General features: G+C 35.9%; 7 protein-coding genes and 2 pseudogenes across 10 annotated transcripts in view; 5 read left to right on the top strand and 4 right to left on the bottom strand.

Annotated features, from left to right (window-relative positions):
- The first annotated feature begins 17,527 nt into the window (after window positions 1–17,527).
- LOC138306794 (uncharacterized) lies at window positions 17,528–19,647 on the top strand. Its single transcript, XM_069247286.1, has one exon. The coding sequence runs from the start codon at window positions 18,168–18,170 to the stop codon at window positions 18,879–18,881; it is 714 nt and encodes a 237-aa protein (XP_069103387.1). The 5' UTR covers window positions 17,528–18,167; the 3' UTR covers window positions 18,882–19,647.
- Window positions 19,648–27,183: 7,536 nt separating this feature from the next.
- Window positions 27,184–30,391, bottom strand: LOC138311101 (polypeptide N-acetylgalactosaminyltransferase 4-like; annotated as a pseudogene).
- Window positions 30,392–35,274: 4,883 nt separating this feature from the next.
- On the bottom strand, window positions 35,275–37,484 carry LOC138311091 (polypeptide N-acetylgalactosaminyltransferase 10-like). Its single transcript, XM_069252534.1, has one exon. It carries the CDS (start codon window positions 37,448–37,450, stop codon window positions 35,699–35,701), a length of 1,752 nt encoding a protein of 583 aa, XP_069108635.1. The 5' UTR covers window positions 37,451–37,484; the 3' UTR covers window positions 35,275–35,698.
- Window positions 37,485–39,042: 1,558 nt separating this feature from the next.
- Window positions 39,043–47,852, top strand: LOC138306787 (proteasomal ATPase-associated factor 1-like). The gene is made up of 11 exons (XM_069247274.1): window positions 39,043–39,130; window positions 39,218–39,258; window positions 39,723–39,826; window positions 40,090–40,191; window positions 40,973–41,068; window positions 42,281–42,431; window positions 42,727–42,924; window positions 44,434–44,525; window positions 45,660–45,775; window positions 46,491–46,573; window positions 46,808–47,852. Exons 1-11 carry the CDS (start codon window positions 39,075–39,077, stop codon window positions 46,978–46,980), a joined length of 1,212 nt encoding a protein of 403 aa, XP_069103375.1. The 5' UTR covers window positions 39,043–39,074; the 3' UTR covers window positions 46,981–47,852.
- A 6,559-nt stretch (window positions 47,853–54,411) lies between these two features.
- On the top strand, window positions 54,412–78,716 carry LOC138306764 (uncharacterized). 4 transcript variants are annotated; one of them, XM_069247239.1, is made up of 2 exons: window positions 54,412–54,650; window positions 74,500–78,716. In XM_069247239.1, the coding sequence occupies exons 1-2, from the start codon at window positions 54,566–54,568 to the stop codon at window positions 75,387–75,389; spliced, it is 975 nt and encodes a 324-aa protein (XP_069103340.1). In that variant the 5' UTR covers window positions 54,412–54,565; the 3' UTR covers window positions 75,390–78,716. The 4 variants fall into 4 exon arrangements, with proteins under 4 accessions (XP_069103340.1, XP_069103349.1, XP_069103364.1 ...); XM_069247248.1 differs by lacking the exon at window positions 54,412–54,650 and adding an exon at window positions 62,909–63,009; XM_069247263.1 differs by lacking the exon at window positions 54,412–54,650 and adding an exon at window positions 63,753–63,886.
- A 5,486-nt stretch (window positions 78,717–84,202) lies between these two features.
- On the top strand, window positions 84,203–91,178 carry LOC138306755 (uncharacterized). The gene is made up of 6 exons (XM_069247229.1): window positions 84,203–84,401; window positions 85,802–85,970; window positions 86,428–86,948; window positions 87,797–87,937; window positions 90,525–90,631; window positions 90,823–91,178. Exons 1-6 carry the CDS (start codon window positions 84,287–84,289, stop codon window positions 91,015–91,017), a joined length of 1,248 nt encoding a protein of 415 aa, XP_069103330.1. The 5' UTR covers window positions 84,203–84,286; the 3' UTR covers window positions 91,018–91,178.
- Window positions 91,179–93,855: 2,677 nt separating this feature from the next.
- On the bottom strand, window positions 93,856–96,348 carry LOC138310921 (uncharacterized). The gene is made up of 5 exons (XM_069252291.1): window positions 96,209–96,348; window positions 94,841–94,983; window positions 94,612–94,725; window positions 94,147–94,260; window positions 93,856–93,878 (listed from the first exon to the last, which is right to left on the bottom strand). Exons 1-5 carry the CDS (start codon window positions 96,346–96,348, stop codon window positions 93,856–93,858), a joined length of 534 nt encoding a protein of 177 aa, XP_069108392.1.
- A 2,309-nt stretch (window positions 96,349–98,657) lies between these two features.
- Window positions 98,658–111,388, bottom strand: part of LOC138306750 (uncharacterized) — a 15,748-nt gene continuing 3,017 nt past the window's right edge. Inside the window, exons 3-9 of the mRNA XM_069247218.1 lie at window positions 107,498–107,640; window positions 106,055–106,168; window positions 104,066–104,179; window positions 103,599–103,751; window positions 103,108–103,313; window positions 101,393–101,551; window positions 98,658–101,082 (exon numbers count right to left, since the gene is read on the bottom strand). Coding sequence (XP_069103319.1) covers window positions 100,891–101,082; window positions 101,393–101,551; window positions 103,108–103,313; window positions 103,599–103,751; window positions 104,066–104,179; window positions 106,055–106,168; window positions 107,498–107,640 — 1,081 coding nt within the window. The 3' untranslated portion in view covers window positions 98,658–100,890. The remainder of the gene's footprint in view (window positions 101,083–101,392; window positions 101,552–103,107; window positions 103,314–103,598; window positions 103,752–104,065; window positions 104,180–106,054; window positions 106,169–107,497; window positions 107,641–111,388) is intronic.
- LOC138308467 (uncharacterized) lies at window positions 108,599–109,870 on the top strand (annotated as a pseudogene).

The following is a 111,388-nucleotide window of genomic DNA, read 5'->3' as shown; positions in this document are numbered from 1 at the left end:
ACGTACGTTCATTCACGTAATCACATCTTTTTCTTGGACTAGTATGTATGATCTTCGTATGTATACCTGAGCCAGCATGTTTGTTAAATTTCAGGTAAAATAATTCATGTCCAGAGGGCAGAATAAGTACCAGAGTGGTGAAATACACATACAATATAGCTAGGTAGGTTTGGGGTGGGGCTGGGGTATAAAGGAGCCCAAGGGGTATTGTCTCGAAGCATGTTTGGAATACACATATAGTTGTACATGTACATGTCCATGTACAGATGTATTATAAATTTAACTATACATAATTAATTAACCCCTCTCCATCTCCTCAAAAAATATAAATAAAATAAAAACAAGATACAAAACAATGTGAATACGTTATCTTCATTTTGAGGGAAAAAACAATATTATAACAATTATTGTCAATTGAAAGAATAGGCGTATTTTGATAAAAAGTAGCTATAAGTTTATAATTATTAATAGTATATGAAACAAAACCACATGGGGTCAAGTAGGCAGTTAGACTTTACTAAACTAATCAGGTACAGAGGCTGTCATAGCATGCTATATATCTGTTGATTGAATGCTATAATGGACCCCATGGGGTTAAAGTAAATATGTATACCTTAGCTGTGACGCCTGACTAATCATCTCGGGTAAGAAGTTTGTAACTTTAATTTGCGATTGCTGTTATAATTGTTTAAGTGAACAGTCCTTTTCACTCTCCTACCAATTAAATGATTTTCGTAGAAGACAATTCATTCAGACATGTACATTGTTAATTATTAATTAAGAATTAGAAACTAGAAAGAATAAGCCATGATGCTGTATATGGATGAGTGAGAGAGTGTGAGACTGTATATGTATGAGAAGGCGTGTAAGGGTGTGAGTGCGTGCGTGTGTGTGAGGGTGCGTGTGTGCGTGCGTACGTCCGTACGTGTTAAAATGGGTGTGTGTATGTGTGTGTGAATGTGCAATGTAGTATTATTGTATGAGCGTTTACATGTTACACTATTACATAATATGATAACTGAATTGTGTTTTTATATACCAGTAATAAGTTGTAAAGCTTAAACTAATAAAGAAATTAATAAAGAAATTGAGTCACCTCAGGCGGTGGGATGCATGGGGAAAGAGGGAGAATAGCGCCCTAGGCCCAGTAACCATAACGACAGACCTGTGTGCCTAGAGTTTACAGTATACAAGTCATTTATGCGGGTACAGTGTATACCTGTGTCCCCATGTACAATGTACAGTACGTGACAGACTTTTGTACCAATTAAACATCAATTAAATATGATAAAAATTAAATAATTAATATGTACACGAAAGTAGTTAAGTTAGAAATCCTTGATATATATATGATAAAAATATTGTAAACACTAAAACACAAAATGAATTATATGTGACACATACTCCACATTATTTTAATGTACATGCAGGTCGATGATCATCACTTTTAATAAATGTAAACAATTTTTGCTGCTTAATTTTAATATAGATTTCATATGTTTATACATAGATAATTATATAGAAATAAATCAAAATTTAATACATCAATCAAAATATATTTCACATATTATGATGTAATATTACATGTGTAGAAATATATGCTTAAACAGAAATAAGGATTTGATTTAAATAATTAGACTCATCAACGTGGTCCGTTTATAATTATCATATGGAATGATTTCGCGAATTGGATTGACTGATTGTCCCAATCGCACAGCTGTTAGATAAGCACATACATTTCTTGCTAGAATTAATTAACAGAGTCAGATCGAGACATATACAATCTATATTTGTATGTCTCTGACAGAGTTATTTGGGTACAAAGGTAGCTAATAATAAGAACGTTTTAATAAATTTCAACCTATTTTATTTCAGTTAAATTGTTGACTTTTGACAAAATACAAAGTTCTGTAACTTTTCAAAAATCAATACTCATAGGGCACCTGTTCAAAGGATCGAATCACAATTTTTGTGTTAATTGAACTGGCTTCATAGGTAATTACAGGATTAGGGGAGGGGCAGTCATGCATAACAAGACAGGTGACCCCTAGCTTGGTTCTTGCCCTGGAGCCTGGCTAGTACAGGTAAAATTCACCAAGCGACTTCTGAGGGTATAATAAAAGTGTAATAGCCAAAACTGCTAAATGTACAAAATCTGACATTCTAAATGTGAAATACAATTATACATATATTTCTAGAATGGCAAAAACAAAGATATATGATTCAAATAAATAAATAAATAAATAAATAATAAAATCAAATAAAAAAAAATTAAATACATGATATAAATTAAAATAAATATAGCTATTTATATCTAGAATACCTAATATTTGATCTGAGTAATAAATGTAGCTATTAGTAAATGTAATATAACAAGTATAAAATATTTGATCCTCATTAACAAATGAATTCATTTATTTTCTGAAAAAAAAATTATCTAAAGAAAAGATGCATGTGGTCAAGCCATATTGCAGCTTACGGTATATTCTTTACTTTAATATTAAAACTCATATTAGGCTAAATTACTCAGATGAAACCCATATATGTACACCAATAAAAGTAACCATTTTATTTAAAGGGCCACTACCTTTCCGAAACGGCTTTTAATTTTTAAAATAGGAATGTAAAACGAGATCAATAATTTTGTAGAGTCGCAGAAGTTATTAACTACACGTTTACTAGCATACTTATCATCACTTCAGAACTGTTTAATTAGAATAAATAAAATGTTAATTTTCATAACGCGGGTCGTTTTATGTTTCCCGCCGTCGTCCTAATTGCCGCGCGGTAGTTGACTATCACTGCGCCAGACGGCAAAACAGCGAAAGGAATCTCCACTGATATCGTTCATTAGACAGGAAATCTTGCATATGTTTGGTGTTGTAACCTCATCTTGAGCCATCGATATATATTTTCTTTTGTTATTAATGTTTTTAAGAAACCTATAAATTTTGCTCCGGAAAGGTAGTGGGCCTTTAATAAATTAATTATTTACATACTAATTGACTTAGTTATGCTAATTTTTAAATAGAGTACATTTGGTAATTCATCTGAAATAATTGAAAGATATTTAAAATCATTCAATGAAATATATACATGAACATATTGTACATGTACAATTTGTGCAGTAAGTAGAAGTATCAGGCTCATTTATCTTGTGCACTACGATGTGAACTCTAGTGCACTACAGTGTTAACTCTAGTGCACTACGTTGTTAACTCTAGTGCACTACAATGTGAACTCTAGTGCACTACGATGTTAACTCTAGTGCACTACGATGTTAACTCTAGTGCACTAGCTAGTGAACCGGAGTTAACTTTACTTGTGCACTCCAGTGCACTTCACTACCAAGTTTAGCTTGCTCCCAACTGTAGCTAATATGACCTTTTACCTTAATTCAATCCGACCTTTTTCAAAAATTTCCCAATATTAATTAACAAAAACGTCTTTAGTGAATAAATTAAACATATGGCATATGTTGAAGAAGAAAAGTCAAGTTATGCGCTATAAATGTCAAAATATAATCTCACGCCAGCCAGCTTTTGCAGTGTTTCAACTTATTATCCGCTTTACTTTTGACCCTTGATCTTAACTCCTCCACACGGTCAAAAAAATTGACACCATCCTTTTTTTGAAAGAGGGTGGCCTGCTGAACATTATCTTGAAAAGCCCACGGAATTGTATAAGGGACCGGACTATTATCTTTTCTCTTCTTTTTAACGTCTCCATTGACATCGCATCACTTTAGGCTTATGGTTGAGTGTTCGCCTTTCTGAGAAAGGACCTTGCTTCTGTTCCTTGGCCGACACGCATCATTGTCTATTAAAGTGGTAGATTCTCTTCCTGGTTCGCCCGATGTCAGTATAATGTGACCGGGCGGGGTGTGTTGCTTGGTATCTTCGGCAGCAAGCTGCAGTAAGATAGTACTATAAAAAGAGCAAAAAAGTTCCATTATACAAGAAGACACAACACGAATATACCACGGTTTCCCAAATGACGCACCGCACACAACATACACACTGTTCACCGCACACTACAAACATGCTGTACATCGCAAACTCCATACACGCTGTACAACGCACACTACATGTACTTACACGTTGTACATCGCATTCATGGGAGGCTGTTAATAGGACGTTAATTAATTAAACAAATTACACACGCAATGCACCACATACATAGGATGTCGTCCTTAAATTACTCTGTGTGTTAATAAGAAGTTAATTTCGTCAATTAATTAATCAAACAACTTGTGGAGAGCGTGTAACACGTGCTTCCAGTAATCGTCGTTTAGTTCGGTTATCTATCGCTATTTCTGGTGGCAACTCAATCTGCACTGAGGGCATGTCACGACAGGTATCAGGCAGAGTCTATTGGGTGATACTGGTCTGGGTCAAGTGGTACCCGGAGTTGAATTCTGATACCAGCCTTATTTACATGATTTGAATTGAGACTTTGCAGTCCGTCCATTCGCCACTGGTACCTCCTTGCAGCTTGCTCGACAGGATAGATGCCATGCAGGCAGGGCGTTAGAATTGTACCTGTTGCCTATATTGCATGATCGTAGAAGGCGACTAAAATTAGTATATTATCTTTTCTCTTCGTCCTGACTTTCTTCGTTCTAACTTCTCCCTTCACACCACCTGACTTTTGATCTTCCGTTGAGCAATCGCTCCTGTGAGATAGTTTGGGTTCTGTTCCTTGGCCGAAACAAACCAAATTCTATAAAAAATGGTAGTAATGCTCCTGCTTAACGCTCAATATTAAGGGAGTGGGACTTTCACGTTCGTCCGTAGTCCGTATGATATGGCCAGGCAGAGTGTGTTGCTTGGTGTCTTCGGTGGCATGCTTCAGTCCACTATACAAGAAGACAAATTAATATATCGCAGTCTCCCTAAACATGCACCCGCCCTTCATACACGCAACATGCCGAATAAATGAGAGGCCGTCCTTACATGACCCTGTGATTTGTTCGTTAATTCAACCAACCAACCAAATCCACAGGATGGAACTACCTAATTAAGTCGATATTTCTGTTACTGCAATTTAAAACCAAGGATTAAGTATCTCAAGTAAATCGGTTGCCATGTCATTTGGGCTGTGCGAAGACGCTCAAACGGCTACAAAAGAGTGTAACCACAACAATATAGCCTATATAGGTCGTTCGTAAGGATTTTTTTGTTTAATGTAATATGGTAAATGTACCTTAATGTATTCACCGACAGAAGTCAAACTCCATCTAATGTGTTAAAGTGTAAAAAATAAAAAAACAAACAGTATAGTTTCAATAAAGCAGTGAAGCATTGCATTAACAGCAGCGCCATCATTTTGTGGTGACTACTAACAGCAGGGTCGTTATTTTGTGGTGACTACTAACAGCAGGGCCATTATTTTGTGGTGACTTCTTACAGCGGGGCCATTATTTTGTGGTGACTACTAACAGCAGCGCCATCATTTTGTGGTGACTACTAAAAGCAGCGTCATCATTTTGTGGTGACTACTAATAGCAGCGCCATCATTTTGTGGTGACTTCTTACAGCAAGGCTATTATTTTGTGGTGACTACTAACAGCAGAGCCATTATTTTGTGGTGACTACTAACAGCAGGGCCATTATTTGGTGGTGACTACTAAAAGCAGCGTCATCATTTTGTGGTGACTACCAATAGCAGCGCCATCATTTTGTGGTGACTTCTTACAGCAAGGCTATTATTTTGTGGTGACAACTAACAGCAGAGCCATTATTTTGTGGTGACTACTAACAGCAGCGCCATCATTTTGTGTTGACTACTAACAGCAGGGCCATTATTTTCTGGTGATTACTACCAGCAGCGCCATTATTTTGTGGTGACTTCTTACTGCAGCGCCATCTTTTTGTGGCGACTTCTTACAGCAAGGCTTTTATTTTGTGGTGACTTCTTACAGCAGCGCCATCTTTTTGTGGCGACTTCTTACAGCAAGGCTTTTATTTTGTGGTGACTTCTTACAGCAGCGCCATCTTTTTGTGGTGACTTCTTACAGCAGGGCTATTATTTTGTGATGACTTCTTACAGCAGCGCCATCTTTTTGTGGCGACTTCTTACAGCAAGGCTATTATTTTGTGGTGACTTCTTACTGCAGCGCCATCATTTCGTGGTGACTACTAACAGCAAGGCCATTATTTTGTGGTTACTACTAACAGCAGGGCCATAATTTTGTGGTGACTACTAACAGCAGGGCCATTATTTTGTGGTGACTTCTAACAGCAGCTTCATCATTTTGTGGTGACTACTAACAGCAGGGCCATTATTTTGTGGTGACTTCTAACAGCAGCGCCATAATTTTGTGGTGACTACTAAAAGCAGCTTCATTATTTTGTGGTGACTACTAACAGCAGGGCTATTATTTTGTGGTGACTACTAACAGCAGCGCCATAATTTTGTGATGACTACTAAAAGCAGCGCTATTATTTTGTGGTGACTACTAACAGCAGGGCCATAATTTTGTGATGACTACTAAAAGCAGCGCTATTATTTTGTGATGACTACTAACAGCAGGGTCATTATTTTGTGATGACTACTAACAGCAGGGCCATTATTTTGTGATGACTACTAACAGCAGGGTCATTATTTTGTGATGACTACTAACAGCAGGGCCATTATTTTGTGATGACTACTAACAGCAGGGTCATTATTTTGTGGTGACTACTTACAGCAGGGCCATTATTTTGTGGTGACTACTTACAGCAGGGCCATTATTTTGTGATGACTACTAACAGCAGGGCCATTATTTTGTGATGACTACTAACAGCAGGGCCATTATTTTGTGATGACTACTAACAGCAGGGTCATTATTTTGTGGTGACTACTTACAGCAGGGCCATTATTTTGTGGTGACTACTTACAGCAGGGCCATTATTTTGTGGTGAGTACTTACAGCAGGGCCATTATTTTGTGGTGACTACTTACAGCAGCGCCATTATTTTTTGGTGACTAATAACAGCAGGGTCATTATTTTGTGGTGAGTACTTACAGCAGGGCCATTATTTTGTGGTGACTACTTACAGCAGGGCCATTATTTTGTGATGACTACTAACAGCAGGGCCATTATTTTGTGGTGACTACTAACAGCAGCGTCATTATTTTGTGGTGACTACTAACAGCAGCGCCATTATTTTGTGGTGACTACTAACAGCAGGGCCATTATTTGGTGGTGACTACTAAAAGCAGCGTCATCATTTTGTGGTGACTACTAATAGCAGCGCCATCATTTTGTGGTGACTTCTTACAGCAAGGCTATTATTTTGTGGTGACTACTTATAATATTTTCATGTTTGATAATTTATGGAGTATGCTTGATGTGGGTTGTTCTTGTCCCATGGCTCGTGATGTTCGTGTCGATGTAGTTGTAGAGTTGAATGATGATGGAGGCGTTGATTTTCAGTTGCATGGTTTTTATTTGGTTCCATATGCATATTTAGTACAGTGGATAAAGGACCATATAGTCCTATACATCCTGACGGGAATTACAATCATAACTTCTCCGTCTACTAAAATACATGTACAAAATTATTTCCATGCTTCCTAGTGTTGGTATCTTCATAACTGTCCTGGTGTGAAGTGTGTCATGTCTGTAGTGTATGTTGTGTCCGGAGTGTCTGTGGAGTGTAGAGTGTCTATGGAGTGTAGAGTGTAGAGTGTAGAGTGTGTTAAAAGAATATCTCGAGTCTCTTATATATTCGATACCAGGAAGCAGGAATGGCGTAAAGGTCATGATTTCCTAAAATTATGTCAGGCAATGATTCAATAACAACTTCCTAAATATGAACTAACTTCCTATATGGGCTTAATTCTTAGACGATGTTCCTGAATCAACTGCCTGAAGACATATTCACATTGGTCAATCAAATTATCAAATTATATATAGCTTACTTTCACGTAAATCTTTAAATTAAATTTCCATTTCAAGGCATTGTTATACTACATTCGCCTTATACTCATATATGATTTCAAATTAGCTAAAATTTGAAATCATTATGCTACAAAAGTAAAATTAAATTTCCATATTAAGGCATCGTTTATACTAAAAACATCTGAAGAAAGTTCACTGTGAAATATGCAAAAAAAAAGATATTGTCAAAATTAACATAACTGTACACTATTCTTTTGCCATACAATGTAAATATTTCAACAAAACACATTAAAATAAATTTTCGGGTAAATGTACAATGTAACAATGATGTTTGGATTGACATATGTTGATGATATTAAGTGGTATGTAAATTAATGATGTTATCAATAAAAAAAAATCCTTACTTCTGTATGACTTTTAAGGTTCATGATATGCTGTTATCAGAAGGAACAAATGAAAATGAAATTGGAAGTTCTTTGTTATTGTGTAAAAAAAATGTTGTGAATTGTGCGTGATATGTTATTAGAACGTCGGAGCAACAACAATTAAATGTGTGTGTTATATCACATCACTACTCCGCCTCTAACATAAAAATGGGAAGTTTATAGATACGTTTCATTCTCCATGCATTAGCACGTGAGAGAAACTTCCCATAAGTATATATAATATGTAAATTGTGTATACGTGTCAACAAATAAAGTAAAAAAAAATGTTAAAAGAACTTCCATATGAATATTAAGTATATAAAAACAGCATAATCATGAACAAGTCATTGTAAAAAAATTAATGCGACTTGGATGAGTTTTTTTAAAGTAAGATGTAACGTGTATTAGAAATTTAAAAATAAAATGTTATAAAACTTTAAAAAAAAAATTGTACTGTTAATATGAACAGTTAAGCTACCGTAATTATCAAATATATATTAATAAGATATCTATAAGTGTTTTTTGACCTGGGGCACAATTTGTCAAAGCGGAAGCAGATATGTCTTCAGGCAGATACCTGACCAACCATTACAAAATGTGTTAACTGAAATGAATAACGTAATTGTTCCATATTGAAATGTTTTGATTTTGTAAAATATAGGATGATAACAGTTCGTAAGCAAAATAAAAATCAATTATAAATAGTTATTAAATCCAAAAGAGAAAAAAAATCAATTATCCTGATCTAGTACTGTTAAGACTTGTGCTGTATAAAAAATGACGTTAATGAGAAAAAAAAAAATTGTTTGAATTTGACGTTGAATCGTCTTAAAAACAAACGGATGAAATATCGCTTTCCAATTAAAGCTGATATCTTTAATAATAAAAATGAAATGAAAATCATTTTGCAAAGAAAGTTCCATTATTGTGTATTTGTGTATGTAAACGTTGAAAGAAACATAAAAACTTGTGTGTGCCCGGCATTGAACTGCATCGGGTATTCCTCCCAACGTGAAATAATATATATAAACGTAAATATGTCATAAATAACGAGACAATGGGCCTTAATGAGATACCTCACCACCCTATTGTACTCAAGACATACTGGTTGTTCCAATTTACATTTTAATACTGCATGTTAACCATGTCAGCAGAACAAACCAGACGTTTAAAATATATATTGTGTAAAAAATGTATTTGTGTAAATGAAAAATAATAATTTAAAACAAAAAGGTATGTTGAGGAACTTTCTCTGTGAATGACATAAATGAACAGCACAAGTCATGAACATATTAATAGAAATGAAATTAACTAAACATTATTTATCAAACAATCTCAAAAATCTGTTAGCTCAGGAAAAAAATATAAAATTGAAATTGATAGTATGGTAATATTAAATATTTAAGTGTAATGCAGTAAATTATATTTACCATATTGAATTTTAAAAAAAAGTATTACATTACTACAAAACGTTCCGCTTAGAACAATTATCATCCTGTTATATGTATGTAAAAAAATAATCATAAATTTACTGATACGTTGTACCTTAAAACATATGATATTTAGATGAAAACAACTTTTTTAAAAAAATGTATAAGTATATCAGTTTATAAAACAATAAAACACTATACATTACCGAAAAGTAATTCCCAATATATGAAAACACATTTATAAATGTCAAAAATTTTAAGAAGTAATTACAGTTCAATTTTGTTTGTCTTCTGTCTTCGATCTTCTGTCTTTTATGTTGATGGCTCATTCACGGTGCTGGTTGTGTAGTGGTCAGTAGGGTGTTGTTGGTGGTCTCTGCATTTTGGTTCCTCTTGTTTTGTTCTTTGTGTGGTTTGTGGTGATGGGTTTTGGTGGCTGTGTTCTTGTGGCACTGATGATCGTATAGTGGCGTAGCTCCGTTGGTGATATCCGCGGAACCCAAAATTCCATCGCATTGTCACGGCATCAGTATAATGAAATGTCTTTTTCTTTTAAAATATAGTTGGAAGGCTTGATGTTGCTTGTGATGTTCATGTCGTTGTAGTTGAATGAGTTGAATGATGATGGAGGCGTTGATTTTCAGTTGCATGGTTTTTATTTGGTTCCATATGCATATTTAGTACAGTGGATAAAGGACCATATAGTCCTATACATCCTGACGGGAATTACAATCATAACTTCTCCGTCTACTAAAATACATGTACAAAATTATTTCCATGCTTCCTAGTGTTGGTATCTTCATAACTGTCCTGGTGTGAAGTGTGTCATGTCTGTAGTGTATGTTGTGTCCGGAGTGTCTGTGGAGTGTAGAGTGTCTATGGAGTGTAGAGTGTAGAGTGTAGAGTGTGTTAAAAGAATATCTCGAGTCTCTTATATATTCGATACCAGGAAGCAGGAATGGCGTAAAGGTAATGATTTCCTAAAATTATGTCAGGCAATGATTCAATAACAACTTCCTAAATATGAACTAACTTCCTATATGGGCTTAATTCTTAGACGATGTTCCTGAATCAACTGCCTGAAGACATATTCACATTGGTCAATCAAATTATCAAATTATATATAGCTTACTTTCACGTAAATCTTTAAATTAAATTTCCATTTCAAGGCATTGTTATACTACATACTAACAACAGCGCCATCATTTTGTGGTGACTACTAATAGCAGCGTCATCATTTTGTGGTGACTACTAACAGCAGCGCCATAAATTTGTGATGACTACTAAAACCAGCGCTATTATTTTGTGGTGACTAATAACAGCAGGGTCGTTATTTTGTGGTGACTACTAACAGCAGGGCCATTATTTTTTGGTGACTAATAACAGCAGGGCCATTATTTTGTGGTGACTACTAACCGCAGCGCTATTATTTTGTGGTGACTACTAACAGCAGGGCCATTATTTTGTGATGACTACTAACAGCAGGGCCATTATTTTGTGGTGACTACTAACAGCAGCGTCATTATTTTGTGGTGACTACTAACAGCAGGGCCATTATTTTGTGGTGACTACTAACAGCAGGGCCATTATTTTGTGGTGACTACTAACAGCAGCGTCATTATTTTTTGGTGACTACTAACAGCAGGGCCATTATTTTGTGGTGACTACTAACAGCAGCGTCATCATTTTGTGGTGACTACTAACAGCAGGGCCATTATTTTGTGGTGACTACTAACAGCAGCGCCATCATTTTGTGGTGACTACTAACAGCAGCGTCATCATTTTGTGGTGACTACTAACAGCAGCGCTATTATTTTGTGGTGACTACTAACAGCAGGGCCATTATTTTGTGATGACTACTAACAGCAGGGCCATTATTTTGTGGTGACTACTAAAACCAGCGCTATTATTTTGTGGTGACTACTAACAGCAGGGCCATTATTTTGTGGTGACTACTAACAGCAGGGCTATTATTTTTTGGTGACTAATAACAGTAGGGTCATTATTTTGTGGTGACTAATAACAGCAGGGCCATTATTTTGTGGTGACTACTAACAGCAGCGCTATTATTTTGTGGTGACTACTAACAGCAGGGCCATTATTTTGTGATGACTACTAACAGCAGGGCCATTATTTTGTGGTGACTACTAACAGCAGCGTCATTATTTTGTGGTGACTACTAACAGCAGGGCCATTATTTTGTGGTGACTACTAACAGCAGCGTCATCATTTTGTGGTGACTACTAACAGCAGGGCCATTATTTTGTGGTGACTACTAACAGCAGCGCCATCATTTTGTGGTGACTACTAACAGCAGCGTCATCATTTTGTGGTGACTACTAACAGCAGCGCTATTATTTTGTGGTGACTACTAACAGCAGGGCCATTATTTTGTGGTGACTACTAACCGCAGCTTCATTATTTTGTGGTGACTACTAAAAGCAGGGCCATAATTTTGTGGTGACTACGAAAAGCAGCTTCATTATTTTTTGGTGACTACTAACAGCAGGGCTATTATTTTGTGGTGACTACTAACACCAGCGCCATAATTTTGTGGTGACTACTAAAAGCAGCGCTTTAATTTTTTGGTGACTAATAACAGCAGGGTCGTTATTTTGTGGTGACTACTAACAGCAGGGCCATAATTTTGTGGTGACTTCTAACAGCAGCTTCATCATTTTGTGGTGACTACTAACAGCAGGGCCATTATTTTGTGGTGACTTCTAACAGCAGCGCCATAATTTTGTGGTGACTACTAAAAGCAGCGTCATCATTTTGTGGTGACTACTAACAGCAGCGCTATTATTTTGTGGTGACTACTAACAGCAGGGCCATTATTTTGTGATGACTACTAACAGCAGCGCCATAATTTTGTGATGACTACTAAAAGCAGCGCTATTATTTTGTGGTGACTACTAACAGCAGGGCCATCATTTTGTGATGACTACTAAAACCAGCGCTATTATTTTGTGGTGACTAATAACAGCAGGGTCGTTATTTTGTGGTGACTACTAACAGCAGCGCTATTATTTTGTGGTGACTACTAACAGCAGGGCCATTATTTTGTGGTGACTACTAACAGCAGGGCCATTATTTTGTGGTGACTACTTACAGCAGGGCCATTATTTTGTGGTGACTACTTACAGCAGGGCCATTATTTTGTGATGACTACTAACAGCAGGGCCATTATTTTGTGGTGACTACTAACAGCAGCGTCATTATTTTGTGGTGACTACTAACAGCAGGGCCATTATTTTGTGGTGACTACTAACAGCAGGGCCATTATTTGGTGGTGACTACTAAAAGCAGCGTCATCATTTTGTGGTGACTACTAACAGCAGCGCTATTATTTTGTGGTGACTACTAACAGCAGGGCCATTATTTTGTGATGACTACTAACAGCAGCGCCATAATTTTGTGATGACTACTAAAAGCAGCGCTATTATTTTGTGGTGACTACTAACAGCAGGGCCATCATTTTGTGATGACTACTAAAACCAGCGCTATTATTTTGTGGTGACTAATAACAGCAGGGTCGTTATTTTGTGGTGACTACTAACAGCAGCGCTATTATTTTGTGGTGACTACTAACAGCAGGGCCATTATTTTGTGGTGACTACTAACAGCAGGGCCATTATTTTGTGGTGACTACTTACAGCAGGGCCATTATTTTGTGGTGACTACTTACAGCAGGGCCATTATTTTGTGATGACTACTAACAGCAGGGCCATTATTTTGTGGTGACTACTAACAGCAGCGTCATTATTTTGTGGTGACTACTAACAGCAGGGCCATTATTTTGTGGTGACTACTAACAGCAGGGCCATTATTTGGTGGTGACTACTAAAAGCAGCGTCATCATTTTGTGGTGACTACTAATAGCAGCGCCATCATTTTATATTTACACTTGCTAGGCTTTGTCACTATACGCTAATACTAGCCGATTTTGTTTACCATAACTGCATGGTAACATTGACCTTTGAACTTGCGTATTAAAATGTTCTGTGCAACGTAAAAGGACTACTTTTTTTAAAAGAAACACATGGCTTTGTTTACATTTTGACGCAACATTACGTGTATATTGTTGTTTTTCATAGAATTTTGGAAAGATGTAAACAATATATACATGTTATATATTTATATATGATTCAAACAATTTTTAAATCAACAATTGTATAAAGAAACGGAAAAATATCCCGACCGGGGCGACGTGCTTTCATTTTTGTTAAAATTGATGGGTGTCAAATGTAAACATTACCTCTGTGCCTATGTTCGTCCTACGATCGAGCCTTTGGGGTGGACGGGCATGAGACCCTCTGATAGAGGCCAGTTATAAACATATCCTCTTGTCTTTGTTCTTTGAGAATTTAATCATGTGTATTATAAAACATGCACCGCTAATAATCCACGTGTTGACAGTTACGCGTCACCACAAATACATTGTAGGTATCCATCGAACACAAGTGAATTTGTTTCATCTATCGATGGCGATATGGATCTAAGCGTAGATTATATAATCACATGGCTCCCAAGGATGTAATATCGTCAAGTCAGACGACATCTCAAACACATTGAGCTACTTGAAAATCGGTGTTTTGACAACTTGGGCAAACTCAAGTGTGTAAGCGTGCGTCAGCTTCGCCTCGCAGCACGGTCACCGAGTTCACACATGTGGCCGTGTACAAATTCTTTATGTTATTACGCTATATATATTAACTTTTAGCAAAATTGAATATATATTTAAAGTTCTGATCTGATTAAATAAAGTTATCTCTGACATTTATTTTGTTTGTCATGTTTATTTTACACTAAAATATTGAACTTTTTTGTCGTCGCGGCTGAATAATTCTACCTTACGTGAAGCGTCATCATTCGCTGTTCAATTGAGTAAGCTCCTCCCACTTTTGATCGACTTTTATTTAATAATTACGTCACTTTCAAATGACGATTTTATTGCATAAAATATAAATAAAAAGTCGTGTGAGTGTAAATATAGGGATTGGATTTCGTTTTTATGTTAACCATGCATGTATGGAGCAATTCCTCTAAGAATATATTCAATATGGGGCGCTAACGCGCCCCATAGAATATATTCTTAGAGGAATTGCTCCATACACGCATGGTTAACATAAAAACGAAATCCAATCCCTATGTGGTGACTTCTTACAGCAAGGCTATTATTTTGTGGTGACTACTAACAGCAGGGCCATTATTTTGTGGTGACTACTAACAGCAGGGCCATTATTTTGTGGTGACTACTAACATCAGGGCCATTATTTTGTTGTGACTACTAACAGCAGCGTCATCATTTTGTGGTGACTACTAACAGCAGGGCTATTATTTTGTGGTGACTACTAACAGCAGCGCCATCATTTTGTGGTCACTACTAACCGCAGCGTCATCATTTTGTGGTGACTACTAACAGCAGCGCTATTATTTTGTGGTGACTACTAACAGCAGGGCCATTATTTTGTGGTGACTACTAACAGCAGCGTCATTATTTTGTGGTGACTACTAACAGCAGGGCCATTATTTTGTGGTGACTACTAACAGCAGGGCCATTATTTTGTGGTGACTACTAACAGCAGGGCCATTATTTTGTGGTGACTACTAACAGCAGCGTCATCATTTTGTGGTGACTACTAACAGCAGGGCCATTATTTTGTGGTGACTACTAACAGCAGCGCCATCATTTTGTGGTGACTACTAACAGCAGCGTCATCATTTTGTGGTGACTACTAACAGCAGTGCTATTATTTTGTGGTGACTACTAACAGCAGGGCCATTATTTTGTGGTGACTACTAACCGCAGCTTCATTATTTTGTGGTGACTACTAACAGCAGGGCCATAATTTTGTGGTGACTACTAAAAGCAGCTTCATTATTTTTTGGTGACTACTAACAGCAGGGCTATTATTTTGTGGTGACTACTAACAGCAGGGCCATAATTTTGTGGTGACTACTAAAAGCAGCTTCATTATTTTTTGGTGACTACTAACAGCAGGGCTATTATTTTGTGGTGACTACTAACACCAGCGCCATAATTTTGTGGTGACTACTAAAAGCAGCGCTATAATTTTTTGGTGACTAATAACAGCAGGGTCGTTATTTTGTGGTGACTACTAACAGCAGCGCCATTATTTTGTGGTGACTACTAACCGCAGCTTCATTATTTTGTGGTGACTACTAACAGCAGCGCTATTATTTTGTGATGACTACTAACAGCAGGGCCATTATTTTGTGATGACTTCTTACAGCAGCGCCATCATTTTGTGGCGACTTCTTACAGCAAGGCTATTATTTTGTGGTGACTTTTTACTGCAGCGCCATCATTTCGTGGTGACTACTAACAGCAGGGCTATTATTTTGTGGTGACTACTAACAGCAGCGCCATAATTTTGTGGAGACTACTAAAAACAGTGCCATAATTTTGTGGTGACTACTAAAAGCAGCGCCATTATTTTGTGGTGACTACTAACAGCAAAGCTATTATTTTGTGGTGACTTCTTACAGCAGCGCTATCATTTTGTGTTGACTACTAACAGCAGCGCTATCATTTTGTGGTGACTACTAACAGCAGGGCCATTATTTTGTGATGACTTCTTACAGCAGCGCCATCATTTTGTGGTGACTTCTTACAGCAAGACTATTATTTTGTGGTGACTTCTTACTGCAGCGCCATCATTTTGTGGTGACTACTAACAGCAGCGCTATTATTTTGTGGTGACTACTAACAGCAGGGCCATTATTTTGTGATGACTTCTTACAGCAGCGCCATCATTTTGTGGTGACTACTAACAGTAGGGTTATTATTTTGTGGTGACTACTAACAGCAGCGTCATTATTTTGTGGTGACTACTAACAGCAGGGTCATTATTTTGTGGTGACTACTAACAGCAGGGCCATTATTTCGTGGTAACTTCTAACAGCAGGGCTATTATTTTGTGATGACTTCTAACGGCAGCTTCATTATATTGTGATGACTACTAACAGCAGGGCCATTATTTTTTGGTGACAACTAACAGCAGGGCCAAAATTTTGTGGTGACTACTAACAGCAGGGCCATAATTTTGTGGTGACTACTAACAGGCTATTATAAGTTACACCTGATATGTAAACTTTCCATTTTGATTAAGGGATTATGCTATGCCAAGTTTAAATGAATATGGCCCCTTATCTAAATCTTTGGTCAAAGTATACGTCTAAATAGATAATGCTGTTTGCAATAACATAAAACCAATAAGTTTTATATGTTATATATTACACCGTGTGTACTTTGCCAATTGATTTGACCTACAGTGTTTGTACAGTCGTGTGCCAATGTGTAATGTTTGGGTTAGATAGCCACATTTATAAAGATACTATGGTATTAACTCCGATCAGCAAACGACGGTTACTTTTAAAGCTGGCAAGAGATGAATGATGGAAATAACAAATAAAATGAATAATAAAACAGATGGTATTGCTTTAAGTTGCACGCTGACAAGATCGACAAACATTATACTTTCCTCAGAATAATGCAGATATCTTATTTTGATCAGAACCTATGTATACGGAACATATCACAGAAATAATACTTATCTGATTGATACCCAAACTTATTATTATTGTAAATAAAGGTTTTCGCTGAAATGTCCAATGCTTGACTTTGGTGATACAAAAAAGCAAATGTAGATTTTAAATCCCCAATACGGTATTTGATTATCGCTGTCGGATCAATGAGTAGAAAGGCTAGATGTGTATCTCGGTTTGTGATAAGATTATTGACAAACGGATGCACCTGTTGTAGAAAACAAATAAATGGGAGAATCCTCTAACAAACAGTAAGTAATCTGTAGAAAACCAAACCACGTGTTTTCTCTCCATTTTCACCTGGTATTTTTTACCTGAGATTGCCTGTGGATTCTGCCGAGTACCAGTTTGATATCTCGACTGGAAATCAATTTACGATGTTTTTCAATCAATTTGTGGCTGTGCCAGAGTAAACACAACTGTACAGTTACCCGTAGGACCGTGCTATATCGACGGTAAGGACGTGCTCATGACCAGTGTTACCACAGACAAATCGCCAGTAAATTTCAAAACATTGGAGTTCAACGCCATCATTGGAAGACCAGAATTTCTTTTACATAAGTTCACTAGTGTTTGGTTGGAGATTACGCGGCTTGTGTTACCCGACTGTGTATTGGGGTTAAATTACCTGACTAATCATAAACTGTTAATTTTAAATTCAACCCATTGTCTGGATTAGTGGACAAAGAAAGTGATTATAGAATATAAATCTCATACAGACGTACATATTGGAACACAGAAAATATAATCTACGTGTGGACTCTCTACTGCAAGCGATACAAGTACACAGACAGATCTATTATGTACCCAAAAGCTGCAGTTCCCAGACCACGTGATTGTAGATAGTCTGAAATGGCTTCGGTGCACTCTAAGGAGCGGTCTCAGCCTGCTCTACACTTCCGGCCGCGAAGGACATCTTTTCGCCAGTATAATATCACTGTACAGCGACAAAGTCATTGGGCCTACACACCATCCTGGATGGAGAAAGTACAGAAAACTCGTCAGGAAATGATAGACAATTTAAATGCTGCAAGACTCAAGGAGCAGTTGTACTTAAACAGACGGCGCTGTGACAGTCGTGGGAGTCGTCACAGTGCCTCTCCCTTAGGGAGTCCCCGAATGTTAAATTTCCTACAGGCGGCCGCCATGGACGGAAGTACCGCTGAACACAGGGACTTAGAGCAGCAATATCAAGAATTACGAAATAAAATGTTTCCACCTAAAAGTCGTGAAAAAACACAGGAATCGCAGAAAGAGGAACCGCTTGAGAGTGATAATCAGCCAAAAACTCCCAAAACCAAGAAAACGAGATTTAAAGACATTCCTCAGCATCACCGAACATCACGTGCCCGTGATGTTTCTGATTCTGCATCAAGCGCGCCGTCTACCGGACGGACGTACCATCATTTCCAGGTACCAGTAGCTCAGTTGCTCGAATCCGACGCTCTGGGGTCAGACCACTTTCTGAAACATTTAAATTGTGTGAAACAATTAGCACGTCGTTATCGGCGGGGTAATCGACGATACCGCCATATCGCCCACAAGTTGGAAATACAGGATATTTGATGGAACAGTTTTAGGGAACTTGTGTAAGCGGAAGTGCTATGTGTGATATCTAGTTTCAGTTTTGAAAGAATTAAATTTCAAACGTTTTCACTTGATAGTATTTAACAATATTTTTATTTTTGTGTGCTACATCGATTCCCGCTTAATTTGTGGCGGACTATAGTTTCCGGAATTTGAATAGCTTTTATATTGCTCTAATAGCATGGAACATGCAATCACGGCGACGCACGTGTAAAGTATTATTGCACAATTGTATGTTTAAAATCAGCCATAAAATATAATCATAACATGGCTTTCTGCGAAAAATTTCTCTTTGTTAGTGTCGTAAATTGATGGAATTATCGCGACATACCTGGCACGGCAATACCACCAAACAAAGTGGATGCCATGCATTATTGTTTACATATATTTTTGTAGGTCATAAACTAACAGAAAATTTTATAAAACATATGTATGAAATTGATTTGCTTCGAAGTGACATAAGAATAGTGGTCTGAACTCAAGATGCATGTAAATCAGTTCGGCACAACAATTATTCGCTGTATCTATAGATTAAGTTAGAGACTGTCATTTATTATTGGTGTTCTTATGTGAACATACATGTATATATCGGCTGTCAGGTTATGATTGATGTCTATAGGTTTAAAACCTAGTCTGTGTTACTGTATTGATAATCTGTTTGTTTGTGTACTCATTTGTTCAGTTACTTTAAACGGTCTTTTTTCCAATGTATAAATTATTAAAGACTTTTGTTCTAAGTACAAATTCCCTGAAACTTTTGTTCGATATGAAATGACACATTAACACATTTATTGATTTCTCTTTTATTTTCATGCTTAGATTAAAACAATAAAAGACAAATTGGGTAACGTGCGTTTCTATGTTTAGTACACAGGGGCTTGTCGTATTCAAACAGAAATCATGTTTAATGCACGACATGTGTATAAGAAATAGAAAAGTTTACCGAGTCTCTGATTATGGACATGGTACATTCCATAGATTAGTTGACTATGTATAAGGTGATTAAATTCAAACGATAGTTATCCGTTAGAAATCGATGAGCTGGTAGTTTGTCAACTTATGTGCCGAGTAACTTTTAAAATGCAGATAGTAAAATAATAGTTTGAATGATATAGTTGATGTTTTTGTATGAAATACAACCATTCGATGAGGTCTGGTTATGTCTTTATCTTATAGCAGCCTGGCTAACATGTTACCAGGTCAACATTATATATACTGACGCCGGGTTCTAACTTGGAAGTGTTGTAAGAACTAACTTCCCAGGGCTGCCGAAAAACTTTGAAATGTACTCGGCCGTCGGACAAGTGCTTCATCACAATCTACTCGTCCGAATGACATTTTTACTTGTCCGTAATATTTGTCAGATAAATAAGTAGATGTGACTGTATATATTAGCCTACAGCGGTTTTAGATATATCCATTTGATTGTTAGAACTGTATTGATGCCGATTCGGGATAACATGACTAACAGACAGTTTTACAAGAAGACCGACAAAACATTTAATTCCCAAACAATTTTGTATGGAAGTGTTAAAAAAGATATCTTTTTAAAGGGTCGATATTTTTAACTTACTTTCCAATGTAGTAGGTATATATTATTTTTAACTCCATTAGCTTCTGGTAAGATTTTTTTGAGGCGAATGTCGCTAAAAACTGAAGCAAATTTCGCTGTGACTTCTTGTTTTTCGATACACCTCTAGACTCTTGATTACGATATCAATAGACCTCGAATTTATTCATGTTACAATGCTGTACATGCGCATGCGCATTGAAAACGAAAGTCGGGAATTCCTAGAATGATGCAGAAAGCGAAAGCTTATCATTGCTTCGTCGTATTTTTAAGAAACCGTTACGAATGTCAGACCCTATATAAATTTATCGAGAAACGATATAATTAATAAGGTGTAGGTCATATAGTCATTGTCAGAATTTTTCACTCGTCCGACGGACAAGCGTGATGCCAACATTCACTCGTCCGATGGCCAAATCCACTCGTCTAGACGAGCGGACGAGTACATTTCCCCAGCCCTGCTTCCCAAAAAGGCTACCATAACCATTATATCAGTATGTAGAAACTTGGTATCCATTTTATAACTTATTGTTATGTTCAAGACCTCCACATAGAGAGAAAGGTGACCATTTGGTTTTAACCAAAACTTGTCTAAGATGTCCAATAATTTTCCAAACCACACGTGTGAGTCCATTCCTACCAGACCGTGTTACTAATCATCAACAGTCCGTGACAATCCTCAAGCCAACTCGATTTGCACTCTTATTTTTCAAAGAAGCTGTCCCAGCTTATGCACGAAAATGACTGTAAATTAGAATTGAGTTCTGTATCAGAGACACAAGATAACCAATCACTACAACAGAAACATTTCAGAAAGCAAATGGCAGTTCCGTAAATGGCGAAAGCTACGGCCCTTACATTTTATAAAATTGCTTTTAAATTTATAATCGAACACAGACAATAAAATAACTAATACCACTTGGTGGTTTTACTTTTTAAAGCAACTTTATAAAATGCAAGCGAATTGAAGTGGACTGGTGAGAGTTCGAAGGTCCCGAACTTTAACCCCAGTTTGTTTCTCCTTTACACTGTTACATATTTCCCCCACAGGTACCGATTCTTCTTAATCTTCGAAATGCTTCCTAGACCTTGACGGCAGTCAACATGTCAATGATTGTCTACTGTGGACCATCCTCGATACTCCATGGGTTACTATCACTGTCGTTATATCCGCCCCTGATACACTAAAACATTAAACGATCCGTCATTTGTTGCCTTCAGTTTTGCTATGACATATTTCAGGGATGAATATAATGTTAGTGATGGTAACCCATGATGTATCGATGGTGACTGTGGACATATTGATATCTCTTTCAGTATGGTTTTAACCAGATTGTATAACTGCGTAGTAAAGTCACTGTTTATCGAGTTGGTAATGATTGTATAATAGTGACCCCCTGGTAATGATACTATTGTAGCGACCCCCTGGCAATGATTGTATTGTAGCGACCCCCTGGTAATGACTGTATTGTAGTGACCCCCTGGAAATGATAGTATTGTAGTGACCCCCTGGTAATGATTGTATTGTAGTGACCCCCTGGTAATGATTGTATTGTAGCGACCCCCTGGTAATGATAATATTGTAGCGACCCCCTGGTAATGATTGTATTGTAGCGACCCCCTGGTAATGCTTTTATTGTAGTGACTCCCTGGAAATGATAGTATTGTAGTGACCCCCTGGTAATGATTGTATTGTAGTGACCCCCTGGTAATGATTGTATTGTAGCGACCCGCTGGTAATGATTGTATTGTAGTGACCCCCTGGTAATGATAGTATTGTAGTGACCCCCTGGTAATGATTGTATTGTAGCGACCCCCTGGTAATGATGGTAATGATTGTATTGTAGTGACCCCCTGGTAATGATTGTATTGTAGCGACCCCCTGGTAATGATTGTATTGTAGCGACCCCCTGGTAATGATAGTATTGTAGTGACCCCCTGGTAATGATTGTATTATAGTGACCCCCTGGTAATGATGTATTGTAGTGACCCTCTGGTAATGATTGTATTGTAGCGACCCCCTGGTAATGATAGTATTGTAGCGACCCCCTGGTAATGATTGTATTGTAGCGACCCCTGGTAATGATTGTATAATAGCGACCCCCTGGTAATTATAGTATTGTAGTGACCCCCTGGTAATGATTGTATTGTAGCGACCCGCTGGTAATGATTGTATTGTAGCGACCCCCTGGTAATGATTGTATTGTAGCGACCCCCTGGTAATAATTGTATTGTAGCGACCCCCTGGTAATGATTGTATTGTAGCGACCCGCTGGTAATGATTGTATAATAGCGACCCCCTGGTAATGATAGTATTGTAGTGACCCCCTGGTAATGATTGTATTGTAGCGACCCGCTGGTAATGATTGTATTGTGGCGACCCCCTGGTAATGATTGTATAATAGCGACCCCCTGGTAATGATAGTATTGTAGTGACCCCCTGGTAATGATTGTATTGTAGCGACCCGCTGGTAATGATTGTATTGTAGCGACCCGCTGGTAATGATTGTATTGTAGCGACCCGCTGGTAATGATTGTATTGTAGTGACTCCCTGGTAATGATAGTATTGTAGTGACCCCCTGGTAATGGTAGTATTGTAGTGACCCCCTGGTAATAATTGTATTGTAGCGACCCCCTGGTAATGATAGTATTGTAGCGACCCCCTGGTAATGATTGTATTGTAGCGACCCCCTGGTAATGATTGTATTGTAGTGACCCCCTGGTAATGATTGTATTGTAGTGACCCCCTGGTAATGATTGTATTGTAGCGACCCCCTGGTAATGATTGTATTGTAGCGACCCCCTGGTAATGATTGTATTGTAGCGACCCCCTGGTAATGATTGTATTGTAGTGACCCCCTGGTAATGATAGTATTGTAGTGACCCCCTGGTAATGATTGTATTGTAGTGACCCCCTGGTAATGATTGTATTGTAGCGACCCCCTGGTAATGATTGTATTGTAGCGACCCCCTGGTATTGGTAGTATTGTAGCGACCCCCTGGTAATGATAGTATTGTAGTGACCCCCTGGTAATGATAGTATTGTAGTGATGTATTGTATTGTAGCGACCCCCTGGTAATGATAGTTTTGTAGTGACCCCCTGGTAATGATTGTATTGTAGTGACCCCCTGGTAATGATAGTATTGTAGTGACCCCCTGGTAATGATTGTATTGTAGCGACCCGCTGGTAATGATTGTATTGTAGCGACCCCCTGGTAATGATTGTATTGTAGCGACCCCCTGGTAATGATAGTATTGTAGTGACCCCCTGGTAATGATAGTATTGTAGTGACCCCCTGGTAATGATAGTATTGTAGTGACCCCCTGGTAATGATTGTATTGTAGTGACCCCCTGGTAATGATTGTATTGTAGCGACCCCCTGGTAATGATTGTATTGTAGCGACCCCCTGGTAATGATAGTATTGTAGCGACCCCCTGGTAATGATAGTATTGTAGTGACCCCCTGGTAATGATAGTATTGTAGTGACCCCCTGGTAATGATTGTATTGTAGTGACCCCCTGGTAATGATTGTATTGTAGTGACCCCCTGGTAATGATTGTATTGTAGCGACCCCCTGGTAATGATAGTATTGTAGCGACCCCCTGGTAATGATAGTATTGTAGTGACCCCCTGGTAATGATAGTATTGTAGTGACCCCCTGGTAATGATAGTATTGTAGTGACCCCCTGGTAATGATTGTATTGTAGCGACCCCCTGGTAATGATTGTATTGTAGCGACCCCCTGGTAATGATTGTATTGTAGCGACCCCCTGGTAATGATAGTATTGTAGTGACCCCCTGGTAATGATAGTATTGTAGTGACCCCCTGGTAATGATAGTATTGTAGTGACCCCCTGGTAATGATTGTATTGTAGCGCCCCCTGGTAATGATTGTATTGTAGCGACCCCCTGGTAATGATTGTATTGTAGCGACCCCCTGGTAATGATAGTATTGTAGCGACCCCTTGGTAATGATTGTATTGTAGCGACCCCTGGTAATGATAGTATTGTAGCGACCCCCTGGTAATGATTGTATTGTAGCGACCCCCTGGTAATGATTGTATTGTAGTGACCCCCTGGTAATGATTGTATTGTAGTGACCCCCTGGTAATGATTGTATTGTAGCGACCCCCTGGTAATAATTGTATTGTAGTGACCCCCTGGTAATGATAGTATTGTAGTGACCCCCTGCTAATGATTGTATTGTAGCGACCCGCTGGTAATGATTGTATTGTAGCGACCCATTGCTAATGATTGTATTGTAGCGACCCCCTGGTAATGATAGTATTGTTGTGACCCCCTGGTAATGATAGTATTGTAGTGACCCCCTGGTAATAATTGTATTGTAGCGACCCCCTGGTAATGATTGTATTGTAGCGATCCCCTGGTAATGATTGTATTGTAGTGACCCCCTGGTAATGATTGTATTGTAGCGACCCCCTGGTAATGATAGTATTGTAGCGACCCCCTGGTAATGATAGTATTGTAGCGACCCCCTGGTAATGATAGTATTGTAGCGACCCGCTGGTAATGATTGTATTGTAGCGACCCGCTGGTAATGATAGTATTGTAGTGACCCCCTGGTAATGATTGTATTGTAGCGACCCCCTGGTAATGATAGTATTGTAGTGACCCCCTGGTAATGATAGTATTGTAGCGACCCCCTGGTAATGATAGTATTGTAGCGACCCGCTGGTAATGATTGTATTGTAGCGACCCCCTGGTAATGATAGTATTGTAGTGACCCCCTGGTAATGATTGTATTGTAGCGACCCCTTGGTAATGATTGTATTGTAGCGACCCCCTGGTAATGATTGTATTGTAGTGACCACCTGGTAATAATTGTATTGTAGTGACCCCCTGGTAATGGTAGTATTGTAGCGACCCCCTGGTAATGATTGTATTGTAGCGACCCCCTGGTAATAATTGTATTGTAGTGACCCCCTGGTAATAATTGTATTGTAGCGACCCCCTGGTAATGATTGTATTGTAGTGACCCCCTGGTAATGATAGTATTGTAGCGACCCCCTGGTAATGATTGTATTGTAGTGACCCCCTGGTAATGATTGTATTGTAGCGACCCCCTGGTAATGATTGTATAATAGCGACCCCCTGGTAATGATTGTATTGTGGCGACCCCCTGGTAATAATTGTTTGTAGCGACCCCCTGGTAATGATTGTATTGTAGTGACCCCCTGGTAATGATAGTATTGTAGTGACCCCCTGGTAATGATAGTATTGTAGTGACCCCCTGGTAATGATTGTATTGTAGCGACCCGCTGGTAATGATTGTATTGTAGCGACCCCCTGGTAATGATTGTATTGTAGCGACCCCCTGGTAATGATAGTATTGTAGCGACCCCCTGGTAATGATTGTATTGTAGTGACCCCCTGGTAATGATAGTATTGTAGTGACCCCTGGTAATGATTGTGTTGTAGTGACCCCCTGGTAATGATTGTATTGTAGCGACCCCCTGGTAATGATTGTATTGTAGCGACCCCCTGGTAATAATTGTATTGTAGCGACCCCCTGGTAATGATAGTATTGTAGCGACCCCCTGGTAATGATTGTATTGTAGCGACCCCCTGGTAATGATTGTATTGTAGTGACCCCCTGGTAATGATTGTATTGTAGTGACCCCCTGGTAATGATTGTATTGTAGTGACCCCCTGGTAATGATAGTATTGTAGTGACCCCCTGGTAATGATTGTATTGTAGTGACCCCCTGGTAATGATAGTATTGTAGTGACCCCCTGGTAATGATTGTATTGTAGTGACCCCCTGGTAATGGTAGTATTGTAGCGACCCCCTGGCAATGATTGTATTGTAGTGACCCCCTGGTAATGATTGTATTGTAGCGACCCCCTGGCAATGATTGTATTGTAGTGACCCCCTGGTAATGATTGTATTGTAGTGACCCCCTGGTAATGATAGTATTGTAGTGACCCCCTGGTAATGATTGTATTGTAGCGACCCCTTGGTAATGATTGTATTGTAGCGACCCCCTGGTAATGATTGTATTGTAGCGACCCCCTGGTAATGATTTTATTGTAGTGACCCCCTGGTAATGGTAGTATTGTAGTGACCCCCTGGTAATGATTGTATAATAGCGACCCCCTGGTAATGATTGTATTGTATTGTATTGTAGCGACCCCTTGGTAATGATAGTATTGTAGCGACCCCCTGGTAATGATTGTATTGTAGTGACCCCCTGGTAATGATAGTATTGTAGCGACCCCCTGGTAATGATAGTATTGTAGTGACCCCCTGGTAATGATTGTATTGTAGCGACCCCCTGGTAATGATAGTATTGTAGTGACCCCCTGGTAATGATTGTATTGTAGCGACCCCCTGGTAATGGTAGTATTGTAGCGACCCCCTGGTAATGATAGTATTGTAGTGACCCCCTGGTAATGATTGTATTGTAGTGACCCCCTGGTAATGATAGTATTGTAGTGACCCCCTGGTAATGATTGTATTGTAGTGACCCCCTGGTAATGATTGTATTGTAGTGACCCCCTGGTAATGATTGTATTGTAGTGACTCCCTGGTAATGATAGTATTGTAGTAAGACCCTATGAAATACATTCAGTATTTTTTAATCTTTTAAATAGAAACTATTCATTATTCAGTGAAAATGAATCGATGATGCTATCTTTTTTTTATTATGGAGATAAAATAGATACATTTTAGTCACTAAGAATGGTATTGACTCCAGCCCATTAACAAGGTCATATAATACATGTATGTCTGGTATGGACCGGAATTGGACCATCGCGCGCTACCTAATGCACACGTCAACTTAAGCGGAGATTCATTATTCAAATTGGACAACAATCGCTACTACCAGGTAATACCGCGTGATTCAATAATATTTATAACAGGAGCCGGCTTCCATGTTTGATATAGACGGTAAACTGAACAGCATGCTGGATATGAGATATCTTTGGAAAATAATAATGGTCTACAATTGAATCTAGGAAAATAACAGCTAGTTCAGTGTTTACATAAAATAATTGATATAATGGAACAAAAGGCCGCCAGCATACCAGCGGAAACATTCGATAATATCGTACATTGGCCTAGTATATAACTGTAACCTTGTCCATTATCGGAACATCCTCTGGAATTTCCGACAGAATACAACTTGACGGAAATGTCAAAGGTTATAGTCTACACTGGCGAGAGTATGACAGAGTTTGCCAATCACAGTTGCCATAAAATTACTGTTCTAAGTTCTAATGTTACATTTTACTGGTCCTTTCTAACTGGGACCTAAATACATCAATGTAATAATAGATACACAAACATTAAAAAAAAAAAAAAAAAAAAAGAAAATACACCTAAAACCGACTTGATGAGAAAATAAAATTATAATTTATACTAATTCAGTTGTATATCTATACATTTAGCTAATTTGTTTCCCATGATTCCTTAGTTTTGTACAATTTTGTACCAATTTCCCATTCCGCATATTTTAAGTCATAATCATCACAAGACAAAACCATGGCAACTGCTGTTTCTACCAAGTTGATTGTTTTCACAACTTGCATGGCACATTTAGTACCAACATCATCCGTGTAGTGCAGTAACTTCCTCTTCAGCTCCCACTTACCACTTCCGGGAGTACACGGCGCAACAACAAGGAAACCTCTCTCTACTTCTATACATTTCCCGTCCAATATAAGGCGCCCATTTCCAAGAAGGGCAAAATTCCGAACATGGTAGTAAAGGAAACAGTCCCCTAATACTAAGATACGATAAGATCCAAGGACGGGAGTATCCGAAGGGCCAAAGCAATATCCGGAACCAATGTTACGCATGTGTCCAAAATATTCGCTTCCTTCTGGAGGAACTTCCAGTTCGGGATAAACGTTTTGTAGAAACCATCCAAAGTCTTTACATTTGAATTTTTCCTTGATTTTATCCATTATTTCGAATTTTTCAGACGGTTCGGGGGGGCTTCACAAGGCCATTATTAAAATAATAAAAATATTTTCTGTAGTCTCCGAGCCACATCTCAGCCGTGCGTCTGTTATTGTACACAAGATCGGAAAAATCCATTTTAAATGGATGCCCTGCTTTAAAAATGTGACCAACGTGGGAACACGGTGAGATTTTCATACTTCCGCCACAAAGCCAAACTCTGATAGACAGCTCTACGTCCTCTCCGCCCCAAGTGCGCATGCCCGTATCAAGTCCTCCGATATCAAGGAAGTACTTCCGGTTTACCGCAAACGCACATCCTACAATGGCGGGGGTATCGAATGCTTTGGTTGGATTGGCAGCCAATTCCGCTTTTTGTTTTGGTGTAAGGGGTACAAACGTGTAAGCCATACTCCACTGAAAATGGCCCCTTAAATCATTAGCGAAATATCGTTTGTATTGAAATGTTTCGGAGTTAATTGTATCTATTGAAGGCTGAACGACGCAAGCTTTGTCCTGACCTATTTCGTATAGTAGAGGCTCCAGCCAGCCAACGTTAACCTCTGTGTGCGAGTCCAAGAAAACCACTGCGTCAGCACTTGAGACCTTAGTTCCAAGAAGCCTTTCTTTCGCCCTATAGATTCGCATAAAGTTGAATTGGTCTACAAATTTGTCCAAAGGAGCCCCCAAATGTTCCAAATCACTCAGGTCGTCAATGATAATGATTTCGCGAATAAGAGAGAGTGGCGAGTGTTTCAGGACACTGTTAATTAGTCTCTCGAAAGTTGACCAGGGTTCGTTATGTAACGGTATCCCGATAGAAGCCACAGGAAGTGACGAAACATTGTAATGAATTAATGCACACTCGTCAGGTCGTGTATCTGGTACTTCACGAGAACCAGATATCTCGTGAGATTTGTTAACGTTGACGAAAAACCGAGCTGGGTCTGTGTATTTGAATAAAGACATGCCAAAACTCTGGATGATAGCAGAAAAACTTTCTCTAGGATTCCCCACATCGTTACCCTTTGGGCCTAGTTCATTCTTTGTATGGAGCACTTTGTCAACATTTTTCTGTCGCGCGTTTCGTTCCAAAGCTGTGAATCTTCTATCCATGTCTTTGTCAAATTCGTGTTCCCTATAAGTTAAGTGAAATGAAAGTGAATTTACTGTCGATTTATTTCAGAATTAATCTGTATCATAACACTAGAAATGAAACCAAACAAAGGATTACTGATAAACCATGTTTTCAAAAGATTCACCTCATAAGCAGTTGGTATAAAGCTATCCTAATTCGTGTACCATAATTATAAAAAAAAACACAAAAATACCAATTGGATTGTGAACATACATATGTATGATGATAGCGGTCGATTTTGCTTTTACAAAATACATATAAATACTAGCATGCTTCATTTAAGCATCGATGTCACTATTTTTTAATTTTATCGGGGTATGAAAAAAAATTGTTTGCAAACTGTGTGAATAAAAGTTTGCAAACAATTTTTTTCAATACGCAACGTCAATGTCTCTACTGTGACGTCACGATAACGTCGGGGTTTCGCGCCATTCTCGGATTTTTTTTTTCATAGTGGTATGCAAAAAAAAAATATTGGCCAATCAGAAAGCCAGATTTGGTATGAAAACAAAGAAAAATTAATTATATAGTTATATTTTAAATCCGTGACTTCTTATGATGATCTTGAACTATATTATATAATGTAAATTTCACTATTGAATTATTTCTAACGTAAACAAACGCATAGGTTCATGTACTCAATTCATGGTCAGAACCGGAAGTACCAGGAAAACGGCAATTTTTCGAACAGACTGCCATCTTCCCGAGAATTTTCTTGTTGTGTTTTGGTTACCCAGACGATGACGGACGTCCACATGAACATGGCAGCCAGCATCAGGACCACGCGTAACTTTCTGGGGAACATGGTCACGGAGAGAACTGTCGGGTGTAAACAACGGTTGGCGTACTGTCGCACGTGTGGCTCGGCCCATGCCATATATATATGGAAGGTCATACCGGCCTAAAAATAGATTTGTTTCTGTGTACGTTAATCTGGCTTTTGTAAACATTTATTTAGAAATATATATAGTCACATTTACTTGTATGTAATATTCCTTCAGCCGAAGTAAATTAATTTACAAATAACAACATGTAGATGTTACCACAGGTACGCGAAATCTAGCGTTAAAACGCACGGTACATTGTGAATTCCGAGAATTACTGGAATTTGCCGAGATGTTCCAACTTTTAATTCCGAGAGAATTACTCGAACTTGCCGAGATGTTCCGATTTTTAATTCCGAGAATAACTGGAACTTGCCGAGATGTTCCGACTTTTAATTCCGAGAACTACTGGAACTTGCCAAGATGTTCTGACTTTTAATTCCGAGAATTAACTTGCCGAGATGTTCCGACTTTTAATTCCGAGAATTACTGGAACCTGCCGAGATGTTCCGACTTTTAATTCCGAGAATTAGTAGAACTTGCCGAGATGTTCCGACTTTTAATTCCGAGAATTACTGGAACTTGCCAAGATGTTCCGACTTTTAATTCCGAGAATTACTGGAACTTGCCAAGATGTTCCTACTTTTAATTACGAGAATTACTGGAACTTGCCAAGATGTTCTGACTTTTAATTCTGAGAATTACTGGAATTTGCTGATATGTTCCGACGTGTATGACCCTTCTTGGAGGGTGATGTTGAGTTTCCATACACGTGATCGGCAATCGATCGTAAGACCATGTGTATTACAGGTGAATATATTTATACACACACGTAAACTAAGAAAGGCACATGTACTTTATCACGTAAAAAAATTGTCATTGGACAATTTGACAGGCTTTTAGCCAACAAAGAATTACAGTCAAGATAAGATTTGCCTTTTTTGCACGACACAGAACATACCTTATATACCTCTTTGCAGTGAAGCTCTGTTTGTGAATGAAATAATAAACCTAAACACTTACACTTATATAGCGGAAATTGGCACGCTTAAAATGGCTTTTATGATTAGTTTTTTTTTTTTAATTTCAGAATACTTTTTAGAAAAAAAACATGATGTGGACCGCATAGGTGAGCGGCTACATTTATCTCAGCATGTTACAGGTCCAATATGAGGTCTCTAAGCCTTTCAGAGCTTGACAAGAAGTACTTTTAAGATTTGATGTTTTTTGGTCTATGTGACCATGAATGAAAGTTATGGTCATTCATATTAACAAATTTGGTAGCCTATTGTGTCAGCATGTTACAGGCCCAATATCCGGTCTTTAGTTTGGACCTTTCAGAACTTGCCAAGAAGTTGATTAAAGATTTTAGGTTAATTGGCCTTTGTTACCGTAGATGAAGGTGTAAGTCATCCAAATTAACACATCTGCTAGCCCTTTATCTCAACATACCGCAGACCCAATATCAGGTCTCTAGACTTTTTCATGCTACAGGCCTAATAGAAGGTCTCTATGCATTTCTAGAACTTCACAAGAATTCGTTTCAAGATTTTAGTTGTGTTTTTGTCCCTGTGACCAGAAATGAAAGCCTTGTATAAGGTCTCTAGGCCTTCCAGAAATTCACAAGAAGTCGTTTGAAGATTTTAGTGTTTTTTTTTGCTTCTTTGACCTTCAGTAAAGGTCAAGGTCATTCGTAGTAACAAACTTGGTAGCCATTTATGTCAGCATGCTACATGCCTAATATTGGGTCTCTAGGCCTTCTAAAACTTCACAAGAAGTAATTTGAGGAGTTCATGTGTTTTGGGCCGTGTGACCTTGAATACATGTCAAGGTCAAGGTAATTCATATTAACAGCTTTCAACTTAAATCTCCCGATATAGTCCGGTGGCTTATGTCGGGTTTTGGGGGTTCCGTGGGCATTTCGTGATGAAGATTGACACCATACGTATATCAAAATGTTCAGTAGGCCATCCTCTTTCGGAAAAAATGATTGTGTCAATTTTTTTGACCATGTGGTGAGGTCAAAGTTAGGGGTCAAATGTCATATGGTAAAATATGCAATAATACCTCCTTTGGCAGCCCGAACTTCAAGGTAGATCACCCTTTTTTCCCTATGATTCTAACATTAAGTATCCTAATTATGTATAGTGGAATGTTTTATAATACTTTAAGATAAATATTTTGTCAAAATATCGCCAAAACAATATCAGTTTTGGTCATTTTAGGGAAAACTGAGGGCAAGTTAAATAACAGTCATTTTCTTGTTATACACATAATTAGTTAATAAACACTATTAAATCAGTCTTTTCCCCGAAATGGTTTAATCAATGTTTTATGTTAGTTCAGACACATTGAAAAAAACTTAAGAATTATCTGAAGAATGCCTTTTGAAAATGTAATATATAAATTCAAAACATCGCTATACCCCACCCCTATCCGCCCAACAAAAAAGAGTTCAGTGGCAAGGGGTGTGTGTGTTTATATTGAATATTGACTTGCCTGTATGTCTGTCTGTCTGTATTTCTGTCTTTTACAAGAAAATTGTTTTCAAGTAACTCTAACTTCATTGAAACTTGAAGCAATGTTTGGGTCTTTTGTAGAAAGAAAAAAAAAACCTCAAACAACATAACTCCGGAAAACTCTTGAAATACTGGTCCAATATCAATTTATCTTCACAGTAATGTTGAAGAACATGTGTAGATGAGCAAGCAGGTTTTCATTTGTTGACATAATGGTTGCCATGGTAACCTGGTCACTATACACAAGTTTTGTAAAATGGCCAATAACTCATTAGTTCTTGGATCAAATATGTTTAAACTTTGTCAATTACTGTAACTGATATATGTCTATAATTTGACATATCACATCCTTCAATAGCGATCACCATGGACATTAAACAATGGAGGAACATTTGGTTGCCATGGATTTAATTCGTTTTCACTTGTAAATAATATTTAACAATATCTGTAAATGGAGCGTCAATTGTTCGATCATGCGGTAGGATCATGGTTAGGGGTCAAAGTTCTCATGGTCAAATATGCAATAATAATGGAGCCTTGGTAACCAGAAACGTAAGTTTTAAAGTAAAATACCTTTTATTCTTTTTGCATCGGCACAAATAAGTTTGTAAGAGAATGTTTCAATATATCTTTAGAGAAATGAGTTCTTGAAACATTTTTATAAGGAAAATCTTGGGTCATTTTATGGAAAACTGGAACTATGATTTGTGTCCTATTTTTCCCATCTGTCAAATATTTGAAACTCTTTTTAGAAAATCGACATACTAGTTACGTATTCTTTGCACATTATCGTAATGGTAATAACACTTAATATGCATATGCATATATCCCGTCGGATTCAGCGGTACACATTGTCATCACAGGCACTAGAGTTCCATTTTCCATCCATTGTTGACGGGTGCTATACTTTCAGGGTTTGATAAGGTATACAACCAGTTACTAGGGAGGTGTAATTTTGACCAAATTCTAAACAAATCACCTGTATTGGGGCTATCACCCATATGTAATACATGTATATTTTTGGCAGCTAATTTTCCATATTTTGCATAATATACCGGTTTATGAAATATCGTAAAAATATGCTAAAATCCTTTTCTTGAAAGTAATGAAAACAGCATTTTTTTTATTGATAATTAAAAAAAAAATAGATGCCTGAACACTGATTTTTATTTCATGAAGTTTTAGCAAAGATATATATATATATCATAACACTGATATGATGTTCAATACCAAATAACGGTTCCGTTTCCAAGAAATTTACTTTTGAAAAGGTTTGTTTTTGTGGTCAAAATGAAGATTGGTTTTCGATTGCTAGGGTGTAAAATCAGTTGCTAGGGGGTTTAATTTTGATACTTTTCTAAGTAAATCGCCTGTAATAGGGCTATCATCCATATGTGATATATTTTTGTAAACTTGGCACATAATTTTATTTTTTTGGCATAATATATATGAAATATAGGAAAAAAACATGCTAAAATTCTTTTTTAAAAAGTTATGAGAACAGCATATTTTGATTGGTAATTTGACAAAAAAAGAGATGCCTGCTACGGATTTTTATTTGACGATTTTTAAGCGCAGATTTATGCCATAACATTGATATGATGTTCAATACCAACTATTGCTGCGTTTCCAAGAAATTTAGTTTTGAAAAGGTATGTTTTTTGTGGTCGAAATGAAGATTGATTTTCGGTTGCTAGGATATAAAATCAGTTGCTAGGGGGTTTAATTTTGATAGATTTCCCTGTAATGGAGTAATCATTCATATGTTGTATATTTTTGTACATTTGACACTTAATTTTCAATACTTTGTTGTAATATATGTAAGCATTGATGTCACTATGTTTTGATTTCATTTGGGTATGAAAGAAACTAGCTAATATGACCTTTGACCGTTATTCCATCTGACCTTTTTAATTTCCCATTATGAACTAACAAAAAAGTCATTAGTGAATAAATTATACATATGGCATATATTGAAGAAGAAAAATCAAGTTATGGGCTCTAAATGTCAAAATATAATCTCACTCCCGCCAGTTTTTTGCCGTTTTTCAGCTTATAAATCATTTGAACTTTGACCCCTCCACATGGTCAAAAAAAAAATTGACACCATCGTTTTTTGAAAGAGGGTGGCCTACAGAACATTTTGATATAAGGTGTCAAACTTCATCACGTGTTACATAAGCCACCGGACTAATAGAAATATCCAAAGATTGTTTCTGTGGAAACAGAGTGAGTTACACCAAGGTTATCAAAGGATTGCTTCTGATTTAGCCTTCCGAAGATTGCCGCACATTTTTCTAAGGTTGTACGGGAAGCGACATATAGAAGATATAATTTTAATAGATTGGATTAAATCTTACCACATGCGAACGTACAACAAATGACTGTAACCAGGTAACTTTCTTTGTTGACGCAAACGCAAATTAAAACTTGAGGTAATTTTACTCATGGATTTTATTCATATCGAATCTTTTGTCGGGAATTGCTGAGATGATCGGATAAAAGGCAGAAACACCACTGACTGCGGAAATCAAACACAAATTGGTTACTAGTTGATAAAGGTAGATTTTATTTAAAGAAATGATTCTATCCGGGGTTTTACGTGCATGAATAAAATACTCTCACACAGACTAATGTGATCGAAAGCTAAGATAACTAGACATTGTAGCATACAGGTGTCACACAGGTGGTGATTACATCGGTGTACTTTATGATCGCATTTATATATGAGAAATTCATCAAGACCTCGTTCAGGATAAAATTTGTACGATATGACCAGATTCATTCGTTTGCGCTCGATATTTTGTTGTGTCATTAGTCCTTGAATATTTTATTACCAAACTCCCACTTTGACACCTGGCTTGAACTTTCACATGCTATTAATTTTATGATCTGCACATTCTTGGAGTTATCGCCCTTGAACGCCTGTGTTGCACATTTAGAGCCTTTTCCATTGGTATACATTAGTAGCTTGTCTTTGTAACTCCACTTGGCGACCCCAGATCTACAGGGGCCCACTACCAGCGAGTCCTTCTTTACATTGACACATTTGCCGTCGATCATTAAACGGCCGTTTTCAAGCAGAGCAAAGTTCCTTGCCTTGTAGTACAAAAAACAATCGGCAGGAGCTAGTAAAGGATATGATTGTAGTTTCTCTGTATCAGATGGACTGAAACATCCGGAATTCTCCTTACGCAGCGTTCCAAAATATATAGCACCTTCCGGTGGGACTTCAAGCTCGGGGAAAACGTTCCGAATGAGCCAACTGAAGTCTTTACATTTAAATCTCTTTTTGATTGGATCCATGATATCAAATTTATCTGAATCATTCGGAGGTTTTGCAAATCCAGCATTGAAATAGTAGAAATATTTCCTGTAGTCACCGAGCCACATCTCAGCTGTGCGTCTGTTGTTGGACACAAGCTCGCTATAATCCCATTTAAAAGGATGGTCTATTTTGAAAATATGACCAACACGAGAACACGGTGAGATTTTCATACTTCCGCCACAAAGCCAAACTCTGATAGACAGCTCTACGTCCTCTCCGCCCCAAGTGCGCATGCCCGTATCAAGTCCTCCGATATCAAGGAAGTACTTCCGGTTCACTGCAAACGCACACCCTACAATGGCGGGAGAGTCGAAAGATTTGGTTGGCTGTGCTTTAACCTCTTCCATTTGCTTTGGGGGTAATGGGACAAAATGATAAGCCATATTCCATTTAAAATGGCCTCTCATATTGTTATCAAAGTACTTCCGATATTCGAATGTTTGTGCGTCCACAACATCAGTTGATGGTTGCACGATTGCAGTTTTGTTTTGACTTATTTCGAACAGTAAGGGTTCAAGCCAGCCGATATTAACTTCCGTATGTGAATCCAAGAAAACAACTACGTCCGCTTTAGCCAACTCAGTACCCAACACTCTTGTCTTCATTGTTCCTAATCTTTCTTTTGTTCTATGGAGATGCATGAAAGAGAATTGCTCCACATATTTATCAAATGGAGCCCCAAGATGTTCTAAGTTACTCTGATCTTCTATGATGATGATTTCGTGTAGAAGCAGTTTAGGGGAATTGTTGATTACACTGTTAAGGAGCCTCTCCAGCGTCGACCATGGCTCGTTATAGACTGGTATTACTATGGAGGCAGCGGGAAGTGACGTCAGCTTGTATACAATCGAGGCACATTCCCCAGGACGTGTGTCCAATACTTTCCTGTTCACTGACGTCTCGTGAGTTTTGGTAACGTTAACAAAGAAGCGAGATGGATCTATGTCCTTGTATAGGGAAATGTTAAAGTCCTTGATAATGTCCGAATAACTGTAAAGCTTTCTTTCGGTTGGTTCATCTATTTCAAAACTGTTGTCTGATGGCTGCTTCCGATTTTCCACTGATTTTCCAATACCTGTGACAGCAATGGGGTCCCGGGGAGGGATATCTCCGGATATCACCGATACACTGGTGTCTTTGTTAATCCGGAACAAAACCGGCGCCATGCCAACCACCAAGGCCACAGCGAGAATGATCTTAATTTTTTTATGGACAGATCTCTTCCAGAGCCCGACCATATTTAAAATGTTTGAACTAACGTCCCTACAATAATATGACTGTCAGACACGGGTCCGACTGCATATAATATATGGGAGCCCAAAGGGGCAGTCAAGACGGATTGATTTGAACTATTGAAGATCGCATACTTCTTATGTAGTTAGTGCAGATTTGGAATCGAGAATCATTAAAATACGGACCGAAAATGTCACTAAACGTTTCTTTTCTAATCTAATATAAATGTATTACTGTCTATAATTATTTTTGCGATAAATGTAACAGAAGAGGAACAGAACGAGAATATAACCCCTGACCTCAATATAGCGGAAGTTACAAATTTTACGATGAAAACCCATCGACCGACGGTTAGTTCCAGGCCACTGCTATAGAAGAGACTCGAACTTTGGTCTATAAGTAAAGGGATATTGGTAAATAGCGCCTTACCCACTGGGTCACTGTGATCCGGATAGACAGATAAAAATTATCAGGATCCTATTTCACGAACATCTATTAACTTTAAGAATTTCTATCACTTACTTTAAAGAATTTCCTTTACATAAAATTACTCATGCATAGGAAAGCATTTAACTTCTGTAATGCTTTCTTATGGAGAATTTCCGGTTAAGGAATGAACCTTAAAGTTTGGAATGTTGGTAAGACTGGACTCTGAAATAAGTCCTTTTCTTAATTCGAATATTAATTTCTTTAGCATATTATTTCAAAACTTTGAGGATTTCGTGCCTTTTGAGCAAAGCAATTTTCTGTTTCTATTTGATTTAGTCTTTGTCAGTAACGCGCTTCCATAGGATTCCCACATGTAATCAGTCAGGACTGTCAAACACAGAAACCGCAGGTAAGTCAATGTTCTGAGTCTCTACCCCGATCTATACACCTACATAAATTATTACACAAATAGTTCATGGGTTACTGTGCTTTAGTTCATATTATCTAACCCGAGATGGTGTAATCTACATGTGTTGATTACCACCTCCAAGGGGTAAATATCCTGAACTAGTATATCTACCAATACCTGTCTATAAAGGCCACCTGTATATAACACCAATACCTGTTTTTAAAGGACACCTATATATAACACCAATACCCGTATATAAAGGCCACATATGTATATACCACCAATACCTGTCTATAAAGGCCACATATATATATATATAACACAAATACCTGTCTATAAAGGTCACCTGTTTATAACACCAATACCTGTATATAAAGGTCACATATGTATATAACACCAATACCTGTATATAAAGGCCACATATGTATATACCATCAATACCTGTCTATAAAGGCCACATATGTATATACCACCAATACCTGTCTATAAAGGACACCTATATATAACACCAATACCTGTCTATAAAGGCCACCTGTATATAACACCAATACCTGTCTATAAATGCCACATATATATATAACACCAATACCTGTCTATAAAGGCCACCATGTAGATAACACCAATACCTGTCTGTAAAGGCCACATATGTATATACCATCAATACCTGTCTATAAAGGTCAACTGTATATGTAACCAATACCTGTCTATAAAGTTTAGCTGAACACCTGATACAGATGCGTACGGATTATATTCCGGACCGTCACAATGTCTCTAACTTTATAATCACCAAAATGGCCGCCTCCATGGGACGGTTAATTTTGCAGTCTGATTGGGACCAAGTGTTGGGGTATGTATGACAAGTGTAGTTATGGATTTAGAACTTGTCATGTGATATTTTCATATATAATCACTTGGGATGTCTTTTGTGTTTCAGAAAAGCGAACGAATCCACATGGATAACGTTTAAAACCGAAAGTAAGTGGTAAATATTGTCTGTGAGGGTACTAACTATGACAATATTGTTTACAGGAACGATTCATAATTTCATTGTATCGTGTAGTTTGTTGGCTTTTTATCATATACTAAAATTCATTGATGGGCATCTAGATTTTATATGACACTCTGCTGGAACAAAATTCTAAATTTGTAAGATCTAATTCTTATTTTATTTTGTATTATCCGTATATCGGAAAACAAGTCTACATTGTAAAATTTACAAAATGTACATACAATGTATTTCCAGAAACATGTATTATATGTATGTATATGCTTTTGATATTACATTAATCTGTATTTTACATGTAGAACCTTGTACTGTTTTACTTTATTTTCATTCACTATGATCAAATTAACAATGTTTAAATTTTGAGCTTGACTAGAAAATCTACGGTACTCTCTTTCCTTTTTAAAATTAAACATAAAATGTTTCTTCTGTACAGTACCACCGAGTACTCAGGGAAATTTAACATCACAAGGAGTCTCCACCGAAGGCATTCCGTATGTCACAGGGTCAGACGGATTTGCTGTGCAGGAAGTTACTAAGGTTACATATTTTATGACAATTAGTACTTTTTTTGGCTCTTGCAAGACTTGTATAATAAAAGTTTAAAATGGGTTTTGTTAAAACCGTAAAATTGTAGATTTACATTTTGTATATCAAAGTTTTTGAAATTTTTTATTTTAAACATTTCTATAATGATGTGGTTTTTTCATATTAAATGTTTGAATTTTTTTCATTGTTCTTTTAAATTTTGTTCTCTCCATTGGTTTGACTGAGTTTACCATACATTCATGTTTTACTTACAGAAGTCTATATCAGTGACATACAGAATAGATTCTATAGATCTTACCAGGACATTTCTGGCTCCTCGAGTCACTTTCTCCACTATACACACACTGGGGAAAACGGTGAGTATGATTGCATTACAACTATACTCTTTTTATGTAGACATAAACATGTGCTTATATTTGTTATTATTGCATGTATTACCTTTGATTTACATAGTTACATTTCTAGTGCAGCCCCACTATGTAACACTACCAAGAGCAGTTGGCATTCATCATTCGATGAACTGTCATCCACTTATTATGACGTCATTATCATTGTGACAGCACAAGGCCGCGGGGCTAAGTGGTTAACATGTCTCAACATTACCCTAAGCCCTCCACCTCTAGGTCATGAGTTTGAATTCCATATGGGGAAGTTGCCAGGTAATGACTGCTGGTTGTTGGTTTTTCTCAGGGTACTCTGGCTTTCCTCCACAAACAAACCTGGCACATCCTTTATGACTGTGGCTATTAATAGGATGTTAAACTAATAAACACTAAACCCAAACATGACGTCACAATTGTCATGCTATCAATCACAGCAGACGACTGTTCAAACGATTAATTACTCTTCCTTGTTTTTGGATACCTTAATTTTTAATTCAAAATCTCTAAGATTTCTTCATAGAATTGAACTGCATTCAGTTAGTAATTATGGGGGTATGAATTCCAATGAATGCAGTTTAATGCTTAAAGAATTACAATAAAAGATTGTTAGTATTTTAAAGTCATAACAAGGTGTCATTGTGAATCATGAAAAAAATAATGTCTTTGTATATGTATCTTCAATATTCCTTGAATCTTACATGAACTCTTATTTTGTGTGATTAGAAAAGTAAAACTGTTTAATCTTTGATATCAGATATCCTGTATAGATACAACACCAGGAGGGCTGGGTGTGTCCGCTGATAGTCTGGGCAAACTGAGGATCTGGCAGACAAGCAATGGCGATACCAGGGTAACAAATACCTCCCCTTAATAAACAGCTATGTCAATTACAATCTAATTAGATTGACATAGAAAATCTAATTTTAATAAGATTGGGACAATTACCTCCCCTTAATCTACAACTTTGACAATTACCTCCCCTTGATCTACAGCTTTGACAATTACCTCCCCTTGATCTTCAACTTTGACAATTACCTCCCCTTGATCTACAGCTTTGACAATTACCTCCCCTTAATCCACAGCTTTGACAATTACCTCCCCTTAATCTTCAGCTTTGACAACTACCTCCCCTTAATCTTTAGCTTTGACAATTACCTCCCCTTAATCTACAGCTTTGACAATTACCTCCCCTTGATCTTCAGCTTTAATGATTATATCCCCTTCACAGGGACCTGGCACAATTTTTTTTAAACTAACAGTATACATATATATATTATAGTATCAAGAGTATGAACTCGGCGGTCTAGAAAAACTGACCTATTTTTTTAAAACCGTGATTATTTTAATAAATGGGTTCTATACAACATTGACGGATATCTTACCTTAAAGAGAAATAATTTATATTTCCATTGAGTGCTTGATGAACAAAATTGGCCAAGTATTGACGAAGTTATGGCTTGATGAATCGGGAAATTTACGTCAAATATGCTAGGTAGACATTTCCCTGTCCGGTCGAAATGTTGTCTTGGCTCTAATGGGTACCTCAAAAACCAAGCCAAAATCACAAAATCTACGCTTGTGGTGGTAAACAGTACCCATAACTGTATTCATCCACAATCTCCTTTGGAGGTGTCATGACCCGTACTTTGTAGAAACTCCATTTAAACATCATGTAGCTCACTTGCTTTAACCATCACCACCATATCCGTCAATGTTGTATAGAACCAATTTATTAAAATAATCACGGTTTTAAAAAATAGGTCCATTTTTTTCGACCACCGAGTTCATACCCTTGATACTATAATATATATATGTATACTATTGGTTAAAAATTTTCGTGCCAGGTCCCTGTGATCCCCTTAATCTGCAGCTGTGACAATTGCCTCTGCAGCTGAAATCTCTCATTATTCAGCTATGACAGTTACCTCCCTGTAATTTATAGAAGTGACAATTATCTCCCCTTAATCTACATCTATAACATTTACCTCTCCTTCATTTTTAACCGTGTCAATTACCTCCCCTTATTCAGGAGCTTAGAGTATTACTTCCCCTATTATTGCAGAGAGAGTTAGAAGGACACTTAGGCGATGTGTATACCTGTCGATTTTTCCCCTCGGGGTTGGTGGTATTGTCCGGGGGTGCTGACATGCAGCTCAAAATCTGGTCAGCTGAGACAGGCAAATGTGGAGCCACACTCATCGGACACAGAGCAGGTTAGTCAACATTTCTCTGGAAATCTTACCATATTCGACCAAATAAGTGGCATCATCCATGTAAGCACCTGTTTTAGATGCCTCATTTTCATTGACCTTGAATAAATGCAGACGCGAAATAAAGAAACCAATGTTTTCTTTATTTGATTTCTTTTGCAAATTGACTTACGACTCACTTAATGGGTTGATTACAGTATCTTTTTGTCATATGTTAAAAAAACTGTTGACAATCTTTCTCATTAAACAGATTAGCCAATCAACTATATCTACCTGTAATCCTGTTGTTCTGTGTTAGGTATCCTAGATACTGCCATTGTTGATCGTGGACGGAATGTCGTGTCCTGTGGAAGGGACGGTGCGGCGCGACTCTGGGACGTAGGACAGCAGACCTGTCTAAAGATATTCTCTGACTGTGGTGGGGAGGTGAACTGCTGTAGTATCGGAGTTCCTTCTGAATCATGTGGTGATTTAGGACAACCACAATCTCCACCAAGTATGTGTTTAATTCTCTTTTTCTTAAGATATATGGCTGATAATGTCTTACTACTCACCAAAAGTTGTTATCTAATGGCTATGCATGTCATATCAGCGTGGGACAAAATCTTCAACATTTACATTTTCTTGGATACAAAATTGTCATAACTTTGGTGTATTAGAAACAATTTCTGAAATAAAAAACTATCAAACTTCTAAAATCCCACTTTGTAAAAGCTTTAATAATTGTGCCACTCTCAGTAACTGTGTCCTTATATTAAATATAGGGGAATTTTTTGAAATCATGTTGATGGATGAAATCTCAATAAAACATTATTGGTCCTGCCATTATGATGAGTAGATTTCAGAATAATGAAGATATTCTAGGAACATATATGTCACGGCCGACAGTATTTGATAGCTATGTAATAATATATACAAGTTTTTGTAACAGTTTGTATCTAGATTTCCAATTGTTGCTATTTTATGATGAATACTAACAGTACTCATGTAAATCAAGCAGAAGTTCTTGCCTTGTAGTCACTGCGAAAGAGTCATTGGAGACAAAAACCTGCATATGGGACTTGTTTTTTGTTTTTATATCATTGCTATTTTTAATACCTTTCTCTCTCTCTTTCCTTCCTTTACTAATTTATCCTCTATCAATTGAGAACATTCATATATCTGTCTACCTCAAAATGACAGGTTTCAAGGTTCATACTAAAATCTAGATTTCCGACCTTAATTTTTTTAACCCACCACCAAATTTCATATAAAGTATGTAGTAAAAGTTTGAAAAGCAGAGAAAAAATCCCTCTTTCTGTTGTCAGACATAGATCATTTGTTGGTGGGCGCCAAGATCCCTCTGGGATCTCTTGTTTACTTAAATGGGCAGGTTCAAAGGTTATTTGTGACGTCACTAATAAAATGATCAAACCAACATTGAAATGTTGTATAGTGATGATCAACAATATAGTATTCTAGAGTCTCAGTGGGGCTCTAGAGGGGCACATGAAATAGTTCAAATTAATATTGTTCTCTTATCCCATGCAAAACACTCATGTCATCTCAGTATTACATGTACCTCATGACATTAATATGTAAACAAATTACTATTTTCTTGGTACATTTTTAACATGTTTTTAGAAACTAGGTCAGTTTTACTATAATCAACTATAATAAAGAAGGCAAACAATGGGATGTGTCTTAAAAAAATTGCACAATTTTCACAAATGGATAATTGACTTACAGTCACAGTTTTATTTAAAAATGGCTAGATATCATAATTGTAAAATTAAAAATAAAAAACGTTTAGGCAAGAAAGTAAAATACTCTTTCATATATGGATATAAAGTACCCTCAAGATCACAAAATGTTGTAAAACCCTCGACAAGCCGGAGGTTTTACATCACCTTTTCAGGTTTCAGGTTTCTTCCTTCATATCCACATAAGAAAGCGTTTTACAATTTACTTTGACCATCAAAATGATACAGATTGTACCTACAAAAGATGATATGTGTGATTACAGGTGACAGAGAAATCCTTACAGAGGGGAAGTTACTCCTGCTGGGCTGTGAGAACAAAACTTTACAAGGCTACGGTTTACACAGTCGCAAAAAGGTAGGGGATGTTTTTCTGATGTTATTGTTGTAGATGTTTGAACTGCTGACATTTTGGATGTTTTTCTGATGTTATTGTTGTAGGTGTTTGAACTGCTGACATTTTGGATATTTTTCTGATGTTATTGTTGTAGGTGTTTGAACTGCTGACATTTTGGATGTTTTTCTGATGTTATTGTTGTAGATGTTTGAACTGCTGACATTTTGGATGTTTTTCTGATGTTATTGTTGTAGATGTTTGAACTGCTAACATTTTGGATGTTTTTCTGATGTTTTTGTAGTAGGTGTTTGAACTGCTGACATTTTTGGATATTTTTCTGATGTTATTGTTGTAGATGTTTGAACTGCTGACATTTTGGATGTTTTTCTGATGTTATTGTTGTAGATGTTTGAACTGCTGACATTTTGGATGTTTTTCTGATGATATTGTTGTAGGTGTTTGAACTGCTGACATTTTGGATATTTTTCTGATGTTATTGTTGTAGGTGTTTGAACTGCTGACATTTTGGATATTTTTCTGATGTTATTGTTGTAGGTGTTTGAACTGCTGACATTTTGGATCTTTTTCTGATGTTTTTGTTGTAGATGTTTGAACTGCTGACATTTTGGATGTTTTTCTGATGTTTTTGTAGTAGGTGTTTGAACTGCTGACATTTTGGATATTTTTCTGATGTCATTGTTGTAGATGTTTGAACTGCTGACATTTTGGATGTTTTTCTGATATTATTGTTGTAGATGTTTGAACTGCTAACATTTTGGATGTTTTTATGATATTATTGTCGTAGATGTTTGAACTGCTGACATTTTGGATATTTTTCTGATGTTTTTGTTGTAGGTGTTTGAACTGCTGACATTTTGGATGTTTTTCTGATGTTATTGTTGTAGATGTCTGAACTGCTGACATTTTGGATGTTTTTCTGATGTTATTGTAGTAGGTGTTTGAACTGCTGACATTTTGGATGTTTTTCTGATATTATTGTTGTAGATGTTTGAACTGCTGACATTTTGGACGTTTTTCTGATGTTATTGTTGTAGGTGTTTGAACTGCTGACATTTTGGATATTTTTCTAATGTTATTGTTGTAGATGTTTGAACTGCTGACATTTTGGATATTTTTCTGATGTTATTGTTGTAGGTGTTTGAACTGCCAACACATGATGCTGTAAACTGTTGTTGTCACCTGTCTGATGTCAGTGCCGTGTGTGGCACCCAGGATGGTCATGTGACCGTGGTGGACTACAGAAATATCAGGTAGGTCACAAGGAACATAATAATGCTGTTTCTTTGCTTGTTGCATTGATGAGAATAAGGGGAGGCAATCCCTATATGGTACATATTCTGTATATTTTTGTAGTTAATAGTTAGTGGTGAGACAACAATATTATGGTTAGTTGATGAGAGAAAAGTTGGGGACCTGTGCAGGGGTGAGATTATTCTCTTGATGAAGGAAAAGTTGGGGACCAGGGGTGATGTTATTCTCTTGATGAGAGGAAAGTTGGGGACCGGGGGTGAGATTATTCTCTTGATGAGAGAAAAGTTGGGGACCAGGGGTGGGATTATTCTCTTGATGAGAGAAATGTTGGGGACCAGGGGGGATATTATTCTCTTGATGAGAGAAAAGTTGGGGACCAGGGATGATATTATTCTCTTGATGAGAGAAAAGTTGGGGACCAGGGGTGATATTATTCTCTTGATGAGAGAAAAGTTGGGGACCAGGGGTAAGATTATTCTCTTGATGAGAGAAAAGTTGGGGACCAGGGATGAGATTATTCTCTTGATGAGAGAAAAGTTGGGGACTAGGGGGTGATAATGGATAGTTCTTCTGCTGAGTAAGGGGAGACAATCCCTACATGGTAAAATTTTTTATTTATGAGAGAAAGGAGAGATAACCCTGGTATGGTTAGGAATTGTCTTGATGTCATGTGACAAGTTTGTAACCCACCATTTATCCGTGTTATTTGTACAGAGTGCCAGTAAAGGAATGGAAGGATACACGAGGACCGATCCTTTCCTTGTGTGCTCTGTCTCAGGGCTTCTTCTTCACAGCAGGTAAACAACTTTGGTTAATATAGTCAGACGTCAAACAGTCAAACATGGTGTCAACTCATATAGATTTCTGGTAGAAATAAAATCCTGTTAAAACTTAATAAATTAAATGTGAAGAAATATGAAACAATGAAATATAAATATTACAGATAAAATGCTAATGATTATGGTAAGATAAGTATATTTTTGTAGATTATTTTGTTGATATTTTTGATCCAGTCAACTTTTTTCTTCAAGGTGATGGTTCTTGTTGCTATGTTAACAATGAAGGGGAGACAACTGTGGAGCTTACAGGTGCGGACTGTGATCCACTGTATCGAGTGTCATCTGATGGCAGCCATATATACACATGTTGTAGGGATGGACTAATTCGTAAATATAGCCTCTCTCATGTCGGACTTTCTTCATGACCACGGCTACTTCTCTGTAAATGCAATCTTTTTATGATGAAATGTTTTCATGGCAAGATGCATCCCATAAACTGAACATTTCTCATCCTTGACTGTTGTCATGGCAGCAGCTGCTTCTCCATGATGTTGTGAGAACATAATTCATAAATTTACAAATACTTTGTCATGACAAATAGCACATCCGTATTAATTCATTGTAAGTATGTAAATATTTTACCACATCTTCATGAAATACCTACAAAATTGTAGGAATTCATTTCTGGAAACATAAACTGTCTGGATCTGATTTGGGTCAATGGACCAGATTTACAAATACATTGCACTATTAAATGATATCCTGATGGAAGCTTGACGTGAATGTAGAGAGGGTGAGGCAGAGTAATTATATACTATATATGTATGTATAAATGTACTATGAATTGTAATAATACTGAACACAGGCATTATGTCTATGTATACAGACTGCTATTCCGATTATATGTTGTCCCCAATATGAGTAAGTTGATTATCACCTATCTTACTATTAAAGTATCAGTCGAGTTGCCCCCAATGTTTATCCAAACGGGGTTCAAATATTTCTATTGTTGGTGACGTAACTACAGCATCAGGAAGATAGTTTCAATGATTTATGATCCGCTCATTGAAAGAATATTCCTTAAATCTAGACAAATTCTTCACTTTGGTATTGTCAAAGGGTTACCCTAGTATATTTTGCTTTTACTTTGAACTAAAAATCCCTATGAGACAATTCCAAACTACCATGTATACTATCTGTATAATAGAAAGTAGTGAATGAATACTTTTTATGAAGAAATATTAATAATTGATGTATTAATTGTTATTCTTTATTAAAGAAACAAAAAAGAACCAAATATCTTTGTCTGCTTTAATTCTACCAGAATTTGTGATGTGATTAATGAAATATTTTTTGACTGTTAAAAGGAGACAGACTGTATCTAATTCCCATGCCCCTGTGACTCTCCAAATATTCACAGACTGTAAGTAATTCCCATGTCCCTGTGACTCTCCAAATACTCACAGACTAACTAATTCTCATGCCCCTGTGACTCTCCAAATACTCACAGACTGTAACTAATTCCCATGCCCCTGTGACTCTCCAAATACTCACAGACTGTAACTAATTCCCATGCCCCTATGACTATCAAAATACTCACAGACTAACTAATTACCATGCCTCTATGACTCTCCAAATACTCACAGACTGTAACTAATTCCCATGCCCCTGTGAGTCTCCAAATACTCACAGACTGTAACTAATTCCCATGCCCCTGTGAGTCTCCAAATACTCACAGACTGTAACTAATTCCCATGCCCCTGTGAGTCTCCAAATACTCACAGACTGTAACTAATTCCCATGCCCCTGTGAGTCTCCAAATACTCACAGACTGTAACTAATTCCCATGCCCCTGTGAGTCTCCAAATACTCACAGACTGTAACTAATTCCCATGCCCCTGTGACTATCAAAATACTCACAGACTAACTAATTCTCATGCCCCTGTGACTCCCCAATACTCACGACTGTAACTATTCCATGCCCTGTGATCTCCAAATACTCACAGACTGTAACTAATTCCCATGCCCCTAACTCTCAAATACAATACTCACAGACTAACTAATTCCCATGCCCCTGTGACTCTCCAAATACTCACACAGACTGTAACTAATTCTCATGCCCCTGTGACTCTCCAAATACTCACAGACTGTAACTAATTCCCATGCCCCTGTGACTATCAAAATACTCACAGACTAACTAATTCCCATGCCCCTATGACTCTCCAAATACTCACAGACTGTAACTAATTCCCATGCCCCTGTGAGTCTCCAAATACTCACAGACTGTAACTTATTCCCATGCCCCTGTGAGTATCCAAATACTCACAGACTGTAACTAATTCCCATGCCCCTGCCCCTGTGAGTCTTAAAAACTCACAGACTGTAACTAATTCCCATGCCCCTGTGAGTATCCAAATACTCACAGACTGTAACTAATTCCCATGCCCCTGTGACTATCAAAATACTCACAGACTGTAACTAATTCCCATGCCCCTGTGACTATCAAATACTCACAGACTGTACTAATTCCATGCCCCTGTGACTCTCCAAATACTCACGATGTAACTAATTCTCATGCCCCTGTGACTCTCCAAATACTCACAGACTGTAACTAATTCTCATGCCCCTGTGACTCTCCAAATACTCACTGACTGTAACTAATTCTCATGCCCCTGTGACTCTCCAAATACTCACAGACTGTAACTAATTTCCATGCCCCTGTGACTCTCCAAATACTCACAGACTGTAACTAATTCCCATGCCCCTGTGACTCTCCAAATACTCACAGACTGTAACTAATTCCCATGCCCCTGTGACTCTCCAAATACTCACAGACTGTAACTAATTCTCATGCCCCTGTGACTCTCCAAATACTCACAGACTGTAACTAATTCTCATGCCCCTGTGACTCTCCAAATACATACTGACTGTAACTAATTTCCATGCCCCTGTGAGTCTCTCCAAATACTCACTGACTGTAACTAATTCCCATGCCCCTGTGACTATCAAAATACTCACAGACTGTAACTAATTCCCATGCCCCTGTGAGTCTCCAAATACTCACAGACTGTAACTAATTCCCATGCCCCTGTGAGTCTCCAAATACTCACAGACTGTACTAATTCAGACTCTATGCCCCCCTGTGACTCTCCAAATATTCACAGACTAACTAATTCTCATGCCCCTGTGACTCTCCAAATACTCACAGACTGTAACTAATTTCCATGCCCCTGTGACTCTCCAAATACTCACAGACTGTAACTAATTTCCATGCCCCTGTGACTCTCCAAATACTCACAGACTGTAACTAATTCCCATGCCCCTGTGACTATCAAAATACTCACAGACTTAACTAATTCCCATGCCCCTGTGAGTCTCCAAATACTCACAGACTGTAACTAATTCCCATGCCCCTGTGACTCTCAAAATACTCACAGACTGTAACTAATTCCCATGCCCCTGTGAGTCTCCAAATACTCACAGACTGTAACTAATTCCCATGCCCTGTGAGTCTCCAAATACTCACAGACTGTAACTAATTCCCATGCCCCTGTGACTCTCCAAATACTCACAGACTGTAACTAATTCCCATGCCCCTGTGACTCTCCAAATACTCACAGACTGTAACTAATTCCCATGCCCCTGTGACTCTCCAAATACTCACAGACTGTAACTAATTCTCATGCCCCTGTGACTCTCCAAATACTCACAGACTAACTAATTCTCATGCCCCTGTGACTCTCCAAATACTCACAGACTGTAACTAATTCTCATGCCCCTGTGACTCTCCAAATACTCACAGACTGTAACTAATTCTCATGCCCCTGTGACTCTCCAAATACTCACAGACTGTAACTAATTCCCATGCCCCTGTGACTATCAAAATACTCACAGACTGTAACTAATTCCCATGCCCCTATGACTCTCAAAATACTCACAGACTGTAACTAATTCTCATGCCCCTGTGACTCTCCAAATACTCACAGACTGTAACTAATTTCATGCCCCTGTGACTCTCCAAATACTCACAGACTGTAACTAATTCTCATGCCCCTGTGACTCTCCAAATACTCACAGACTGTAACTAATTCTCATGCCCCTGTGACTCTCCAAATACATACTGACTGTAACTAATTTCATGCCCCTGTGACTCTCCGAAATCTCACAGACTGTAACTAATTATCATGCCCCTGTGACTCTCAAAATACTCACTGACTGTTACTAATTCTCATGCCCCTGTGACTCTCCAAATACTCAGACTGTAACTAATTCTCATGCCCCTGTGACTCTCCAAATACTCACTGACTGTAACTAATTCTCATGCCCCTTTGACTCTCCAAATACATACTGACTGTAACTAATTCCCATGCCCCTGTGAGTCTCCAAATACTCACAGACTGTAACTAATTCCCATGCCCCTGTGAGTCTCCAAAATACTCACAGACTGTAACTAATTCTCATGCCCCTGTGACTCTCCAAATACATCACAGACTGTAACTAATTCTCATGCCCCTGTGACTCTCCAAATACTCACAGACTGTAACTAATTCTCATGCCCCTGTGACTCTCCAAATACATACTGACTGTAACTAATTCTCATGCCCCTGTGACTCTCCAAATACTCACAGACTGTAACTAATTCTCATGCCCCTGTGACTCTCCAAATACTCACAGACTGTAACTAATTCTCATGCCCCTGTGACTCAAAATACTCACTGACTGTAACTAATTCTCATGCCCCTGTGACTCTCCAAATATTCAGACTGTAACTAATTTCCATGCCCCTGTGACTCTCCAAATACTCACTGACTGTAACTAATTCTCATGCCCCTTTGACTCTCCAAATACATACTGACTGTAACTAATTCCCATGCCCCTGTGAGTCTCCAAATACTCACAGACTGTAACTAATTCCCATGCCCCTATGACTATCAAAATACTCACAGACTGTAACTAATTCTCATGCCCCTGTGACTCTCCAAATACATACTGACTGTAACTAAATTTCATGCCCCTGTGACTCTCCAAATTCTCACTGACTGTAACTTATTCTCATGCCCCTATGACTATCAAAATACTCACTGACTGAAACTAATTCCCATGCCCCTGTGACTCTCCATATGCAGATTGTAACTTATTCCCATGCCTCTGCGACTTTTCAAATATACAGACTTAAAATAATTTTCATGTTCATATTATTAAGTGCCTCTTCAAATACACAAACTGTACAAAATTCCCATGCTCCAATGACTCCCGATACACACACAGATTATAACTATGTGTCGAGTCCCTGTGACTATTTTCTGCTCCTTCTCAGCGCTCAGCAAACAAGGAGGGGGACGACTGGTTCGCCCGTTGTCAGTATAATGTGACCAGGTGGGGTGTGCTGCTTGGCGTCTTTGGCGGCATGCTTCAGTGATATAGCACTATAAAAAGGGCAACAGTTCCACTATACAAGAAGACACAACACGAACATACCACAGTCTCCCAAAACACGCACCTCGCACTTCAAACACGCTACACACTGCATACATTGGAGACCGTCCTTACATGACCCTGGCTGTTAATAGGACGTTAAAATGATCAAACAAACAAACAAATTTTAGAAGGCAGTAACCATAAAATGCCCTTTATGAGCAAAACGTGGCATTGCCTTGACCTGGATTTACAAGGCTTTTGCTACCTTTAATTTTCTAGGTGCCTTACTTAGATATTAATCTATAATATTATATAGGGCATGTGTCACTTGCTACTAATATGTGAAACTCAGTTTTACACCAAAATTCAACTACAATTAATACTTGATAGCGAAGACCTTTTAACAAAATTGACAATACCAATTTACTGTTAATGTATATCAATTCAAATATAAGTTGCACGAATCAATAATTGTGGTCATTATTACGCTGAATAGAATGTAATGAACATTTTCATTCAAGGTTCAGTTTTATTGACATTTCATTAGCAGTCTATGTGTGTATGTGGTAGAGGTACGGGTTAGAATGTAAACGTTAATTACCTATCAACCCCTCTCTACACTGGATTATACATCTCACTCAAATATCCACACACGTGTTTAATTAAACTTTCAAATTTCCAATATGAATGCATGGAAACAACACATTGTTGAAAGTTCACACAAATATTTGAGCTGTTACGTCCTAAATTGTTCTTAGCGTTAGGAACATATCTTTTTGTGTATGTACAAGCTATATCTTGTAGAAAGATTCTCAGACAGTGTAGAACAATCTTTCTCCCATATATTGCAGGCATTTTATAGGTAGAAAGGTAAACACGTATACTACAGATCAAATGCATTTTCTACACATTGTTATGTCAATTGAAAACTCCATTTCGTCCCAGTAGATATATACATTTAGCTTTGTTATGCTCTGTGGGCGAGATGACTATATACACGAAAATAATTTTGACAGCTTTTTCAAACTATTTCGTCCCCAGTCAAGATTCTGGCAGCAGCAATTTGATTGGCCATTTCCAAGGGTCACCAGAACGTGAACCCTAATTGGATGTTGTCAGATATGTTGTCAGTATTTTAATCAGATTTGGTCTACACGACTTTGAAAGGGCTGTATATGATTGCAAAGACATATACAACTGGGTAGAAAATTAAAATAGGGATTTATTACATTTTGGCCGATTTAATATATAATTTACACGACAGAAGTTTTCAGCAACGCTACAATGGCATTATATAGGAACACAAATTCGCTAGCCAAGGGTACAGTAGTTTACGATACCGAACCCTTGGCTAGCGAAGTTGATTGGAACACAACCCTATTGAGGAAGTGTCAATAACACTATGACATTCCACCATTAAATACCATGTCCATGATGACGTCGTGACAAGATCAAACTGTAGTCCCGGCAACATTACTTCATTCCTTCCCTATAAATACTATATACAGAAAGGTATACTGATGGTTAAAGGAAAAATAAATGTACACTTGTGCTGCATGCACCGCTTGCATTTTTTCAATCCATGTGATAAGATTTTTATTATAATAAGCTGTCCAATTCACTCGTTAAGCTACAGCTTGTTCTCCCGATTTAACAACCAAAAACTCTCACCGTTTTGGGTGAGATTTTCGTATCAGATTCAAGAACAAATGTAACTCAATGAGTTATAACGCGTAAAACGTGCAGTAACCATGGTTATAAGTCTAGTGTGTAATTAAAACAAAAACAACTTAAATACACAATGCATGACTTGTAGCACGCCCGCTATTCACTGATTGAATAACACCTATGAAAAGAAGGCGTAAAACGGCCTGTATAATTCTACCTTAAGTTCACAGTTTGTTCCCGGTGTACTTTGACCATATGGATTTTTCATTAGTCCATAGGTTCTAAAAAGCAGGGTTGTCCTTAAGAAATACCCTTTAGGGTGGAATGGTCGAAGTCTATATCAACAATAGTTTAATATCGATACCCTTGGCTGTTTAAACTCCTATACGACTGGCTATGAAAGGGAAATCGTTTGATACAATAAACATTGCATTGATCACCATAGGAAGAGATAGGACTGCGTGGTTAGGTCGTGAACATAAGTTTTATCTTTAAAGAAACATTCAGGAGCATTTTACATGGCAGTCCGGTAGTATGTACAAGGGCTTTTAATGGATTATGAAAGATTATACTGACACATCAAAAAGATTATACTGACACATCAAAAAACTTTATTGGTAAATCAGTAAAGAGGAAAACGAAAGGTCAAAATATTTGTGCCTGACTACATTTGGTACACCAACTCGTCAGCGCCTGAAATTAATTTATTTTTATTTGATATGTTTTATCTATGCTTTTATCAAAGTGGAGATAGCGTAAATTCTACATCACGGTGACATAAAAACACATTATCGAATACCGTAATCCAGGGCGGAGACCGGGGGCCTCTTTGGCAAGCATGTGTAGAATTGTTGGATATCACTAGTACTGTTAGGAGATTCCTCGACTTCACATCCCATTATTGTGTATTTATTTAATGCTGGAATGGATCAAACAAGGATGGCCAACACCGCCCCGAGGAGGTCTTCACGCATGCGCATGTATAAAAGGTCTGGGTACACCACAGCAGGTAATTCAACAGTTTAGTATTGCAGATACAATGCATTTCTAATTTAGATAAGTAGCTAATGTCATTATTAGATGGGCATAGCGTCCAAATCATAGTTATCTTTTGTTTGAGTTTTGTTCTAATTAACCATCAGCTGCTTACTTTAATTCGTACCCTTAACATAACCAACAGTGGTAGCGTACCGTGAACTAAGCTATGTAAATAATATTTGCTTCAATCTGGTTTTTTTTTTTTTTTTTTTTCGGGATGGTATCGTCTTGGTATTCTTTACCTATTGTTTACTTATATCTCAATTGTTTTTACAACTTCATGTATTTTTTCGTGCAATGTGATGTAAGGAACCATAACATACATTATCGCACCTCGGACAGAAATGTCCCCAAATGATTGGCGGAGAGCCGTCACGTGGTGACCCCCTATCACTTTATAGGGGGTCAGTAAATTTTATTATGGTGCAATATGGCGGCTCTCGCCCTCGCTTCAAAATTTAAACACATTGTCTTCAACTAAATATACCACTTCATTACCGTAAAATTATATATTAATGGTCAATTTTTGTGTAAAAATAACTTTAATCGTTTTAATACTTCAAATTACATGAAATACATTTTTTTAAATACGAGTTTAAACCCCTTCGCCAGTTTGAAAGTTGATGACGCGGCGAAAGTCAAACGTAACAATTCAAGCGTTTACTAGACTGTGATTATAAACAAATGAAGGTGTTCGTACCCACAGGGACCTGGCACGAAAAATTTTAACCAATAGTATACATATATATATTATAGTATCAAGGGTATGAACTCGGCGGTCGAGAAAAACGGACCTATTTTTTTTAAAACCGTGATTATTTTAATAAACGGGTTCTATACAACATTTACGGATATCTTACCTTAAAGAGAAATAATTTATTTTCCATTGAGTGCTTGATGAACAAAATTGGCCAAGTATTGACGGAAATTTACGTCAAATATGCTAGGTAGACATTTCCCTGTCCGGTCGAAATGTCGTCTCGGCTCTAATGGGCACCTGGGCACCTCAAAAACCAGGCCAAAATCACAAAATCTACGCTTGTGGTGGTAAACAGTACCCATAATTGTGTTCATCTACAATCTCCGTTGGAGGTGTCATTTGTTTTTCGGAATCAATTTATCGGCATAACTTTTAAGTGATTATCTCAGCAAAAATGCACAGATGATCAAGGAGATTGTGCTTAAAATGTTAGATGGATGTTTGTGTCACTCTTGTTTGTGATGCTTTCAATATACAGACGGTCTTGTGTCGTATTGAGGTAGGCCTACTGTAGGAATGTCGAAATTATTGTTGATTTATGAATTATTCATTATTCTTCTGCAGGTTCCTTATACAGTATATTCGAAAATTCTTGAAAGAAATACACGGATAAATATGTAGCCTAGGCCAATTATTTGTGGCGATTGTTTGTTATCATTCGCGCTAGTATGATTTCAGTTTGATTTCATTCAGATTCTTGACCAAACAGATAGGAAACAAAGAATTAATTAATCAAATAAATGGTCCTCGATGCGATAAATTCGTTATACAAGTCAGTTACTGACCCCCTATAAAGGCATAGAGGGTCAGTAAGATTTATAGGGGGCGAGGGCGTAGTTTGTGCCAAGTCATCGGTTGCTATAATATAAACCTTATTTGTAAATTTATCATTTTAACAACGCATTGAACAATAAAAGGCGCCAATATTCCTTGCCAGTGTTTGTGTCGGAAGTCTATGGTTATAACTCTGATACACATTTGTCCCTATAACCTTTTTTACCTACGCATTTATCCCTGTAAGCTTTTGTAACCTTTTGTGACCTACGCACTTGTCCTTGTAACCTTTTGTGACCTACACATTTGTCCCTGTAAGCTTTTGTAACCCTTTGTGACCTACACATTTATCCCTGTAACCTTTTGTGAATTTCACATTTATGCCTTTAACCTTTTGTGACCTACACATTTATCCCTGTAACATTTTGTGACCTGCATATTTATCCCTGTAAATTACCTTTATGACCTACACATTTGTCACTGTAACTTTTTGTGACCTATACATGTGTTCCTGTAAGCTTTTGTAACCTTTTGTGACCTGCACATTTATCCCTTTAACTATTTTTGACCTGCATATTTATCCCTATATCCTTTTGTGTATTGCACATTTATCCCTTTAACCTTTTGTGACCTGCACATTTATCCTTGTATCTTTTTTTGACCAACGCATGTGTCCCTGTAAGCTTTTGTAACCTTTTGTGATCTGCACATTTATCCTTGTAACCGTATGTGACATGCACTTTTATCCCTGTAACCTTTTGTGAATTGCACATTTGTCCCTGTAACTTTTTGTGACCTACATATTTGTCCCTGTAACCTTTTATGACCTACACATTTATCATGTAAAATTTTTTGTGACCTATACATTTGTCCCTGTAACTTTTTGTGACCTACACATTTGTCCCTGTAAGCTTTTGTAAGCTGCACATGTATCATTGTAACATTTTGTGAATTGCACATTTATCCCTTTTACTTTTTTGACCTGCACATTTGTCCCTGTAACCTTTTGTGACCTACTCATTTGTCCCTGTAACCTTTTGTGACCTACTCATTTGTCCCTGTAACCTTTTGTGACCGACACATTTGTCCCTGTATCTTTTTTGACCAACGCATGTGTCGCTGTAAGCTACTGTAACCTTTTGTGATCTGCACATTTATCCTTGTAACCGTTTGTGACCTGCACTTTTATCCCTGTAACCTTTTGTGAATTGCACATTTGTCCCTGTAACTTTTTGTGACCTACATATTTGTCCCAGTAAGCTTTTGTGACCTGCACATTTATGCCCGTCACTTTTTGTGACCTACACATTTATCCCTGTAGCCTTTTGTGACCTACACATTTATCCCTGTAACCTTTTGTGACCTACACATTTGTCCCTGTATCTTTTTTGACCAACGCATGTGTCGCTGTAAGCTACTGTAACCTTTTGTGATCTGCACATTTATCCTTGTAACCGTTTGTGACCTGCACTTTTATCCCTGTAACCTTTTGTGAATTGCACATTTGTCCCTGTAACTTTTTGTGACCTACATATTTGTCCCAGTAAGCTTTTGTGACCTGCACATTTATGCCCGTCACTTTTTGTGACATAAACCTTTATCCCTGTAACCTTTTGTGACCTGCATATTTATCCATGTAACCTTTATGACCTACACATTTGTCTCTGTAACTGTTTGTGACCTATACATTTGTCCCTATAAGCTTTTGTAACCTTTTGTGACCTGCACATTTATCCCTGTAACGTTTTGTGATCTGCACATTTATAACTGTAATATTTTGTGACCTGCACATTTATCCCTATAACCTTTTGTGACCTGCAAATTTATCCTTGTAACCTTTTGTAACCTGCACGTTTATCCCTGCAACCTTTTGTGACCTGCACATTTACACTGTAACCTTTTGTGACCTACACATTTGTCCCTGTATCTTTTTTGACCAACGCATGTGTCCCTGTAAGCTATTGTAACCTTTTGTGATCTGCACATTTATCCTTGTAACCGTTTGTGACCTGCCCTTTTATCATTTGTCCCTGTAACTTTTTGTGACCTACATATTTGTCCCTGTAAGCTTTTGTGACCTACACATTTATGCCCGTCACTTTTTGTGACCTACACATTTATCCCTGTAGCCTTTTGTGAATTGCACATTTATCCCTTTAACCTTTTGTGACATAAACCTTTATCCCTGTAACCTTTTGTGACCTGCATATTTATCCATGTAACCTTAATGACCTACACATTTGTCTCTGTAACTGTTTGTGACCTATACATTTGTCCATGTAAGCTTTTGTAACCTTTTGTGACCTGCACATTTATCCCTGTAACATTTTGTGACCTGCACATTTATTACTGTAATATTTTGTGACCTGCACATTTATCCCTATAACCTTTTGTGACCTGCACATTTATCCCTGTAACCTTTTGTGACCTGCACGTTTATCCCTTCAACCTTTTGTGACCTGCACATTTACACTGTAACCTTTCGTGACCTACACTTTTACCCTGTAAAAACATTTGTAACCCGCACATTTATCCCTGTAACCTTTTTTGACCTGCACATTTATCCCTATATCCTTTTGTGAATTGCACATTTATCCCTTTAACCTTTTGTGACCTGCACATTTATCCCTGTAACCTTTTGTGACTTGTACATTTGTCCCTGTAAGCTTTTTTAAGCTTTTGTGACCTACACATTTGTCCCTGTAAGCTTTTTTAGCTCGCCAATTTCGAAGAATAGGGGGAGCTAATGTTGTCACCCCGGCGTCGGCGTCAGCGTCGGCGTCAGCGTTGGCGTCCCATTTCACGTTAAAGATTTTGAATAAATTTCTGTTTCGTCAATTGTTTAAGCTTAAGTCATCATAAATGTTTATGATTTTATTTTCCTAATGTGTATGGATGCTGAATGTGATAATACAATCAATTTGGGGCCCTTTAGGGGTTGTTTGAGTCTGTTAATTTGTCATATTTCCATGTTAAAGTTTTTGAGCAAGTTTCTATTTTGTCAATTGTTTAAGCATAAGTCATCATAAATGTTTATGATTTTATTTTCCTAATGTGTATGGATGCTGAACGTGATAATACAACCAATTTGGGGCCCTTTAGGGGGTTTTTGAGTCTGTTAATTTGTCATATTTCCATGTTAAAGTTTTTGAGCAAGTTTCTATTTTGTCAATTGTTTAAGCATAAGTCATCATAAATGTTTATGATTTTATTTTCCTAATGTGTATGGATGCTGAACGTGATAATACAACCAATTTGGGTCCCTTTAGGGTGTTTTTGAGTCTGTTAATTTGTCATATTTCCATGTTTAAATAGTATACTTGAACATCAACTTCTTCTGAATAGGCGAGCTTTGCTGTTCTTCAACAGCTCTTGTTTGAACTACACATTTATCCCTATAACCTTTTGAGAAGTGCACATTTATGCCCGTCACTTTTTGTGACCTACACATTTATCCCTGTAGCCTTTTGTGAATTGCACATTTATCCCTTTAACCTTTTGTGACATAAACCTTTATCCCTGTAACCTTTTGTGACCTGCATATTTATACATGTAACCTTTATGACCCACACATTTGTCCCTGTAACCTTTTGTGACCTACACATTTACCCTGTACAAATTTTTGTGACCTGCACATTTGTCCCTGTAACCTTTTGTGACCTACACATTTGTCCCTGTAACCTTTTGTGACCTACACATTTATCCTTGTAACCTTTTGTGACCTGCACATTTGTCCCTGTAACCTTTTGTGACCTGCACATTTGTCCCTGTAACCTTTTGTGACCTGCATATTTATCCTTGTAACCTTTTGTGACCTCCATATTTATCCCTGTAACCTTTATGACATACACATTTGTCCCTGTAACTTTTTGTGACCTACACATTTGTCCCTGTAAGCTTTTGTGAGCTGCACATGTATCATTGTACATTTTGTGACCTGCACATTTATCCCCGTAATCTTTTGTGAATTGCACAATTATCCCTTTAACTTTTTTTGACTTGCACATTTGTCCCTGTAACCTTTTGTGACCAACACAGTTGTCCCTGTAACCTTTTGTGACCTACACATTTGTCCCTGTATATTTTTTTACCAACGCATGTGTCCCTGTATATTTTTTTACCAACGCATGTGTCCCTGTAAGCTTTTGTAACCTTTTGTGATCTGCACATTTATCCCTGTAGCCTTTTGTGAATTGCACATTTATCCCTTTAACCTTTAGTGACATAAACCTTTATCCCTGTAACCTTTTGTGACCTGCATATTTATCCATGTAACCTTTATGACCCACATATTTGTCTCTGTAACTGTTTGTGACCTATACATTTGTCCCTGTAAGCTTTTGTAACCTTTTGTGACCTGCACATTTATCCCTTTAACATTTTGTGACCTGCACATTTATTACTGTAACGTTTTGTGACCTACACCTTTGTCTCTGTAACCTTTTGTGACCTACACATTTGTCCAGGTAACTTTTTGTACACATTTGTCCCTGTAACTTTTTGTGACCTACATATTTGTCCCTGTAACCCTATATAACCTTTTGTGACCCACACATTTATCCCTGTAACCTTTTGTGACCTACACATTTATCCCTGTAACCTTTTGTGACCTACACATTTATCCCTGTAACCTGTTGTGACCTACAGACAGTATTTATGCTTGTAACTTTTGTAATCTAAATATTTATCCACGTAACTTTTTGTAACCTACATATTTATCGACGTAACTTTTTGTAACCTACATCTGCCCTGCAGGTAGGGCGTTAGAATTGTACCTGCTGCCCCTATTGCATGATCGTAAAAGGCGACTAAATTTAGGATCTTTTCTTTTCTTTTCTCTACTAACTGACTTTATCCTTCCTAATGCCTCCCTTGGCACCGCCTCACTTTTGGCCTTGAGTTGAGCGTTTGCCCCTGCAAGGAAGGCTCTGGGTTCTGTCCCCTGGCTGAGACACACCAAAGTCTATAAAAGTGGTAGTTTCTGCTCCTGCTTAGCGCTCAGCATACAGGGAGGGGGACGACTGGTTCGCCCGTTGTCGGTATAATGTGACCGGGTGGGGTGTGTTGCTTGGTGTCTTCGGCGGCATGCTACAGTGATATAGCACTATATATTATATAAGGGCAACAGTTTCACTATACAAGAAGACACTACATGAATATACCGCAGTCTCCCAAAACACGCACCTCGCACAACATACACGCAACACATAGCATGCATGGGAGACCGTCCTTATATGACCATGGCTGTTAATAGGACATTAATTAATCAAACAAACAAATGTAACCTACATATTTATTCTTGTAACCTTCGTCCTTTATCCATGACCTACAAGTCTATATTTAGTTCTCTGCTGTTTTTATTGGACCGACATTTACTGTACATTTACCAGCGATACCGTGTTTATTTACTGTGATTCTAAATACAAACCAATAACCAAAGGATAGTGTTAGATTGGCATTGTGTTTCTTACTAATTAGTATACAGAATATGAAAATACAACAATGAAACTATTTAGTTATAACTATTTGCGACATGTACGCGTGGCCTTTGTTAATAGACTATGGTATGTTTGATTAATCGATATCAAATTGGAGATAAAACACACTTATCGACGCTCAGAAGGTTTTTTTACGTACAATGAAGATTTATCTGTGTGTTGTGATCCCTGTCTGATCAAGTCTCGTACGGCATTATCGGGACGGGAACTGACCCGCAAAATAATTTGATTAAAATCAAAAATCAATTAGCGATACCGGGACTAATTGTGATTCCTTTGTTGTACCACACACATTCACGGTGCCAAGTATAAACCAGTCTACTGACTCCGTCCGTCCAGGGTGGCGTGTAACAGTCACAGGAGTTTGTGGAAATCAATGTATTTTACAACATTCAATAAATTAAAGATGCTCCATCACAAAAAGAGCATAAACAATACTCATCATTTTAAAAATTATTGGTTTTTAATCGTGTATATATATGTCTAATTAACATAAAAAATAATATCAAAAATTTATTTTGCTTTTGGTGCATGCGCAATCCGTATAGAACATAGTGCCACGGATTTTTTTCGGGGTGCAATTAATTATTTTTAATATTTTTATCTTGAAGTAAAATTCGAACCTCAAACTTTTCAATGGTGGTAATGGTGTAAAATAAGTAACTTTTGTAACGGGAAAAATACTAATTCGTCTTATCCTGTTTTTGATAGAGAAAAAATGTAACATTTGTCAACTGTGAAGCTTCTTTAACGTAATATCCAGTAAGTTTTCAAAATGTCAGAACTGACATATACATACAGTTAGAATTATATTGCGACTCGGAAGCGGCGAGCTAGTGGTAGAATATCGGACACCCAGTAGTTATAAGTTTTATAAACTCATCATGAGCAACACTAAGTATTCACACAAACACAGGTATGCTCTGGGATCGTGAATTTAAATACATGTACCAGTATCAATTAATCAAGTATTTCAAACCTCCAAAATCCAAATTTGATGCTTGCAGGATTTGAAATATCTTTTTGTTTCGGTAGTGTAATAGGATTTGTCGCCGCGTTTCTTTGTCTCAGTGTGTCAGACCCCTGCGTCCAATGGTAATACATATCTCATCGCATTGTGTCAGACCCCTGTGTCCAATGGTAATACATATCTCTCTATCCGACGATAGTAATCTAATTAGGGTGTATGATTACGTGTTCCGGAGTCATTATACCAGTTCGTCCGGCTGGAGGTCGTATGGAGTTCTACATTGCCTGAAAAATAAGAAAAATGGATATTTACTCTATACTCGCCGAATGTAAGTAGAAAGCATATCAGTATTATTCCCTTCAAGTGAGTATATTGTAATGATGTTAAGTGTATGACGCTATATCATTAATTCTCTAGCTCTGGACCGCCAGATTCTAATTATTGCGTGTAAACTATGATAACTGTGCAGATTCATTTCGCTTTTTTTTCTCTGTCTGACGCAGTGATAGTCGACTAAGGTGCGGCGGCGGGAAAGATAACGACCGCGTTATAAAAATTAACATTTAATTTATCTAAAATAAAATTGTTCAGAAGGCCATAATAAGTGTAGTATTAACGGTAAGCTAAGAACTTTTGCGACTCTACAAAATTGTCATTCTCGTTATACCTTCCCTCTTGAAAATGAAAAAAAAAAACGTTTTGTAAATGTAGCGGGTCTTTAAACATGTGTGAACCACGTGTTTTGTGAAGCCTTGTTCCATGTTCCTCTAAATATGATGTCATTTGGCCTTTAATAGCCAGATAATGTATACAATTGTGTGTTCTTTTCAAGAACATGATCACCAGGCTTAATAAACTAGAAACGTGCACATGAGGTAGCATAGATATACATTCATTTCAATTAATTCAACAACCTTAAGCACAACATGCCCATAATATTGAAATCATAAAAGTGCAATTGAATGCGATATTTGATGAGATTAAAGCTCCAGCCCGTGACTTGTGTAAATAAAGCAGTGTCACTGTTGAAAATCTATCATTTTAAATGAGCATGCGTTCATTATCAGTTGTCGGAAATCTCTCCCACTGTTCGCCATTTGTCACCAACTTATAGAAATCAGAACACAGTGTTCTGTTATTGGTAAACAGCGAGATTAAGTCTGTAGTGTCAGGAATCAATTCCAATCTACCTGAGCTTTAGACAGGTAAAATACTAAACTCAACCGTCTTAATTTACATGTACAAACTGTGACGGCATTTATGGTAATTACGCATAAAACATGATTATTTTTTACTTTTCTAAAATTTTAGTGAAAATTTTGTAAATTTCTGGATTTTACCCTAAAGTCTGTGTTCCAGTTTAAACACTTGTGATAGTTGTGACGTCACTAAGATAGGTTTACCTGGCCGTGTGTAATTTGTCATTAACGTACGAGAGGGTAAGCAGGTGGTAGTTAGGTGGTGAGGAATGCAGACTTAATTTGTGTGGAACTTTTTGTGTTCAGGGATAAATACCATCGATCTGTCAATGTGCAGCTCTATAACGTAGATATATAAGTATACAGTCAATGTTGCTGCACAGTCAGTATTATGAGGCAGGCGTACAGTTAAATGTACCGTCAGTTGTACCGTCACTCCCTCTAGGTGTAGGACATGCGAGCGAACATGGATATATCTCTATAAAGGAGCTGTTTCTATAAGGTAGGTACGGCTACTTTTGTGTCAGCACCGCCTAATTAATTACGATCATATTACGAGATACTTTTCAGCATGGAAATTACATTATACAGCTCGTTTTCTGTTCTCCATCAGTCGCTATAAGCTTAAATATTCTTTAAAGTGCTATTTCACTGAACATGCTGCCAAAGAAACAGAATGCAAGAAGCACACTCGACCAGTTAAGTACATAGTACTGACAACGGATGAAACAGTCTCCATGTGACTTGCCAACTGTGTTTTGCGACCTTGGAATGATGTGCTTCATATCAGAGATTTAATCAAATAGTATTATTACTTAAATCTATGGTCATATGATATACGGTAAAATGTAACAGATTCTATATTTATGTTGCATTAGACTATGATATACAGTGCATTGTAACAGATTCTACATTTATGTTGCATTAGACTATGATATACAGTGCATTGTAACAGATTCTACATTTATGTTGCATTAGAATATGATATACAGTACAATGTAACAGATTCTACATTTATATTGCATTAGACTATGATATACAGTTCATTGTAACAGATTCTACATTTATGTTGCATTAGACTATGATATACAGTACATTGTAACAGATTCTACATTTATGTTGCATTAGACTATGATTTAAAGTACATTGTAACAGATTCTACATTTATGTTGCATTAGACTATGATATACAGTACATTGTAACAGATTCTACATTTATGTTGCATTAGACTATGATTTACAGTACATTGTAACAGATTCTACATTTATGTTGCATTAGACTATGTATTACAGTACATTGTAACAGATTCTACATTTATGTTGCATTAGACTATGATGTACAGTGCATTGTAACAGATTCTACATTTATGTTTGCATTAGACTATGATGTACAGTGCATTGTAACAGATTCTACATTTATGTTGCATTAGACTATGTATTACAGTACATTGTAACAGATTCTACATTTATGTTGCATTAGACTATGATTACAGTACATTGTAACAGATTCTACATTTATGTTGCATTAGACTATGATATACAGTACATTGTAACAGATTCTACATTTATGTTTGCATTAGACTATGATGTACAGTGCATTGTAACAGATTCTACATTTATGTTGCATTAGACTATGATATACAGTACATTGTAACAGATTCTACATTTATGTTGCATTAGACTATGATATACAGTACATTGTAACAGATTCTACATTTATGTTGCATTAGACTATGTATTACAGTACATTGTAACAGATTCTACATTTATGTTTGCATTAGACTATGATATACAGTACATTGTAACAGATTCTACATTTATGTTGCATTAGACTATGTATTACAGTGCATTGTAACAGATTCTACATTTATGTTGCATTAGACTATGTATTACAGTACATTGTAACAAATTCTACATTTATGTTGCATTAGACTATGTATTACAGTACATTGTAACAGATTCTACATTTGTGTTGCATTAGACTATGTATTACAGTACATTGTAACAATTCTACATTTTGTTGCATTAGACTATGATATACAGTACATTGTAACAGATTCTACATTTATGTTGCATTAGACTATGATATACAGTTCATTGTAACAGATTCTACATTTGTGTTGCATTAGACTATGTTACAGTACATTGTAACAGATTCTACATTTATGTTGCATTAGACTATGATATACAGTACATTGTAACAGATTCTACATTTATGTTGCATTAGACTATGATATACAGTTCATTGTAACAGATTCTACATTTATGTTGCATTAGACTATGATATACAGTACATTGTAACAAATTCTACATTTATGTTGCATTAGACTATGATATACAGTACATTGTAACAGATTCTACATTTATGTTGCATTAGACTATGATATACAGTTCATTGTAACAGATTCTACATTTATGTTGCATTAGACTATGTATTACAGTACATTGTAACAGATTCTACCTTTATGTTGCATTAGACTATGATATACAGTACATTGTAACAGATTCTACATTTATGTTGCATTAGACTATGTATTACAGTACATTGTAACAGATTCTACATTTGTGTTGCATTAGACTATGATATACAGTACATTGTAACAGATTCTACCTTTATGTTGCATTAGACTATGATATACAGTACATTGTAACAGATTCTACATTTATGTTGCATTAGACTATGATATACAGTACATTGTAACAGATTCTACCTTTATGTTGCATTAGACTATGTATTACAGTACATTGTAACAGATTCTACATTTGTGTTGCATTAGACTATGATATACAGTACATTGTAACAGATTCTACCTTTATGTTGCATTAGACTATGATATACAGTACATTGTAACAGATTCTACATTTATGTTGCATTAGACTATGTATTACAGTACATTGTAACAGATTCTACATTTATGTTGCATTAGACTATGATATACAGTACATTGTAACAGATTCTACATTTATGTTGCATTAGACTATGATATACAGTACATTGTAACAGATTCTACATTTATGTTGCATTAGACTATGATATACAGTGCATTGTAACAGATTCTACATTTATGTTGCATTAGACTATGATGTACAGTGCATTGTAACAGATTCTACATTTATGTTGCATTAGACTATGATATACAGTACATTGTAACAGATTCTACCTTTATGTTGCATTAGACTATGATATACAGTTCATTGTAACAGATTCTACATTTATGTTGCATTAGACTATGATATACAGTGCATTGTAACAGATTCTACATTTATGTTGCATTAGACTATGATATACAGTACATTGTAACAGATTCTACATTTATGTTGCATTAGACTATGATATACAGTACATTGTAACAGATTCTACATTTATGTTGCATTAGACTATGATATACACTGCATTGTAACAGATTCTACATTTATGTTACATTAGACTATGATATACAGTACATTGTAACAGATTCTACATTTATGTTGCATTAGACTATGATATACAGTGCATTGTAACAGATTCTACATTTATGTTGCATTAGACTATATGATATACAGTTCATTGTAACAGATTCTACATTTATGTTGCATTAGACTATGATATACAGTTCATTGTAACAGATTCTACATTTATGTTGCATTAGACTATGATATACAGTGCATTGTAACAGATTCTACATTTATGTTGCATTAGACTATGATATACAGTGCATTGTAACAGATTCTACATTTATGTTGCATTAGACTATGATATACAGTTCATTGTAACAGATTCTACATTTATGTTGCATTAGACTATGATATACAGTGCATTGTAACAGATTCTACATTTATGTTACATTAGACTATGATATACAGTACATTGTAACAGATTCTACATTTATGTTGCATTAGACTATGATATACAGTGCATTGTAACAGATTCTACATTTATGTTGCATTAGACTATGATATACAGTGCATTGTAACAGATTCTACATTTATGTTGCATTAGACTATGATATACAGTACATTGTAACAGATTCTACATTTATGTTGCATTAGACTATGATATACAGTTCATTGTAACAGATTCTACATTTATGTTGCATTAGACTATGATATACAGTGCATTGTAACAGATTCTACATTTATGTTGCATTAGACTATGATATACAGTGCATTGTAACAGATTCTACATTTATGTTACATTAGACTATGATATACAGTCATTGTAACAGATTCTACATTTATGTTGCATTAGACTATGATATACAGTGCATTGTAACAGATTCTACATTTATGTTGCATTAGACTATGATATACAGTACATTGTAACAGATTCTACATTTATGTTGCATTAGACTATGATATACAGTACATTGTAACAGATTCTACATTTATGTTGCATTAGACTATGATATACAGTACATTGTAACAGATTCTACATTTTGTTGCATTAGACTATGATATACAGTACATTATAACAGATTCTACATTTATGTTACATATAGACTATGATATACAGTACATTGTAACAGATTCTACATTTATGTTACAATAGACTATGATATACAGTACATTGTAACAGATTCTACATTTATGTTGCATTAGACTATGATATACAGTACATTGTAACAGATTCTACATTTATGTTTGCTTAGACTATGATGTACAGTGCATTGTAACAGATTCTACATTTATGTTGCATTAGACTATGATATACAGTGCATTGTAACAGATTCTACATTTATGTTGCATTAGACTATGATATACAGTACATTGTAACAGATTCTACATTTATGTTTGTTAGACTATGATGTACAGTGCATTGTAACAGATACTACATTTATGTTTGCATTAGACTATGATATACAGTTCATTGTAACAGATTCTACATTTATGTTGCATTAGACTATGATATACAGTACATTGTAACAGATTCTACATTTATGTTGCATTAGACTATGATATACAGTACATTGTAACAGATTCTACATTTATGTTGCATTAGACTATGATATACAGTACATTGTAACAGATTCTACATTTATGTTGCATTAGACTATGATATACAGTACATTGTAACAGATTCTACATTTATGTTGCATTAGACTATGATATACAGTACATTGTAACAGATTCTACATTTATGTTGCATTAGACTATGATATACAGTACATTGTAACAGATTCTACATTATACATAACAGATTCTACATTTGTGTTGCATTAGACTATGATATACAGTACATTGTAACAGATTCTACATTTGTGTTGCATTAGACTATGATATACAGTACATTGTAACAGATTCTACATTTATGTTTGCTTAGACTATGATGTACAGTGCATTGTAACAGATTCTACATTTATGTTGCATTAGACTATGATATACAGTGCATTGTAACAGATTCTACATTTATGTTGCATTAGACTATGATATACGGTACATTGTAACAGATTCTACATTTATGTTTGCTTAGACTATGATGTACAGTGCATTGTAACAGATTCTACATTTATGTTGCATTAGACTATGATATACAGTGCATTGTAACAGATTCTACATTTATGTTGCATTAGACTATGATATACAGTACATTGTAACAGATTCTACATTTGTGTTGCATTAGACTATTGATATACAGTGCATTGTAACAGATTCTACATTTATGTTGCATTAGACTATGATATACAGTTCATTGTAACAGATTCTACATTTATGTTGCATTAGACTATGATATACAGTTCATTGTAACAGATTCTACATTTATGTTGCATTAGACTATGATATACAGTTCATTGTAACAGATTCTACATTTATGTTGCATTAGACTATGATATACAGTACATTGTAACAGATTCTACATTTATGTTGCATTAGACTATGATATACAGTACATTGTAACAGATTCTACATTTATGTTGCATTAGACTATGATATACAGTACATTGTAACAGATTCTACATTTATGTTGCATTAGACTATGATATACAGTTCATTGTAACAGATTCTACATTTATGTTGCATTAGACTATGATATACAGTTCATTGTAACAGATTCTACATTTATGTTGCATTAGACTATGATTTACAGTACATTGTAACAGATTCTACATTTATGTTGCATTAGACTATGATATACAGTACATTGTAACAGATTCTACATTTATGTTGCATTAGACTATGATATACAGTTCATTGTAACAGATTCTACATTTATGTTGCATTAGACTATGATATACAGTACATTGTAACAGATTCTACATTTATGTTGCATTAGACTATGATATACAGTACATTGTAACAGATTCTACATTTATGTTGCATTAGACTATGTATTACAGTGCATTGTAACAGATTCTACATTTATGTTGCATTAGACTATGTATTACAGTACATTGTAACAGATTCTACATTTATGTTGCATTAGACTATGTATTACAGTACATTGTAACAGATTCTACATTTGTGTTGCATTAGACTATGTATTACAGTACATTGTAACAGATTCTACATTTATGTTGCATTAGACTATGATATACAGTACATTGTAACAGATTCTACATTTATGTTTGCTTAGACTATGATGTACAGTGCATTGTAACAGATTCTACATTTATGTTTGCTTAGACTATGATATACAGTACATTGTAACAGATTCTACATTTATGTTGCATTAGACTATGATATACAGTTCATTGTAACAGATTCTACATTTATGTTGCATTAGACTATGTATTACAGTGCATTGTAACAGATTCTACATTTATGTTACATTAGACTATGATATACAGTACATTGTAACAGATTCTACATTTATGTTGCATTAGACTATGATATACAGTACATTGTAACAGATTCTACATTTATGTTACATTAGACTATGATATACAGTACATTGTAACAGATTCTACATTTATGTTACATTAGACTATGATATACAGTACATTGTAACAGATTCTACATTTATGTTGCATTAGACTATGTATTACAGTGCATTGTAACAGATTCTACATTTATGTTACATTAGACTATGATATACAGTACATTGTAACAGATTCTACATTTATGTTTGCTTAGACTATGATGTACAGTGCATTGTAACAGATTCTACATTTGTGTTGCATTAGACTATGATATACAGTACATTGTAACAGATTCTACATTTATGTTGCATTAGACTATGATATACAGTACATTGTAACAGATTCTACATTTATGTTGCATTAGACTATGATATACAGTACATTGTAACAGATTCTACATTTATGTTGCATTAGACTATGATATACAGTACATTGTAACAGATTCTACATTTATGTTACAATAGACTATGATATACAGTGCATTGTAACAGATTCTACCTTTATGTTGCGATAGACTATGATGTACAGTGCATTGTAACAGATTCTACATTTATGTTGCATTAGACTATGATATACAGTTCATTGTAACAGATTCTACCTTTATGTTGCATTAGACTATGATATACAGTTCAATGTAACAGATTCTACATTTATGTTGCATTAGACTATGATATACAGTGCATTGTAACAGATTCTACCTTTATGTTGCATTAGACTATGATATACAGTTCAATGTAACAGATTCTACATTTGTGTTGCATTAGACTATGATATACAGTGCATTGTAACAGATTCTACCTTTATGTTGCATTAGACTATGATATACAGTTCAATGTAACAGATTCTACCTTTATGTTGCATTAGACTATGATGTACAGTGCATTGTAACAGATTCTACATTTGTGTTGCATAAGACTATGATATACAGTACATTGTAACAGATTCTACATTTGTGTTGCATTAGACTATGATATACAGTGCATTGTAACAGATTCTACATTTGTGTTGCATTAGACTATGATATACAGTGCATTGTAACAGATTCTACATTTATGTTGCATTAGACTATGATATACAGTGCATTGTAACAGATTCTACATTTGTGTTGCATAAGACTATGATATACAGTACATTGTAACAGATTCTACATTTGTGTTGCATTAGACTATGATATACAGTGATTGTAACAGATTCTACATTGTTGTTGCATTAGACTATGATATACAGTGCATTGTAACAGATTCTACATTTGTGTTGCATTAGACTATGATATACAGTGCATTGTAACAGATTCTACATTTGTGTTGCATTAGACTATGATATACAGTGCATTGTAACAGATTCTACATTTGTGTTGCATTAGACTATGATATACAGTACATTGTAACAGATTCTACATTGATGTTGCATTTGACTATGATATACAGTACATTGTAACAGATTCTACCTTTATGTTACAATAGACTATGATATACAGTGAATTGTAACAGATTCTACATTTATGTTGCATTTGACTATGATATACAGTACATTGTAACAGATTCTACATTTATGTTGCATTAGACTATGATGTACAGTGCATTGTAACAGATTCTACATTTATGTTTGCTTAGACTATGATGTACAGTGCATTGTAACAGATTCTACATTTATGTTGCATTAGACTATGATATACAGTGCATTGTAACAGATTCTACATTTATGTTGCATTAGACTATGTATTACAGTACATTGTAACAGATTCTACCTTTATGTTGCATTAAACTATGTATTACTGTGCATTGTAACAGATTCTACCTTTATGTTGCATTAGACTATGATATACAGTACATTGTAACAGATTCTACCTTTATGTTGCATTAAACTATGTATTACTGTGCATTGTAACAGATTCTACCTTTATGTTGCATTAGACTATGATATACAGTACATTATAACAGATTCTACATTTATGTTGCATTAGACTATGATGTACAGTGCATTGTAACAGATTCTACATTTATGTTGCATTAGACTATGATATACAGTACATTGTAACAGATTCTACATCTATGTTGCAATAGACTATGTATTACAGTTCATTGTAACAGATTCTACATTTATGTTACGTAAGGCTTTGATATACAGTTCATTGTAACAGATTCTACATTTATGTTACAATAGACTATGCTATACAGTGCATTGTAACAGATTTTACCTTTATGTTGCATTAGACTATGTATTACTGTGCATTGTAACATATTCTACATTTATGTTACGTAAGGCTTTGATATACAGTACATTGTTACATATTCTACCTTTATGTTGCAATAGACTATGATATACAGTACATTTTAACAGATTCTACATTTATGTTGCATTAGACTATGATATACTTCGGAATTCGACCGAGGGACATATTAGTGGTGTACATATCAACAGCATTAGGAGAAAATCCTGGTTGGTGATGCCTGTTACGTTTTAAACCTGTGAAGTTGTCAGTTGTAAAAGGACATTTGATTGAGATCCGCATTAACAGGGTACACATGTTAACATCAATGGCGCTTTTATACCCAATATTATAGTCTGATATTGGGTCCACACGGTGTGTTTGATGGGCGGTAAGATCTAATAAAAGAACCACCGACCGGGTGTAATTTAAATAAACGTTTAAATGATCGACCACCAGAGTAAATAAAGAAAGTAAACATGAAGTGTAGACCGTATAAGTTTAGGAGATAATACCAGCCATTTACAGTAAATAGTAGTACTTACCGTAAGTTGTTTCACCGACTCCGTTAATATCTTACAAATAAATGTGTTAATGTTCAAACACCATTATTGGCTAATCTGAATAAAAAAATAAGTGAATACTCCTAGGTTGTGATGGTATCATACATATTAACATGCCGAAGGGACACGATATTACATGTTTTAGACCATTGGCGGTCGTGACTGATGTTGACTGATGTCCAATATACAGACACGTTGGTACACTTGACGAAGATTGGGGGAATGTTGTACAGTCGATTTCACGGTCTTACAGGGAAATTGTAACTGCTATCATCAAAATATCACAAGAAATTTTAGATTGAACTGGATTTGATTTGTTTTTATCGTTATGAAACAGAACGCTAGCTTTTCTGGGACAAATGGTTCTTTTATCATTATGCTGTTAGGAACTATTACTTATTGATGACAAAAGATTTTGGATACACAATTGTGGGTCAAGGAATAATCCTTATCAATTAGTATGAGAGGGATTTTGATCGGATGAAGACAGATCGGGTATCAATTGATGATTTAGTGAAACATTACATATCAACCATGAGACAATATATTACTCCAATCTTATCAATCATATGTTCCATACATAAGTTTGTTTATTGTATTTTATGAATATTTTGAAACGGAAATATGACATAAACTGTTGAAAATGTTATTACGCCTGATATCTGTTTATTGTAACTTGAAACGATTTGTGTGTGTCTGCTGAATGGCGACGGAACAAAGCTTTGTGTCACCAGCATGAGCCATATTATCCACAAACGGTATTGATTTAGGAAAACAGTAGACAGAAATAATCCTCTTATCTTTGTATGCATGAAATAAAGTCCTACGGTCAGCAATACATTGCACCATCACGAATCATTTCCATACCTACTGTATATGACTGGACAGATAATAGACAGTTTGCATTGTACCAGATTTACTTTCATCTTATTAAAGTCCTTATCCAACAATTCCATCAACGTTACCTTGTCCAACAATTCCATCAACGTTGCTTTTTACTGTCTATTTTCAGGTTCAAATGATGATGTCCTAGGCACTTCGGGTTCGATAAGGAGGCGTGCGCAGTCAGCTTCAGCTACTTCCGGACGGATGTTGCATCGGCGAAGAGGCCGAACGCGGCCATTAGGACTAGTGATGCTGGATAGCCGCTTAGAAACCCAGGTAGAAAAGGCCGCGTTTCAAACTAATCTTCGGATACTGACACAGATGATCGGTCAGCAGAAAAGTCAAGTTTTCGCCCGACCAAACACCCCTGTTCACGACGAAGCAACACAGCATGCTATACAAAGTAAAGCCTATCAGATCATCAACAATGCTACAACGTCCTGTTACCATAACAAAATCCGAGACCGGGTAGTGAGTGCTAGAGGAGAGAGAAGGTACGGCCAGGTATGTGCCAGACAATCATACACTGGCGATAAATGTCAGCAAATGTCACACTGCGAAGTACTAGGATCATATTATTGTAAAGACTGTACTCAGATCCGCAAACGAAGCAAGAGTGCGCACCAACAAAGTAAAAACTTTCCAAACATCGACGTTCACCCTCGGTCGTTAGTGGCTCCAGAGAAACTGGAAAAACTCTTAATAAAAATCCCGCAAATGGACACAGTAAATATTCCGACTAAAACACGGCCAAGTGAGGAAAACGGAGGCAACGTAATTTACACTGGAAATGACATATACTCCCGACTTCGGGAGACACACAAGCAGCATGGAGGTCGGGTGTTTGGACAGAAGATTAAATCGGTGCCAAAGAGCGCAGGTCTGTTACCTCCAAACTTGTTTGAGGAGGAACGAAAGAGGAGAAGATCGCTAAATCTCTCTCAACAGAAAACATTGTTAGCTGTTCCGAAAGCGAACACACATATGATCCGCTTTGAGATTCCTAGTTCACGATGAATTTAACAGATACCTTTTACAAAAATCATTTTTAGCTCACCTGGCCCGAAGGGCCGGTAAGCTTATGTCATGGCGCGGCGTCCGTCGTCCGTCGTCCGTCGTCGTCCGTCGTCCGTCTGTCCGTCAACATTTCATTTAAATCGCTACTAGTCATAGAGTTCTGCATGGATTGTAACCAAATTTGGCCACAAACATCCCTGGGGGAGGGGAACAGAACTTGTATAAATTTTGACTCTGACCCCCCGGGGGCAGGAGGGGCGGGGCCCAATAGGGGAAATAAAGGTAAATCCTTTAAATCGCTACTAGTCATAGAGTTCTGCATGGATTGTAACCAAATTTGGCCACAAACATTCTTAGGGGAGGGGGAACAGTACTTGTATAAATTTTGGCTCTGACCCCCCGGGGGGCAGGAGGGGCGGGGCCAAATAGGGGAAATAGAGGTAAATCCTTTAAATCTCTACTAGTCATAGAGTTCTGAATGGAATGTAACCAAATTTGGCCACAAACATCCTTAGGGGAAGGGGAACAGAACTTGTATAAATTTTGACTCTGACCCCCCGGGGGCAGGAGGGGCGGGGCCCGATAGGGGAAATAGAGGTAAATCCTTTAAATCGCTACTAGTCATAGAGTTCTGCATGGATTGTAACCAAATTTGGCCACAAACATCCTTGGGGGAGGGGGAACAGAACTTGTATAAATTTTGGCTCTGACCCCCCGGGGGCAGGAGGGGCGGGGCCAAATAGGGGAAATAGAGGTAAATCCTTTAAATCTGTACTAGTCATAGAGTTCTTTATGGAATATAACCAAATTTGGCCACAAACATCCTTTTTGGAAGGGGAACAGAATTTGTATAAGTTTTGGCTCTGGTCCTGCGGGGGCAGGAGGGGCGGGGCCCAATAGGGGAAATAGAGGTAAATCCTTTAAATCGCTACTTGTCATAGAGTTCTGAATGGTATGTAACCAAATTTGGCCACAAACATCCTTGGGGGAAGGGGAACAGAACTTGTATAAATTTTGGCTCTGATCCCCCGGGGGCAGGTGGGGCGGGGCCCAATAGGGGAAATAGAGGTAAATCCTTTAAATCGCTACTAGTCATAGAGTTCTGCATGGATTGTAACTAAATTTGGCCACAAACATCCTTGGGGGAGGGGGAACAGATTTTGTATAAATTTTGGCTCTGACCCCCCGGGGGCAGGAGGGGCGGGGCCCAATAGGGGAAATAGAGGTAAATCCTTTAAATCGCTACTAGTCATACAGTTCTGAATGGAATGTAACCAAATTTGGCCACAAACATCCTTTTTGGAAAGGGGAACAGATCTTGTATAAATTTTGGCTCTGGCCCCCGGGGGCAGGACGGGTGGGGCCCAATAGGGGAAATAGAGGTAAATCCTATAAATCGCTACTTGTCCTGGAGTTTTGCTTGGATTGTGACCAAATTTGACCATAAACACCCTTGTGAGAAGGGGAACAGAATCTGACCCCCCGGGCGCAGGAGGGGTGGGGCCCAATAGGGGATTTAGAGGTTAATATTAAAATTCCTTAAGAAAAGAAACAATGAACCTGTATTCAGAACATTACTTGGCATTACAAACCATGTGAGCGATACAGGCCCTCTGGGCCTCTTGTTGTTTAATCAATTTTATGTTCACAATATATCACGCAGAGCAAGGAAAGACATTGAGAAATCCTTGACAGTTAAATGGTGATTTTCCCGACCGCTTTAAGATTCCGGGACTGTCTTTATAATTCGTCCATTTTGTGACGTTATTAGCAAATTTTCTCTTGGAAATGAAGTAGAGTAGTAAAACGATCACTACCGAACTATTTAGGATAAGTATAGAGTACTTAGACGAAGGGTAAAACACATATTATTTTTCATATTTCTTCTGATATCAAGGATTAGAATGTAGAATGAGCGTTGTTATGTATATTTATGTAACACATTTATACAAATATGTGTTTTGTAAACATCGAACCCATTTTTCATATGTCAAAAAAGTAGATGCATAATTGAACATTTGCCAATAATAAAATGTGCATTTATAAATAAGACAAGGTAATGTTTTAACTCAGAATTGATCAAATGCCTTGTTTATCCCGTACAATTCCTGGAATATAATAATCTGGGCACATGCAGTTTTAGGGTTACTTCTTATGCATGTTTAGGGTAAATTATTTCTGGTGAACCCTATGTAAACACTAGAAGTATGAGTACACAGAGATGTTAAGGATCTAATCTACGATCCTGACCTCAATCACGTGTCGGATCATATTTTATAAAGGTAGAATTCGCACATTTCTAAACTCAGCCTCCAGAGTATAATTGAGCATTAGAATGCCATTTTAATAGTGCTATATCATTGAAGCATTCCACCGAAGACACCAAGCAACATACCCTACCCACATTATACTGACATCGGGCGAATCAGTTAATTTTATATCATCACTTTAACATTTCTAACTGAAGGAACCACCTTTGTCTTGTGACCATCCCTTAATTGTCTTTGATGATAATGTGTCCTTCATAACTGTTGTAACCACAACCTGGTATTTTATCAATTTTTACGTATTAACATTTTTAAGTGAAGGGACCACTTTTCTCTTATGGCCAAGCTCAAGTTTTCTCTGATGATATTTATGCTCTTGATAAAATAAATTAAAATGAAATCGGTATGTATTGTATTCGGTTACACTTCACACCAAAGGTATATTTTACAGTTTATATGGCATTATTTCTGTACTGAATATATGTAAGCACCAACACATGTCCATGGTAGGGGAAGTAACTCTAAATAAATGGTTTACGTTTACATGGGTTGTTACTCCAAAGTTCACATAAAGGGTATATATAGTAATATTTATCTTACCTATACCGTACTCTAGGCCTGGTGGCTAAAAGTAATTTGGCCGACTATAAGTATACATCATGGTCTTTCAGTTGACTGTTAATGTTCATTTGCTTGGAAATGTAAACATATAAATCATTGCAAAAATAAATGTGTTGAAAGAAAGAGCACATCCAAGCGTGAATCATATACAATGTACACTACACTGATTCATCCATTATACTAACTTCTAGAGCAGAGAGTTTTATCATTGTGATAGCGTCTGACTTTATAAAACCATAAACAGGAATTTATACATGAGACATATACGGATACTTTTCTTTTAAAACTAAACATAAAGACTTAGGAAGAGGAATGTGTTCAAGACAAATAGGTAAACAAACTAAGTTTCTTTTCTGTTTTGTGTTTATGTTTATAATTTTTAAAAGTCAGACGACAACAACAACAACAACAACAAAAAATAAAAAACGTAGCTAGCGTCTTGCGTCTAAATTGTGTTTTAATGTGTTTTTCATACAAGCAGCTTAACGTGATATATGTTTTGGAGATCTTTGGTGAGCCATGATACTAGTTAATATACAAACAAGCAGCTTAACGTGATATATGTTTTGGAGATCTTTGGTGAGCAATGATACTAGTTAACATATAAACAAGCAGCTTAACGTGATGTATGTTTTGGAGATCTTTGGTGAGCCATGATACTAGATAATATACAAACAAGCAGCTTAACATGATATATGTTTTGGAGATCTTTGGTGAGCCATGATACTAGTTAACATATAAACAAGCAGCTTAACGTGATATATGTTTTGGAGATCTTTGGTGAGCCATGATACTAGATAATATACAAACAAGCAGCTTAACGTGATATATGTTTTGGAGATCTTTGGTGAGCCATGATACTAGATAACATATAAACAAGCAGCTTAACGTGATATATGTTTTGGAGATCTTTGGTGAGCCATGATACTAGTTAACGTATAAACAAGCAGCTTAACGTGATATATGTTTTGGAGATCTTTGGTGAGCCATGATACTAGATAATATACAAACAAGCAGCTTAACGTGATATATGTTTTGGAGATCTTTGGTGAGCCATGATACTAGATAATATACAAACAAGCAGCTTAACATGATATATGTTTTGGAGATCTTTGGTGAGCCATGATACTAGATAACATATAAACAAGCAGCTTAACGTGATGTATGTTTTGGAGATCTTTGGTGAGCCATGATACTAGATAATATACAAACAAGCAGCTTAACGTGATATATGTTTTGGAGATCTTTGGTGAGCCATGATACTAGATAATATACAAACAAGCAGCTTAACGTGATATATGTTTTTGAGATCTTTGGTGAGCCATGATACTAGATAATATACAAACAAGCAGCTTAACATGATATATGTTTTGGAGATCTTTGGTGAGCCATGATACTAGTTAACGTATAAACAAGCAGCTTAACGTGATGTATGTTTTGGAGATCTTTGGTGAGCCATGATACTAGATAATATACAAACAAGCAGCTTAACATGATATATGTTTTGGAGATCTTTGGTGAGCCATGATACTAGATAACATATAAACAAGCAGCTTAACGTGATGTATGTTTTGGAGATCTTTGGTGAGCCATGATACTAGATAATATACAAACAAGCAGCTTAACATGATATATGTTTTGGAGATCTTTGGTGAGCCATGATACTAGATAACATATAAACAAGCAGCTTAACGTGATGTATGTTTTGGAGATCTTTGGTGAGCCATGATACTAGATAATATACAAACAAGCAGCTTAACGTGATATATGTTTTGGAGATCTTTGGTGAGCCATGATACTAGATAATATACAAACAAGCAGCTTAACGTGATATATGTTTTGGAGATCTTTGGTGAGCCATGATACTAGATAATATACAAACAAGCAGCTTAACATGATATATGTTTTGGAGATCTTTGGTGAGCCATGATACTAGTTAACGTATAAACAAGCAGCTTAACGTGATGTATGTTTTGGAGATCTTTGGTGAGCCATGATACTAGATAATATACAAACAAGCAGCTTAACATGATATATGTTTTGGAGATCTTTGGTGAGCCATGATACTAGATCACATATAAACAAGCAGCTTAACGTGATGTATGTTTTGGAGATCTTTGGTGAGCCATGATACTAGATAATATACAAACAAGCAGCTTAACATGATATATGTTTTGGAGATCTTTGGTGAGCCATGATACTAGATAATATACAAACAAGCAGCTTAACGTGATGTATGTTTTGGAGATCTTTGGTGAGCCATGATACTAGATAATATACAAACAAGCAGCTTAACGTGATATATGTTTTTGAGATCTTTGGTGAGCCATGATACTAGTTAACATATAAACAAGCAGCTTAACGTGATATATGTTTTGGAGATCTTTGGTGATCCATGATACTAGTTAACATATAAACAAGCAGCTTAACGTGATATATGTTTTGGAGATCTTTGGTGAGCCATGATACTAGATAATATACAAACAAGCAGCTTAACGTGATATATGTCTTGGAGATCTTTGGTGAGCCATGATACTAGTTAACGTATAAACAAGCAGCTTAACATGATATATGTTTTGGAGATCTTTGGTGAGCCATGATACTAGATAATATACAAACAAGCAGCTTAACGTGATATATGTTTTGGAGATCTTTGGTGAGCCATGATACTAGATAATATCAAACAAGCAGCTTAACGTGATATATGTTTTGGAGATCTTTGGTGAGCCATGATACTAGATAATATACAAACAAGCAGCTTAACGTGATGTATGTTTTGGAGATCTTTGGTGAGCCATGATACTAGATAATATACAAACAAGCAGCTTAACATGATATATGTTTTGGAGATCTTTGGTGAGCCATGATACTAGATAACATATAAACAAGCAGCTTAACATGATATATGTTTTGGAGATCTTTGGTGAGCCATGATACTAGATAATAAACAAACAAGCAGCTTAACGTGATGTATGTTTTGGAGATCTTTGGTGAGCCATGATACTAGATAATATACAAACAAGCAGCTTAACGTGATGTATGTTTTGGAGATCTTTGGTGAGCCATGATACTAGATAATATACAAACAAGCAGCTTAACATGATATATGTTTTGGAGATCTTTGGTGAGCCATGATACTAGATAATATACAAACAAGCAGCTTAACGTGATATATGTTTTGGAGATCTTTGGTGAGCCATGATACTAGATAATATACAAACAAGCAGCTTAACGTGATGTATGTTTTGGAGATCTTTGGTGAGCCATGATACTAGATAATATACAAACAAGCAGCTTAACGTGATGTATGTTTTGGAGATCTTTGGTGAGCCATGATACTAGATAATATACAAACAAGCAGCTTAACATGATGTATGTTTTGGAGATCTTTGGTGAGCCATGATACTAGATAATATACAAACAAGCAGCTTAACGTGATATATGTTTTGGAGATCTTTGGTGAGCCATGATACTAGATAACAAACAAACAAGCAGCTTAACGTGATGTATGTTTTGGAGATCTTTGGTGAGCCATGATACTAGATAATATACAAACAAGCAGCTTAACGTGATATATGTTTTGGAGATCTTTGGTGAGCCATGATACTAGATAATAAACAAACAAGCAGCTTAACGTGATGTATGTTTTTGAGATCTTTGGTGAGCCATGATACTAGTTAACGTATAAACAAGCAGCTTAACGTGATATATGTTTTGGAGATCTTTGGTGAGCCATGATACTAGTTAACATATAAACAAGCAGCTTAACGTGATATATGTTTTGGAGATCTTTGGTGAGCCATGATACTAGTTAACATATAAACAAGCAGCTTAACGTGATATATGTTTTGGAGATCTTTGGTGAGCCATGATACTAGATAATATACAAACAAGCAGCTTAACGTGATGTATGTTTTGGAGATCTTTGGTGAGCCATGATACTAGATAATAAACAAACAAGCAGCTTAACGTGATATATGTTTTGGAGATCTTTGGTGAGCCATGATACTAGATAATAAACAAACAAGCAGCTTAACGTGATATATGTTTTGGAGATCTTTGGTGAGCCATGATACTAGATAATATACAAACAAGCAGCTTAACGTGATGTATGTTTTGGAGATCTTTGGTGAGCCATGATACTAGATAATAAACAAACAAGCAGCTTAACGTGATGTATGTTTTGGAGATCTTTGGTGAGCCATGATACTAGTTAACGTATAAACAAGCAGCTTAACGTGATATATGTTTTGGAGATCTTTGGTGAGCCATGATACTAGTTAACGTATAAACAAGCAGCTTAACATGATATATGTTTTGGAGATCTTTGGTGAGCCATGATACTAGATAATAAACAAACAAGCAGCTTAACATGATATATATTTTGGAGATCTTTGGTGAGCCATGATACTAGATAACATATAAACAAGCAGCTTAACATGATATATGTTTTGGAGATCTTTGGTGAGCCATGATACTAGTTAACATATAAACAAGCAGCTTAACATGATATATGTTTTGGAGATCTTTGGTGAGCCATGATACTAGTTAACGTATAAACAAGCAGCTTAACATGATATATGTTTTGGAGATCTTTGGTGAGCCATGATACTAGTTAACGTATAAACAAGCAGCTTAACGTGATATATGTTTCGGAGATCTTTGGTGAGCCATGATACTAGATAACATATAAACAAGCAGCTTAACATGATATATGTTTTGGAGATCTTTGATGAGCCATGATACTAGATAATATACAAACAAGCAGCTTAACGTGATATATGTTTTGGAGATCTTTGGTGAGCCATGATACTAGATAATATACAAACAAGCAGCTTAACGTGATATATGTTTTGGAGATCTTTGGTGAGCCATGATACTAGTTAACATATAAACAAGCAGCTTAACGTGATATATGTTTTGGAGATCTTTGGTGAGCCATGATACTAGATAATAAACAAACAAGCAGCTTAACGTGATGTATGTTTTGGAGATCTTTGGTGAGCCATGATACTAGATACAAAGTAGCTTCAACAGAACCTGAACATAAAATAAGATTGAAATTATTATTATTTTCTGTATGAAAACATCAGTTACTTACATATGCCACAAATTCTGTCCTTCTGTCTAAGGCTGTATTAAATGTTATAAGATGATCATTTAAATATGATATTTGCACCAATTAGTCTCCACAACTGAAATATAAATTGTCAGTACGCTTTCTAGGAAATAAGAAGACATATTACGACATAGCTTAGGTATTTAGTTATAGTTGACCCTGAACTAGTACAACTAGGTACACATCATATTTTGCCATACGCCTAGTTAGGCATTAATTATATCAATAGGAAATTTTCTTGAGTAATAATTGATTACATAATGGAACATGTAAACAACAGGAGGAAGTGTTTAGCCGATCGCACTTTGATGTACGTAGAGAATGATGGGCGGACTAGAGTGTGCACCGCGCTACTGCAGACAGGCGTTCTTATCTACAGGCTGGTCTACTGTAGGCTGTTAAATATGGGAACGAAGACAAATGCAGGTGACAAAAACTCAGACACAATTATGGAGCACCAACAACATCTACAGGGGCACCGATGGGGTTCTAGATGATATAAATGACTGAAATATTGGTCAGGTTTTCCAATACTGAAAGTTATGAATGATTTGGTAGGACTTAAATATACAGAATTTTCATTGTTAATGATATGTACATCACGATAGTTAATTGCATAACCATACCAAACACGATAAAGATAGAAAGGTAGATTTTTCATTTTTTAAAATAGAGACAACATGTAAACAAATAATGTCTGCTGTTCATCTTGAGGCGTGAACGACTATCGTGAAATGCGCCCCAGGCCCATATGTATTGGTGTAGAGTTGTCTGACCTTAGCCGATTGTGGTTTAGCTATATCACTTCCATATAAGAGACGCAGAAAGCATTTGTAGACGTGACAGTCTGACAAAGCTTTACACTGCTCTTATCTAGATATATTGGAGATATGTTGAGGGTAATCTTAGGACTGGCGATTCTAGGTGGGGTGTGGGGAGCCACATTGGCACCACCTCAACCCACAGTTCCCCACAGGCGGCTGCTGGATCCGGCAAATCTCGATAGTAAGTATGAATCTGATATCAAAACAAAAATAAATGAAATAGATAAACAAAATAAGTAATATAAATGAATAGGTTTATAAATAAGATAATACATATAAATAAGGTAAATAGATAAGGAATATACGAATAAATTAATGAATATTGATTTATTTTGCATTAAAAGTAGACATAAGTTATATGTTTTTATACTGATTAAAAAAGAAATTTATTTATGTCAAAGGTTACCTGCAATTTTAAAGATTTTCTCAATAAAAAGCAGGAGCAGACGAATTTTATTTTTCTTTAGTTACAAAAGTTACTTACTTTACACCATTACCACCATTGAAAATTGTGAGCTTTTATTTTTACCTCAAGATAAAATAATTAATTGCGTCCTGAAAAATTCCTTGATTGTATGTCTTATATGAAATGAAGTACTGATAGCGCATGCACCAAATGCAAAATATATTGTTTAAATTTTTTGTATTAATTAGACATATATATATAACATGATTAAATATCAATAATTGTATCGCTTATTCTCTCTCGGCGATGGAACCTCTTTAACCTTCAAGAATTACAATGCAATGCATTATAAAGTCAAATAAGAACCCAAAAGAAATTTTGGCTGTATTGCCAAAAATCGTGATATTTACAAATGGTCAAACTTTTGGCCTTGCCTTTGAATGATTTTCACAATTTTTGTCAAGTTAGATAAATCTTAGAGAGGGTTTACAGATAAATGGATATCAAATGAAAGAATATGATAAAACCTAATTAGACTGAATAGACTGTAGAGTTGTTTATCATATTTCTGAAACCCATTTAAGATATTTTAGTTAACCAGAGCTGTTATTGTCAGATCTAATTATACATCTCGGTGTATATGCATGCCATGACACAATTACCGAGGCAATTCGATTTCCTATAGTTAAGATGTTTGAAGTCCATATTGATCACATGTTTTAAAGAATGCAGACCCCGACTTGTTACACTTTTTTTTAGACCGAAATGATGTTTTCTAGTGATGTTTGCTATTTTAGGTGATTTAATCAGTGCGCCTTTTGTTTGGTCTGATCCCATTCCAAGAGATATCCTCGATTGGACCCAAACTTAACTTAAATATAGATTGTCCTTTAATCATATTTACAATAAGAAAACTAGAAGGAAAACAACTGGAAATTAAAGAATACGTACGATTTGCCCTTGAGAAAGATCGAATGAGTCGAAAATTTGGAAGATACAAACATGTTTAGTTACGAAGAGTGTTTTACTTTACTTTTAAGCTTTATTGTGTTACACTTAATGCTATATAGATTGGTTATCATCGATGTTTCATCGGCGATTACATTCTCAGAAGAGCTGATCAAAATTTTTTATATTAATGATAAATGGCCATCAACTATATGGTTTTATTTCAGCATTAAACAGACAGGTGAGAAAGGCTTTACTGACCAAAGTGACCACTGAGCTGGAGTCCAGTAAAACGTACATGGCTGGTATCCAGCCACAACTGACCAGCTGTCAGAGAAAGGTCAACGACTCACTCGGTCACTGTCTTCAGTGTGTCGACAATGTTTGTCAGCAAAAGTAAGTGTTCATCAACCTGTCACTCAATACACATTTATTTCCTTTATCTGATTGTATGTCTGAAATATTAAAACAATTTGTTATGTTTAATGATTATTAATAATTTATATTTTCTTTTCCCATACCATTAATGATGACATTTTAACGGCATTGTTTGTTTTTTCGTTAATTTGTATGCTTTGTAATCAATTAAGAATGCATTCCCTACCGGCAGACCGAAATACTCACTTTGGTGTCTGTGGTGAGGGGTTTTAAATATTGTTCTTTCTTTCATATACTTTACGCAATGGTCAGCCTACCGTCCTACTGGCTAACAGGCTTGACTAGACGTCAACATATAGCCATACAGCACCCCACTTGTTGTTAGGAAAAAGTAAATTTTAAAAGATTTTCAAGATGTATGCTAAAATTACGATATATACTATGTAATATTGATTGTCATTTCTTCTTATTTCAGATTCCAACAATGCCAATCGCTGACATTTAGCATGCACTCGCCCGGCGGAATGTCAGTATCTAGTAACAATATCAACGGTCATAGTCAGGTGACCGTCTGTTCTTTGACCGGAAGTCAATTTTCCCGCACGTGCTCTACTATTATGAACCCTGAAGGATTCATGGTGAACTCGATTTCTCAGATCGGCGACAATCTTCGTATTAACCTCGGTAGGGTGTATGGTGATCTAGGCAACATGGCGGTCGGGAGCTTCGTGGGGGGTCTTAACCATGTAGCCAATAATGTCGTGCGAAACATGACAGATGAAGAGAAAGCACAGTTACAACAGTCGATGGCGCATCTGAGTCAGTCTCTCTCAACGATGGGACACAACATTGGACAGGGTGTTCAGCAATCCATGGGCCAGCTACATGCTAACCTTGGCCAGATGAACCACAACCTTAATACCTTCGGGGACTCCATGTCACAATGGGGACAGGATTTCAGCCAACAACTCTCACAGTCTTTGTCACACATGTTTGGTAATCAATCGTACTAGTTTGTAAAACAAGAATTATTCCTTCTCTACATTTCTTTTCCACGTCGTGGATTTTTTCTCTGTCGATGTTTTTAATTGATAAATAGTAAATAGAGCAACAAGAATGATTAATGCTGTGAAGCTTTTTATGCTTTCAAATCAAATGTTTGTTCTTTGATGATGTGAAAGCTGATAAATGACTGAAAGTAGCCCTATAATTAATATTTTAGATGGCGGATCGAAATGCTGATCTTAACATAATGTCATGTATATGTTTATGTAGTAGAATATTAACATTATTATTTCACCTAATACATTGACCTACATGATGTAATGATAATGTCTATGTAGTAGAATATTAACATTATTATTTACCTAATACATTGACCTACATGATGTAATGATAATGTCTATGTAGTAGAATATTAACATTATTATTTACCTAATACATTGACCTACATGATGTAATGATAATGTTTATGTAGTAGAATATTAACATTATTATTTACCTAATACATTGACCTACATGATATAATGTAATGTTTATGTAGTAGAATATTAACATTATTATTTTATCTAATGCATATGCCCATATGATGTAATGTAATGTCTATGTAGTAGAATATCAACATTATATTTTTCCTAATACATATGCCCATATGATATAATGTAATGTCTATGTAGTAGAATATCAACATTATATTTTTCCTAATACATTGACCTACATGATGTAATGATAATGTCTATGTAGTAGAATATCAACATTATATTTTTCCTTATACATATGCCCATATGATATAATGTTAATGGCACTGTAGTAAAATATTTACATTATTATTTATCACATTCCAGACGGGACATTTATGGGTAGACGACGGAGACGCGCGGTCCAGGAGTGTAGCTTCCTGTTCGGCAGTTTGTCCCAGAACTGTGCCAGTCTGACCCCGCAATGCTCGTCATGTCCCAGCACCCGACAGGATACCATGGTAACAGGTACATCAACCAAAATCTGACAAGTGACCAAATGGTTAAGATGTCTCGACATGTTACCATAAGCCCTCCTCTCTAGATCGCGAGTTTGAATTCCATGTGGGGCAGTTACTATTACTACAGGTACTAACCGCTGGCCGGTGGTTTTCTCCGGGTACGTCGGCTTCTCTCCACTAATAAACCAGGCACTTCCTTACATGACATTGGCTTTTAATGGGACATTATACTAATAAAACTCAATAATCCGGAAACCCGTTTTATTTTGGTAGTTATATTCCTTTTGATATAAGACTGTTGGCAAGATAACAAGCAGATATCTTATTATTTTCCTTACTGGCTGTCATAATGTTGATGATCAAAGTCCTTTATCCATTATGGAGATTTATTTTCCAGGTAATCACATCTTTATTTCTTTTCTGAGTCAATTCGTCCAATTTCCAGATCCTATTCCTATGCTTTAGGTTGACATCATGATCTCAAGCGCTACTAAGACAGAGTTGCGCAGTACGTCTAACTTATATTAATGTTCCGTTGTCACCTATCGCACCCGTGTGAGACCTTGGCCCGAATTAGGTCTAGATATACATGAATTTCATTTGGTTTTGGTCTGATATATTTTAATATAATTTAGATTACAGTGTTGTTATATTGTCTGTGTAGCTGTTCCATTTGTCAGTTTGTCGCCTGCACGGTAAAATTGACATTTGTTTCATCAGATGTACACCCTTACACCAGTGTTTAATAATTTTTTATCATTTTTCTGGATTTTTTGTCACTTCTCATTGGTCAAAAATACGCCACGAGATCACCAATAAAAACGAGTTTTCCGGAAGTAGTTTATTTTTAGATACTATAATCATCTACGTTACCAAAACGCTTCGTGTTCCTGGCGCTTTGAAACAAACGCTTTGATGACCTGAGTTTAAAGCGTAACCACAAAATGTGATAGACGACTTTGATTGTTTTGGTTTCTATCAAAGATGATGATGACTTCCAGCTGATTACTACAGTTTAAACTTTTAAATTTTCAACATTATCACGGTAGGAGAGTAGGAAATAATCGAATAACATTCATTAAGCATCTGGAGCCATAGCTGCGATGACGAAGCTCTGAACGACGGACAGAAAATTTCTGACAGATGGTCGTCGTCAGATCTACTATTCCGTCCCATTGACCGTAGTGGTGCAAAACTTCAGCGGTGAAAATGTTACATTTCATGTGTGTCATGTAATTTTGTAATTAAATTCAACAATATCAAACATTTTTAACACAAAATTTATTTACCCACCTCAATTTCTAAATTATGTTTTTAAGCACTTTTGAATGGCTCACATCTCCGAAACGGCTCACTTGGCCGCCATGTTGCTTCCCGTTCGAAAGTCTCGCGCTCCAAATATGGCAACTAGTACCATATATGGAAAGACCTACAAATTTCACTACGAAAGAAATATGATGTCACAAAGTTTATAACATGAACTTTAAAAATTCTTTTTCTCTAAATTTTATATAATACTTACATTTGTTCAGTTTCACCATGTTTATTCTTAGTTTGTTGGCTTTTTAAAACTTTTAAACATATTTTGAGTGTTTCATTTCGTCACGGTTTCCGGTAAATCAAACAAGGCGTCGTATTTGAACAAAATTATACATGTGTTGTGTTTGCCTTGGATTTTATCACTAATAGTTGATGAAACATGATAATTGAACGGTTTGTGAATTGAATATTGATTATAGTTGTCAGAACAATACAGTTACATAAGGATATTACCCGATTTTTTTTTATCAGTCTCAAAGTACCCGATGTGGATCACATCAGGGCTTGCAACACTAACTGCCGGGAACGGAGTGGAGGCAGTGTATGATTATTCGTTCTACTGGAGCCATTGGATAGTGAATACATTTGATGTTTATTTTAAAAATTCCACCTAGGCTAGTAGCAACATTAGACCTAAGCTAATCCTTCTGTATGTATACGATTTTATTTTACGAAATGGAGTACTAAGCATAAGAGAATGTATCTTAATGTCAATCTGAATCTTTAATTTATGTTTGGCGTCGAAGTGGATTATTTCAACGAAGAACAAACTATACATTTAATTGACTGTGTCCGCCATGGAGCTACAGGTATAATGGAGTACATGTACAGTACATGTATGCAATTTACAATCACGCATGCAACGGGTGCATGTAATAAAAGCATGAAGTGCATCAATTGATACTGTTTTCATTTGTTGTTTTTAAACTAAACTTGTTACAAAATTATAAGATTGTAACTGTCTTCACGAAGCAGAATTTGCAATGCGTGCTTATTTAGTTTCACACTCATTTCAAAATGTAAAAAATCCAGAAAAATAATAAAACAATTATAGCATTTTGATTTCGGTCAATACATGGTTTTATTGACCACAGAAAAAATATCGACCTCGGACTACGTCCTCGGTCAATATGTTTTCTTTGGTCGATATAACCATGATTCGACCTCATCAAAATGCTATATTTGTATAATATCTACATAATAACAAATGCATATAAGAACTATACATTATATAACTATGTACGGTCATTAATAGTCTGATTTTAAATGTACAGTTTGTGGGAGGAACCTTGTGGACAAGGTAAAGGCCATTCAGAAATCAATGGATGAGCTCAACCAGATTTACGGAGAGGTCATCAACTCCCAGAACATCATCACCATGGTAATCATACTCTAATTACTCTTTTTAATTCAAAAAAACATATTTCCGTAAATGATCTGGGAACATGATTTGTTATGGTTTTAATTAGGGTAAAGGTGATCAGCTAGCAAATTTTTTCCCTCTGTGTCCATCCTTGTAAGCTTTGGTTTTATTTTATAGAGTTTTACTTTTAAGCCTTAATCTTTTTGTAGGTCGAGTTTGATGACGTCATGGTTGATCCAACAATGGCCTCCTACGGTAACGTTATGATAACTGCTAACATCAGAGGTATACCGACGACGTTTAGGATGTCCTCAGTTCTACGACTGCACGACTTAGCAGCTTCCGGTTCTCCCATCGCTCAGCAAGTCTGGAAAGAATGGGCCGTTCGGATGGCAACACCATGATATATTCTACCGAAAGTGGACTGATCCATTTGATTCATTGTTTTCATGTACCTTTGAATAATAGTTCCATTGTAATGCCCCTGCTGCATATGCAATTGATAAATCATGTTGTCTTTGTTACGTATCCTTCCAAATAAAAAATGTATATTAGTATTTTCAGATGTTTGCGTTTATCTTATCATTTTTAACTTCATTTTCACTTCAAGCGTTTTCTACATTATTTGCAATGGTTACATTTTAAGAGATCTACTCTAATGATTCCCCATGCTATCTATAATTTAACATATCCCCACAGTTACGCCACTTTGATTTAAAGGGCTGGTTTTGTTAGAAAGATTTGTTTTCCCCATTTTTCTTATAACAATGCACAACACGTTTGCTGTCAATAACAAAAATTTTATTGTAATCTAAATACACACAAAATATTACGACAATAATAAAACAATGGTAATCAGTCGAAACAAACGTATACACTGTATAGGATAGTGTTGGACATTGACAAAACTATAACAAATAACGTACAAATATTTTGGAAAAAAAGAAATTTCTTGAAGTCCATTTTTGGCGATAGATAAAGGATGTTAATGTAATCTTGCATCTTATTTACGCTTCAAAGTATACAAATATTATTTTAGGTGATTACCTTTTATAAAAAAATGGAATTGACATGCATTTCATAAAAAAAGAAGAAAAAAAGAAAAAAACATAAAGTCTACCATATAAAGCATGTTTAAACATTAACGTTCATCAATCTATAGCATAGACAGCTGTAAGTACGTAGCAATATTGCCTCGTAATTAGTGTTGAAATATTTTTTGAAAATGAAATCAACACTGTTTTAGTATTAACATATGGAGATTATAAGAACCTATTAATTGTGTAAGAAGTTAAATCCGTGTCAAATCACATTCTAGATAAATTATAAATAAAAAATATGTTTAAGTCAAAATAGTCTAAATATAAAAAGCTAATGTTCAAAGAAATTTGAAAGCAGGAATATCTTTATATGGCGTGTTAGATGAATCTCCTCCTGTGTGAGGATACTTACATTTTGTACGTAGTATCATCTGAATTACGAACCTAAATATCAAAGCAGTATACGCAGTTTTTATACCACATTAGAATCCGTAATCTTTGCGTCTTCCTCTATCCGCCAGCGACAAGACAGCATTCCCAAGTTTCTTATAATCATCCAGACAGTTGTAGATGTGAACAGACAAACGGACGTACAGCTGGTCTTTAACGGACTTCAGACAGACGTCTATGTTATGGTCATGGTAAATTAGGTCCATCAGGGATTGGATATCGTCCTGTTAATTATAACCAAACTGTTTCTTAAATGGGCAGATGTATGTTTCATTCAACTTCAGGTATAGATCACATGCCCATGTAAACTTTCGTTATAGTAATTGTAAACTAGATACCTGGGAGGTGCTAAATCCATAGATATCCGGCAGACGGACCATCCTTAGGAATGGTGGCTCCATGGAGGTCGGGATGTCTAATGTACTCGTCTGCCACAGCCTTACAAGGTACTCGGACGCCATTTGTAAAAGTCGGGTATTGTACGCAGAAATTTTCTCCTTTGAAAGAAAAAATTAAAAAAAAATTATAAAAGACTATGAAAAATTGAGTGAAGGTGATGTTTTTGTGATAAATGTCTATGTTGATGGTATGAATGTGATGAGTCATCTAGTACATGTATGTAAGTTGTGTGGTGAATGAGAGCCCTCCTGTGTGGGAACATTTGTTTATATTTTTGAAGGCTGACCCCAAGGCCAAAACCGTGGCAGCCTTCAGATTTTTTTCTGTTAAAAAAAATATATATATATATATAAAGAAAGACTTGATGATCATTATCATGTGATATAAACAAATAGCGGTATTTGCGACAAACGTAAAGTCAGTTTTATTTTCGGTCGTTGATTATATCTAGATATATTTACTCACAAGTCCTCCTTTTTTTCTAATATACTGTATTGCGGTCGGTAAGGAATAAAAACAGCTATCGTCTCTGGTTCCTTGCATACAGAACTGAGACGCAATATCAGCATTTGCGGCGGAGCTGGTGAGGGACCTTAGCGGGAAAGTCAACCTCTTGTTCTTCCACACGAAGGCACATCCCCAGGGCGCGAACAGCCACTTATGGAAGTTACCTGAAACAAAAAAGTGGAATCGCTAAAGTAACCAGTTTAATTTATAGACCTCTGTTTTACTATGAATTGGAGAAGTGTTTTTGAAGTGATTTATCGTCGGTGTAGGCCTAACTCTCAGCGGATATTAATGATCAGCAGGAGGACCAGATGATTTTCTAAAGAATCAAAGTCCCTTACACTTTAAAATCGCAGTTAGGGCTTGCATTTCATTCCAACTAAGTATTTGCGGATAACACAAAAGAGTTCTTGAAAGAAATATGTATTAAAGGGTAAAATTTCAGAAATGTCAACAATCCCTATGTTTAGATTTGTACAGATTTGCTTATTGAAATCCTTGTGTTTATATAATTTCTAGTTGGAATTGGAATATATCTGTACCTGTAAAAAAGTCAGCTTCTGTTTGTTTTAAACTGAGAGGGATGTGTCCTGGAGCATGCGCACCATCAACAATTGTAACAACATTATACTTCTGACAAAGTTGGACGATTTCTGTCACAGGAAACATTATCGCAAATGGACACGATATATAATCTGAAACAGTTAGTAGTTACATATACGTAATTTATAACTGGTTCCTATTTTACTATTCATATAATACAGTACAAGGGAAGTAATGCAATCCTAATTTACAAAAAAATGCAAACCTGATTTACAAAAACACATCATGCATCATAGCGAGGTATTAAGAGAAAGATGGAGGATCAACTGAACATAAGTGGAACAAGGTTATGATCGATAGGATACTGGAGGCTGTTATGTCGTACTAGCATTATTAGGGACGGCAAACAGTCATTTAGTTGTTTTATTGTTAAATTTTACAATGGAAAAAGAAACATACACATACATGTATATATATATGTAAAAGGAAATGAAAAATAAAGCCAATATCTGAAGATTTGTTTTAAATGCACATCATTCATTACAACGTCATAAGAAAAAGAAAACAAGCATCGCAGGATATGACATAACATACCTAACACAACTGCCCGGATGTTTGGAATACTGTCCAGCGAATCCCTGTACAGTTTGACCACTTGATTTGTGTCCTTGATGGGTGGGATGATGTCCACTACACTGTTCGTTATACCTATATAGAAAACAATGATAACTAGAACTGTTGTCAGAGTGCACGACTTATACCACTGCTGCAAACATTTAGTAATAACTCGATTCATTCCGTGTATTCGGTGATAAAATGATTTTTGATAACAATGACAGATTTTATTCGCCAAGAAATTCAACAAAATATTAATAAAACAATCAATTGAATATACAATAAACTGTAGAGCAACGTATTTTGATATATATTGTAATTGTATATATAGCACATAAATTCAATCTATTTTACTTTTATTTTGAACAATAAGTGTTTAAAGTATCTAGCAAACTATTTAAAAGCTATAAACCTGGAGGGAAATAACACAGTACGTTCACTAACCTTTATGGTGTAAGAGCTGTGCGCATGCGTTCAGTGTAGACAGGAAAACCTGATTTGTGACCAATATGGTATCTCCAGCCTTGAAAGGTATAGACATCAAAATCGCGTTGATACCTGTATGATAACAACCAACATACATTGACCTTGTTCTCTTTGAAACAACTTCACAGCAACATTTTGGTTCTTTCATTACATGAATACATATGTAGTATATTATTTATTTAATTACCTGAAGTGACATTTGGAACAAGGACGACGTCATCCGGATCGGCGTATAGAAACTCCGCTACGGAGTCACGACTCTTTATCCAATTAGATTGCTTCTTTCTCATGAACGAATTGGTTGGTTGTCTTCTCGCCTCGTCTTGGAATCTATAAAGGAAATAGTTAAATACTCCTCATTATTATTATTTCTTCAGTATATTTTAAATGAATCAGCAGTATGCGTATTATATATCAAACCCTACGTAGTATTGACTTGTACATGATAAATATAAGCAGTATCACTTTGACGTGTTTCTATCAAATCGCATATTGGTAAGGTACAAAACAAATAAAAACGCCAAATAAACACTCCAGTTTATATTTATATAAAGAATATAATGGGGACTTTTGGAAATAAAATGAGGATTTTTGGAAATGGATTTGTTAATAACAGTAATAAATCACTTTAGCATTGCAAACAACTATCCCAGCTGGTTCAATATTCTAAGGATCCTTTTCATATCGCAATGATAAATTTGGACTGGTGACGAAGGTTCGAGAAACGCAAGGATGCATAGAGAAAACTGTACATACAAAATTGTATCATGCGTTTTTTTTCCTAATAGTATATACCATATTTTATATGTGGTTCGACTTGTTCACTGCGTATGTTTATGTTCCGTGTTTACGTTATCACTGTCATGGTTTGAGATTTTGACTGTCCTCGATTTTGTCTAGGTATATTTGGTTGGTGTGGTCAACATACCAGAGCACACGTTCCCTTTCAAGACCCACAAACTTTCTCCTTAGTTCTTTCTGAGGATTCTCCGTAAAATATTATCTATTATTTGACATTGGATAACTGACTGTTTGTTAAGATTATATTTCTGTGGTTTCGAGTTGGTTTTGTACGATATAATCGGCCTTGAAATTCTGGCAGTACATAATGTAATAGTGCATTATTAAGATTTGCAGAGATATATATTCAAATGGAATATATTGCATAGAAAAATATTCTCCTGTACAAATATATGTAGGCCCCATATGTGCATAATGAACACTAAATGATGTGATATTCAAAGGAGATTAATGATAGTCTAATATACGTAACTTCAAGATTCGTTGACAAGCATTATGATCAATGATAAAAATTTAAAGAAAAAATAAAAAATTACCCGGATTATACATTTATTAAGGAAATATAGTTTGGCTGGAGTTTACAAATTTAAAGCGGATTTAAGTATTTTTATTCAGTTAACATGAAAATCCTTATGAAATAAGAATAATAGAAAATGTTGAGGACCAAACAATCGATGATTTTAGTACTTGATGTTTATTATACAGTTATAATGATTGATGGAATTATTACTAAACACCTACCATACACACTTACCTTTGCTGGGTTTCAACCACTGCTTTAGGAACAGCTCCTACATATCCATGGTTCAGAAATGTATACCCATCTTCCAGTACAAAGTCTTTTTGGCGTAACTTAGATCCAAACTCTGGGAAAATGTCCTCTAGGTCAACCATCGTACCTTAAACGTTTCAGCTTCAAAGTGCAATGCCTTTAGTAGAGTATATGAAAATCACGTGACAACCTTACAATGCGTACAAACGTATTTACGGGTATGGAGCCACATGAAACGCTGTAGATGACACGCCTATATCATACGGATTTGTGTTTTCATTTATTTTATGGTTTTATCATCATATGGTTTGATCTTATCAATATGTGATATCATTTTTATCAATATTTTATATTACCAATATAGTATTACATTTACTTAAATTTTATTTGCATTTAATGTGGTTTTAATTTTATTTATCATTAAAATATATATACTTACTTGTAACGACAATTCTGGTATCATTTCATATCATATAAAATGACGGCGTTGTTTGTAAAGCCGCCAGTGATTAGCTGAAATAACGGCACAGTGATTTCAAAGAAAAACGATAGCCATAAATCCGAATTTTACGGGATAAGCTTAAAACATAAGAAAAAAAGTCTTTTATGTTATGGAGCTACATGTATAGCACAAAATTCAGCGTGTTCTCATCATAAACTAGAATGAATATTCATAGCTTGCCTCCACTCCGTTCCCGGCAGGGTATGAATTCCACCTCATTGCCGAGAGTGTTGCAAGCCTGGATGTGATCCACATCGGGCATTTTTAGGCTGATAAAAATATATTTTTCCAGTAATATCCATATGTTACTTTATTGTTATGACAACTATGATCAATATTCAAATCACAAACCTTTCGATTGTTTCATCAACTATAAGTGGTAAAATCAAAGGCAAACACAACACACATATAGTTCTGTTCAAATACGCTGCCATGTTTAATACCGGAAACCGTGACGAAATGAAACACTCAACAGGTAAAACAGAATTTTTAAAATTCATGTTAAAATCTCTCTGACATTATATTTCATTCGCAGTAAAAAGTGTAGGTCATTCCATATATAGTCTAGTTGCCATATTTGGAGCGCGAGACTTTCGAACGAGAAGCATCATTTAGGCCAAGTGAGCCGTGTCGGAGATGTGAGCCATCCAAATGTGCTTACAAACATAATTAAGACATGGAGGTGGCTGAATAAATAATAATTTTATGTTAAAAATCTGATATACATGATACACGTGAAATGTAATATTTTCACCCCTTGAATTGCCCTGTAACATCCTGAAACACATGTAGAGGCCCTGATAAGTATCAGTATGAAAGTGTTATTTAATATGTGCTCGTGTATGCCCGCATTGTATATTTGTCAACTTGTAAACATAACAATGAATAATTTGTGTTAGTACATATACTTTTATCTGTTATTAGGTCTTCTTCGCAATAAACTTATTTGTAATCATTAAAAGTATGATATGTCGATTGTTTGATCCATGCTATATTTAGATTGAAATGCTGTCATATTGTGTGTGGAGCTGTCAGATTTGTCAGCTTGTCGCCAGCACGGTGAAGGCTACTATGGAGCTGTCAGATTTGTCAGCTTGTCGCCAGCACGGTGAAGGCTACTATGTCAACAGAGACACAACAGTCTTACTCCAACGTTCAATAGTTTGTGTTATCATAGTAACAAACATATTTTAGATACGAACTATAAATTATAAAGCTACGTCCATTCATGATAATGTTTTATATGTAAAGTTTGTGGAGGAAAACTTATGAAAAAGGTCAAGGCCGTTCAGAAATCAATGGATGAGGAGAGGTGAGCAACGCCAGAAAAATCCTTACGTAGCCAATAAAAATTGAAAACTAAATGGAAATGTCTGGAATATATGTTCAGTTTGCCTTCCAAACTGGGAAAATGGTGAATATGATTGAAGAGCTTTCGATTAAGGTAACAATAATCTCTAAAGCTATCATTATGACACATATCATAGTTGTAAATTTTGTGGGACCACTTCTTTGTCCGTTCCTATAGAAATTGGCTTTGGTTTTATTTATAGAAAAGTTTTTTTTCTGTAAGCCCTACATTTTTAGATAGAGTAATTTGATGACGTCATGGTTACTCTAACAAAGGCCTCCTACGGTAACGTTACGATAACTGCTAACATCAGAGGTATACCGACGACGTTTAGGATGTCCTCAGTTCTACGACTGCACGACTGGGCAGCTTCCAGTTCTCCCATCATTCAGCAAGTCTGAAAAGAATGGGTCGTTCGGATGGCAACACCAGGATATATTCTATCGGAAATGGACTGATCCAGTTGATTCATTGTATTCATGTACCATAGAATAATTGCTTCACTGAAATGTCACTGGTATATGTGCAATTGATAAGTCATATTGGCATTTGTTCTCAGTAACAAAAACAAAAACGCATTGTTTTCTTTTGTTTCATGTTTGCATTTTTTTCGTAATGATTGCTTCAGCATTTCCCTGATAAACATTGTATAGTTCCGATACAAGCTTATATGTATTACATAAATAGTATGGACTGAAATAAAGGCAAACCTTCCACTTTGACCTCTAACAATATATGTATGAATAGAACTTTAAATAAACCAACAAAACATACAAATAAACAAATATATATATATGTACATATTTATCACATAATCCACCTGATATCCAGTGATTTCGCCCGTGTAATATTTTTTGTATATGTCAGTAGTGTAATATGACCTGGAGCAAATTTCATTGGCTGGAAATTCATTGTGACGTCAGACAGAAACAATAAAATGACGTCAGGAAAAATGACGTGACGTCAAGATTACGAGGACGCCCAGTATCAAAATTAGATACATTTTAAAGAGGAAGGACCAATCAAGAATTGATTATTTTCTAACAAGTAAATCAATAAACTATATGGTCTTAAAATCTTGCTTAGAGTTATGCCCCCTTTACAAACAATGACCACTACTGACCTCCAGTTATAATTCTAAAACCAAATGAAATTGAAAAGGGGAAAGTTTACTGGAAAATGAATTTACAAACAATTAAATCAGACTGTTTTAAAGAAATGCTCAAAGCAAAATAATACATAGTGAAACCCAGTCCTGGAACATACTATGAAAGTAGTATTTCTGTATCTGAAACAGATTCAGAGCAAAACGACTTCATTTCATCGGAACGATTACTGGAAAAGTTAGAGACTAAAAATAATTGGATATCAGAATTTGCAAAAAACAGAAGGGCAATCCCTTCAGAATTGAAAACCTTACTGCGAAACAATAATGAAAATGATAATAAATTTCTCCAAATCTCAGATGACCTAGTAGTAAAATACAAAAACAGTCTTCTGATTTTAAACAAGCATTTTAATAAGTGTATTAAGTTGATAATTTTTAACAAAGGTAATGAAATAAAATCCATCAAAAATGGAAAGAAAAACGATTTTAAATTGGAATGCAAACTGGCTCTCTTTAAATGACAAAATAACCAATAGAAAAATCAAGGATTTCCAATGGAGAAGTTATCACAGAAATTTAACGACTGAGTATAAACTTAAATCAATGCAAAAATCAAATGGTCTATGTAACCTATGTAAGAACGAAGAAGAAACACAATATCACCTCTTTAGCAATTGTTTTTTCAATGAATCAATTTGGAACTAAATGGGAAAATTGATTAACGATTCCATTGCAACAAGCAATATTAATGATCAAAACTATATTAATATATATGAGAAAGAAAGAATTCTCGGAATCTCCAAGTATGCGGATAATATAAATGAATGGTGTAACTTTGTAATATTCAACACCAAATGGCAAATTTGGAAAGCAAGGAATAAAAAAAATGAAAATGAAGAACAAAACGCTGATTCTGTAGTGAGCGATATAAAAAACAACTGAAAATTAAAACAGATAATATACAGACATGTACAGATGTTACTAAAAACACTGTAATCATTGTTTTGATAGAGGCCTTAAAACAACATCTAAATAGTGAAATATGGTCAATCGTTTTATTGTATTTTTTTTTCTGAAAAGTTTAAAAAAGTTGTATGTAAAATAATGTGTGTGTGGTGAAATTGACAGAAAAAAATTCTAGGGAATGAAAGAATAATGGATTTTTGAATGACAGATCTAAATGCTATTAAATGAGTGAAAGGGTGAGAATTCAAAATGTAATATTTATACAAATATTAATTAATATTGATACAAAATATTAATTCATAAAATATGAGAGAATAAAATAAAACTGTTGCATATGTATCTGTATTTGCCGATTACTGAATATAATATATTTAGACAGAAAAACGATTACGAGGACGACGTTACAAAATGGCGGCCTTTTCTGGATTTTCGGAATATATTTTGACGTAAATTCTTTGTTATGTAGGTATTTGTAGTTATGTGATAAAAAGTATCTTAAATTTGTGTCCATTTTATATGAAATTTTATGAACTTCGTCTCGAAGTTTTAATTTATGTTCGCCAAGGCTCGCAAAGAAAAAAAATTCTTTTGATAACTTCTTTTAACTCGTTTCATAAAATCTCATATGAAATGAACACTCATGTAAGTTCCTATATAAATAATAATCTTAAGCACTTAGCACTTATATTCTGCCTCTCTCAGTTGATACAAATACATAAAGTATTATAAACAGTCTATCAGTATCTAGAGTCCCTGCGTCTTCCTCTATCCACCAGTAACAATACAGCATTCCCAAGTTTCTTATAATCATCCAGACAGTTGTAGATGTGAACAGACAAACGGACGTACAGCTGGTCGTTAACGGACTTCAGACAGACGTCTATGTGGTGGTCGTGGTAAATAAGGTCCATCAGGGAATTTTTATCGTCCTGTTAATCATAACCAAACTGTTTATTAGAGGGACATGTGTAACATGGTTTTCCTACAACTGTAGGTACAAACCACAACATACTAATCAATACTAAAAAGAATTGATATTGTATATATATGATACAATAAAATTCTGATCTGTGATGAACGTTCGTATTTATTCATATATAACAAATACTGTAACAAAATAATGATTTAGAATTGATATGATAATGTTGGTGATTTATTTTCATTTATATAGAAGAAACTGTTTCTAAAACAAACAACTAAATCACATTTTGGTCAGCGTCATACATTCTCCCTAGATACCTGGGAGGTGCTGAATCCATAAATCTCCGGCAGACGGACCATCCTTAGGAATGGCGGCTCCATGGAGGTCGGGATGTCTAATGTACTCGTCTGCCACAGCCTTACAAGGTACTCAGACGCCATTTCTAACAATCGAGTGTTGTACGCGGAAATTTTCTCCTAAAATGAAAAAGTATGAAATATAGATAAATAAAAGACTTATTGGTCAGTATCCTGTGAAATGTAAGCATTGTAAGCGAAGTCATTCTGTTTAACAAATGAAATGAAATTATTTTTCCCGTTGCTTATATAGAATTCACACAACGAATAGGTGTTGAATATAGGTTTTACTCGACATGAGCACGGTGTCATCGTCTTCCCGAGATACACTCATGAAAATATTGTGCTGAAGTTTGTTCCGGATTCATCAGTGAATCCTTCATGTCAAAACCCGTTACACAGATTATAAGTTGTTTGGGTCGGCTTTACACCTAAACTGTAGCGTATTTTGACGGAAAAAACACCGCACATTCGCTTTCCAACATGCTTTAAAATGATTTGGTATTTGGAGGAAAAATGAATCTGGACGTTACTGGGTCGCGACCAGTTACCGTGATCTCTCGCACAATTCTTTTAAAAAATTTTAACAGCTTAATTAAAGTAGCCATGCAAGTGTTCATTTAACAAACAAACAAACAAAAAAAATAAAAAATCATTTGCAATGATATTGTTAACAAATCTACGCTTTCCTTTTGAAATCAAAGTTTGTAACAATCAATCACAGCGGGGGATAGCTTGAAATCATTACTTAATTGCATATTAATCCTAAAATTTCATGAAATCATCATTTATTTTGTTATTCAATCGGTTTCAAAAATCGTCTGTATCAAAGTAGGTCAAAGTATGCAAAAAAACAGAAGCTTAGAGTTTTCACCATGTGCATACGTCTTGTGTTTACCTTTTTGCAAACAAAATAATTTATATGTATTTAGTAAATTTCTTTGAAGTTTTAGGTCGTCTACACATTTTTTGTCTATTTTACTCCTGCCTAGAGCTGAACTTTTAGTGATTCCCTAGTCACCTATCGAACGCATCTTTAGACAGTCGTTTTTTCCTTGATGCTTTCGATATATGTCACTGGATCCCAAAATAACCATGCATTACGATGATATTATTACACTAAAAGATATCAAATAGATATATGTCGCTTTATTGAAATATATACTAAGTTTTGGTGCAATGAGCAGGTTTTAAAAACATCACGGTAACTGGTCCTGTAGGTATCGTCAACTGTAAGCGGTGAAAATAAATGGCGCCTGGTCAAAAAACATATAGTCAAAATTAAACAATGACTATTGTTACTGAAGTATATTTTCAACGCCTTCTGTGCGTTAGCTTTGACAAAATCGTTAAAAATATGGAAAAAATCCCGGTAACTGGTCGCGACCCAGTATAGAGCTACATTGTAAATCCCGGTAACTGGTTGAGACCCAGTATAGAGCTACATTGTAAATCTCGGTAACTGGTCGCGACCCAGTATAGAGCTACATTGTAAATCCCGGTAACTGGTCGCGACCCAGTATAGAGCTACATTTGTAAATCCCGGTAACGGGTCGCGACCCAGTATAGAACTACATTGTTAATATGTTAATCAACAGCTGTACAGTTTATTTGATAATCTGGGAGTTAAATGGCACGCGCCAGTTGTAGTCGAAATATAGATATATTTTACTCACAAGTCCTCCTTTTGTTCTAATATACTGTATCGCCGCGGGTAAGGAATAAAAACAGCTATCGTCTCTGGTTCCTTGCATACAGAACTGAGACGCAATATCAGCATTTGCGGCGGAGCTGGTGAGGGACCTTAGCGGGAAAGTCAACCTCTTGTTCTTCCACACGAAGGCACATCCCCAGGGCGCGAACAGCCACTTATGGAAGTTACCTGAAACAAAAAAGTGGAATCAATAAAGAGAAAAGTAGGTTTCTGTCTTACATTGTACTTGAAATTGGTTAGATGTTTCTTATTGTAGTGATTGATCAGCGATGTCGATATGACTCCCTGCAATGGGACGTGTGAGGTATCATACAACTAAAGACCTTATTTCATTTTGGTCCATTGCTTAAACAAATTATTGACGTGAAAATTCCAGGAATGCTGATAACCCGTATAAATGTATAAACAAAAATATTTTACTGATTTTGGGTTAAAATTGCTATAAAATTGTACCTGTAAAAAAGTCAGCTTTCGTTTCTTTCAAACTTAGGGGGATGTGTCCTGGAGCATGCGCACCATCAACAATTGTAACAACATTATACTTCTGACAAAGTTGGACGATTTCAGCCACCGGAAACATCATCGCACACGGACATGAGACGTAGTCTGAAAATAGACCATTAGTTAGTATTTACATACATATGTATATTTAATGTAAAGTAAAACTTTTTTACTTATTATGATTCCATGGGGTTAGGAGAAGTTATTCGCTATAAAGTGTTTGAAACTTATTGCTAAAAATTCCTAGGATACGGTATTTCACATCAACACTAGGATTAGAACGTCCATTTCCGTTCTTACATACTAGGGAAATAATAATAAAAATCGTTATCTGAAAGAGAATGTTTTAAAAATGCACATCATTCATTATGGAGTCACAATAAAAAGAAACATGCATCGCAGGATATGACGTAACATACCAATCACAACTGCCCGGATGTTTAGAATACTGTCCAGCGAATCCCTGTACAGTTTGACCACTTGATTTGTGTCCTTGATGGGTGGGACGATGTCCACTACCCTGGTCGTTATACCTATATGAAAAACAATGTCAACAAGTAGCTCTATTTCATGTATTCCGGTGATAAAATATGCAATTACTTTCAAAGATAAATACAAATATGAAACTAGAATCAAATTATTTACATTATCATTTACATTTATTTTACAAGTTATAGTCAAAACATTAGAATAATGGTGTAATGCATTACAATAGGTTTAAAATAAAACCCGGAACATCTTACAGTTCGAGCTGGTAACTTGATCAAGGAATGTGATCATTCCTTGATAATGGTAACGGATTACCTCCATCTTCACAATGTCCCACTGGCATCACCGTCAACAGTGCAATTATATAATACATTGCTTGTATAAATATCAGAGAGTGTAACATGGGCGACTCTAGTAGAACTTTCTGTCTGGATTTTATGGGAAAACTACAGATGCCTATCAAAGGAGAAGAAAGGGGAAATGATGAAAATAGGATAAGAGAGATACAACCTACAGTGTGTCCATATGTAGAGTCCCGATATGTCCTCTCAAATAGGATGGGACAAATACTTTCTTGTTGTGATACTTGATTGCTAATTCTTTAGACCGTCCATTCTATATCAATCTATAGCTACTGTAAAACAAAGTTTCATGCACACTAGACAAACGAGGAATTCGTGACAATGTTTGTGAGATAATATTGTAGAAATCATCAAAAGTAACCTTCGTACTTTACCAAACCAAATGTTAAACTGTACACTAATAAACAAAATTAAAAGAGAACAACAGTTAACGATTGCAGACTAACAAACATATCCATGTCCGGGGTTGGGTAGGTCCAGAAGTGATCGTCTGCTTCATACTGAAAAGAATTCTCTCATTAATAAAACAGCATTTAATTTAGTACCTATAGTCTATACCACAATTGTCATATCAATATATCAAATGTTTTACATAAAGTTTTTTTTATAGTTAAATCTGGCCATTTTCATTCAATACATTGTATTTGATATATGTTTCCCCTTAAACATCAAAATAAACAAATAAGATTAACTATTTCTTTTTAAGGAGATAAAATTGGTGACAAAATATGTCTTGATTTAATCAATGATGTGTTACATAATTAGCTATGCCTACTTCCCTTTCTTTTATGAAATTAGTTTTGATTTTTGATTCAGTATATTGAATTGTATATATTCTGAAAAAGTAACATTTTTAAGAGACATCAATTGTGATAACATTTCATTGAAATATAAATAATTCAATTTTGCTTGTTACGAGCATTTTCATTGGTTTAGAAATTTACTTTGTCAGCCCATAAAGGAAAAAATGGCGTTTGTGACGTTGCCTCTGATTGGCTGAGATGACGGCGTAATGGTTTCATAGACAAAAGAGTCCCAAAATGAAGTTTGAATATTGAAGAGATTATTTTTAGTAAATTGAATTATAAGGATTAATTTGAATAGAATTTTTATGTTAAGGAGATATAGCACGCGGTTTATTTAGAGTACCTTCAGATATTTGTGTTATATCTCCATAACACAAAAAATATATTCAAGTGAATCTTTAAATAAAGGAAATAATGGGTTGTTTTCAGCCAGGCAACTACTCCGTAGCCGGTTTTGCAAAATTTCAAACGAGGTTGCTATTCATGTAAAACTATGTATAGATGATACGTTTGTAGGGGAAAGGCATATGTAACTGATAAAAACTTACTGTCTGCTAAATTAACGACATATGAATAGCAAAACATTTTTTTACAACTAAATACGATAAATAAATAGTGCATAAATAATGATTGGATATAATTATTTTAACGTCTTTATAACAGCCGATTAAAATTAAAATATTTTACTTTGAATTGAATGTCATCATAGTAATTATTGAAATTCTCTAGCTAGAACAATATGCTTACTAACCTTTATGGTATAAGAGTTGTGCGCATGCGTTGTTTGTGGACACGAAGGCTTGATTAGTGACTATTATGGTATCTCCAGACTTGAGTGGTATAGACATCATAATCGCGTTGATACCTGTATGATAACAGATAACAACAACCAACATTGTATTTCAATTTTTGGCTTCGAAAAAAACATCACAGACAATAATTAGTTATTTGTATATTATTATTCATTTTACAAGCTAACCGATACTTACATTATATATGTCATTGGCTTCTTAGGTAAAATATATGTTTTCGTTTAAATATAACATACAGTGTATAAAACAATAATGACAATTAAAAAGCTAACCTAATTTTATTATTTGCGTGTCCCTGTGTTTTGGCTGAGATGACCAAGATTGCATTTTACGGTCTCGGAATAGCAGTTCAGACTGCTTGTTTTACAAGTGTTCATAGAAATTTAACTGTTGAAAACAGATATATCTAGATTTAATATCCCATTAAAAGTTACATAATATAAGACCACGATCGAGAGCATCGTGGGTAGCGATAGGCCAAGGACACCTCCTTGCAGGTAGTGTATGGGATTTGCAAATTATTTAGTCTAGATGAAATATGTAAATAATGAATGTTCTTGCAATATTTCCAACGTTTGACATTTTTGTTTTGCTATAATTAATATCGATGCTGCTATCGTTTATGGTGACTGTGTATTCTGTTTATCCTGTAAATTTTTCATTATATATACAGAAGATGGTATTCAAAACGAAAGCAAATTGCCTGTTATTAACACGATTTCGCTCAAAGCGAAACGCTTCTTTGATGATCAAGAAAAGATGCATTCACTAAACCGAATGAGTGTGTACTCCTTTTGACTACCGTGGGAAATATGTAAGCGACGTCATTCCGGTGATTGTGACGTCACTGTTTGGCGGGACTGACTGCCGTTTCATTCACTCGTCACTGGAATGTTCGGGATCAAGTCATCAAATTTAGAAATTGAATCAAACGAAAGAAATTAAACATTTATTTACTGACATCGTAATATTTTTCTATTGCAACTATTACAGGAAATTCTTAAAATCCGATATCGAGTTCTGTGCCCGACTAATGTCGATATTAGTGTTGAAAATGCATTGTTTCTTGATATTGTTCCGCTTCTTTTGTTGACTTTAAATTCGTAAAATGAACTTTACCCGCGAAGGGCGTCAGAACGCTTGTTTTCAACGGGAATAACCACCGTAGTGATAAAGACCTTCCAAGTATGGCAAAAGTGAATATCTGCATCAGGGAAATACGGACACAAAAAGTCGATTTTCTCCAAAAATAAGAAAGTTACACTACATTAATTTTGCTGGAACACTTAAAAAATCGTTCTGATTTCAGAACAATTGGAATTATGAAGAAACCTCTGGCAGTACTTTTATTATTATTATTATATATAATGTAAGTTAATTACCTGAAGTGACATTTGGAACAAGGACGACGTCATCTGGATCGGCGTTTAGAAACTCCGCTACGGAGTCACGACTCTTTATCCAATTAGATTGTTTCTTTCTCATGAACGTATTGGTTGGCTGTCTCCTCGCCTCGTCTTCGAATCTATAATGGAAACGTTGCGATGGTGACTTTTGAAATCAACATATGACATTCGAACGCATTCCTTACCCGTTCCTCTTTGGCTTTGTGAGATTTTTCCTTAAAATATTATCTATAAGTTTGACCTTAGATAATCGATCTTTCTTCAGATTGTAATTTCGTTGAAGTGTTTTTGTGGTTTAAAATATATAACAAATTATGTAAGAAAAACAGGTCTCGATATAAAACTGGTCTTGTATTAAAGGATTAATATGATTTTCACATTTTTCTGCATTTGAGTCTTACAGATATGTGATGCTTGGAAATCAACTGACATTGAATACTATGGACTATAATGCTGAAAACGCTGGTTAGATGACAGCGCTGGGATGACGTCATTTCAGGTACGTTAATCTATATGGCATCACCTGATATTCTCTTCTGATATAACCTCTACATATTTGTAAAGGCACCACGTGTTCAAAAACAACACTAAATCATGCAATATTCAAAGGAGATTTATGCTGGCCTGAAATATGTAACTTCAAGATTTGTTCACAGACAAAATCATAAATATTCATACACTATATATAGATAGCATTTCCATCACGATAGTAGTATGTAATAACACATAAGTGTTTAAAAGTGTTTGTTGATGACTCATCTATTTAAAGTGTATAGGATACTAATAAGTTAGGATATATTTTGACAGAATGAAGGTATCATAGACCAAGCTAAAAGGAATATATAAAAAAATAATAATGGATTCAGTACTATGTAGTAGACGTGTTCAATCAAAAGCTTTATTGTGTATTTGTCGATTACAGTAAAGCATTTGATAGCATTGTACATAATAAGCTTTGGCTTAAATTATGGCGATGTGGAATTAGGGGTAGATTGTTGAAAGTAATTATATCAATTTATGATAATGTAAAATCATGTACTAAATTAAGTGGAAAATTATCTGCAATGTTCGATTTACATGTTGGAGTCTTACAAGGGGAATCTTTGTCCCCGATACTTTATTCTCTTTTTTATTGATATAGAAAGTGAGTTGATAAACTCCAATTGTCAAAGCTATCAATTGCAACTTTTAAATTTGTTTAAACTTATGTATACTGACGACACAGTTTTGTTTATTGAAGATGCTAATGACCTACAAAATATGTTAGATTGTCTGCAAAATTATTCAAATACATGGAGTTTATCTGCTAATATTGATAAAACCAAAATAGTTGTTTTTAGAAAAAGCAAGCGTTTACAGGCTAATGAGTGCTTGACCTTTCATAGAAGAGCTATAGATATTGTTGACAATTTTGTTATTTGGGGCTAGTTTTCAATTATGATGGGAAATTTACTCTAGTGCTTAATACTTTAGCATCACAAGGAAGAAAGTCATACTATCTCCTTAATAGTAGAATGTCAAAATATATGCTTAATGTTGAAACAAAATTATCATTATTTGATACTTATGTGTCATGTGTGCTTAATTACTGTTGCGAGGTATGGGGCTTTCACCCAGCACCTAAGATTGAAGCTGTACATCTTTTATTCCTGAAGAGTTTATTGAAGGTGAAAAAAACAGTCAATAGTTCTATGGTGTATTTTGAGACTGGTAGGTTTACTTTACATATACAGCGTAAAATAATGGTGATGAAATATTGGTTAAAGCTATTAAGAATAGATAATTGTATTCTAAAATCATGCTATAATGCTCTATTTGAACTCATTATAAAAAAGTCTGATTATAAATTAAATTGGTTGTATGATATAAAAAAATGATTAATGTAGATGTGGTTTCAACAATATTTGGATTTCTCAGAATGTAGATAATGAAAAACACTTTCTGGAAGTATATTCACAGCGCTTGCATGATATATTTATTCAGCAATTGCGTTGCGCATTTGATGTTTCTTCTAAATGTGAAATTTACAAACATCTTGTTGATAACTTTGAAATTCAATTTTATTTAAAGAAACCTTTGAATTCTAAAACTAAACAAATATTGAGTAAATATCGAAAGCAAGCCCACTCTCTGCATATTGAAGCTGGCCGTTATAACGCCGTTCCCAGAGGCGATAGACTTTGTATTGTTTGTGTCAAAAATGATGTAGAAGATGCAATGCATTTTGTAATACTATGTCCTGCTTATTCTGAGTTACGTAAACAGTTTATAAAAGCTTATTACCACAAACACCCAAGTGTATATAAATTAATTATGTTATTTTCATCTAAAAATGTAAAGAACTTATAATATGCTGGGAAAATATTTGATCCAGGCAACAGAAAAAAAAGGAAAATTCTCATTAATCTGTAGTATATCATACTCATTTATTAGTCTGATTGTCTTAGTCTTAACTTGTTATGAAGTATATCGGAATTATCCTCCGCCATCTTGAAACATAACAATGATTATTGTATTATGTATTTATGTATTTGTTAAATCTATATACTGTATTGCACTTGGAAAATAAAAAAAAATTGAGAAAACTTGAATCAGATATTCCATTACAGGTGTAAAAGGTGTGAAATCGACGGCGTCACTCTGCAGTATTTGCCTAATTCTTGGACAAAATTATTTTAATTTCAATGAATGTGTAATATTTATCACCCTAAAATAGTTTGTTATATTTACGCGAATTTACTTTTTACCAAAGTGGAGACATCGCTCTTTATAGGACAGTTGCAAATTCTATTTTAGTAATGAGTTTCACTAGAATTTTTTTTGTATTTTTGAGAGTTCAATTAAAACATCTTGGGAGTTAAGGGGTTAAGTGTCTGATGTGAGTCTAAACACGCAGAAGGAGTCTTTGATTTTATTATTAAAATCATCTTGTTAAATGATTTATTACCTAGGACACTCCATTGTATATTATTTACGTTGAACATTTTCCCGTATCATATATAACTCATAATAGTATGACTCTGTATATGTGTTGACAGACATCGAGATATAAGTGCATTGGACTAGTTCAGACACCTCAGTGTAATGTTCTCTTTGAATACATGTAGTGATTTTGAGAACATATATAGCTTGTTTTATTAGAAAGTTAATATGTTTAGGAAAGATAGATGTTTTGTTTAGTGTAAATATGGAACTACTCAAGCACAGAGGCCTTTGAGTACTGTAAAGGCTGTAATAGTAATCTGGTATAGGTTTACGCATCTCGCTTTGGTTTGTATGTTTGATGTGTACACGATTTTGGTCAGTGTCGCATTGTGGACATCGCCTTGGTCCATATTAGGCACATGTTGAGCACGTGCATAAGGTAAAAGGTTAGGATTGGTCAATAGAATAATTTGGGAGTTGATGAATATTAATTATTATTGAAGCCGTATAAATAGAGGTGCGCGCTTTAAATAAAGATAATTTTCCAGTAGTTTTAGAAGTAGGTGAAAGGACCGTTACTTTGTGAGGATACTTACCTGGTACAGGGGATACCGTGATCAGCAAGGCGGTTTCCGCCAGTTGTCACATGATGGTTCACTTAGGTGTACTACCCTATCCCCCGTACCAGGTCAGAAGGGAGGATGGGTTTATAAAAAAAAAAAAAAAAAAAAAGTTACTTTGTGAGGATGAACTTGTAAATAGACTTGTGTGAACATTGTGTGAAAGAGCCTGGCCAGGGTTAGTGTGAGAGTACGATGAGGATTTATACTTCGCTGTTAACTGAATGTACTTTGGATTCACTGTGGATTAATAAAGTTCGCAACTGTATCCATCTGGTCAAGTCATTTATCACACCACATTTCATCCCAAAAAGAACACATC

Source organism: Argopecten irradians, chromosome 1, assembly GCF_041381155.1.
Source record: "Argopecten irradians isolate NY chromosome 1, Ai_NY, whole genome shotgun sequence".
Lineage (NCBI taxonomy): Eukaryota > Metazoa > Mollusca > Bivalvia > Pectinida > Pectinidae > Argopecten > Argopecten irradians.
The sequence above is the reverse complement of the archived record's forward strand: the minus strand, read 5'-3'. Positions and strand labels throughout refer to the sequence as shown.

What these genes read in the sequence shown, in the direction of transcription:
- LOC138306764 (XM_069247239.1), top strand. Translation starts at nt 54,566, where the DNA reads ATGGATCAAACAAGGATGGCCAACACCGCCCCGAGGAGGTCTTCACGC. An exon ending in GTCTGGGTACACCACAGCAG is followed by an intron (nt 54,651 to 74,499) that starts GTAATTCAACAG and finishes GTCTATTTTCAG; the next exon opens with GTTCAAATGATGATGTCCTA.
- LOC138306787 (XM_069247274.1), top strand. Translation starts at nt 39,075, where the DNA reads ATGGCCGCCTCCATGGGACGGTTAATTTTGCAGTCTGATTGGGACCAA. An exon ending in GTGGACTACAGAAATATCAG is followed by an intron (nt 45,776 to 46,490) that starts GTAGGTCACAAG and finishes TTATTTGTACAG; the next exon opens with AGTGCCAGTAAAGGAATGGA. An exon ending in GGGCTTCTTCTTCACAGCAG is followed by an intron (nt 46,574 to 46,807) that starts GTAAACAACTTT and finishes TTTTTCTTCAAG; the next exon opens with GTGATGGTTCTTGTTGCTAT.
- LOC138310921 (XM_069252291.1), bottom strand. Translation starts at nt 96,348, where the DNA reads ATGGTTGACCTAGAGGACATTTTCCCAGAGTTTGGATCTAAGTTACGC. An exon ending in GTGGTTGAAACCCAGCAAAG is followed by an intron (nt 94,984 to 96,208) that starts GTAAGTGTGTAT and finishes TTTCCTTTATAG; the next exon opens with ATTCCAAGACGAGGCGAGAA. An exon ending in TGTTCCAAATGTCACTTCAG is followed by an intron (nt 94,726 to 94,840) that starts GTAATTAAATAA and finishes GTTATCATACAG; the next exon opens with GTATCAACGCGATTTTGATG.
- LOC138306794 (XM_069247286.1), top strand. Translation starts at nt 18,168, where the DNA reads ATGGCTTCGGTGCACTCTAAGGAGCGGTCTCAGCCTGCTCTACACTTC.
- LOC138311091 (XM_069252534.1), bottom strand. Translation starts at nt 37,450, where the DNA reads ATGGTCGGGCTCTGGAAGAGATCTGTCCATAAAAAAATTAAGATCATT.
- LOC138306755 (XM_069247229.1), top strand. Translation starts at nt 84,287, where the DNA reads ATGTTGAGGGTAATCTTAGGACTGGCGATTCTAGGTGGGGTGTGGGGA. An exon ending in GTCTTTGTCACACATGTTTG is followed by an intron (nt 86,949 to 87,796) that starts GTAATCAATCGT and finishes ATCACATTCCAG; the next exon opens with ACGGGACATTTATGGGTAGA. An exon ending in ACAGGATACCATGGTAACAG is followed by an intron (nt 87,938 to 90,524) that starts GTACATCAACCA and finishes TTAAATGTACAG; the next exon opens with TTTGTGGGAGGAACCTTGTG.